This window comes from Cryptomeria japonica, chromosome 11 (assembly GCF_030272615.1).
Source record: "Cryptomeria japonica chromosome 11, Sugi_1.0, whole genome shotgun sequence".
Taxonomy (NCBI): domain Eukaryota; kingdom Viridiplantae; phylum Streptophyta; class Pinopsida; order Cupressales; family Cupressaceae; genus Cryptomeria; species Cryptomeria japonica.
The window spans coordinates 415,041,046-415,185,224 of NC_081415.1; the positions used below are offsets into that span (position 1 = coordinate 415,041,046).

General features: G+C 36.9%; 1 protein-coding gene across 3 annotated transcripts; it reads left to right on the forward strand.

The window, feature by feature from the left end:
- Positions 1–16,723: 16,723 nt before the first annotated feature.
- Positions 16,724–94,349, forward strand: LOC131073605 (syntaxin-22). 3 transcript variants are annotated; one of them, XM_058010068.2, is made up of 7 exons: positions 16,724–17,274; positions 51,690–51,783; positions 82,253–82,389; positions 82,633–82,695; positions 93,532–93,689; positions 93,773–93,876; positions 94,014–94,349. In XM_058010068.2, the coding sequence occupies exons 1-7, from the start codon at positions 17,081–17,083 to the stop codon at positions 94,080–94,082; spliced, it is 819 nt and encodes a 272-aa protein (XP_057866051.2). In that variant the 5' UTR covers positions 16,724–17,080; the 3' UTR covers positions 94,083–94,349. The 3 variants fall into 3 exon arrangements, with proteins under 3 accessions (XP_057866051.2, XP_057866052.2, XP_057866050.2); XM_058010069.2 differs by having other exon boundaries at positions 16,725–17,274; positions 82,648–82,695; XM_058010067.2 differs by having other exon boundaries at positions 16,726–17,274; positions 82,621–82,695.
- Positions 94,350–144,179: the final 49,830 nt, after the last annotated feature.

A 144,179-nucleotide genomic window follows, 5' to 3' on the forward strand; every position in this document is an offset into this window, starting at 1 on the left:
ATAACTCAGCTTAAAACCTGAACTCAGGGATTAGGCATCTATCCTAAATAGCTATCATTTCTATGGTGGAGGTTTAATTTACATGTCAACCTAGGGACGTATTACTTGAAATGGGCAAGCATAGTTTGTGCACTAAGTTCCAATAAAATCCATTCTATTCTACTGCAACAAAAGAAATTAGTGAAATTAACACACAGAAATGCAATGACTAAAATGCTAAAGAAAATCTTAATGCCAAAAGGTAATTTAAGCAACTAACTACCACTAATGTTATAAGATAACAAAAAGGAACTACTCTGTTTGCCTTTGGCTATAGGAACAATCACAAGTTTTGGTTCCAGTGGCTGCAGGAAGAGTCAAATGTTAGAACAATAACTACAACAAAAATAAAGCTAACGTAACAAATACACAGGATTGCTCACCAAGTGGGCCCCCTGTCCAGAATTCAAAGTCTTATATGTTCAAAACACCATCACTTTATTTATCATTTCAAAAGTTGTTGCATACCATGAAAGCAGAGAGAATATTGTCTGACTCTGAAAACTCTTTCTAACCCCCGTGAGGAGGTCTAGATCTTTATTTATAAGAAAAATATAACAAACAACTAACTACCTAAATAATGTCCAAGAGAATAGGTAGAAGTTTTATTACAATAAAGAAAGATTCAACCACAAAGATTATGGGACATTCATCATTCATAACCAAGAATATAGCTCAATGGTTCCTGCTAGATTGCCGCTTACTGGAGACATCCATAAATAAATCTTGAACTGTTTCGCTATTCTTCAGCTGCTTGGTTACTTCCTTGCTCATTGCTTTAATGATTACAACCACCTTGACTCTGGTTTTAATGGCTTGAATGGCACGATCCTCCTTTCTAGCATGGTTTGACCGCTTCTGCAGCTACCTAAGTATCCTTGCATCATGAGTTAAAGCACACAAACACATAGATATCCATTTTCTATCAACCATAAAATTCATTCATCCACATATAAAATAATCATAGTAATTCGCATAGCTGCAGGAATATATTTAGCTAAAACAATATAAAGTTTTTGAAAGGTTCAATTAATGTTCATCATGCATATGATCAAAAACATCTAACACATCCTATACCTCAATATTGTCTAATTACGCAACTTAAACCATAAAAAACATAACATACATGAACACAAAAAGAGCTATTATTTCAGCTCATTATTTTGCCCCCCAACCTAACTTCTTGTTGGTCTTCTAGCAATAGGAAAATCACTCACACGGCACTAACTCTGAAATCACCAATGGTACCTTGTCCTATGCCTCCTATAGCTAGGTTCCAGTAGAATCCCTTCGTTTTCTCCAACCTAGTCCACCTGGCTTCTTCTGATGATTCATCATAGGGCTTATCGGTGGCCCTACATCCCCTAAGTGGCCACATGAGAATGGGTGGTTGAAAGATTAAGGGTAACCAATTGTTCTCTTTTGTTCTGCCCAAGTGGATATATTTGGGGGCTCTCTGTATTGCTAGATGATAATTAGGAAAGGAATTGGGCTCAACATGTTTAAGTTCTTTGGGAAGGCTATTCCATCGTTGGGCCAAATGTCCAACTACAATCTAGCCTTCATTCTCAATTATCTTCTCATATTCTTGGAACACCTCCTCCCTAAGTGGCAGAATTTGTCTCTTAATTTCATATTCATACAACAATTTCTGCCAATCATAGTACAAGAGCCATGGATTTTTGGCCTCAATCCTAAGCGATAGTGGAAGGTTAAGCTCCAAGTCCCTGTGTGTCCTAGATCGTTCTCCCATGCTGATCTCATTTTTTATCCAGGACATTAATGCCTTCAAATGAATATTCCAATGTATAACAGGAGGTTCCATTTGGTATCAGAAGAAACAACATAGTTGTGCAGATACAATTCACACAGTAAGTTTTTAATGGTTGTAGGAGAACTTTGATAAGCATGATAAAACTCATGTGGGGTCTCCAAAGAGGGACTTAAGTCTCTCACAATGTGTGTTACTTAAAACACAAGTGTTGTTCTTTCAAATACAAAGCATAAACCCTTGGTGGAGCCCTACATTGTATTAATTCAGGAATCATATCTACCATAGTATGTACCTTAGTCTGCAATTCAACAATCTGTCTATCTTTCTTCTCAATTTTATTTTGTTGTTATCAATTATCTCCTGCATTCCATCTTTCCATATCTCCCATTCCCTATAAAATGATAGAGTAACAAACAGGCTGGTAATAGAAGAGGGAGGCATGTGAGTAGTTACTTGGGGTTTCAGACCCTTATCGCTTGTCTCTGTTAATTGCTCTGCATTATTGGCTAGGTTTTTCAATCCTTTAGAACCCTAAATCCTTGGCTGATTTTCCTGCGGACCTCCATGTTCTTTCTCAGGTGACTCAACAGAAACAACCACCTTTGCACATTTCATCATTGGCAACCTTTGTCTAATCCTATGACTTCTCCTTAGTGACAGTTCTTGTATGGTTGTAGGAGCATTGACCGCACAAGAGTCATTTGTAGGAGATTCATCTTTCTTTGCTTTCCTCTTCTTGGCTATAGGAGCAACTTGTGCAATATTTGGTTGCTCGGCGATTCCTTCCATTGTAGTTTGCTTTGCTTTGCCCTTCTTTTTACGGGTAGCAGCACTAGTCTGAATTAGGGTTGATGAAGGCTCGACACTTGGTTCAAAATAGGTTTCGCCTATGATCGGTGGAATATCTTCGACAACAGGAGGGTCTTCAGTCATGGAAGCCCTAGATGATGAGGCTCCCTCAACGACCCCTTCTTGTGCTGGAATTTCTCTTGCAATAGGGACATCATTTTCCCCAAATCTTCTAATATCCTCAAATTGTCCCCTAGTCATTTGAGAAACGTCCCTTAGAGAATGTTCGACCAACAATTTAATCATAACAGGATGACTTATAGACCATGAGCTACCTCTCCATGTTTCTTCAGCATTGATGGAAAGAAGGTTGTACAAAATATTTGGCACATTCATTCTCCGCCTATGCCACAAATGATTTAATAACTTAAAATAAATGGAGTGAAAATTGGAATACATGCACTCGCATGTTAGATATTTCATCAAATGCAGTACTGATAACTGCCATGTCTCTAGAAGAGATGTTCTCCTTTCCCCTTGCTTGTCCATAATGAGAGGTCCATCCTCTCGGCGAGTAAATTACATGTGTGCTTCGAGCATCTTTGGTTTTAGGAAATAATTCCCCATCTCTCGGCAACCCTATAACTTCTGATATTCTCTCTTCCATGGCCACAACTCGTAGCCGTTTAACTGTAGATTCACCATTGTTGAATGTTTGTGTGAACTCTTGCGCAATATCTTCGTTAAAATTCATTAACTTCAAGAAATAATCTATCCACCCACAATTCTGGAAATAAGGTTCACACAATTGATCATTCAACAAAGCATCATGAATAACAGGTTCATGATGTATGGGTGCACCTCCCATGGCTACTTAAGCAGAGAAATTTCTGCCACAACGCCAAAACACAGAATGTTGGAGTACTGTGAGACTTCAACATAAAAATATGAACTACCTTCTCAATTCACATTGCCATATCATATCCTATGACCTTCTCTATATTTATTATTAATCTTTATTACAAGACATTTCACGGTACCATGCAATAAGAATGGCGACATGAAAGTATGTTTGAGAAAGATTTTAGGTGTAAACTGTTGCGAGTTGTCACGTCAATCCTAAACTCACTTTAAAACGAGTTCAAAAAGTTTAAAATTTACAAAACAAACTCTATGTGACACAATTGCATGTGGCAATACGTGCAATCATTAAACCTTGCAAATTTACTAATAACACACACTCCCCCAACCTAAGGTGACACATGTGTTCACACATGTGGAAAAGGATCTTACTTGGAAAAATTTATTATGCAAATCACACATGATAATTTTTATAATGAATAAATAATGCATGTTTAAGAAGAATGGATAATATGCATACCTAGAAATGTGCGAATTAATACAGTAATTGAACGGTCACTCAATCATTAAATATAGTGGGATGAAGTGGTATGGAATGAAATGATGTAGAAAGGATATGAGATTAAATGAAGATAGATAATTTATTGTGGAGAAAGGTATTCCCACAAGATGTGGAAATATTTATTATGGTTGCATGCAAAGAGTGGTTCAAGATTGTGGGACATAGAGTCCCCCCGCATGAGTTGTAGGAACCACGACATGTGGTTGCATGTCAAATTTTTGTAGGAATTCCTCTTTAGTGACCGGTTTTTGATACAAGTGCAGTCTATGACCATTGACTAGAAGTTTGAACTTAACAAGATCTATAGTTGCTAATTGTACAACTCCATTCTGAAAAATGTCAACAACTTCATATGAACCCGACCAACATGTCTACAACTTGCTTGGAGAATATTTATACCTAGTCATATAAAAGTGCCTAGTCTCCATATTTGTATTTTCTTTTTGTAATGTACTTTTCATGCCAATTAGTATGTTGATTTTGAACAACTTCTTTGTGTTGGAGAGCCATTTTTCTCATTTCATCCAGGGCATTCAATTGCATGATTTGAGCTCCTTGTGCCTCAGATAGATTCATATTCAGTTGTAGAGCTTTCCTAAGAGTTTTATGCTCAAACTAAATGGGCATCATTGCTAGTTTCCCATATACCATTTCAAAAGGAGTAAAACCAGTAGTTGTTTTCCATGTAGTTTTGTATGCCCAAATAGATTCTGCTAGTATGCTTGACTAGTCTTTCCTATGTAGAGCCATTGTCTTTGTTAGAATAGCCTCTAGCTCCCTGTTGGTGACTTCTACCCGACCATTCGCTTGAGGATGGTATGGGGTAGACTTATTATGCCTGATATTATACTCATTGACCAAAGTTGTGATTAAGGTGGAGGTAAATTGTGGTCCTTGATCTGTAACAATTTCTCTAGGTACTCCATATCTTGTAAAGATTTCTTCATAGAGGAATTCAGCTACCTTATTATCTCTAGCATACTTCATAGCTTTTGCTTCCACCCATTTTGTGACATGATAATCAACCCAGTATGCATCTTCAATTGGAAGGAGGATCAATTGGTGCTACAAATTATAATCCCTATTTGTCAAATGGTGTAACCACCACTGGTGGATACAATGGCATCTCATTAGATTTGGTAGGCCTCCCCATCCTCTTACACCTATCACATTTTCTAGTGTATTTGGTTGCATCTTTATGTAAGGTTGGCCAATAATATCCTACATTAAGAATTTTGATTGTTGTTCTCTTTGCAACAAAATGTCCTCCACATGTCGCATCATGGAAAGCGTAAAGAATATCATAGGTTTCATCCTCTCTAACACATCATTTTAGGCTCTGATCTGGTCCTGTGTAAAATAGAGAGTCTGCAATCCAAGAGAAATTATAGCTTTTCTCAACTAAAAGTCTTCTCTCTTTTGGAGAAAAGTGACAAGGAATCTTGTTAGCAACCAAATAATTTTCTATTTTAGCATATCAGGGAGTTTGTACATTTATCAAGAACAGGTGTTCATCTAGGAAGGAATCATCTATTACTGCAGGAATGTCCTATAGCTGAAGCCTAGAAAGATAATCCGCTGCTACATTGGATTTCCTTGGTTTATCAATAATCGTGATGTCAAACTCCTGCATCAGTAGCAACCATTGGGCCAATCTTCCTGTGATGGAAGATTTGTTCATAAGATATCATATTGCTATATGATCCGTGTGAACAAAAAACTGATATCCTGTTATATAATGCCCGAATTTATTAAGTGCATATATCACTACCAACATCTCCTTTTCTGTAACAGTGTAATTGAGTTCAGGCCCCTATAAATTCTTGCTGATGAAATAAATTGCATTTTCCAAATTTCCTTCTTTTTGTAATACCCTAAAAATGGTCACCTAAACCATGGGTCCCTAATCTCGACAACATCACCAAGGTCCTAACCAAAGGCAATTAAATCAACCTTGAGCACCTAATTAATTAATTCTTCAATCATTAATGTTACATGGCGAATTAACCACTCTATATTAATTAAATATTTATTTAATTAATTAAATCATTCCAAGTAAATCATTTTGATTAATTATCCTATTTATTTAAATAAGTATCCTAGCATATTTAATTAATAAATCAATTTTCCATTTAAATCACAAAAGGGAACTAATTTAAAGAAAAAAAAAGAATTAATTTACAAAAAGAGATTAATCACAAAAAGAGGAATTAATTTGCAAAAGAAAGAGTTAAATTAATCTGCAAAAGAAAAGAATTAAATTGAGAGAAGAAATCAAACTTAAGATATTTCTTTTTCTAAAATTGAGATAACTTGAGAAATTTTAGAAAAACAATTAAATTGAATTAATCATTTTCTCTAAACTAAAACTCAAAGCTTTTCTTGAGGAAAGAGGTTCAGTTACATTGAAAAGGCTTTTTCTAAATAAAAAGCTTGAGCTAATTTTATCTCATGTGCATGGAATCAACTAAATTTTATCTCAAGTGCATAGAATCAACTAATTTTATCTCCAATGCAAACTCAAACTTATGATCTGAATGCATTCAATCAAGCTATGATTGGAATCTATCTCAAGATTAACTTGATCTAATCTCTCAATTATTTCAATCAACTTGGATTGTGCTTTTTCTTGAGGAATCTCAACCGCTCATTATTAATCGATCTTGACCGTTGGTCTCTCTTTTGAGTCTCTATAAATTCAGCCTTCATCTCTCATTCAAGACACCCTGGAGATTTATTGTTTTTGTGCAGTTTTTGCTCTGGAGTCATTGAAGATATTGTACTTTGAGATTATTGCATCTTAGTTTAGCTTTTTGCATATTTAGTTTAATCATGATTGCTTGAATTCACCTAGCTTAATATTCATTCATCTAGCTTAATCTTGCATATCTAGCTTAATCTTGCATACATTTAGCTTAATCTTGTGCTCATATAGATTAAATCCTTCATCTTGGTGTAGTCTAGTCATTGGTATTGCTTAGACAAATCTGAGAGCAAGTCTATACTCGCATCTTTTAGAAGGAAATAGGTCGATTTGTTGTGGTTTTTTTTATATTCATGATTATATCTGTCTAACCATGCATGCAATGACTTAATTGAAGTGTTGTGTCTTACAACTTGCAGACTTTATTCACTTTTCACACACACACTTTATGTCCTAGAACTGCACCTATGGTATAGTCGGATGCATCCGTGTGAATATGGAAGGGCAATGAACAATTCAAGCCCTTGAGGACTAACGTCTGGGTCAATGCTTTTTTAGGCTTCTAGAAAGCTTCATCACACATTGGGGTCCAATCAAATTCAACATCTTTGGACAAGAGATAATATAAAGGCCCTTCTATTTTACTAAAGTCCTTGATAAACCTTCTATAATACCCAACATGTCCAAGAAAACTTCATACATCCTTTTGATTGGTTGGAATAGGAAGGCTAAGAATGACCTCTACCTTTGTTGGATCAACCTGAATACCAACCTTAGAAATATGATGCCCCAGGGCTATTCCTTCCTACATCATCATGAAACATTTCTCACTATTCAGGGATAGACTGTAATCTTCACATCTCTACAATACTTTCTTCAAATTATCCAATGCTTCTTCAAATTCTGAGTCATAAGTAGTAAAAACATCCATGTATATCTTCATGCAATCATTTGAAATGTCTGAGAATATGCTAATGACAACTCTTTGGAAAGTAGCTGGAGCATTGCATAACCCAAAGGGAAGAACAGAGTAAGCATATGATCCCCAAGGACACGTGAATGTGGTCTTTTCCTGATCCTCTAGGGCTATTCTAATTTGATTGTAACCACCGAATCCATCCAAGAATAAAAAGTATTGTTTTCCTGCCAAGGAATCTAATACTTGATCTACAAAGGGTAATGGAAAATGATCCTTCTTAGTTGCTGAGTTAAGTTCCCTGCAATCCACACAAACTCGCCATTTACCTCCCGTCTTAGGAACTATAACTAGAGGTGACACCCACTGGCTATCTGATATAGGATAGATAAATCCAACATTTAACATTTTTTGCAATTTCTCCTTAACTATTTCTCTTAAGGCTAGATTAACTCTCCTTTGTGATTGTCTAACTAGTCTGCATTCTTCCTTAATATATATCCTATGGGTACACACTTGAGGATATAACCCCCTCATGTCTTGGTAGTCCTATGCAAAATCCTGCTTATGACGTTGAAGTAGATCAACCAAGGCTGCCTTATGTGCCTCTGTGAGTTGATTATTAATATTTAAATACTTGTCCAGAGAAAATTCTACCTTGGTGTTTAGGTCAATCTGAGTCACTTCAGTGAGAGAAGAAGTGTGGACCCCCTTTGGTAACAAGGTATACAATATATCTGTGGCTACAGGAAGTTTAGATGAGGAGGGAGGCAGGAAAATTGTGTGCAAGACACATGAAGTTAACTCATGCAGATGGTGTTTTGAGCCATAATGATTTTTTATAATATTGGAAAGCACTCAATCTTCATCTTGAAGTTGTATGAATGGTTCTCTATTTATCATCATGAGGTGATGAACAAAGTTAACTTCTTCTTCTATCTCTTCCCCTACATAAGACCACACAACTTGTTCTTGATCAAGATGAGGTTGTGCGGGTGAATAAAGAGCTAATTTCTTAGTGGAATTCCCATCCGAAATAGTTATATCTCCTGACCAACACCTAATGTATGCATCAACTGTTGCAAGCCAAGGCCTTCCTAAGATGACTGGATATCCTCCCAATGTGAGCTTAGGAGATAATATGATGAAATCAACTGGATATTCCCAAGAATCCAAAGTAACTACAACATCTTCTACCATACCATCGGGTCGGACAATAGAGCTATCAACAAGCTATGGGACTGTGGGAGTAGGTCAAAGACTGGTTATGTTAAGTTGTTGAATGACGTCCTTAGTCATGACATTAATGGCGACTCCTAGATCTATTAAAGCATTCTTAATCCGAGTACCATTAATGACTATTCCCACAATAAGGCTACTTGGATCAGAGTACTTACTTATTGTAACCTTGCCCAACATAATTTCAGCTAGGTGTCCCATCACATGGACTCTTTGTGGATCCTTCTTTTTACTACTAGGTTTCCTCAAATATGCTTCCTTAACGACCTTACTATAGATGTGAACATCCTTGATAGCTTGAAACAATGGAATCTTAACACATGTTTTTCAGTTGATCAATGAAATCAAAAGTTACATCTTCACTTTGCTCAATCTCCTTAGTTTGTAACCTCGGAGGAAACAAAGGTATTTTATTCATTGAAGGCAAACTTATAGGCTACTAGGCTTGGGTAGACTGAATTGGTTGATCTGGGGGGTTATCTGATACTGCTTGCTCTGATGGTACTTCATTAATGTTTGGAGAAGATGGATTAGGTAAAGTAGTTCCTAATATAATATGAATATCACTTATATTAAGAGAATATGCAGGGTACTGGTTAGAATCAACATAATATACTTGTTGTTGTGGCTGGGGTTTACTTTTTGGATTTGGTATGGGTTGAGATGGCAACTAAGTAGCTTTAGGTGGAGTGGCAATAGGAGCAGGGGGTGACATTATAACAGGCTATTGTGATGGTTGTTAATAAGCAACAAGTTGGTTTGACCACTGTTGGCCCCCTCTCCATTGAGAAGTTGGCTGCCAATTTCCATGTGGAGGCTGCCATGACCCTTCAGGTTGAGACCAATTTCCCTGTGGTTGCTGCCATTGGAATGAAGGATTGGAATAATTTGACCATGAACTCTGGGGGCTACACCAAGATTGAGGTGGAAAATTTCCAAATTTTTGAGCATATGGAGGTTGCTACTAATTATTTTGTGCATAAGAATTCCCATAAGAACCAGCAAAAGATAATGGATTAGGAGGCATACCTTGTCTTGGGGCCCATGGCCTTATTTTAGCAACATAGAAGAGTTGTTCATCATCTCCATGTATTGGCTTAAAATAAGGAACATGGTGGTTATCAAGATTGGCAACTAACTTACATTTGTAGTCCTTCTTCTTTTGCCTACAATGTGGACAAAATTATGCAAGCATTGCTTCAGCTTCTTCATGCTTCTTCTTGGCTTGAGGTGTGTCAAATTGAGTGGCCATATTGTTTATAATATCTTCCTTGAAATCCTTCAGAAGATGACTTAATTTCATTCGAGAAACTCCACTACTTGTTGTTGATGAAGACATTCCAAGATTATAACACCTATTCTTCTTAGTAGTGGCCCTGGAATACTTTTGATAAATTTGGCTGATTTCATTCCATGATGATTGAGTTATATCTCCTCCTCCCATGAGGTCTAGAACATATGTGCATTAATCATTGATGCCCCTCAGAAATATTAATTTGAGAGATACTTCATTTATAGTACCGTGTTTAGACTTCTCGACACAAAATAGAAATCTCTCAAGATAATTTTCTAGAATCTCATCCTCCTTTTGCGTCATCCAGAAGATATCATCTCCATGGCGGTCAGTTCCCCTACAATAATCCCTATATTTCTCAAGAAATAATCATTTCATCTCATCCCATGTGTCTATTGAGTTATTCCCTGAGCTCATAAACCATCTCAGGGTAGACTCTTTCAAAGTGGTTGGGAATATTTTAAGTCTATGGGCATCTGTAGTATAATCATAGCTCCTATAGAGGACATAAAATTAGAATAGAAAAGTGTATGGGTCTTCTGTAACTAGCCCATAGAATTTAGGCAGAGAAGAAGCTAGAATGTTCTTGAGGTTAGCATTATCATGTTGGTCAGAAATGGGAAATTCAAATGTTGGGTTAACAGGTAGATTGCCGCCTCCTGGAGGTGGATGATTACCCCCACCTCTTGGTGGATTAGCTCCACCTCCATGTCCAGCCACTGGTCCTTGGTAAACAACTAAAGGGTAATGATCCTCTTCAGGTAGTCCAAAAAGAAAATGAAGGTCATTTTCTGGAAGTTCAAAGCACGATAGTCCAAATTATCTGGGGCTTGATAAAGTGCAGCAAAAGGATTTACATCTGGTGCTTCATAAGGGTTGAGTCTTCTATTATCAAGGTGATTAGGAAGAAATATACCATGAGCACCTCTTCTTCTTCTATGCATGCAGATTCAAAAAAATTATTTGACAACTTATCTTAGACTACCAAAACACTAAATTACTGAAAACTAAAAGCTCATAGCTGTAACAGGTTCTTAGTATGGCACCATCCCCGACAAAAACGCCAAAAATGTTGACCTTCCCAATTAGAACAACAACTTGGCTTAAAACTAGAACTCAGGGATTGGGCATCTATCTTGAATAGCCATCATTTCTATGGCAGAGGTTTCATTTACATGTCAACCTAGGGACGTATTACTTGAAATGGGCTAGCACAGTTTGTGCATTGAGTTCCAATAAAAGCCATTCTATTCTATTGCAGTAAAGGAAATTACTTAAATTAACACACATAAATACAATGACTAAAATGCTATAGGAAATCTTAATGCTGAAAGGTAATTCAAGCAACTAACTACCACTAATGTTCTAAGCTGACAAAAGGAAACTACTTTGTTCGCCTTTGGCTGCAAGAACAGTCACAGGTTTTGGTTCTAATGGCTGCTGGAACAATCAAATGTTAGAACAATAACTACAACAAAAATAAATCTAACGTAACAAATACACAGGATTGCTCACCAAGTGGGCCCCCTTGGATGAGCATGTCCAGAATTCAAATAGTCTTCTATGTTCAAAACAACATCACTTTATTTATCATTTTAAAAGTTGTTACATACCATGAAAGTAGAGAGAATACTGTCTAACTCTGAAAACTTTGTCTAACCCCCGCAAGGAGGTCCAAATCTTTATTTATAAGAAAGCTATAACAAAATACTCCTAAACCGCACCCAAGAGAATAGGAAAAAGTTTCATTACAACAAAGAAATAGTCAACCACAAAGATTGTGGGACATTCATCATTCATAACCAAGAATATAGCACAATGGTTCCCACTAGATTGTCGCTTACTGGAGACATCCATAAATAAATCTTGAATTGTTTCACTATTCTTTAGTTGCTCGGTTACCACCTTGCTCATTGCTTTAATGTTTACAACTGCCTTGACTTTGGTTTTAACGACTTGAATGACACAATCCTCCTTTCTGGCATGGTTCGATTGCTTCTGCAGCTACGTAAGTATCCTTGCATCATGAGTTAAAGCACACAAACACATACGTATACATTTTATGTCAACCATAACATTCATTCATCCACATATAAAATTATCATAGTAATTCACATAGTTGCTGGAATATATTTAGCCAAAACAATACAAAGTTTGAAAGGTTCGATTAATGTTCATCATGCATAGGATCAAAAACCTCTAACACGTCCTGTACCCTCAACATTGTCTAGTTACACAACTTAAACCATGAAAAACATAACAGACATGAACACAAAAAAAGCTATTATTTCAGCTCATTAGATTTAATTAGTGTTGGTTTATAATTAGAAATAGGGTTACAATTCAATAAAGGCAGTATTTAGTTAGGGTACAATTAGGGTTCAATAATAATAAGAGTTCAAATAAGGTTAGGGTTACCATTTAACTTGGGTGTGTTCACTTAGGCCTTAGGATTAAATAAAGGTTTAGCTTATATTTGGGCCAGGGTTAATTTTGGGTTAGGATTAGGGGTAGAGTTAGGGTAAGGGTTAGCATTCAATTAGGATTAAAGTTTAATTAGGTTCAATTAAAGAGAATCTTCAAGTTAGGGTTATGATTAGGGTTAAACCATGGTTATGATTAGGGTTAAAATTAAAATTAATTAGAGTTAAACAAGGTTAAGGTTCACATAGAGTTGGAATTATATTTCAATTTAAATAGTCAGGGTTACCATTAGGATTAGAGATAGGGTTCAAATCAAGGTTAAACTAGGGTTAGGTTCCAACGAGGGTAAGGGTTAAGGTTAGTGTTTTTAATTTTGGTTATGGTTCAATTATGGTTAAGGTTTAATTAGAGTTCAAGTTTAATTATAAAGGGTTAGGGTTCAATTGGGGTTAGGGTTAATGTTAGATTGGAGTTCAATAAGAGAAAAATATCCGAGTTATAATTAAAATAGGGTTACCATTCAATTAGGGTTATGGTTATGGTTTAATTAAAGTTATAGCTAAATTTAGGGTTTCCATTAGAATCAGGGTTAAGGTTAGGTTATGGTTTAGTCAATTTATTAAGGTAAAATTAGGGTTATAAAAAATTAAGCTAGAGAAGGGTTTAAATAAGGATGGGGTTAATAATAGATTAAGGTTCAAATAGGGTTGGGGTTCAATTAGAGTAAAGGTTAGGATTATGGTTCAGTTAGGGTTAGGGCTATAGTTTAATTAGGTGGAATCTTCAAGTTTGAGTTAGGGTGAAACTAGGGTTAGGGTTTAATTAGGTCTATAGTTAGGGTTTCCATTAGAATTAGAGTGAGCACTAAAAATAAGATTATGAACATAGTTAAGGTTTAAATATGGTTGGGGTTCAACTAGAGTTGGGGGTCAATTTAATTAGAGTTACAATATAATTATTATTAGATTTTAATTAGGGTTAGGGTTAGTACTAGGGTTATGGTTAGAGTTAGAATTAAGGTCACAATTGATATTAATTAGGGTTATGATTATAGTTTAATTAAGTTTAGAGTTAGACTTAGGATTAGAGATAGGTTTTATATTAGTGTTCAATTTAGATTAGGGTCTAATAAGTATATAGCTTAGGGTCTAATTGAGTTTATGATTAGAGTTAAAGTAAGGTTAGTTCTAGGGCTAAGGTTCACTTAGGTTTAGTGTTAAGATTAGGGCTAAATTATAGTTAGGGTTCAAAAAAGTTTTAATTAGGGTTTGAGTTCAATTAAAAAGGTTTTAGAGTTAGGCTATAATATAAAATATTCTTATAATATTTTAATATTAATAAAAAATATGATATATTAATAAATTAACATTAAGATAATATTAGACAGTAAAGGTTGGATTATTAGACTTATTATTATAATACTATTAATAAATATTATATTTTGATCATATAAAATAATATTAATATATTATTAAAATGTTATTAAATTACAAATTATAATGTAGCATTGTTATACTATTAAAATAATATTAAATATTTTTATAATTTATTAGAGTTAGGGTTATAATATTATTAACAATACTATATTACTTATTAAATATAAAATTATACTGTTATCTTAATATACTATAAAATAATAAAAATATAATATTGTTAAAAAAATCATTCTAATAATATTATACTAATAATGCAATATTATATTATTGCTATTATTTTTGGGCAAAAGACCAAAGGCCTACACGATATTGATAATATAATGTTATAAAAGGTTTACAATAAAATAAGTGTTCTTATGAATATAATATGCTACAATACAATATAATTTAATACAATATGATACAATATTATATTATTATAATATAGGGTTCGAGTAAAATTATGCTTAAAAATATAATAAAATTATGCTTAGGGATCATAATTATCTTATAATATTATTATTTATCAATTCATTTAATCTTTTAATTTGCACTGCGACTGCTACTAGTTTATATATATTTAATAATATATATGGAATAAGCCTTTGGACGTTCTTGGGGTTGTCCCCGTATCGCAGCGGTTGTACGTTGCGCACCTCCAGGTGGAGGTCTCGGGGTCGAAACCCTCGAGCCTCACGCCGTGCTGTCCAAGCTGGGCGGTACGGCGAGGTGGAGGTTTATCTTGCCCCCCGCTGACTATGATTGTTCATAGGTCCCCCATCTCGAAAAAACATCTGCTCCGCCTCGCTAGTGTCGACAGACCAATCTAGTAGCGCGTACCACGAGGAAGGCCTAACACAGATGTAGGGTAAAGTTTGATGTTGACTCTCACTGTCAGCGACTCAATCGATGGTTTGTCTCTGTTTGTTGGCTAATGGAAATGATGGCTGGTGCTCTCAAGCCGTACAAGTGCTTCATTGAGGATGCCTTGGCTCATGACATGGAGATGAGGTCCTCCCATGTGATCCCACTGGTTTACATCTCCAGTCAAAAGCACTTGCCCTTAAAAAAAAAAAAAAAGCCTTTGGACGTTCCTATTTTGTATCAATTTATCATATTAAAGGACAATAGGTGCCTCGAGAAGGATATCTCTTAGCTTATTCTATACACACACACACAGATATATATATATATATATATATATATAAAATCTAGTACTATATATATATAACATCTAGTACTATCTCAAACCTAAAAATGAAATCCTTAAGGGGTTAGCCTAAGGGTAGGAAAAAGGAGACAACTAAAAATGTAAAGGAAAATAATAAGAAAATAAATATCAATGAAGAGTACATAAAACCTAGACTAAGATATGGAATAAGAAAATGTAATAAGAAAATGTAGATTCAAAAACCATAAAATAATAAAGATATAAACACCAAAATAAAGCCTTGAGGGATTGGAGGGTTCACAAAAAATGTGAAGGAAATAATTATTGGAGGGGTTCACAAAAAATGTAAAAGAAAGTAATCTTCTTAAAACTTAATCTAAGTTAATCCATTAAGATGCATAAATACAAACATAAATTAACCTAGATTAATAATTGATAATCATGGAGTGATAATTAAACAACCAGTTCTGGATTGGGAAATTGAATGTGATAAATGAGGTGTACATAGCTCTACGCTCAAAGGTGGATTATTCCAATGCATTTATATACTTTGACTACTTTGGAATAGGAATTGGATCTTCTCTACTCATGATTTGCCTCAAATTTGATGCAAGATCTATGTCTATTTCTTAGTTGAGTCTACAAAATTGAGATAATTGAGATACATGCTCCATGAGTTGCAAATATAATCTCGTTACTCACGTTCTTCTGCTTTGTAATTTGCCAAGTTCTCTAATGTTTGTTTTGCTAAAAGGATTGACATTATTTAAGAACAACTTTAGAGGTATACTAGATCACTAGAGGACAAATTCTCATAGGTCAAACCCTAAGAAATATTAACTTTATGGTTGTGCAAAGGATTGATAGATAGAAAGAAAGTGGGCATATGTTTTGGATGATAATACTAGAGTAAACATGTTATTTTTAGTGCACAAATCATATTGTTCTTTTAATAAACGCTTCTTGAATCTTCTACTAATGCTAACAATCTAGGATGATAAAGGATAATAAAATGAATGTGACAAAATGCCCTTAAATATAAGGATATAGTAAGGAATTACACAAGCTTGTGTTTAGTCCGCTTATATTAGCTAATGAAATAAATGAGATTTGGTCAAATTTGTGTTTCAATTTTAAAGTTTTAAGGGTTAGATATGTAATTGTGGGATTGACTTCACACCTATAATATGACTTGAGATAATAAAGCAATAAGATCTATATATGAAATGGATATTTGAATATATAAAATACAATAAATATAAATTTAATGAAAGAAAATATGAAAATAGATAAAATATGATCAAAATATAAAAATATATGAAAACAAGATTAAGTGAAGATTAAAAGAAACCCTTCAAATTATATTAATTATCATTCTTTCCAAATAAAGATTAAACTAAATAATATTCCATAAATATACAAATTTTCACCATTATAATATCATCACTGATATTTTGTAAGATAACAGTTTTCACCATTATAATTCATCACTAATATTTTGTAAGATAACAGTGTTAAAAAATTAAAAAATGAATTTGCTTAAACCCTTATAAGAGAACTCGTTACACCCTAGGATGTAAATTCTATCCCACCTGTTTCATATTTGTATGTTTGATTGCTGCTTGCAACACCTAGCAGTCAACAGAGAGCGCAGGAATTATGTGTTTTGGGCGGAAGACGAGTGGTTAGACAACTAAGTGGGTGGAAATGGGCTCTGTTGTGTGGGGCTCACAACTCCAGGCTTGCAGCCAAGTACGCCTTGGGCAACTAATTTGAATGCCGGCACAGAAAAGTGCTTAATTATTGGGCAAAGGCTATTTTCCTTATTTTAGACTGTTGGGGTTTAACTGTATAGTGATTATGGGAATTGATTGCAAGTAGAGGGAAAAAAAATGAGCTTTCAAGATCTACAGACTAGTCGACCTTTGCCGAGAAGGCAAGGCGGGAGTGCATCCGCGCAGCAGCCGAGCTCATCCGAGGCAGTTGCAGGAGGTGTCTTCCAAATTAACACTGCAGTATCTTCTTTCAAGCGCCTGGTTAATGATCTCGGCACACCGAAAGATACTCCTCAACTTCGAGACAAATTGTAAGTTGCGTTTTCATTGTTTAAAAATTTCCATGGAGCAGCCGGGCCTTGTAACCATTAATGCTGCTCTGCTCTTCCATTGAGCTACTTTTCCCATACATTTTGGTGGATAGATTGAGTTTATGCAGATAATTGAACTTTTGATCAGTGTTTTGGTCAATACAAAAGGAAATAGATACCCCACTTTGATGTTTGCTTTCTTCATAATGTCGATGTGCTGTGTTGGCTCTAGGTGTAGTTACTTAGGGGGGGGTCAATTAAGACACCCCTGCATTATGGGCTCGAGCGTCCTTATCTTACTTTTACATTGATATGTAACACTGCATACATCGTCATTCTGCTATCATATTATGTGATGAATTCTTTATATTTGGATGTTTAGTCACCGGAGTTCACCTTGATGGTCCTATTAGCAGCAGCCCTCTCTCCATTCCCATCCAGAGTCTAGCAGGGTTGTAACTGGGCAACCCAGCATATGCAGAGTGTGGCAGCATAACCTAGTTGGCAAGAGAGGCGGACTTCTGTTCCTGGAGCCATCTAGATTGAACTGCAGGTCATAAGTGGCTTTGGTACTCTAATTTGCTAGAAACAAAAGACTTATTACAGAGTGCTGTAGTAACAGCAAAGTTGTTAGCATTACACCTGCACAAATTTAAGCATACTAGTAAAAAGGGCAGTTTGACCCATTACTGATATTGAGTTTAGAAACATAGACAGCTTGCTGTATCATGATTTTTTAGTATATAAATTAAAAAAGGCTCGTGTGCTCCATTTGGTGATTATGACCTTATAAATGTAGATAGCTTTTTGGAGAATGATTTTATTACTTGCAATAGAGTGCTAAATTTGGTGGATCGACATGGGCGAGTAGTTGAGACAATGATGCTTTAATTTCTTATGCACCTTTTGCTTCTTGTTAATGATGGTGAGCTTGACATACTCAGCAACCATTCTTTTAATTTCAAAGAGTCTAGTCATATTTTTTAATGGAAATCATGATTGAGATGCGGTTGCTGTATTTTATTAGTACTCCCTACAACATAGTTAGCATTTTTTAGGAATCTTTTTCATTTGGTGTACTCTAGGAATCCATTTACTATTGATCCCTACTAGTTGTAGCTCAATACTATCCGTCTGACTTGATGCTGAAATAGCATTCAAATGGCACTTCCATAAATCCTCAGACAATCTTATAAGTTTTTGTATTCTAGCATGATTTAAACCCTTGATCATCTTTTTTGTGTTCATTTTGTATTCATTAGTCTTGTTTATGGCTTCTTTCTCCCACAAGACTTTCTTAACAAGTGTTTTAATTTGTTTGCCTTTTGCTTTAAAACATTGCTTTCCTGTGATGTACTTACAGGAGGCATTATTTCTTTCTGTTCCATTGTTTGGGCTTGGGCTTGGAGCTTGATTGCCAATGAGCTTGCTTTTTTCAATTCCCCTTTGAGCTCCATATTCTCCAATCTCAATCATCTTTAGCTAATAATCTGCCTGCATCTTGGTTGTGGCTTTACTAAACTAAGCAGTGTGAATTGCTAACAAAGCTGCTTGAGGGGTTGATAGTGATACATCCTGTACTCTATTCACCAATAATTGGCCTATCAATTCTTGTGGATTGTAATCCTTTGGCTTGTCATGCTCTTGGGCAATTGTCCATATTGCCAAGGTATTCTAATCTAGGTTGAAATTTGATCTGGACTAGAACTTCTTGCTTTTGTCAGGTGTGCTTGGGGAAAAGAACTTAATAAAGGCCATTGCTGGTGGATGAAATAAGTGTTATCTAGGTGGTACATATTAAACCAAAAGCTAGCGTAGCCTTTCAATGTGATTGAAAATAGAAGCATTGAAGTTTGATCATTGTATTTTCAATGTTGGATTTGTATAAGGAATTTGGTTGATGCTCTTCTTGTCCTTATTCCATATGCATAGAGGGTTGGTCAGCAAAGACTGAAGATAAAGCAGGCCTATGCATATGTGTCTCTTCCAAACTTGCAATGGATCTTCCCTCTTTGCAAGCGCCACACTTTTGGGCATTTTCCCAACCATTTAAATATTGTCTAGCAATATTGTCGTTCATCGTCGTTCTTTGAATCTTGTTGGTCACTTGGGGTAAGTCCCAAGATTAGATGGGTCTCCAATTCTTCCTGTTAAATTATTACCTTGGAAACATATTTGAGTCAAATTAAAGGGCTGAATGTCAGATATGGACTTGTCTTTTGGATGTGGTTTTATCCAACCTTTTGAATGTCAAAGATATCATAGTGAGATGATTGGGATATTTTATGTTGTAAACATTGCTTACATTCATAAGTGCATTGATTGAGTTGATTTACACTCTCTTCCATAATATGTTTATCAGTGGATGAGTTACATTAGATATACGTTGCAAGGGCATATAGGTATGCTAGCTTAATAGTTATTCACTCAATTACTTAGATTCCATCATGGTTGTTGGCCACATACTGTTAGACCCTTTGTGATGGGTTGGCCTTCTCCAATGGAGTAGCTGTTGGCATATGTGCAGAGCTTAATGACATGATGATATTGTATGTTGTGATTGATGTCAATATGCTGGAGTATGAACGGGTATATTGAAGTAAGCAAACTGGCAAGAGAACCGGTATGATATTGTGAACCGATATATGTGAAAAAGTGAAGCCGTATGTTGGAATGAGAACCGGTATATGTGAAGTTTCGTATCGGGGTTTCATTTGGCATGACTATCGGTTGGTAGTCTCAGCTTCAGGGTTTCCGGTTGATGCATTCCAAGCCTGTGTGATTCAACCGATGACATCTTGTGATGAAGTTAGCATTGTAATGAAGATCAGATCGTGTTACCACGTCAGCCTTGTGCGCGTGAAGGATTTCCTTGAGGATCTTGCATGGAGATTGATCCTATTTACCTCGGGAATGTGCGAAGTCTTTGTAAACGATGGAGAGCACGTGATGGGTTATCAACTTCTTGAAGCGGCAAAGAATGAACGTTGGAGAACATCTTGAGATCTGTTCAAGACTGTTGTATTCAATGGTCAGGATTGAACCGACTGAATTGTTAAACCTAAATGTTTAGGGTTTAGGGTTTATGGTATCGACCTATCTATTTCCTATAAGGTCGATGATGTTTTTCATTTTGAAGTTGTTGGCAAATGTTATGTGTGTATCCAAGTGAAGAGATACTTGATTCTTGCCAGATCGGAGAAGTGTGTTGATACCTGCAGAGTGTGATTGCAGAAGCAAAGGAGTTAAAGAGGATCTGCCTTGGCATTGTGTGCTGTTATCAGATCAGTGTATCACCTGTTGACGTCTAACCATTTCAGCAGTTGGAAAATTCCTTAACCGGGTAGCTATAACAGGCTTTTGTATAAATCCTTTAACAGGGTGACTCAATTCAACGAGTCCTTCAAATCCTCTTGCGAGGTAACCTTTAACAGGGTTCTAACCTTTAACCGGGTATTTAGCCATCCCTTAACCGGGTGATCCCTAGCAGGATCGGTTCCTAGCAGAACCTATTGTAAAAGTCTTTAATCGGACTAGGCTCCTAACAGAGCGGACTTCAGAAGAGTTCAAAGAACAGCTTGTGGGTATTCATCCCCACCGTGTTTTTTTCCAGTTGGGTTTCCACGTGAAAAATTAGTGTGTCATGTGTGATGCTTTTCATGTGATGGTTTAGTGTTTTATGTTAAGTGGTAATGCAAGTTGATTCAATGGTCATAAGTATTTCTGATGTATTACTTGCTTAAGCTTTTGGGTGAAGTTGTGATAAGGTATTAGGTCTTGAATTGATCTAGGTGTTACCGGTTTGTGTGTTTTATATTCTCACTGTGTTTTATTGGTAGTGCCCTGATTTAGACCGGTGTTACTGTTTATCAGTCAAGTGCAGTCTTTGCAGTCAAACTGGTTCAGGAAAAGTTTTTTGTTTGTACTGATTCACCCCCCCCCCCCTTCTCAGTATCGGTTTGGTATTAACTGTTCATCATTATTCATTAGTAGCACGGGAAGCTAATGTTTCATGGTAGGGTGGATATCGCTTTGATGATGCTTTCATTCTCTCTTTAGCTTTAGGTTATGGAGAAAGGAAAGGAAATGGATGAGGGTTCTGTTGACGTGTATTTTATACACAATCATACACAGAATAAAATACCAATAGGTATCTTATCCTCTCTTGAGAAAATAGTCTCTAACTGCTGAAGATCTGCAAAAAGGATCAGTTAGATGGACTCCAAGGTTCTTTTAGTGGGGTCTCCACGTGTGGACAAGCTTTTTAGTGGTATGATGTGATTTGCTGTTTCCTCCAAGGCGTCTTACGGATTCCAAAGGCTTGAAGATTCTACTAAACTAAAAGAACTTTCAAAAAAAAGCAAAAGATAGGGTTTGAGAGGTCTAATCTAGCCTAACCCTATGAATGACTTAGCATGAATGAGATTTGGCAAGACTCAACCAACTTCAATTTTGCCATAAGATAACAACTCAATTGAAATTAGTGCGATCTTCTAAGGTAATAATGATGTTCAATGCATCAAAGACCAAGGACACTACTACGAAGGTACATATCCTAGATACGAAAATGCTTGAAGGTTAAGGACTCAAAATGTTCTCCAGTCGACCACGCAAGGCGTTCCTACAATCAGCAAGAAGCTAGTGGTTTGGATAGCGAATCCTACCAAATATCAAATCTCACACTTAGTCTTTCAAATTAACAAACTACTTTGATTGAGCGTGATTCAAGTACATCCAACAACCATGAAGATAACTTAAGAAATTTGCAACAAAACACCATAACTTCAATATTTTATTGATTTCCAAGTCCTCATATACAACAATTGCTTGAATTTCTCTCTTCAAGACTCAATCTTGCTACAAAATGAAATTGCTTCTAATTCTAATCTCTCTATTTCACTCTTATCTGACTATTCTACTATTAACTATTCACTATTATCAAATGAAATGAAAAATGGGGGTATAAATAGCATCCCCAGTTACAATGAAAGGTCCAGATTGAAAATAAATCAACGGACAAGATCATGACACCTAAACCCTAATTAGGGTTTGTTACAAATGACCTCCTTTTTACTGAACAATATTAAATACATAGCCAAATATTAAATTCGGCACAAATATCTAGGAGGTATCAACCAATGAGACATAAGATGTCATGTCATCTGTAACAACCTTTCATCTAGAATCTTATTCCCTTTCCAATTCTCTTTCTTAGCATATGCAATGAATTTTGTCACGATTCCTTCGATTTCTGTGATTGGAATCTCGGGAAGATTCTTGATACTCTCTTCTAAGTGGATGACCTGATCGAATGCATCTAGAAGAGCTGCGTCCCAAGTAGGTTCAAGTTCCTTCGTTCTATCAATCAGGAGCATGGTGGCATACATCTGATCATATTGCTCATCTGTAACATCTGCGTCCTTGCGAAAGATGATCTTGATTCTGTCCTCAAATTCTTGTATATCCACATCTGTCTCGACCTCGATCCTTCTGCCAAGAATGGTACGAAGTACCTCAAATACTCTGTCCTGGATCGGATTGATCACCTCCTCAACTTGACCACATCTAACACTGATGTCCTCAAAGAGAACACTCTTTATATGGAGTAAGGTTGACCACTGAAACAAACTGTGAGAATCACCTTCTAAGATCCTCTCCTGCGCTAAAATTCTTCTGGATGTGTGTCTTATTACTTTCAAGACAGGGATGACAACGTCCTTGGTATGGGCAAATGCAGCTACTGTTGCCATCAATCTGTGGATTATCTCAAGAACTTGGATAGCCTGATGAATGATCTTCGACATCCTTGTAACAAATTCTATAGCCACTGTATGAGATCTATCCATCCAACTACATGTACGCTGGACCAGGTTCCTGAATCTTTCTGCTTCATTGATCGATTGAAGGGGCAATGCCTGCACTGGTGATCTAACTGGATCCTGACGTCCCAAAGGTTCATTGATGTGACTGAAATATGTCCTCCATGCACCGACCTCTCTCTCAAGCTTTCTATTCTTTTCCACCTCTTCTCTAAACTTGTCCTTCAATGCCTCAAATGTGTCGGTGGCATCATCTAAAGTCTGCTCTGCTGTGGATGGTCCTAACTCAAAAGTCTGTATATCATAATCCTCTGCTAGGATCTCACCCTCATATTTATCTGCTGCCGGTGTAGCTATCTGCAGTTTTCGGGATCCAGTCTCATCTCGAATCATCTTGGACATCTTTGTAGCCTTCTTCTTCTCTGTTGTCATATGTGAACGTCCAACAAGGCTCTCTAAATCAATTGCACTGTCCTCGTCCTCAATTACGATCACCTTAGTCAATCTTTCCTTCAACCAATCTGGGATATTCGATCTTGTCTCTTGAACTTGAATTTCTTTATGTACTATTTCTTCTTGTCTGGGAGGAGATGTCACTTCATTATCTTCTTCTAAATCATAGTCTTGGAGAGATCCATCTGACGAAACATGCTGTGCCTGTCCTTCCTCCTGCCTGTCATTTTGTACCATCGACTCCATGGACTCTTCCACTTGAACTGTTCTATTTTCCGGTCTGGAAGAAGTACCTGGTGTTTGATCTTTGTTGGCACCTTGCTTTTTCTTGGAAGACTCTTTCTTTTCTGATCTTTCCTTTCTTTTTGAACCTCTCGAATGGAGATTGCCCTCACTGGCACATCGAAGGTTACCTTCACCTGAATTCCTAGGATTAGGATTGCCTTCACTAACACTTGCTCCACCTTCGGCTGGTTTTTCTTCCAAAGTAAAAGACATAGCTATGCCTTGTTCTCTCAACTTCTGATGCTGAACGTCTACCCATCTGCGAGTACAAGACAAGACTGGTGCCATCAAATCATCTAAATCCACGACCTCAGGTTCATTCCAATTCAAACTTATTGTTTTGCTTTCTCTATCATATGAAGACTGGATGTGCCTGCCATTGTCCTGAGTTTGGTCGGCCACTCTGTAAATCCTACATTTCCTGATGAAATCCAAAGGCAATCTAGAATGTATCTTACGTTTCACTTCAAGATCATCTAGGAGGTTCATCATAAAATCTTCAATTTGGTGCTCATGTCTAAATCTTCTACCGACCGTCTCCTCTAAATGTCCATGGGGATCAAAACTATTCCTCCAAGCAAAAGATGAAAAAGAATACAAGGCTAACTCCTTCTCTGCGTCATCCATGGCTAAGACATTAGGACATACCTCAACTGAATTACCCAAAATAATAGGTACCTGAACTCCATTCTGATGTCTGTGTCTGAATGCCTTCACATATGCTGCCAACTGCCTTGTTACTTCAAGTAACACAATTCTGTCTGTCGGGTACCTCGGCAACATGTATGGAGGTAAAGGACATCCATGCACTCTAATGTAAGTGAACTTGGGAAACTGAATGAACCAAGCACCGTACCTCTTGATGAACTCCTGGGCATCTTGAGATAATCTGTTGTGAATTCCACCTTGCAACGTCCTTGTGATGTTCATCGTGAAAGTATCATTGACTAACTTGTAGTTCTTCCCTGGCGGATGATGCAAGTAGGTATAGGATTCACAAGCTCTGACCTCGCCGGGTCCTCTTCCAATCACTCCTCTGTGAGGTAGTCCTGCGTACTCAACGCTCCTGATTAAGGCATAGATGACGTATGAACTCATGTGGAAGGACTTAGTAGCCCTGAGTCTCCTCAACTGTACGTCTAAGCAATGGCTAATTATCCTAGCCCAATGTATTGTACCCTTTCCTTGAACAATCACCTGGATGAAGTAAAACATCCATTTCTCAAAATAGAAGGCATGAGGCGCTGTAACTCTGTTGAGCATGGTAATCAAATCTCTGTATTCCTCTTGGAAATCAATCCGATGTGGTGTGTTCGGTACCTTGCTTAGACGGGGACGACTCTTGAGTAGCCAGTTCTTGTTAATTATGCTTAGGCAAGCATCTGGATCATCATCGTACATTGATCTGGCTCCTTCAATGCTCTTATATATCATGTCCCTGTGCTCTGGAAGATGGAAGGCTTCACTTATGGCTTCCTCTGAAAGGTACGCCAAAGTGTTTCCCTCATTGGACACAATTGTCCTGGACTGTGGATTGTAGTGACGGGCACACTCGATCATCAACTCGTGGCACTGAATAGCTGGAGGAAAACCGGCCGCCTTAATGATGCCACTCTCTATTATTCTCCGGGCGACAGGCGATGGCTTGCCGATGTAAGGGACCTCTCGAAACTTCTTCGTGCTAAAGTTCCCCAGGTTTGTATCTCCAATGTTGCTCCATTTAGACACGATCTTGGTCTCCACTTCTTCGGTCTTCTGATCTTCTTTCATGAGAGCCGAGCGACTGGTGGATGCTCCCGCCTTCGGGGTCGCCATACCTACACAACATTTCATTATAAGAACTAGATTTTGCAATAAATAGCGTAAATAAGAGAGATAAATTTTTTAGGAAACATCATGATAAGTCTCTAGAGTTATCATTTCCTAAAAAACAACGATTGAGCTAAGAGAAATTCAAAAATCAAAATTTCAAAACTTGAAATACGACGATGAATGAATAAAGCAATAATAATTAAAATCGCCATACCTCGATAGAGAGCTAACTCTAGAATGCAAAAACAAAATTCGCCTAGGCAAAAATTGAGGTATAAAATAATCTTCAATGTGGTCTCCTCAAAATTGACTTTGCCACCTTTGGAGTGAACGTGATCTTCAAGTATCGCCTTAGACGTGGTCTTAAATGATCCTCAAATTTGTCCTTGACAAATCGCTCAAACAAATCTTCTGAGTCTTTAGCAAATTCGCCTTAATGTATCCTCAAGTTCGCATTTGGTGTGGTCTTCAAATTCGCATTTGGTGTGGTCTTCAAATTCGCACCACCCTTGATAACTAAGCGCCACCCTTGGTTTGAATTCGCACCACCTTTGAACACACTTCGCACTATATTCGCCTCTTCTTAATTCGCATGAAGAAAGGTAAAAATGATTATGTGAAAATGAACATTTCACTCCCCTTATATATAGCGCGCTCATCCTTTCACCCCTTAGGCCGACTTGCTTAATAAAACCATTTTTTCAATGATTTGCAATAAAATAACAAGGCCGACTTGCTTAATTGGGCGCTTCAAATCGATTTTTATTAATTAATTAATTAATTATTAATGCCTTGCGTTTTTTAAATGTGAATTTCGATTTTTAAATAAAGGCAAAAAATAATTAATAAAAGATAACGCCATATTAAATGCTAAATAAAATGGATATTCAATTTTTAAATTGATTTAGCATTTGAGGAAAATTCGAATTGCTTACTTGGCGCCAAAATTGAAAAAAAAAGAAGGGACGTACCTCATCGCTCTGGTCCCTTGGAGAGGGACAGGAGTGATCCATGATTTTGGTCTTGATTTTGCATTTCTCACGTCCAACTCCTTCATCTTCGCGTTGAAAATCGATCATCATGATGAGTCCTTCGAATTTGATCATCTTGCATGCGTACTTAAATGTCTTTTGAGTGTTCATCGCCTTTGTCCCTTGGAGAGGGACAGGAGCGATCTCCAAATTTCCACGTTCAATATGCATCTTTGCTCCTCGATTTTTCATTGTTAGCGAATAACATCTATGCTCATTCCTTTTGCGCTTATTCCATTTGTCTTCATTATGTGTTTGGACGTATTAAAGGGATCATCGCCCTTGTCCCTTGGAGAGGGACAGGAGCGATCCACGTTTTCTCCTTGACCTTGGCAACTTTACACTTTGATCTCCTTTGCAATGTCCTCTAGACGCCGTCCTTCACTCTTCCTAACCTCGCTTCGCTTTGATCTTGAAGGAACGTGAGTGTTTTTGATAGGATCGCCTTGGTCCTTGTCCAAAGGACAGGAGCGATGTGAGTCTTTAGCATGACTAGCAACGTTTGGACGTTCAAAACTCTTGCATGTTATCTTCAAACGATGCCATGGACCTTGCATAACCTTGTGAATCTTTAACTTAGCACGCACTTGGAACAAAACGAGGAATCCAAAGCAAATCGCCCTGGTCCCTTGGAGAGGGACAGGAGCGATATGGTCCTTATGTTCATTTTGGTGATTACTTTACGTTTGAAATCTTCATGCATCACCTTTCTATCTATCCATGGACCCTCTAAGACGTTGCGAACCCTTGATCTTACGTAAATCTTGCATAAAATGGCCAATATATCCAACATCGCCCTGGTCCCTTCCTGAGGGACAGGAGCGATCTAGGCTATAGGGTGCGAATTTCATCATTGCGACGACCCTTGAATGTTTGTGCTTGCTAAAAAGGTCTTGAAGTGTCCCTCGCCACCTTGTCTTGACTTGTATCGACCTTGAACTTGCATAGGAAGTAACATCACCACTGTATCGCCCTGGTCCCTTGGAGAGGGACAGGAGCGATCCTCCTTTTGTAGCCTTTACCTCACTTTGCCAGGTTCCAAGTTTATATTCAATGGACTCGTCCTTCTTCACTCCATTCGTCCATGCCTTGACATCATCTGTAACTTTGCAAAAAAATCATTTATATCAAAAATCGCTCTGGTCCCTTCCTGAGGGACAGGAGCGAACTAGGCATTTAGCACTGTTATGGACGTCCCAAAAATCTTCAATTTATATTCAACGCATTTATCTCATGTTTTTCCTTGTTTTTGAACGTAAACTTGCCTTGACCTTTGTCTGGATTTTGCATAATGAAGGAAATCGCTCTGGTCCCTGGGAGAGGGACGAGAGCTACAAGGTACCTCGCCCTGGTCCCTTGGAGAGGGACAGGAGCGATTTGGTCAATATAGGTCATTCTCCTTCGTTTTTGCATCTCAAATTATATTCATTTGGCAAAGCATCTTCCTTTGGACGTCCTCAAATTGTTAAGTCATCAAAATCTTGCAAGGACAAGGCGAAATTTGAATTGTAGCTCCGGTCCTTTACTGAGGGACAGGAGCGATTTTCCTCCTGGAGGCATTTCTGTGCTCATGAAAATCTTCAATTTATATTCAATGGAAAGATATCGCCGTTCTCCATCACTTCCAACTTGAAATTTGTCTGGACTCTGCAGGGACGATGAGATATTTGAAAATGAGCTCCCGTCCTTCACTGAGGGACAGGAGCGATTTTGCTCCTACAGGCCAAAATAACATGATTTTTCACATTTTAACACTTCTCGAGGCGAAAACAAATCAATTCCAATGCCCAGGATCAAAAATCAAAAAAGTCAAAATTTGGTCAAAATATTCAATCGGACAAAAATTCACATTTCACTTTCAATACTTAGACAAATTTAAGCTCTGCATCAACATTCCAATTGAAAATTAGACCATTTTGGCGAATTCATTGCATTCAAAATTTGCATCCTAGAAAAGGAAGCTCAAAAGCTCTCAAAAACGACTGGATTTTGGCCTGAAAAGACAAAATTTAAAACCCTAAGGCTTGACCCTAAATCCAGACAACCAACTGACTAACAAAATCCTAAAAACGAAAGCAAAAGCGAGCGAAAGACAAGCAAAAAGAGGGGGTCCCCATTTGCGATGGGGCGATGTGTGAAATGGTCACAACAGGTTCATAATGCATGTGGTAATGTGTTTACCTATCTTGTGACCTACTGATTGAAAGAGTAGATATACTGCTTACTCCTCTCTGACAGATTCTGAGTGTGGTTTCATGATGTCTGTACCTGTACCTATAATCTAAAATGTTTGCATTTTATTATTTTTCCAAGTATGATAAATGGACTTGTACAAATTGTAATGATAGTAGAATCAAATTATATATGATAAGAAAGGGAAAACAATAGTCAAGTATTGACTCGTTTGACTCTGGATTATGTCTACTTTACTCAATTAATTTCCTTACTTTATTAGTGTGTAATTGGTTGGATGTTTCAATTCCAGTAACAACAATTATTATATTTGTGGTGTTGCTTGTATTTGCTGTACCTTGGCAATCTTACCCTTATTCAACTCACTGTTATAGTAAATTTGTTAGTTGGGTTTTTCCCATTACTTCGATTTATCTATGCTATTTTAAACAATGTATACATGAGGGTTTTGGCTGTAACTTTGTTGTTGATATCAGTATTTAATTAGTGTCCAACTTGCTGTAATAATGACGTTGATGTGCCCAAGGTTCCAATAATGAATATTGGTATTTAGTTCATGTTCAAAATTCCATATATATTCAAGTATTGTGTAGATAGAAATCTCAAAAAATTGCAAAGCTTATAAAAGTATTGAGAAAGGAATTACAATGGTATCAGAACATTGATTTTACTAGTTGGCAAGGTTAAATTAACATTTTTTATGCAGCCAAAAGAAAGTGACATCAGAGTTTATCAAAGCGAAATACGGAAGTTGCAAAACTAGGGTGCAAAAGAGAAATAGAAAAAGTTGAAATGGAGAGAAGAGGTAAGAGGGTCCAAGACTCCAAACAAATGAAGATAAGGTAGAAATCAATGCTATTGTCAATATGAGCCAAGGTCAGTAGCAAATGACGAACCTTATGGTAAAAAAATTGTAGACAATGCAGATCCTAAGTATCCAAGACCAGTTCAAACTCCTCTATGTGAAGGGAGTGCCTCTGCAAACAATAAAATTGTGATCTGTTCAGCATTTTGAACCTTCTAGCCTAATTTTTTTCAAAGAGAAGAAGAACAATCAGAGGTAGACGAGAAATGATAGAGCAGAGATAACTTTGCAGCTTATTTTGACGAGTACAAAGCTCTTGGATTTGAATTTCATTCAGAAATGTCTCTCACTAACTTCTGCAGCTTGAAAATGAAAAGTGGACCAAAAAAGTAGAGAAGACCAGATGCAAATTAATCTCATAGAGATCTGCAACATAGATTGAATTTTTGTTTTTGATGGTTCAAATAAATGTATCACTCATGCTTGGGTTTGAAAAACAAGATACATATTTTTCACTAAACCCTATGTATGAAGAAGAGACCATAAACTTTTCTACCTTCACTTAGAAGGTATAGCACATAAGAGGTGGTACTATGGACGAGTTACCTAGGGGCATAGTCTCATTGGCACATATGCTGATCAACAAGAGATTGATGGACAGATTTGACAAGAAAGGCCCTAAGATCCATTTCAAGGTGTTGGCTCAGTTGAGATAGTACAACATTGTAGGCAGTTCTGTGGCAGAGTTTTAGAGATTATCAATAATGATTTCTGATGTCTCCTAAATGAGGCTTACTATTCTTTTCATGGAGTGTTATCCAAACCTCTCAAAGGTCGAGTGAAAGCTTTGGATTCATTGTCATTGCATAAAGCCATTGAGAGATCCTTGACACTAGAGACTTTAGTTCCCAAAAATAAATTCTACTCAAAGGAAGCCCCTTTGAGTCAACAAAAGAAAACATTCCATTAAGGAGAATCTCGAATGACTCATCCAAAGAATAAACCACCAAGAATTAAGAAAGAAGGAGAAGCCAAAAATGAGCTCAAAAGGAAGAAATTTCGTTTCTCTTGCAATAAGGCATTGGAACTTGGTCATAGATGTCTTAGTTTAGGCCAAGTGCACTACATAGAGGTGGTATCCAATGAATCAGGATCAGAGGAACTTGAACTAGAGTTGGTAGAGGAAAAAGAATCAGTTTTAGAAAAGAAAGAAGATGAAGACACCTCTAAAACCATCCTTGCCACACTTTTTGGTTTTCCCAAACATCATCCTTTTAGAGTTTGTGGAGTTCTACATGGGTAGAAGATCATAATGTTGAATGATAGTGGAACAACCCACAATTTCATAGATGAAGGTTTTGTAGCTAGAAGTGGTTTGTAAATAGAAGACTTTGAAGGCTTTAATGTCATAGTGGTTGATGTCTTCACCATTCCTTGCACAAAGAAAATTGAGCAACTCAACATCATCATGGGAAGTCTCAAGATCCCTGTTGACTTTTGTGTTGTGGATCTAGAAGAGATAGACATGGTTCTGGGAACATAGTTGTTGCATTCCCTCGGAGAGTTCTTGTAGAACTATCAAACCATGGAATTGAAATTCAAATCAAAAGGGAAATTAGTATGTTGATGCATTGCAAATGAAACCCTAAGTGTAGTCTCAACAAAAAGGACGGAGAGATATTTTCGCAGATGACAAGTAGCACAGGCAATACATTGCTTGGTGACAACTATAGTTCACCCACGAAATCCTATCATGTAGATATTCAATCTATTTTGGATAAACACAACATGGTGTTTAATGACATACCTCTAGGATTGTCTTTGATAGAGGATTTTAGCACATAATGGAACTTGAGATAGGTTCCAAAGTTGTCATTATTACTCCTTATGGCCATCCCAAGAGGCACAAAGAGGAGATAGAGAAAGCCATCGAAGAGCTCTTGGATTTGGGTCACATTAACGAAGTTCTAGTCTTTGTGATTTTGGTAAAAAGAAAGATGGCACAATGAGAATGTGCATTGACTATAGAGCCTTCAATAAGAAGATTATCAAGAAGTCATACCCAATTCCCAGGAGTGTCGAGTTGATTGATGAGCTTCATGGAGCAGTGTATTTTTCTAAGATCGTCTTAGGTTAGGGTATTGTTAAATAGGGGTAAGAGATGAGGATGTTCAAAAGACAACTTTCAAGTGTCACTATGGACACCGTGAGTTTTTGGTTAGGCCCTTTGACTTGACGAATGTACCAACTACCTTCTAGTCTTGTATGAATCAAGTATTCAATGAACAATTCAAATAAATTGTGCTAGTTTTCTTTGATGATATTTTTGGGAAAGTCACTTCAGATGTTTGGATGAGATTCTCAGCCTATGAAAATAACAATCTTTCTTTGCAAAAGAGTCAAAATGTGAGTTTCGTAAGATAGAAATTTTGTATTTGCAATGTATCGTTAGTTCCCAAGGCTCCAATAGAAGCTACAACTAATCAAAGATTGGTCTCTTCCAAGCACTTTGACCCAGTTAAGAGGATTGTTTGCCCTTTGTAGCTATTACAAAAGACTTGTTAAGGGCTTCTCTCAGCTTGCAGCAACCTTAACAGATGTTAGAAAGAAAGGAGCTTTGTGTTGGACCAAATCAACACAAGAAATTTTTGATAAGATTAAAGAGGCAATGAGTTCATGCCCTATATTAGCTATTCTAGATTTTTCACTTCCATTTGTGTTAGAATGTAATGCTTTAGGAGAAGGGATCACGATTGTATTAATAATTTAATACGGAGGGGGCACCCTATGGCATTTGGAAGTCAGAAGCTTTGGGAAATTGAAAAATGATTTTCAATTTATGATAAAGAGATGTTGGCCATTATGCATGCCTTGGCCAAATTCAAACAATACTTAGTTTGTGGCAAATTTTTGGTGAAAATTGACCACAATACGTTGACATTCTCCCTGAACTAAAGAGATTTAAATGACAAACAACATAAATGTGTAGGTAATGTCAAACTTATGACTTCGATTTAGATTATGTTAAGTGCAAAAATAATTTTGTAGCTGATTGTTATTTAGAATGCCAATCTTATGTTCTATGCTAGATATCTTTGCTAATTGGAAAGCCACTATAATAGTAGAGTATGCAAAGAACACATTTGATACTAACTTCCTTGATGGCAAGATACACGATGATAGATTGTAATGTCCCTTTTCTGAAATAGGATTTAATAATAAATAATAATAATAAAATTAAATATAAAAAGAATAAAAATAAAAAATATTATAATTACAAGTTAATTAAGTTTAATGAAAGGTCAAGAGGCATGCTGTGAAGAGTTGTGACTCCCTCAAACATGAGATATAAAAGCAAGAAGAATTCATTTGAAAGAGGATATGGAGGAAGGACAAAAACAATGGAGCATAGGAATTAAGGTAGGATAAATGGAAGGAGGAGGAATAGCAAGGAAATAAGGAAGTGATTCTATCAAAAGGCAGAAATGATGAAGGGTTGTGACTCTTTCAAAAGGTGATAATTATGATAGGTTGTCTCTTTTAAAGGGCAGAAATGATGAAGGGTTGTGACTCTTTCAAAAGGTGATAATTATGACAGGTTGTCTCTTTTAAAGGGCAGAAATGATGAAGGGTTGTGACACTTTCAAAATGTGATAATTATGATAGGTTGTAACTCTCTCAAAGGCTAGAAATGATGAAGGGTTGTGACTCTTCAAAGGGTGATAATTGTGAAAGGTTGTGACCATTGCAAAGGCAGACATGATGAAGAGGTGTGAATCTCTCTCACATTGGAAGATATAAAGGGGAGAAGGTTTCATTTGAGGAGGACATCCAAGGGAGATCAACTTGGGGAATGATTTATTATTCTTGAATGCAACAATGAAAAGTGGTGACTCAATTCTTATGAGAGGTGGTGACTCGGTCACCAATAAAGTATAAAGAAGACTTCAGTCCAAGCATCAAAGGATCACTTATCAATCATCACTCATGAATCCATCAAGACAAATCCTTCATTCATCCATCAATCATTAATCCCTCAAGAAATCAATCAATCAGTGAGATCAAGCAAACAATCATCAAATCCACATCAATCATCACTTCATCTTGGGATGAAGAAAACAAACAATTCAACAATCAAGCATCACTCTATCAAATCAACATTCATTCAATCATCATCCATTAATATATCGAACTAGCATTCATTACATTGTCACTTATCAATCATCTAATCAACAATTACTTGATCATCACTCACCAATACCTCGATTCATCAAATCAAGGAATTCGATTAGATCAGTTATGCATAACCTGCAACAGCAAACTTGGATCTAATAACCTGCAAATAGTAGACTTGTGATGTAGCAAGTAAATGGTATGCAATATGATGATCTTTCTTAACATATAATCTCTTATGTAGTATTAAGATAATTAAATATGAGAATTGCTAATCTATCTAGACTCTTATAATTTTTTATTTAATCAATTTATTCTCCTACAAACAATCATGTATGGGTTAGGAAGGTGATACGATTGGGAGAGTAGATATGGGTTCCCCTTTTAAGTAGACCACCCCATGTTGGATGGACAAGAGTTCCCACTGCTTGTGCGCCAAGGGGTGTTATATCATGCCCTTGGACTTAGTTGCAGCAAATGGTTCCAAGCACCCTTTTGTGTTATCCTCTCCAATCCCTACGATGGTTGGTTGTGGGAAGTGAAAGAAGCAATCATGTATGGGTTAGCGAGGAGACATGGTGGAGAGAGTAGATACGGGTTCCCCCTCTAAGTAGACCACCCCATGTTGGATGGACAAGGGTTCTTGCCACTTGTGGGCCAAGGGGTGTTATATCATGCCCTTGGGCTTAGTTGCGGTGAATGGTTCCGGGCACTTGATCGTGCTTTCCTCTCCAATCCCTACTATGGTTGATTCTTGGAAATGAAACAACAAATTAGATCCCAATGGGTGATGCTATTCAACTTAAATACTTATTTGTATTTTGAAAGATTCAATAGCTATTATATGATTTGATTTTAGAATACTATTTGTTAAACAAATTATGTTGTGAATTGTTACTTTGGGCAAAATCAGGTATACCCCAATTAGGGGACATTACATAGATTTAAGATAGAAAATGATCTCATTTTCTACGAGGATGTGATCTATCTTGACCCAAAATCTAACGTAAAGGATAAAGGCTTGAGAGCATTGCATGACATGCTATTAGCTAGCTATTCAGGGTACTTCAAGAATTACAAGCAAATTGGGGAGGGATTCTCTTGGAAAGAAATCAAAGGAGACGTCCTCAAACACATCAAAGAATGTGTTACCTACCAACAAAATAAATCAGAACATGTATTTCCAACATGTCTTCTATAGTCTCTATCTATCCCTAGTTAGCAATGGGGGAGCATCTCTATGGATTTTATCATTGGCCTTCAAAGGTTTAGGTTAAGGTTTACATTTATGTTGTGGTAGATAGTCTCACCAAATATACACACTTGTTTGCAATTTATTCAAATTTCAAAGCACCACAAATAATAGACTTGTTTCTCAAACAAGTGTTTATGCTTCATGGTTGCCTAATAATATAGTGAGTGATTGAGGCAGCAGGTTCCTTAGTCTTTTCTGATAGGAGCTTTTCCATTTGACAAGAACACAACAAACAATGATCGGGAGAGTAGGTTCTTTAGTCTTTTTTGGTAGGATATTTTTTGTTTGACAGGGACAAAACTAATTCCCAATACTAGCTATCATCTTTATATTGATGGGAAAACAAAGATTATAAATAAATGGATTGAAAGGTATTTGAGGAATTATATAGTAGGCAACAATTAACTTGGATCAAATGGTTCTTTTTGGGAGAGCATTGCTACAACACTTACCATCATATATCAATTGACATGACTCCACTCATGGCTTTGTATGGTTATGAAGCTCTAACTTTTGTTGTTTGATAATCACAAACTGTAGAGTGCTAGGAGCTAGAGACTTGGTGAAGCACAACCAAGAAAACTGAAGTTATTCAAGGAAATTTTTCAAGAAGCACACAATCAACATAAATTATATGTGAATTAGTGTTGCATTGAGCAAACCTTTGAGATTGGAGATTTGGTATTCTTAAGACTACAACCATATAGACAGTCTTCTTTCAAGAGAAGTGGAATTGAGAAGCTCAAGCCTCATGTTAATGGGCCTTACATGATCAAGCAAAGGATTGGGGAGGTTGAATAGATCTTGAGTTGCTAGGGAAAAACATGATTCGTAATGTTTTTCATATTTCGTGCCTTAAAAGGCACTTAAACAACATATCACTCTCTAAATAGAGTTACCTTCTCTGGATGATGAAGGAAAGTTAGTCTTGATTCTAGAAGCTATAATTGATACCATAGAGAAGAAATTGAGGAACATGAGTGTAAAACAATATTTAGCGTGCTTGAAGAATCTCCTAACTGAAGATGCAATTGCTTGAGGGCAAGTAATTTTGTGAAAGGCAAAAACTGTTATGCCCCCTTTTCAGAACTAAAATAATGGGGAGACACATAGTCTATTTCTTAATTTTCTATAGGCTAAGGGATAAATATAGGGAAATAATTTAATAATGTTTTAAGTTGGTCCAAATAATACTATTTGAAAACATTGCAAAAGGTCAAAATATTATTGTAATTGGCTAGATCAGTTTTGTAGTCTAAATAGGACATAATAAGGCCTTCTTCTGTGATGTTTTATTAAAATGTTTTAAGTGAGCACTTTTGGAGAGAAAGGAATTCAAAAGTAGGATGCAAAAAAGTGTATATAAAAGAGATGCAATGGCCCAAAAGGATATCATTCAATTATGAAATCAGAACCCCCATTTTATTGGATAGTTTGAGCTCTTATGTTCATCAATTTCTCTTAAGGACAAGAATGCTTGGAGTGTGGAGATTTGGAGACAAAAACCCTTGGAGTCCGGAGATTCAGAGGACAAAAAACCCTTGGAGTGCAGAGATTAGGAGGACGGAAACCCGCTTGGTTTCTAGGCAAAGAGTAGAGGATGAAAACCCTTTGTTCTTTGACGCACTTTTATCCAAGGATTGCATTCTTGTAGAGAAGGTTGTAGGTTATTTTTAGTTTTCAGTACTGCTATAGTACCATTATGTATTTCTGCTATAGTAGCACTGCCAAAGTTCTGGTATTGTACCCTATCATTGTGATAAGCATCTATAACAATAGTTTATATTAGCAGTTATTATATTTATAATAATAGTTTGCAGTACGATATTGGTATTGATTCTAGCTGCAACAAATATTGTATTTGTGTTGTTGCTTGTATTTGTCATACCTTGGCAATCTTACCCTTGTTTAGTTTATTGTTGCAGTAAATTTGTGAGTTGGGTCTTTGCTATTGCTTTTTATCTGCATTGTTTTAAAAAATGTATGCATGAGGATTTAGTTGTAACTTCGTTGTTTATATTAGTACTTTACAAATTAACTGAATCAAAATCAGGTATGGGGATGAGTATGTGGATATGGTGTTGGAAATATTGTCATTGACGTCAAAGGAGAATAGATGTCATCGCCGGTTCAAGAAGGTTGTCATTGATGTCAAAGGCTGTAATTATATGAAAGTCGTAATGGCCAAAGGCCACAAATTGGTTCAAGGGCAGATCGCTTTATGTTTGAGGACAAATTTCTATTCATGCTGGCTGACTTCTTTTGATGGTTATGAAAGACAAAAATAAAATAAATATATTACTTATTCTTTGCTACCTTGATACCCCTTAATAGAGAGAGGCGACTTCATGGAAGGATATGTCTCTATGAGTGGAGAGTCGGCCATATTAGAGGAGTTTAATTTTAATTTAATTTATCTTACCCTCTCCAAAATGAAGCGACTCCTTTTTAGGGGTCGGCCTTAAACATATTTAATCTGATTTAATTTATTTATAGTTCTTTTATGGAAGCTGACTACTTTCCAAGTAGTCGACCATAATATGATAACTCTAGCAACCTTTTAATTCTATAACTCTGTAGTATTCCCCTTAATTTTTTTTTAATTTTTAACAAGATCACACACACAACCACATCCGTTAGGGTTAGAATAAGAAATCCAAAACCAGCAAGAAGGAACCCTACACCTTTTGATCACCGAGAGCCCAAACTGGGAGGGTGAGAACATACGGTAGTAGGGGATCGTTAGTTGCAAACTGCTGAAGTACTGAATACAATAATGGGTGGCAAACCAGCCCCTTCCACTTATCTAGCGGGTAAACAAAAAAACTTGGCAGTAAACCAGCCAAGAGAACAAACACTCCAAAGCACGAATCACTCTACCACAATATTTCAACGGGAGGACTAAACACACATAACAAAGCTCAACTCAATCGCTTGTGCAGCGGGAGGATCATTACAACAAATATCACTCAACCGCTTATGCAGCGGGAGGACCATTGCAAACAGACATCACTCGACCGCTTATGCAGCGGGAGGACTGAGTTACAAATATCAAATATAGGCGGCAAGCCAGCCTCTTCCACTTTTCAGCGGGTATGCTTACAATCCAGAATTGGTTGATAGTACTACTATTCAACCTTACAAAAAAGAGAGGAGAGATTAGAATAGAAGAACAATGCTGATCACAACTGAAAACTAATATCAAACCCAACTCAAGCATAAACAATTACTGCTGTCCTTAATTCTGAAAATGCATAACACGCAGACTAGCCAGTACCGGAAACACCAAAATGCTCATAACTAATTCAAATCAACTCGGAATCATACCAAATCAAAAGCAAATGAACTGAATGACTTAAGCGAATATTTTAGAACCTCAAACCTGCAACTTCAAGCCCAAATAACAGCAGCACACATCCCAAGGCAGCAATGAAAAAGATGTCCCAGCTGAAAAGTTCGATTTGCAACAATAAATCCAAATCAGCAAACTTGTGGCTGTAAATTGGTAGACCACATCGCCTTAGTGGTAGGAAACTTCAGAGCCAATACCCAGAATGATATAATCAACAGGCAGGGAGGTATATTCGAAACATTGCTTCAGCCACTTCACAACCAGCAACACACAAAATACACCTTCACTCAGAAAACTGAAAACACCACAGCAAAATTCATCACAATGAAAGCTCATTCTATTCCTCAGGATGAGAAATAGGCTCTCCCACAGTCAGGTACTATCTCACAAGCATGGAATTGGCACAAGCTAGGAAGCACTCAACTTCGAAGCAATAGTTTGGCACAAATTCGACAACACTTCATTATAAAATGTTCAAGATACCAAATGAGAGACCAAACTCTCATATTTATAGATTTTGAGACCCCAAATTCACCTCCAAATGGCATCCAAATTACAACTTTTTTCATTTGCATTTCATTTCCCACTCCCTCATGTGTTTCGCGTCCCCTCTAGGCAAAAAGTTCGAACTTTTCCCCTAGTGAATAACTTGCAACTTAAAACATAATAAACACATGAAATATGCCTCTTTTTCTCATGCCACTGACTTAGGAAAATATTATATTTTTAGGTGCAAAGTATTTTTTCCATAAGTCGTCCAAAACACATTAAATATTAACTTTAGCATAAAGTAATAATATTTAATAAATCATTGAAAATCAAATACTGATTATGCCAAATTGAACTGATGGATTGAAGTGTTGAAAACCATCAAATAGAGTTGGGTGAGAACTCACAACTGGACTGCTAAAAATAGAATTGCCTGCAATGACACTTATTAAAAATAGTAAGTCTTGAAAACAACTCCAAAAAGATTGTTCTTCGAACCCTGTAGCTCAGCTCGAGAAACCTAGAAAAACCCAGTAATCATAACAACTTAAGTTCTGCAAACTCTCCTGAACTGATTGCATGCCATACCACAACGGTGCTTACAGAAAACCCAAAAGGAAACTTTGATTCATTCTGCCAAACTCCAACTGCTTCCCACTCAAAATCCTCTTGGAAGATGGAAACCCTAGTTTTGCCAAAAATAGCCTACGGGCCTCCTGATTAGGCTATTCAACACCAGGAGTGATCATTGGTTGGAAGGGGACATTACAGTCCGCCCTCCCCAAGATTGCTTGCCCTCAAGCAATCGCAAGCCTGGATGTTGTAGGATTTCCTCATTCTCCCAAGTGGCATCCTCAACTGGTAAGTTCTTCCGTTTGATCAAGTACTCCTTGATCACTCTTTTTCTCAAAGAACGCTCTCTGAAGTCAATGATAGCTTCAGGAATCAAAACCACTTCTCCCTCCTCATCAAGTGGAGGCAACTTTGCTGAAGCTACAACATTATGCCCAAGAGCCTTCTTAAGGGGAGACACATGAAAGACATTGTGAATTCTGCTGCTCGTTGGAAGTTCCAACTCATACGCCACTTCCCCAACTCTTCGGATGACTGTGAAGGGTTCGTAGAAACGTGGCTTCAATTTCTCAGCTCCACTCTTCTTGAGAGAAGATTGTCTGTAAGGTTGGAGCCTCAAGTAAACCATGTCGCCCACCTCAAAGGTGCGCTCAATCCGCTGCTGATCAGCATACAACTTCTGCTGGTTTTGTGCATGTTGAAGATTATCCCTCAAAGACATCAATATGTCCTGACTTTGTTGCATCATATCTTTCACCTGAGGGGTTATGCTGTCACCAAATGTCAAATTAGCGAAGCTAGGAGCTTCATAACCAGATAATGCCATGAATGGTGACATTTTGATGGACATGTGATATGAAGAGTTGTAGCAATACTCTCCTAGGTGGAGCCATTTCACCCATGCATTCTGCTGCTCTGAAACATAGTTTCTGAGATAGCCTTCCAACCACTTATTCACTATCTCAGTCTGCCCATTAGTTTGGGGGTGATAACTTGTGCTTGGAGTGAGCACTGTACCACATAATCTAAAGACTTTCTGCTAGAAAGTGCTGAGGAACTTGCTGTCCCTATCACTTACAATGTTCTTCGGCAATCCATGTAACCTGAACACCTCCCGAAAGAACACATCAGCAACTTGTGCTGCTGTAAATGAGCTGGTGATGGTGAAAAAGTGAGCAAACTTAGTCAATCTATCCACCACAACATATACACAATTCTTCCCTTGAGCCCGTGGCAACCCAGTGATGAAGTCCATGGATATACTTTCCCATTTCTGATTGGGAATGGGCAAAGGTTGTAACAAACCAGCTGGTAGAGTGTTCTCGTCTTTGTTCTTTTAACATGTACAACACTCCTTGATGTATCTCAAGACATCGTTTTTCAACCACTTCCAAGAAAATCTTTCTCGGATCTGCCTGTAAGTCTTGAAATAACCTTGGTGACCAGCCAGGGGAATGTCATGGAAGGTCTGCAAAATCTTCTTCTTAAGCTTAGATTCAGCCACAATGAAGATCCTTCCCTTGTATAAGATCAACCCCTCAACCAATTTGTACCTTTCATCTTGAAAAGTCCCTTCAATAATGCTAGTTGCTAACTGATTTTTGGCATAATCAGCAAGCAACGACTCTCTCCAATCTGCAGTAAGCTCACACAAAGAGCTCAAGTGGGGTCTTCTAGATAGAGCATCAACCACAATATTATTCCTCCAAGTCGTAAGCCTGTAGCTTACTCACCCATTTCTGTTGTCTCTCATTCAAGTCTTTCTAATGCATAAAGTGCTTAAGATTGTTGTGATCAATCTTAACAACAAACTTACTCCCACAAGATACTGCCTAAACTTCACAAGAGCATGCATTATGGCAAACATCTCTTTATCATATATGGAATATAATCTTTCAGCTCCTCTCAATTTTCTACTTTCAAAAACAATAGGATGCTTGTCTTGCATTAGGACCGCACCAACACCTTCTCCTGATGCATCACATTGTAGTTCGAAGGGCTTGGTGAAATCTGGTAAGGCCAAAACAGGGCATGAACTCATAATCTCCTTGAACCGATCAAACACTGTTTGTGCCTTTTCTGACCACTCAAAAGCTCCTTTCCTAGTGAGATCTGTGAGGGGGGCAGCCAACTGAGAATATCCCTTCACAAACCTTCTGTAAAAACCACATATACCCAAGAATCCCTTCAAGTGTGTTATGTTCTCAGGTGGTGGCCAATCAATGATAGCTCTAATCTTTTCAGGATCCACCTTCACGCCTTCAACATTGATGATGTGACCAAGATAGAGCAACTCTCTCATTCCAAATTCACATTTGGACTCCTTAACAAATAGGGATTCAGACTCCAATATGCTGAGCACTTCATCCAAGTGCTGCAAGTGCTCCTTCCAAGACTTGCTGAAGATGAGGATGTCATCAAAGAATATGAGCACACACTTCCTCAACTGCTTCTGAAAGATCTTGTTCATGCAAGACTAGAATGTGGCAGGAGCGTTAGTCAAGTCAAAAGGCATGACTAGAAATTCGAAATGCCCAAAGTGGAATCTGAAAGCAATCTTCTCAATATCAGATGCCCTCATTCTGATTTGATGGTAGCTTGATCTGAGATCTATCTTTGAGAAGTACACGACACCATGTAGCTCATCAACGAGCTCATCAATCGTGGAATAGGGTACCTATTCTTGATGGTTTTCTGATTTAGTGCTCGGTAATCCATGCATATACGCATGGTCCCATCCTCCTTTTTCACCAATACAACAGCCGAAGCAAAAGGGCTCTTGCTTGGCCTAATGTAACCCATGTTCTACAGCTCCTTAATGGCTTCCTCAATCTCGTCCTTCTATTTCTTTGGGTATCGATAAGGAGTAGTCATAATAGGCTCAGTGCCTTCTTCCAACTCAATGATGTGTTCAGTACCATGCTCAGGCGGTCTACTAGGAGGCGGATTCTCAAGCACCTTACTCCTTTTTGTAAGCAAAGCTTGAATGTCATCAGGATAACTTCTCTTTTCTTCAAGTGAATTAGATGGCATGGCCATACACTCAGGAGATCTTCCAAGAGGTGGTTTCCCCAAGACCTTACTCTTATCAATGATCAATGCTTGAATGTCTGTAGAGTAGCTGTCCTTGTCTTCTAATGGATTTGACGGCAATATCAAACGCCCTGCTGCCCACTCCACTTGGTTATGGCGGATCAGCCTCTCCATCCTCTTCAATGAAACAACTCTAAGACCACCATTTGACATTCCTCTCAATATCACCTTCTTCCCATCAGTTTGCAGATTTAATGTGATCTCACCAAGAGATCTCAGCCACTGAATCCCGAGGACTGCATCATCAGTCCCTCCAATGCTAACCACAAAGAAGTCATCTGTAACTGCATGATTTCCCAACTTCAGAGACATGTTGTAAATCATTTGGTTGCATGATATGATGGAGCCATCAGCTACCATGACTTTGAAGCCTTCTACTTCTTTAGCCACTAGCCCCCTTTTCACAACAATTCTCTCATCAATGAAATTGTGAGTCGCCCTTGTGTCAATGAGATCAATGACACGATGTTCCCCTATCACTCCCCGAACTCTAAAAGACTCATTTTTGTGAATGCTCGAGAGTTGAGTAACCACTCCTCTATCTTCTAGTTCACTTTTATGCCCTTCAGGAGCCTCTTTATACTCGCTGTCCTCTATTTCAGTTTGCTGTTCTGAAATTTCAGAATTTGATCCATCAACTGAATAGCACTCCATTTGGTGTAAATTGCCCTTCCCATGACATTTATGTCCTGGGGCCCAAGGTTCTCTGCAAGAGTAGCAAAGATTCTTCCTCTAGAGCTCTTGACGGAGCTCATCATCCATCTGAGAAGGGAACTTCTTGGTTTGACTTGAAAACTTATTCTTATCCTTCCAGAAAGGTAAAGGCTTGGACTGAAATTTACTCCTTGGGGGAGCCAACTCCATACTCCTAGAGTTTTTGATGGCCTCCACCAAGGTAGGCGGATTGAAAGCTTTAACCCATCCTTTCGAAGGCTCTTCAAGACCTTCTGTGAAAAGAACAACTAGCCTCTTCTCTGAGATGTTGCTGACCATAACTGAGAGGTTTTGGAACTCAGTTTTGTAATTTTTTAAGGAGCCTTGCTGTTTGAGTTGAGCAAGCTCTCTAAACTTCACCTCTAGGTCCTTAGAGTCAAACCTATCAATCAACTTGTTGGTGAATTCGGCATAGGTGGTTATCAAGTTATGATCAAGGGTGACCAACCCATGGTACCACCATTCGTGAGCAGCTCCATCCAAGTGCAAGGTGGCAAACTTGATGGCTTCTTCTTCGGGCACAGGCCTCAAGGACAAATAATTGTCCAACTTCTGCACCCACGCTCGAGCTGAACTCTTACTACTTCCATCAAAATGCGCCAAAGTAACCTTCCCAAGAGCTTGTTGATAATCTCTTGGAGCGGAGTATCGATTATCATATCTTCCTTCCCTCTTCTCCTGATTCATGTATTGGTCAAGAGACAAGACATTTCGGATCTCTTGGGGAAGTGATGCATACTTCACAAAACTAGCCCGTATCTCAACAGCCACAGGGATTTCAACTTCAGGAGGCGGTTCTTCCCTTGGAAGGAAAACTGGTTGCAATGGCCTTGTCACTGATCCAACAAGCATTCCACTACTGTTGCTACCATTGTTGCTGCCATTCCCATTACCATCGGAGTTATTGGAAGTGCTGACATTATTTCCACTCATATTCTGATTTTGATCTTGACTATGCCCTCCTCCAGCACTCTGTCTAAAGGTGGCTATCATCTGGGACATCATGTCCATCATAGTATCAAATTTCTTCTCCATTTTCTCCATAGCCACTGCTGCATCATTCTGACCAAATATTCTTTCTCCCACTGAATCTGCTGAATCAACTGAATCAATTTACTTATCTCTGTTTCTCAGAACCTTTGAAAAAGTCTTTTCAACTAGCACTGCAGGAATCTGATACTGCTGTCGTCTCTGTTCTCTGTTGTAGTAATGGATGTCTCTGTCACTCATGGAGAACTCTGATCACTCTGAATTCACAGGTTGGCAGGACCACCAACTCTGATACCACTGTAGTATTCCCCTTAATTTTATTTTTATTTTTAACAAGATTACACACACAACCACACTCGTTAGGGTTAGAATAAGAAATCCAAAACCAGCAAGAAGGAACCCTACACCTTTTGATCACCGAGAGCCCAAACTGGGAGGGTGAGAGCATACGGTAGCAGGGGATCATTAGTTGCAAACTGCTGAAGTACTGAATACAATAATGGGTGGCAAGCCAGCCCCTTCCGCTTATCTAGCAGGTAAACAAAGAAACTTGGCGGTAAACCAGCCAAGAGAACAAACACTCCAAAGCACGAATCACTCTACCGCAATATTTCAGTGGGAGGACTAAACACACATAACAAAGCTCAACTCATTCGCTTGTGTAGCGGGAGGAACATTACAACAAATATCACTCAACCGCTTATGCAGCAGGAGGATCATTACAAACAAACATCACTCGACCGCTTATGCAGTGGGAGGACTGAGTTACAAATATCAAATATAGGTGGCAAGCCAGCCTCTTCCACTTTTCAGCGGGCATGCTTACAATTCAAAAGTGGTTGATAGTACTACTATTCAACCTCACAAAAAAGAGAGGAGAGATTAGAATAGAAGAACAATGCTGATAACAACTGAAAACTAATATCAAACCCAACTCAAGCATAAACAACTATTGCTGTCCTTAATTCTGAAAATGCATAACACGCAGACCAACCACTACCGGAAACACCAAAATGCTCATAACTAATTCAAATCAACTCGGAATCACACCAAATCAAAAGCAAATGAACTGAATGACTTAAGCAAATATTTTAGAACCTCAAACCTGCAACTTCAAGCCCAAATAACAGAAGCACGCATCCCAAGGCAGCAATGAAAAAGACGTCCCAGCTGAAAAGTTCGATTTGCAACAATAAATCCAAATCAGCAAACTTGCGGGTGTAAATTGGTAGACCACATCGCCTTGGTGGTAGGAAACTTCAGAGCCAATACCCAGAATGATATAATCAACAGGCAGGGAGGTATATTTAAAACACTGCTTCAGCCACTTCACAACCAGCAACACACAAAACACACCTTCACTCAGAAAACTGAAAACACCACAGCAAAATTCATCACAATGAAGCTCATTCTATTCCTCAGGATGAGAAATAGGCTCTCCCACAGTTAGGTACTATCTCACAAGCACAAAACTGGCACAAGCTAGGAAGCACTTAACTTTGAAGCAATAGTCTGGCACAAATTCGGCAGCACTTCGTTAGAAAATGTTCAAGATACCAAATGAGAGACCAAGCTCTCATATTTATAGATTCTGAGACCCCAAATTCACCTCCAAATGGCGTTCAAATTACAACTTTTTTCATTTGCATTTCATTTCCCACTCCCTCATGTGTTTGGCATCCCCTCCTAGGCAAAAAGTTCGAACTTTTTCCTTGGTGAATAACTTGCAACTTGCAACTTAAAACATAATAAACACATGAAATATGCCTCTTTTTCTCACACCACTGACTTAAGAAAATGTAATATTTTTAGTTGCAAGGTCAGAACTCACTACGGAACTGCTAAAAATAGAATTGCCTATAATGACACTTACTAAAAATAGTAAGTCCTAAAAACAACTCCAAAAAGATTGTTCTTCGAACCCTATAGCTCAGCTTGAGAAACCTAGAAAAACCCAGTAATCATGACAACCGACCACAACTTACTAAAAATAGTAAGTTTTGCAAACTCTCCTGAACTGATTGCATGTCATACCACAATGGAGTTTACAGAAAACCCAGAAGGAAACTTTGATTCATTGATAGCATAGCCTAGCCCTCTTTTTGAGATGCATGCTAAAAGTGTGGGGAAAAGAAATTTCTCTCATGATGGTTTGCTTCCTATGGTGGTTCATTATGGATTGGACTATTTTGACATAGGGGTTAACCATGTGGATTCACCATAAGGAGAGGAGTACAATGGAGATTCAGTGGATGATGGGGTGGAGAGCCTTTATGTTGAGACTTAAGAGTATTTTAAAATTCAATTTAGATGATATTCATATGCTAATTAGAATAGCACAGCCTTAGCATACTGGAGCCACTTTGGGAGTGAGTGAGTATTTGTTATTTTATGATCAGATTTTAGGGTAAGCAGATGTAAGACAATTTAATCAAATTTGCACAGCATGTACCCTGGGAAAACCCTCCAACATGAGGGAGAAAAACCCAGCAACAAGTATCTCTATTATAACTATCAAATAAGAACAACAAGATGCTTTTACAATGGTCAAATACACGGACCAATATGAATCGCTTCACTCCTTGAAGCAAGATAGATAACTCGATCTGCTCTTGAGAGTCCACAATCTGCTCTAGGTATGTGAACTGTTGTTGAAGTTATGCGATCTGTGCTTGATATCATTCGATGCTTATGAGAAGAGATCCGATTCTTATTTATATCCAATCGAAGACACCCTTTCACCAAGGGTCGGTCTCCTTTGAAACAAGGCGACTTTACACAAGGGTGGCGGACTTTTGCAAAGTCAGCCACTTAATAAAATAAATATATAATAAAGCGCTATTTAGGGTTGGCTTAAACAAATATGCAAAGCCAATGGCTAATTGCATATTTGGATGTAATCGGCCAAGGAGACTCCCGCCACTACAATCGTCAACAGTATTTATGCCTAGGATTATCAACATGGGTTGTTGGGAATTAAAGATGGTAGGAGAGGCATACCATGTGAGGTTATGGATCAAAAAAGTGAAAAGAATGTTGCTGTCACCTCTCCTTTAGTCATTTTATGAGTCCATTTGTGTTCTTGCAAGTGGATTGGAAGGAGATTTTAAGTAAAAATTAGAATTCTTTTGAGTTGGTGACTCATGGGTGTTAAATTTTGAACCAGAATACTATAAGAGCAATAATCAAAACCTTTAAAAAAAACACAAGGACCAATCAACACAAAATATTTATCCTAGGAAAACCCTCCTGCCTGAGGGGAAACTCCCAGCCATACTCAAAATTGATCCTTTATTAAAAAATCAAGAGATTCAATACAAAGCTTCACAAGCTTCTATGGAAGAATGACTTCTTCAACAGTCTCCAAATCAAATAACAATTACCAGTAGTATGTCCTTATGTGATTAGACATCTACTGCACATATTTTTCCTTTTGAATCACATAACATATATATAAAAGCTAATCACGCGATAATAAAACTCTCATTGTTATATCGCTGAGCAATTCTAATGAACTGTCTCTGTTCTCCCGTGAATCAAATAACCTCTTCAAAATCGCTTCAGACCACCTGCGAATAACCTCTAATGTTGCCAAAATAGAACCTGATGCTACCTCCAAAAAGGTTGACGGCAGTTACCAAATGCCGTTTTATATTTCTGCAAACATAAGAACCACGCGAACACTAGAAACCGACGATGCTTGGATTCCCCATCGCGAATGGAATTGATGGTGGTGGAAATGAATATTAAACGATCCATCTTCAGAAACATACGAAACATAAATAACAGAGACTATGCCGAAGGAAGAAGGCACGATGGTGTGATAGCTGGAAACGGTTACACATTCATGTCATAGATATAAACACAACGGCAACAAAAATAGGCCTATTCAACAATACAACCACATGATCATATACAGATCATACATACAAATATCTGAACATATGAAACAAAAGACAGACACGGAATGTCTGTAGCAGACTCAATAAAAACTGATCTTGATACAATAATATCACATCAACTTGTGCTTGAACAAACACAACTATCCAACCTCTGCCAATGCTCGACACAGCAACACATAAGAACTGAAAAATTCAGATACGCACAACTATCACAGGTACAAATGATGTCTCTCGTAGCTACCAACATTAACAATGGGAGGGTTTTTTAAAAATTTTTAGCCAAGGGAATGATCAAGGATTTTTCAGTGTTGTAGCGATTGTTCTTCTTTCTGGGTGATGAATTTTGAAAAATCAGACTATTTGTCGATGATTTTAGACTTGAACAACTGGGATCTATGCAATTTTAGACCATTCAACCTCTTGATAGAGTTAATTTATGGTTTCAGTTTTCAAATGAAGAATTTTAACTAATATGCTAACTAGGTTCAGTGTTGAATGGGTGTTTGGGCATTAAATAGCTTTTATTGCTTGTTTCTAGCTAGCACTTGTGGTTTGGACATTGGATTACTTTATAGTTACTATTATTATGTTGGAGTGCAAGAATCTACCAATGAGGAAGTTAACATTATTTTTCTCAAATCTACTCCAATGGTGCCACAAATTCTTGCTTGTGGCGAGCAATTTTCTTAGGAGTCGGCTTAGATCTTGCAAAGTTTGGTTGCTCTTTTTAAAGGACTTAAGGAGGTTTCATTTGTTAGTGCCCAACAGTATAATGCTCCAAGAAGGAGCTACAAAATTGAAAATTCCTAGATTGGTTTGGAATCTAGGGATTTCATTGGTGTTTCAAGATTGAATGGTTGCTTGAGACTATTAATTGCTTGAGGGCAAGCAATTCTGGGGAGGGAGGATTATAATGTCCCCATTTTTACGTTATGTTGTTCTGTGAGTATTGGCCAGTTTTCAAGGTTTTTTGTAAGTTTCTAGGTGAGCTATGAGAACTCCAAATTTATTGGAGAGTTTGGTTTGGGATTTTTCCTGCCATCCTTTGGTGGTTTGGAGTTTAGTTGGTATCTAGATTTGCAGTAACATTCTTTGTAGCTTTTTTGACCTTTTGGGTTGTTCTCCACAGTTCTTGGAGGACACTGCGTTATTTTAGAAAATACCCGTTTTGGCACCTGACATCATTTTTTAACTGCAGTTACTTCTTGACATAATTAATTTTAGTTTTTGGTGCATGAGCGGTGCTTTGTGCAATGTGGTCGAGATTATTTAAATTATTACACTAAAGTTATAAAGTTAATGTTATATTATTTACTTTAGTGTTTTGATTTCAATAAAGTGATGTTATGTCCTCTCAAGTGGATGCCTAGGGAAAAAGGGGACTTGGACATAAGTTAATTTTATATTAAAAGGCCATTTGAGGAAAGTGATTTACTTGGAATTTTTAATTGCTTTTTTTCCCTCTAACTCTATAAAAGGAGGATTGGGTTTCTCATTTGTATTATTTAGAAATGTACACATAATAGGATATTGTTGGAGTGAACGAAAAGTTTTTCTAAGGTTTGATTGAAGACAAAAACCCTCATCAAAACCACTAGTTTCGGTGGGGAAAGATCCTCCCTAGCCGGTAGAGTGATTTCACATAGGGATCACCTTTGTTTTTTATAGGTCACAATTTGGGGTTTCAAAATAAATGAATATTTTCATGGTATTTTGATTGCAGATGTTTTGAGTCGTTTTGGTGATTGTTTGTAGATATTTTTTGGAGAAATTACATTGCATTTGTGTTTTGTTTGCTGACCATTCGAATTGGAAGGAATCCCCATACTACGTTGTTTGCTTAGGAAGGATGTCGAAGGGTTTGAAGACATCTGGAAATTGTTTCATATTGCTCTTCATGGCTGAGTGACCCCTTTAAGGCTTTTTGAAGGCAGATTTGCAGGTCATATGAATTTCGTGGTGAGTTGTATGGTAGTTGAAGTTGTAGGAGGCGGGTTCCAGCCATTCTCATTGGGTGTTTGGAGTCGAGTTGGTGTAGTCCTCTAATTTGCTTTTCTCTACCAGACTGTAACAGCAAGCCACTCTTATTTGCAGACCTGTGTTTATGCCCTTTTGGTGATTTGAAGGGTGCTAGGTGTTGCTGGGTTTAAGTGGTTTTGATCTGCACTTCTGGGAGGTGTCTTAAGCATAGTTGGATGTGGATTCTGAAGGTTTCGGTGGCAGCCTTGACTGGTGTTTCCAGAACTTGGTCTTACAACCATAACCCTTTGTTAATTTTAGTCCAGTAGGGGCTGATTACAAAGATTGCAGACTTGTTCTAGCTTATACTCACCTAACATTTGAGATATTCTACAACGGGTATCTTGTTGTGATATCTATTTCATGTATTAGCATTTGATTAATGGTTACCCTCCAAACTTTGTAACAGCAGTTTAATAGCAGAACTCCAAGCCAAGAATTAGTTATTTAAAGGCATGCCTTAGTCTGTTCTCAAAGTACTTGCAATACTCCCTAATGTTAGATGATCACGCAACTGAGGACCTCAATAGCAACGACCGAATATGTAGACCCAGACAACAACAATTGGACTAGCCATATAGGCAAGGGCCAGACAAGTTTTTTTCATTTCTTCTCATGAATACTCTAGTTCCAATGCTGGTTCAATCAGAATAGGCAGGAGAAAATGAGGATGGAGAGGCAACATTACAGAGAATGAAAGAAATGAAATGGCAGCTGCAGTGGCAACAAAATGAGAGCTAGAAATAATGTATAGATTATACATATAAATATTGATTATATATTATATTATAAATGTATATAATTTTATATTACACAAATATTTTTAATTATAAATAATACAAAATATATTATAGTTTTTGTTAGAGAGTTTTTCAGTTGCATATGAGAAATGAAATTTGACATGAAGGTGTGTGTGGCCTTGAAGGCCTTAATTTGGCATGTTAGTGGGGACTTTGCCCCTTGACCTGGCTTTGGTTTTTAAAAAGTAAAAAATAAAAATTGTTTTGAGATTGTGTTTTCCTGAAATAAAAATTTGTAAAATATTAATACAGATGTAATTTATAATCATATGACACCTTGATGTGAAATGAACTTGCTTTTTTGATCAATAAATGAAGGGAAAATTATTTATGACATTAACAATTCAGTTTTTACATGTTTGTTATGAGTATTTTAAAAATTTATATTTTTTTTACTGGTAGGAAATTTTGCTAAGTTTTGTATTTAAGTCTACCAGAAAATACATCCTCAACACTTACACATTCATTTGATACATTTTGTTACTGTACTTTGCATAACATTAATGTTTTATTAATGAGATTTAAGTATTTTTTTTAGTTGCTGAGTTATGCTGAGTTGTCAAGTCCAAGTCAATTTTGGGACTGCTGACTTTTTACCAAGTCTGAGTTTGAGACCTTTGGGTGAAACTGTTTGAATAATTCTTTTATTATCTGCAGGCGTACGACTAGGCAACATATTGGACAGCTAGTGAAGGAGACATCTGCAAAGCTGAAAGCAGCCAGTGAAAGGGATCAGAATCAGGAAGTTCCTGTAAGTATCATTTGTGATGAGTTAAGAATTTTTAGCGTTGTATGTTGTGCATTGAAGATGGAATAATCTTATATACAAGTCAAAAACTTAAAGCTTTAAAATAATTTAATTTATAATTAATTGGTCTCTCTTGTCCAGTTGATTACAAAGAAAGGAATTTCTTAAGATTGCTAATGCATTATACTTTTCTCTGGTTAATTTTATGAAATGCCAATGCGAGTCCCAAGGTCATAGTTACTAGCCCATAGAGTTAACCTGTGCTGAATGTAGTAACCAGTCTCTCTTTTTTACTTTTGTGTAATGTCTCCATTTTTGGGTTCTCTTGCATTGTAGTTGGCTTTGACCTTCTTGGTGTCTGTTAGACTTATCAGAGGGGTTATTTGATGTTATCAGTGAGTTTGGTCTTGATGACTCATATGACACTTTATGAAGTTATTTCCATCTTCTAGTGTGTTCTCCAAGATTCTTGGAGAGTGTCTATTAATAATATGTCACCCGGTTGGGTTTAATTCTCATTATTCATTATTAGTATCACTCCAATGCAGTCAAATTTTGATTCTGATGCTTTTTGATAGTTTCCGTAACTTGGGTGTACTAATAAACTATAGTTTAATTATTTTTACCCAGGTTGCTGATTTTATCAAAATAATTTAATGAGCACCTTAGTATAATAGCTCTCTTTGGAATGAGAACTGAAATTTTTAAATGTTGGATGTTGATAAAGTGACTTTTGGTGTTAGGAATGTTTAAATAATAAAATAAATCACTTTTCAGGGATACAAGGCTTATTTAATTTATAAAGTGATTTTATATACTTTCCAGAAAGTTCTTGGGATGGTTATAAAAGGATGGTTATAAAAGAAGGTTGGGGGCTCATTTGATACAAATAGAAGATTTAGAGCTTGTTGTTTCTCTGTGGAGATTCAAAGATTCATGCCTGTGACCAAACTCTTACTCTTGGGACAAAAACCCCAATGGTTTCTTGAAGCTGAGGACAAAAACCCTATGCCTTCATTAGAGTGTTTCCATACAACAATCGATAGAGTGCTGAATGTGTTGATCCAGGACAAAAACCTTTGTTTGTTGGTGCAGATTTAGGCAGAGTTCGTATTTGTTCTAAAAAAGATTTACAGGTTTGGTATTTGGTTTCACAGGTTGAAGTAAAGAAATTTGTGAAGTCTTTTAAAGACAAATTTCTGTTTTTTATGGTAGGAAGTTCCATGGCGGTTTATTGTTGATTTCTATTTGTTGGACATCTTGGAATTTGGAGTGTTTTGGTATGAATATTGTTATCTTTGTTGGGAGGTGCATGAGGCATTTGGGGAGGTTGTATGATAGAACTATTGGCATTCAAACATACAGTTCCATTAGCATTGAAGATTGAAGAACAAATACCATGTCTTAACCTGCAATAAAAATTGTGCTGGTAAAAGCAGAGACATTTCTTTGTTACGTGAGGATTACATTATTGAGTATGTTTACTGTTTCTAGCAGCTCATCAAGAGTGATTTTGACAAATCTGTGCATGTACTGAGACATTATTTCTGCTATATATATGAGGTCAGATTATATGGATTATCTTTGCTATATTTCTTAATTTGCTGTCATTAAAAGAAATTTTTATTGGTTATTTACTTGCCCAGTTTGTTTTATAGTTGCGAATAAAATAGATGCTCTTTAGTATTTTCTATTTCTGCAACTCTAATCAGAAAACAAACTGGTAAATATTAACTCGAATATCATTCTCACATGCATACCAATTGTTTGACAAAGTACCCTTTTGGAAAAGGTGTTAAAAAATTGGTTCAAATTGGTAGGGGGTCTTATAGTGGTATCAGGGTAGAAGAACTTGCCAGCCTGTGTGTGATTTAAGTGACAGAAAATGGCCCACAAGGAAAGGAGTCCTTTAATCGAACATTTCAAAAAGTTATTCAGACTTATCTAACCTAAGGGCTCAGAGAAAGAAATAGAAGTGGGAAGTATGCTCAACGTGAGTTTCGACATCTGTCAAAGCATGTTCTTAGCAAGTTGGAAAAAATGGAAATATATTTATCAAAGTTAGAGCAAACAAATTTTGAATTTTTAAAATGGGGAACATAAGTACCTTTGATTGCATTAGTCCAGCCTTACATTATGAGACATTCAGATAAAGACTTGAGACTTGTAGTCACCATTTGTCTCAGTGAGATTGCAATGATTACAGCTCTTGAAGTTCCCTACAATGATGACATAATGAGGGAGATACTGCAGCTGATTATTGAAATATTTCATGGTTTGGATGATATCAGAAGCCCTTCTTTTGGTAAGAGGTTTAAGATTTTAGAAGTTATGGCTAAGGTCAGGTCATTTGTATTTTGCTTGATCTCAAATCTAATGATTTATTTCTCCAATTTTTTCAATGCTTCTTTGCCAAAATCAGAAAGCATCATGCAAAAAATCTTAAAACTACCATGTAAACTATTTTGTACTTGCTTTTGAATGAGGATGATGATATCTCCAAGTAGTTGCTATCTAACATGTTGGCCATTTGGAGGAAGGACCAGGATGTCTTACCTATATCTCATGAGTTATCAAAAAGATTGCTTGAACAGAAAATTGAGAAGATTGAAAAGCAGTTGACTAAAGAGGAATTGATTTCTGTGGGTTTACAGGTTACAGGACCTCCTAAAATGAGCAAGAACCAAATGACAAGAGAGCAACTTTGTTTCACATCTCAGGAAGCTTGGACACCTAATCACATATGTGGGATCAATAAAGAAAGTGAATTATTGCAACTAGAAGAAAATGCTTTAGTTCAAGAAGTACGTATGATAGAGCCCCAAAATGGCTTCATTGAAGTGCATGCACTTTCATATGTTGAGGATTTGTTTAACAAAGATGACAAAACAACAGCCTTGTCTACAATTTGGATCAATCCAACAAGGATTATGAGGCCTATGATGACATTGACAACACCATTGAAAGGTATGAGGATTCATGTATTCTTCCTCGCAACAGTTCTCTAATGCATGATTATGTCATGCGTAATGGAGTTGTGGAGGCTAAAATGATGAACTTGGAAAATTCCAAATTTGATGAGATTGATGTTAATGAGGATGCTTCTTTGATGGAATAAAAACTGAGAAGAATCAATAGGTTGTTGGAAGGAGATTTATCAAATGAATCTGGGATTATTGCAGGCATAGAAAATGAAATTATAGAAATTAATGAATTTCCTTTTGACCAATGGGCTGTCCTAACTTTTGAACCTAAATTGTGTGTGGGAGATGACATTAAGGGAACTAATTTTGAGAACCAATCAGATCTTTTATTGCAAGGTGTTGGTTTTGAGTCACATAGTTTGAAGATTCAACTGAAGGTCACTGCAGATATGATTTTTGCAGCCTCAATACTTTTTGGTAACACTCACAAGATCATTGAATATCTCTTCTAGAAGGCCCAAATCGAGAAGAGGCAAAAAGACATGGAAGGTGAATCTTCTCTTGTAGTTTTGCAAGTAGTCAATGAAGTCAGATTATTTGCATTTAATTTCAAACAGGGATCATATCCTCAAGATTGCTGAATTGTATTCTAACACATTGAAAGGATAATAGGAGAAGTTAATAAGCTCACCTTGGAGCTTAAAGTTACTAAGGTTGCCTTGGAGAATACTCAAATGGCTCTTCTAGAAGCAAAATTTCAGCTTGTTGTTGCCCAATAGTTCAAAGAGCAAGAAAATAAAGAAAGGGCAGAAGAACTCGAGCAGGTGTTTGAAGAGCTTGATCAAATCCAAGAAGACTTTGATTTAGAGAAAAGTCCTAAATTTGCATGTTCAAATATGGACAAGAGGGTTGATCTAAACTTGAAAGTGGGAATAATTTTCAGTTTGTTGACAACCCAATATTTATGATGAATGCTGATTTGTCTTTCAATAATCCACTCTTTGAGTTGGATAATGAGGCATCTCTTGTTTATGATTAACACAAGTGAGTTGTGGGATCTAGGTGTGGTGTGTGACTATGAGGTGAAAGTAGTTGAATTGCCCATTGGGCCACCCAGGATTGTTGATGGTTTACTTCCTATAGTTGATTATGGTGGATTGGACCACCATAGTTTGATGGTTGGCCTTGTGGTTTACCACAATGAAGTGAGTACTATTGTGGCCAACAATTTGAAGGGATGGATATCATTGGTGTTGAAATTACAAGCATCATCAAATGCACTCTTGATTTGTTCCACATGGAAATCAAGGTAGCACAACATCAACATGGTGGAGTCGCTCTTTGGGTTAGTATCTTTGCACAAGATCTTTTTCATGGGCTATTGGTGACTAATGATGATGGAAGAAGCATAGATGGCACACTCGCAGAGTACTCAGCGAGTTTCAAAAACTCGCCGAGTATTTTGCAAAAACTCGGCTAGACCAAAAAAAGAGGCCCAAAACATGCCAGAAAATTATCATTTTTTGTTTTTTCAGGTCAGTTTCATTCTCTTCATCAGAATATACACATGAAATATAACATTTAAGTATAAGTGGCATTTCAATATGTCTTTTTCCTTATACTTTATAACACCCGACGCCTTTATAAAATAATAAAAGTATTTTTGGCCTCGCTTTGACCCCGCAAGGGGCGATGCCCCTTGACCCCAACTTGGGGGCGCTGCCCCCAAACCCCTGTCGAAAAATATAGGGGGAAACTTCGCTGATGGAAGTAGGGAAAATTTAACCTCCGAGTCTGATTAGACTCCATATAACAACATAATTAGCATTGAAGAAATCTTGGTATTATACATTTTAGAGTTGAAAGTTTGAAACTATTAGTATGAATGATGAAATTTCAAATATTGGGCGTTTGTAGATCTCCACCAAGATCTAGACCTATCTCTCTACCCCTCTTTTTCTCACCCTCAGAACTGGGAAGATCTCCACTGGAAAGAGGAAGAGGAATATTAAATAGTTTTAGCTAGAGCTGGGAAGAGGAAGTTGTAATTGTAATTTATAATGATGTATTTACTTTTGGTTTTACAAAAACTATTTACTATTTTGCTTCCAGCCATCAGCATTTCTCATGAGGATGCGTTTTTGTAGACACTTTGCATTTAAATATATCTAGAATCAGCTTGTTTCTTTTGTGTTATCATTTATTGACTCATTGGAAGCATTTTCTCATTAAATTTTGCAAAAAAAAATGCATTTTTTACTAAGTTTAAGCGTGTTTCTAAGTTGCCGAGTTTTTCGTCGAGTTTTTCCGAGTTTTTCTAGAGTTTTCCCCGAGTTTTCCCCGAGTTTTTTCCCCAGGGGCTTGGCGAGTTGAGCCGAGTCGCGAGTAGTTCAACTATGGGAAGAAGCATACCATGGGAAGTTGTGGAGCATCTTCCATGGCAAGAGATCCAATCTAGAGGATTAATTGGTGGTTTCATATAGAGATCACATCTCGGCTTATTTGTGGAGTGATACATTCAATTTGCATAGAGTTTATTGCATAACAGATTTGTAGAGGTCAATTCGAAGGAGTTTGGAGGTGTTTGTTTGCTGTTTACATCTCCTTTTTGTTGGCCTTACATCATCCCTAGCTGGCCATACTTGTTTGTGAGTGGTGTGAGGGTTTGGAGAGGAGGTCAATTGGGATTTTGGAGGAGTTTGCTGCTGTTTGGGGGCATCTAGGGCCTGCACATTCAAAGTCATCTTATTCATGGCCTTGGGAAGTCCACTAGGAGGTAACAATGGTCAAGGAGAAAATTCAGTTCATGGTGGAAATGCAAATCAGCAAACAAGAACAGTTACTTTATACATGTTATGCTAGTTTTCCCACCTAGGGCTCAAGTACAAGTTGAGAGGAGCTCCAAGTTAGTAATTTGCAAAATTAGTTTATGCAGGATTGGATGAATGGAGGTCTTGAGTTTTAGGTTGCTACATCACTTAGAGATTATATTGATGTTAGAATGAAACATAGACCTCGTGTTGGTGGTAGAACACGAAACTATGATCTACAAAAGAAAGTTGGGAAACTAACCCTTCCCTACTATGATGGCTCAAGAAAGACTTCAGCTAGAGCTTGAATCCTAAAAGTGGACACTTAATTTTCAGCTATTCCCATGCTGAGGAAGAAGCGATTAAATATGCAGCAATACACCTTGATGGGATTGCATGAGTGGTGGCATCATGGGATGATCACCAAGGGGCATGATCAAATCACCTCTTATGTAGAGTTCACAGAGAGGCTTATTAAGAGGTTTGATGAGAAAGATCTAGAATTGCATTTCAGGGAGTTAGCTCAACTAAAATATTGGGGTTTTTAGAGGCATATGTGGCTGATTTTTCAGAGGCTTTCATTGTTAGTCACATATATCTTAAAGAGGAGGCTCATGGTTCTTTTCATGGATGGTTTGACAGATCCCTTAAGAGGTTGGATTAAGGCACTCAATCCACCCACATTGCAGGAAGCCATCAAGAAGGCTAGAGACATGGAGGCTTCTACTTCTAGAAGCAAGTTTCGGTCTAAGGGATTCCCTCATAAGAAAGATAAGAATAAGAACCATTTCATAGGGAATCAAATCAGTCATCGAATAATAGGTTGGATAGTGAGCCTTGGGACCTGTTGACGTGTTTTTTATGACAATGCCTAACACAGAATAAAGTTGCTTTATGGTCACTTCGTCCTCTCTTGATCAAAGTACGATTGCATGCTAAGATTGCAGGAAGTTCAAACAATCGACTCCAAGGTTCCTTTATGCTACGGATTTGACTCAGTTGGCGGATGTGATATGCTGGTAATCCAAGGGGACTTACATTTGAATCGTTCTTTCACCCCTTTGCTGTGGCTTGGAACTTCATCATCGGATATGGCGAATTTGTGATGCTTCTGCTTCGAAATCAACTGAAACTAAAGGGGAAAGGGTTAGAGGATCTAAATCTACTCCTAAGGGCAATGATATCAATGAATAGTGCTCTGGTGGACAAATTCCAAATAAACCAAGCTCTGCTTTGCCAAGTTTAACTACAACTCTGCAAGAACTAGTGCAATCTTCTGAGCATGTTGAAGGATTTTCACATTGAGAAAGTGCATTTGAATACCCAACACGACACAATCCAAATGACTATTCACAATCGAACTTAGCATAAATTTGGTGGCTCAGGCTAACTTTACACTACAATTTACAATCAGCAAGATGCAAAAAGTATGAACCATGGAAATTCATCAAACACCATTATGTTCTCCATTGAAATCAAAGCACTATTCTACTTCTACTCTAAGTGAGGAAGGTGAAACTATGCAAGTTTTGAAAAAATAACTTAAGTGGACACCATCAGAGAACAATATTTCACTATTATTATCTCAAAAAACTTATTGCAACAATTTCATACAAATCTCCCTCCTCTTACAAATGAGGGGGGTCATCCCTTTATATAGGCTTCATGCCTTGGATACATGTAAAATCCTAGTTAGGGTTTTCCCCCAAAAGATTCCCACACATGATGCAACAAGGTGGGAATCTTCAATAAATACCCATGATGCCCACATTAATTCCTACATGCCCAAAATGGCATCCAATTGTGCATTAAATGCACCATTGTCCATCAAATAAGCCCAATACATCATAAATGCAATAAATATTCCTCCATGCAAAATCGCCCATTATGCCATAAATGCACTATCATCTCTTGAACATGATGACTGCATGCAAAAAGAATCTGCCATAATGCCTTAAATGTGATAGCTACATGCAAAAGATGCTCCATTAATTCTTCATGCATTGATCCGGCTGGCATTTGGTGAGAAACCCTCAGAGAGAGAAAATTTCAGGGTAGAAAAATTTGATCCATGAAGAATTTTCTTAGAGTTTTTTTGAAGTTTCCTTGCTCTGTACGAGATTTTTAATGATTTTCCACTGTCTCCTATTTTTTAGGAACTTTCCAAAAATAGGGTTCTAGGGTCCAGAAGAGAGAAAATTTTCTCATGAATCCAAATCTATCATCATTTTGAAATTCGGATGATTTTTGATGCCTGAAAATGGATTTTTCTAAATTTTTCCAGGGGGAAATTTCTTGTTCAATTCATCCTTGGGTGTGATTTCTTCCTTGCTTGGAATTCCATCTTGAAGGAAGGAATTTCCAACACTTAGTCAATTTTTCGCCTTTCTTGGAATTCTGCCCTGAAGGAAGGAATTTCCATCACTTAGCCAAATTTTCACCTTTCCTGGGATTCTGTCCTGAAGGAAGGAATTTCCAACATAGCCAAATTTTCACCTTTTCACCAAATTTTCACTTTTTCCAAGAATTATGTCGTGAAGGAAGGAATTTCCATCACTCAGTCAATTTCTCCACTTTCTTGGAATTCTGTCCTGAAGGAAGGAATTTCCAACACTTAGTCAATTTTTCACCTTTGCTGGAATTCTTCACCTTGGGCGCATTTCTTCTTCGAGGAAGGAACTTTTTGAATTCTTGAAGTTTCCTTTCTGAACCTTGATTTTCACGTTCTGCTTCCAACCTTAGGCACATTTCGGAACTGGAGAAGAAATTTTGGAAATTTGTTCCTTGAGGAAGGAGTTTTTTGTGCTTTTTGAGTTCATCTTGTCCTGAGGAGGCTTTTTCATCAATTTGCCACATATCCTAAATTTTAGGAATAGGAACCGAGTCTAGGAGAGAGAATTCCCTCACGAATCCAAATCTGCAAAAATTTTCAAATTCATATGAGATTTGGTGTCTAAAAATAGATTTTTCAAAATTTTCACCGAGTTGAATTTTTTCCTTTTTTTTTCATTGCATTCCTAACCCTCATTTTACCTGGGCATGGATTTCACTTGGTGGTGGAATCTCATCATTTCCATGCCTTAATCATTTAATACCTTTTCCTTGTGCATGGGCGCCATTTCCTCTTGGAAGAGGAATTCATCAACTTTGGAGTTTTCCACGACCCCTCTCCTTTAGCTCCCTAATTCATCCTTGGGCGGAATTTTTCATTGGGCAAGGGATTTCACTTTTTCACATTTACCATGCCATGGGCATTTTGGCGCCCTACTCCATCCTTGGGCGGAATTTTGCATGTGTCATGGAATTTTATCATTTTGAAGTTTTCCATGCCTTTCACATTTTGGTGCTTTAGTCTACTCCTTGGGTGGAATTTTTCATGTGTCATGGAATTTTATCATTTTGAAGTTTTCCATGACTTGACCATTTCAGCGCCCTAGTTAGGATCTAGGTGCTGATTCCATTAGGTCAAGGAATTTTGCATTTTTAGAGTTTTCCTTGATGTCTTGCTTTTGGCGCCCTACCTGGGATATGGGCGCCATTTCACCTTGGTGATGGATTTTCAAGTTCATATTCCAAACTTAGCCAGTTTGAATGCCTCCAGCTTCAGGATGCCATTTCAGGAATTGGTGTGAATTTTCCAGACTTTAGAAGATTTCCTGAGTTTTCCACTTCTAGAAGGTGAGCCCACAGCCAAATTTTGATCACACTGCCTGCTCTTTGACTTTTCCGAATTTAGAAATGATTGTGCATATCTGGTCTTCAGTGTCAACCTACAAGGACCTGTCACAAATAGACTTTCCAAAAATAAAAACTTTTTCAAAATGTTAGTGTTAGAGCAAAATAGGATGCAGGGACACTTTTTAAAAATAGAAACTTACTAAAAATAGTAAGTTTGATTTTTGGTGAAATGAAGGCATTCCAGGAGGTAGTGGAATCCTTAAAAAATAGGAACTTTCTAAAAATAGAAAGTTGCTTAGAATTCGCTCAAATTTCACGTGCTAGATCCTTAGAGGGTCCTGACTTCATTGCAACTTTTAGTTTTCGAAAACCCTTAAAGGAAACCCCTAAAATCTAGGACTGAAGGAAAAAACCCTAAAATTGACAAAACAAGTCCTAGACTTAGCCAAAATTGCTCAAATGAGCTGAAAACTTGATCAAATTAACCCCACTCACAAACTCAAAGAGTCCGATGAGACTGCCACAAAAAAACCCCAAAATGAAAACCAAAAGACTGAGAGGGCCTAAAAAGTAGGGGCTCCCCATTTTGAATGGGGCGATGTGTGAAAATGTCGCAACACCTAGCCCCCACCCGAATAAATGTTCTCGAACATTTCAAAGATAAAAAAATCAATCCATGGGGGAAGTGTTGAAAAACACTTTAGGGCTAGAAACCAGATTAAAGCACATTCATTTGAGATTGCTCAAGTGTGTAAGATCATCAAAACTTCTAGAATCAGTTATGGCAGGCTAATGGTATCCATACTTCAAAAGCATCTGGGACATTGCCTCGTTGCTAGTCAAGCGTCTATAGCTCCGACGAGGTTGTCTCTATAATTCCACATGGCTCCACTGCCAGTCGGGTGTCCATAGCTCCAATGGAGTTATCCACATTTTCCCAAAACGAATAATTTGATATTTCTTTTCATTTTTTTATCTCTTCTTTCTTTTGATATTACATTCTATTTCCATCAATTCCTTTGGCTCGTAAGCAATGAAGCCGACTATGGGTTTGGAGATTCCACCGGCATTGAAGCAAGATGTAAGGTTTTCACCAGCCATAACTTCTAAGAAATCCAAATGATTGAGAGCAATTGACTAGGCATGTAAAGCATGACAATCTCAAGATTCAAGTTTCGCAAAACAACATAAACGAAATACAATCAGACTTGTGCAAACGAGAACATCACCACCCCATTCACAAACAAAGACTCCGAACAATTTAGGCCACTCAAAACCCTAAACCTACGCAAAACCACTTGAGCAGACAAGCTCATGGGAAACCAGCATTGAAGGCTGAAAACAAAAAAAAACCCGAAACCCAAACCCAAAGAAAAGCGCAACAATACGAACCAAAACCAAAAAAAGGAAGGGGAAACAAAACAAAACAAACCAAAACCCACAAAAGGGAAACCTAGTCTAAAAGGGACAAATTTTTTGAACGGGCAATACTCATAAGACCTAAATATATACAACTCCTAACATGATTTCTCAGGATGTGCAAGAGCAACAGGGCATTAGCCATGATTCGAAGTCTTGCAAATTTATCTTTAAACTCAGAAAAGTAATCTTTCGTAATGCAAATCTCAAACTCAAGCAAAACTTCAGGAAAGATTAGCAACTGTGGCAACTCATTAGGACCATGATTAATCCATAAACAAGTTGTTCTTCCTAAATTTCCGTAATCAAATTCATAACTCTCAAACTCAGGAGCAATGAAAGAGACAACTTGGTGGTTTTCATCTTTGGGTAGGAATTCTTGCATATCATCCACTGCTTCATCAGGAGGTTGACGCTGGTGATGTATCATCCCACTTACATCCACAACATGCAGCTCAAAATTCCAATCCTCAGTAGGCACACGGTGGCGAAATCTGGACTCAAATGGAAACTTGGAAACATGGAGTATTTCAACCACTAGCTCCTTTTGAATCTTTATTAACGGGTCTAGCCCTGACCCAAATTGCTCTTTGTACTCTACTTCCACCTTGGCGATCCATTGATCATCAAATATTCCTTCTTGCCTTAGGTAGCCTATCATTTCTTCCATCTTGAGCATGCAGGAATGAACTTCTTCATAAAGGACTACTCCTTGAAGTGCACTGGAACCACTTCCCTCTTCATGTTTTCCTCCTTGGATGAATGAACTCTGGAAATTTCTCACATCATCTCTACTTTGAGCTAAGTCCTCCATTTTTGGTTCTTGATGATCTTCAATACTTTGCAATTCAGCATATTCATCCGCTTCCATATGTTGACAGTCACTTTGGGTGGTTCTCCTTGCTTGGATGTATTCCATGGCTTCCTTGATCTTCACTCCAATGGCTTCTTCCTCTGGTGTGATGCAAGAAACGTTGTCCCCCACTTAAATGCTTGGATCATTGGGTTCAATTGCGCTATCCACTTGTAATTCATGTCCATTACCGCCAGATGGTGTTGCAATGCTTTGTTCTTTTGATTCCATTTGTTCGAGATGGACACTCCAGAGCTTATCTGTAATGCATTCCTTTGTAGGCACTAATAATCTGGACTAATATCTGACCTGGTTGATAGCCTCTCCACACATTGGACAAGTGAATTCTAAGTGGGGAAAAGCAAAGCAATTAGAGTACTTTTCTGATGAAGAATCTGCATTAGAAAAATCTTATCAACAATTTGATTCAAAGAGCAATGATGGGGAAAGCTCATTAGGACAGGAGCAAAAGAGTGATTGTACTATTGCCCAACTCTCTTGTATATGAAAGGCAATTACATTTAAGGCGAGAGGTGTGTTACAAGGGTAGCAAATCATAACTCTTGTTGATACAAGTGCCACTCATAACTTCATTGATGAGGGTTTTGTAGCTAGGAGAAGCCTATAGATAGAAGAACATGATGGATTCAAGGTCATGGTAGTTGATGGGTACAAAGTATCTTGGACTGGTAAGATTTCTAATTTGAGCATCCAGTTAGGTTATTGTGAGTTGAAGGAGGAGTTCTATGTGGTCAATAGTGGAGACACTGATGTGGTCTTAGGGATGAATTGGATTTTATCTCTTGTGGAGTTCTCTTTCAACTTGCAGAAAATGGAAATGAAGTTTGAATCCAATGGGAAAAAGATAGTTCTTAGAGGATTATCAGATGGATGTCCTAGAGTTGTATTCCTTAAGAGGATGGAGCATTTGATTAGACACAATCAGGTGGAGTGGGTAGCAAAGTGTCTTATCATGCCTACAATTACAAATCAGCAAAAGAACAACTACCATCTAGATATTCAGAAGGCACTATCCAAGGATAGCAAGGTGTTTGGGAGCATTCCACCTAGAAACCACCAGAGAGGGATAGAGCATGTCATAGAGCTAGAAGAGGGTGCTTAACCAATAATTACTACACCTTATTGACATCCTAAGAGGCATAAGGATGAAATAGAGAAAGCTATTAAGGAGTTACCGGAGATGGGGCACATTAGACCCAACAAGAGCCCATTTACTTTTGACTGTGGTATTAGTGAAGAAGAAGGATGGGACAATGTGCATGTGCATTGATTATAGGACTCTAAATAAAAAGACTTAAAAATAGATATCCCATTCCTAGGATTGACGAGCTGATTGATGAGTTCCATGGTGCTTGCTAATTTTCGAAGATTTCTTTTTAGTTAGGCTACCATCAAATACGAATGAGGAAAGAGGATAAAGAGAAGACAACATTCAGATGCCCCTTTAGACACTTTGAGTTTTTGGTGACACCCTTTACATTGACTAATGCACCAGCTACTTTTCAAAGTTGCATGAATCAAGTTTCTAGGAAACAATGAAGAAAGTTTGTGTTGATATTTTTTGATGATATCTTGATTTTTAGCAAGACATGGGAAGAGCACACTAGGAATCTCAAGGAGGTTTGAGTATAATGGAGAGCGAGTCCTTATATGTTGATTTTGGTATGACATTGCTTCTCTATCTTGCTCACATTATCAACTTAGAGGGAGTGAGTTGATCTTGAGAAGATCAATGCTATAGATGATTGGCCAACACCTACTAATCTCACTCAACTTAAGGGATTATTTGGTTTGTTTTGTTTTGTTTTTATAGGAGGTTTGTTAAGAGCTTTCCATAGATTGCAGCTCCACTTACAAATTTAATGAAGAAGGGAGCTTTTGAGTGGTCCGATTTAGCACAAAAGTGTTTTAAACATTTCAAACGGTTAGTAATCTACATGCCTATTGTTGGCAATACCAGGTTTCTCCAAATCATTTGAGTTCGAGTGTGATGCTTTAGGATAGTGGATTGGTGCTATTTTGATGCAAGAGAAGAATCCCATAACATTTGAGAGTAAGGAAGTTGAGATGTGTGGAGAAGAGCTACTCTATTTATGACAAGGAAATGTTAGCTATCATGCATGCATTGGCCAAATTTAGGCCATATTTGGTAGGGGGAAAATTCATCATCAAAATGGATCATGATAGCATCAAATATTTCATGAATCAGAAAGATCTCCATGATAGGCAGCAAAAGTGGCTTAGTAGACTATAGGCATATGATTTTGACATTGTATAGGGGAAAAAGAATGTAGTTGCTTATGCACTTTCCAAGAGGCCTCATTTGTGTTTGTAATGTCCCTTACTAAGCTTAGGCCTGTTATAATAGTAATTAATTTATTTCAATAGACTTATGACTTGAACTAAATTGATTAGGAGACAACTCTATTTATAGCTCTTTCCTTAACATAAATTAAATTTGTGATATTCCATAGTTTTAAATAATTTATTAATTATTCATGAATAAATTGTCAATCCACCATACTAGGCAATTAATTCTATTATTAGATAATTAATTTTATCATCCATAATTCTTAATGCAAAGTTCAATCCTAGTCGCATGGATACCAAACTCAATAGGCTCCCTCAAATTTTACAGATCCAAGCCCTTACCCTATCTTGGGACTATGCCCTCAAGGTTTACGGGACGCTGATCCCTACCCTATCTTGGATATCATCCTATTGGTTGGATTTAGACTGCCCCTCTTGGAAACAACTCAATCCCATCTGCTTAAATACTGACAGTAATAACATGATTCAGACTATAAGTATGCTAACTTCTCATGTATTATGAATATATATGAACTTAAGTATGACTGTCATACATATTGCAGTCTATATTAATATTCCTACCAAATTCTGCATAACAACATTATCGGGCTTCATATATTAAGCATACATATTCAACACATCCCCATGCATACCACCAAGAACAAAGATGCTACTGCCTGTAACTTAATAACAGTTCTGATCTGATCCAATCCATGGTGATGCTGCTGGATGCTTTGATTCCTTTCCTTTATATCTCTCAATGTGAGGGAGAGGTCACACCTCTTCATCATGCATGCCCTTTGGCAAGAGACACACCCTTTCACCATTAGCACCTTTTGAAAGAGTGCAACTCTTCATTATTTTTGCCCTTTGAAAGGGACATAACCTTTCATAATCAGGTCTGCACTTCTTATTTAAATCAGATGTGCACTTCTCATTTCCAAATTATCCCCCTCTCAAATGAGTTTCTCTTCTCCCTTTTATATCTCATTGTTGAGAGAGTCACAACTTTTCCTTCCATGTCTTTTGACCATTCATTAACTTAATTAAATTTTAATTAATTATATAATATATTTATTTATATTCTTTTATATTTTAATTTAATTTTTAATATTTAAATTTATTATTATTATTTATTATTAAATTCTATTTCAAAGTGGGACATTACATGTGTTCACCGGTTGAAATCAGTGCTGATTGGAGAGTTAATTTCAGTAGAGTATGCCAAGGATTCTTGGGCAGCAGGAATCATTGAGGGCACTATCTATGATGATAGATACATATGTTCAATGAGCTAATCATTTATAAGGAGAGAATCTATTTGGTGGCTACTTCACAACTTGAGGTGAAGATATTCGGGACTTTTCATGATGCACCTATGGCTGGTCACTTGAGATTCTTCAAGATTTAGAGGCAAATTTGGGAGAGGTTCACATAGAAAGGACTTAAAAATGAAGTCCCTAAGAATGTTAGAGAGTGTCTTACTTGCTAGCAAAATAAGAATGAGCACACTTAACCAGCTGGTTTGCTTCAGTCCTTACCCATTCCTAATAAAAAATGGGAATGCATTTCCATGGACTTCATCACTAGGCTACCTAAGGTTTTGGGCGAGGATTGTTTGTATGTTGTAGTAGATAGGCTGGCCAAATTTGCACACTTGTTTTCTATTAGTACAACATATATAGCAACACAGATAGCTGATTTATTTTCTAAGGAGATCTTCATATTGCATGGGATGCCTAGGAGAATACTAAGTGATAGGGAGATCAAGTTCCTAAGTCTCTTTGGCAGGAACTTTTTAGATTGAGTGGGATTGACCTCACTCCTAGCACTAGCTACCACCTGTAAACAGATGGGAAGACAAAATGAGGGGTATCTCGGGAACTACATCTTAGGACAATAGAGAGCATGGATAAAATGACTGCACCTTGGGGAATATTGCTACAATTTTACCTATCACATGTCTAGCAAGATGTCACCATTTAGGGAATTGTATGGGTATGAGGCACCTAACTTCATTGCTTTGCTCTTTGGGGATAGTAGATTTCCAAAGGCAAGACATTTGTTGCAAGAAAGCCAAGATATCATGAAATCTTTGAAGGGAATCAACAGAAGCTCTATGCTGATCAGCATCAGATAGAGCGCAATTTTGAGGTGGGTGACATGGTATTTTTGAGGCTCCAACCATATAGATAGTCTACTCTCAAAAAAAGTAGAGCAAAGAAGCTAAAACCTAGGGTCTATGGTCCGTTTAGAGTCTCCAAAAGGGTTGGAGAGGTTGTTGCCTATGAGCTTGAGTTACTAACTAGTAGGAGAGTGCATAATGTGTTTCATTTGTCTAGAATCAAGAAGGCACTCATGCATAATGTTGTTCCCACATTAGAGTTGCCACCATTGGATGAGGTGGTGAAGTTAATTCTTATTCTAGAGGCCATTATACACTACCAGGAGCGCACTCTTTGAAAGAGGGTCATTAAAGGATACTTGGTCAAATGGAAGAACTTGCCGGTAGAGGATGCAACATGGGAGAATGAGCAAATTTTATAGCATCTGGAGTTGGAATTGCTTGGGGGCAATTTTGGGAAGGGCGGATTATAATGTCCCCTTCTTAAGCACTTCAACATGGCGGACTGTTAGCCTATTCAACGAGTTCCTGCAGGCTAATAAGTTAGGGTTAGAGGACACATGATTACAATTTGATACAAAAGTTGGCAATGATAGGTGTTCTAATGAGCTCTAGTGGCTGAGACATGCATAATGTCCTTTTTAGGAGTGGTCTTGGATGATTTTCCCTTTTAGGAGTGGTCTTGGATGATTTTCCCATACTATTTTTAGTTAATTTGGGCACTAACTAAGACAGTTGTAAGTGTTACTATTTTTAGATATGTCAGTGGGCACAATTTATATTGATATCCAAATATTTGGAATAATCCAGTGCTATAATTTTAATAACAATAAGTTATGTAGTAATAAAGTTAAATGAAAAATTTAAATTATGTTGAAGGCATGCCCTATGACATAATTATGCTTAACTCTTGAGATCGACGGTTACAATTGATCTAGGATTGTGCAAGACAATTCAAAATGTCATGACCATTCATTATTTTTAGTATTTTTTTGTGTCACCCTTTTTTCATACTAGAGAATCTAGCAAAAGTTGCAATAAAACTCTATGTAAAACCATCTTTTGTAGGAGTTTCCATTTTGAGATGGTGTGATCTACACAAAAAATTCCTATTTTTCTTTAATTCAATTACTTAAAATAAATTAAGATTATGTCAAAAATAATTCCATATTTACAAATTTGAATATAATAACAAAATTATTCTTTTTAATATCTATTGAATCCTCAATACCATAGTTGGACTACTCGCAACTCGGCTCGACTTGCCAAGCCCCTGGGGAAAAAACTCGGGAAAAACTCAAAAAAACTCAGCAACTTAAAAACATGCTTAAATTTAATAAAAAATGCATTTTTTTTGCAAAATTTAATGAGAAGATGCATCCAATGAGTCAATAAATGATAACACAAAAGAAACAAGCTGATTCTAGATATATTTAAATGCAAAGTGTCTACAAAATCGCATCTTCATGAGGAATGTTGATGGCTGGAAGCGTGAAAGCAATATAGTAAATAGTTTTTGTAAAACCAAAAGTAAATACATCATTATAAATTACAATTACAACTTCCTCTTCCCATCTCTAGCAAAAACTTGGGGAGAGGTAGAACTAGAGGGTCTAGTCCTATAAGTCTGCTGTGGGCGTGACTGTGCCTCCTCGCTCGGTATGGCTGGCTCATCCTCCATCCTAGATGAAGCTATGTCTCCACCTGCTTCTGGCACTGGCAATGAATCCTCATCCTCATCCTCTTCCTCCTCAATGTCATCCAGTGTGAAACCAAATCCACCCCCCTCCTCCTCCATAGCCTGCCTCTCCAAATCAGTGATGTCAGTGTCGGATAACAATGGAGGCTGCTCCTGTGATGTCCAATCACTGTAAGGATCTATATCATCCAAGTCAATTGGATCACCTTCTAGTTCCTCTACCTTCCTTATGCGCAATCAAAGATTATATTACATGAAGACAAGGTCATTGAGTCGTTTCTGCACTAACTTGCTCCTCTTCTTCGTGTGGATTGCTTCAAACAAGCTCCAATTGCGCTCACAATTGGATGAACTGCAAGACTGACATAAGAGACTGAGGGCAAATTTTTTGAGATGTGGGGTGTTTCCACCCCAATTTTGCCACCAAGTATCTGCAAAATAAATAAATTGGAAAAGTTAGAAAGCAGAGAGAAAAGAGAAAACATAATTTATCAATCATTTTAGATTCCAAAATCCAAATGGCAAATGTTATTCTTGGGGTTTGAGTGGTTCTTCCTCTCCTAGCTAGCTCTGAAGAGAATAACTTACCCCTTCCTCCCTCATAATTTTGGAGCTCACTCACAATGAGGTCTCTCCTCAACATCGGGTACCATCCTCTCAATGCATGTACTGAGGCCTTCCATGACCTCTCCATTCGGATCTGAGTAAGAACCCCCGAACCTAAAATGAGGGTTGAGGAAGTACCCTGCTGCATGAATGGGTTGGTGGAGCTGATTGTTCCACCTCCTATCAACAATTTCCCAAATGGGATCAAATTTGAGTCTATCCCCCTTGTAATTTTTGATAGACTCCTTGGCCCTATCCATGGCCTCATAAAGATATCCCATTGGGGTTTTATCCCCATCCACCAAGTGAAGAACTCGAACCAAGGGCTCTGACACCTACAATTGAAAAATACAAATTACAAAAAGATTAAATAATGAAGTTACAAATTAGTAATGAGAGACTTGAATCAAGAATAATTAAAATTTAAAAATTAAAGTTTTGAAGTAACAACCTTCACAATCTCTGCAACCCTTTGTGCAAATTGGCCGTTGAAGACTATGCATGCGACAACCTCTCCTTCAGCCTTCTTTGAATAAGGTGAGTTAAGCCATTCTCCACTCACAAACATTTGTTTCAAAGAAGTCAATGCAGCAAGAAGGCTTTGCAACGTCAAGAAAATCGTTGAAAACCTTGTGACACAAGCTCTCACCAAATATTTCCCTTGGGTGTGCTGTCTCATCAAATTTAGGACCCAAGGGTGATTGTAAATATATTTGGTGATCCTCCTTGCATCTTCCACAACTGGAGTCACCCACTCAAGTTTTCCTATGTCCTCCAAAAGAAGGTCAAGGACATGTGCTGCACAAGGTGTCCAAAAAAGAGTGGGGTGCCTCTCTTGGAGGATTCTTCCTGCAAAAGAAGAATTTATTTTTAAGAAATATGCAACCAAGTAAAACAAAGCCACAACAAATGAAAATATTGGTAATGCCTAAAGGTGATAATTTAAAAGGATTCTACCTACTGACACATATGCTGCTGCATTATCTGTGATGATTTGCACCACATTCTCTACCCCCACCTCCATGACGACATGCTCCAACATTCCAGCCAATGTTTCTGCATTTTTCACCTTGCTGGAGGCATCAACAGATTTCAAGAACACTACATTGTCCTTGCAAGCAACCAAAAAATTGATGATGGTGCGGTTCTTGCCATCTGTCCATCTATCAGAAAGAATGGTGCAGCCATAATTTGCCCATTTAATTTTTTGATCCTCCATCACTTCTCTTGCCCTAGCAACTGCATTTGTGAGCAACCTGTAAGAGCAAAGTGAAATTAGGTTTTAGTACACAATTTTGATTTAATAAACAAGAAGTCTAAAAAATAATTAAAAATGAAATCAAGTAGACTATGTAGTAATTTACTAACCTCCCACTCAAATCCTTGCGAGAAGGGGCCTTGTACCCCTTTCCTGAAATTGTCATAGCAGTCACCAAATTCAGCCAATAAGGATTGATCGCCACATTGAATGGAATGTTGCTGAAGTACCAAAAATCAGCTGCTGCAATGTTGGTTTTCTCATGTACCTCCTTATTCCATCTAGTGGCCTCTAATGATGGTTGTGTTCAGGTGTGTTCCTGGGCACAAAATAATCACCTATGGACCTCGATCGTGATGATGGAAGTGGAACAGTGCCAGGTACTCTACTAGAGGAAGCAAAAGCGATGGGCGAGGTGGTGGTGGGTTTTGCGGATACGTGGGCCACATTGAGAGCCCACTATACCCTCAAGTGCTTCTTGTTCCTCTTCAATGTCAACAGAAACAGCTTGAGATTCAGCTATGGCTGATCTCATGGCTAGCTTTGCCCTCTCCCTTTGCAATTTCTTCTCTTCCCTAGCTGCAAGTAGGGCATTCATTTGTCTTTTTATTTCTTCATTGGTCCCAGGGCATGCTCTAGCATCATGCCTGTCTATTCCTGCAAGGTGGTATTTGAGGCGGTTGATGCCTCCATGAAGTATTTTCTCACACTTTATGCATATAACTGACCCAAGATTGGGTCCTTCATAGGCATACCTCCCTGCCCCATCTCTAGCACCTCTAGGATGGGTGCCTATATATCCAGATGGGCATGGATCTAGTGGCCATTGCTCCCTTGCCATGATTAATGCTTACTTAACCTACACATACAAAGTGAAAAAAAAATTTAACATTTTAGTTAAACAATTTAGCAAACTATCTACATTAGTTTAAATAAATTTAGACATCATTCAAAGTTCAAAAAAAATAAAATATTAGGGTTTGGTTTTTTTTTTGAAAACTAGATTCTTCAAAAAAATTGTGAAAAATTCAACAAAACTTGTCAAATCTAGTGTTAAATCTTGTGCAAATAACTTAGAAAGGATTTGGATTACCTAGGAATCATTTCTAATCCATCTAAATGCAACAAAAAATAAACAAATTGTTTTAAAAAAGCATAGAAAAAAAATAAAAAAACTAACTTGGGAATCTGATTTTTCTTGAAAATCCCCTTAAAATCCATTTGGAATCACTCAAAAATCACTCCAAATCACCTTGCAAGTCACTCCAAGTCAACTTCCCCCTTCTCAGCCCAAAACCCAATCAAAAAACACAAAATGCATTGTCTTTCTGCCGTTTTCGGGTATGAGGAACAGGCGGGCGAGTTTTTAACTCGGACTCGCCGAGTTTTTGCCAAAAACTCGTCGGCGAGTTTTTGCCAAAAACTCGTCGGCGAGTTTTTGGGGCGAGTAGAACTCAAATCTACTCGCCTGGCCCAAAAACTCGGCGAGTTTTTGCTAGTCGCCGAGTTTTCGGTGAGTAGTCCATCTATGTTGATGGCACTATAGCGATTTTACTATTCATGGCACTGTAGCAAAAACACTATTCACTGCATTGTAGCGAAATCACAAATCTGCCCTTCTCTATTATAAAATCCAATAAGCTCAATGTGTTTCCTGAGATGAAAACACCATTAATCCTCCTGACTGTGTCTTCCAACAATGAAGAGAATGCTAGCAAAGAGGGATTTTGTCCTCCAAGCCCGATAATCAGATTTCCAGGAAATCCAGCAGCATAACATTAATCTCCATCCAAGCATACCCAAGAATGAGCTCTTCAATTCATTTTATAACTTCATCTTGGAAGCTGCCCATCCGCCTTGCCAATGTGGGAAAAATAACTTGCTTTTAAAATATCACTTCTCACTTAAGTGAATAAAATGTACCTTTTAAAAATAAAGTGACATTATAAATAAATGTACTTTAATTTTATAATCACTTTATTAATTTAAAGTCCCTTTTTCATCTGAAAATGACCCTTTCAATAATATAATAATATTTTGACACTCAAGGTCACTGTCTTATGCGCCCAAGATTTAAAAATTTTCGCCCCGGTTCCAACGAGCTATAACACTAAGCTTGGAATTAAATATTTTAATTAAATTTAAGCAACCTTAGTAAAATAATTAAAATAACTCATTAATGCACCAAATCTGCGAAAACTGTCAGAACACATCGGAATCGAGTTTTGATCACACTAGAGTGATCCTAATGACAAATAATAACAAACGAAGCCAATCTGGCGACTTACTAAAAATAGATTGCTTCTCCAAGATTATTGGAGACCAATCCAGAGGCCAGAAATCACTTCAGAAAGTGGTGTATAACTCCACTAAACCAAGTGAGCTCATCGGAAACATCAAATTACTTATTTGAACAAGCTAACGTAAACCCTGAATGTCAGCTACTAAAGCTTTGCTAGAGAACTTGAAAATTGGGGAAATTACAGATTCATCCTTTGATCAAGATACCTCCACCCCTCAAGTGCGCTAGGAATATATCCCTGGGTGCAAACTATTGACTTGGTGGTCGATACTTCCTTGGGGACTCGTGACATGGCTTAATCGCCTCTCGTGGGTCGGGTTAAATCTGGTGTTTGTATCGGGCGTTGATAGTTCAAGTTTTTGGTGCAACGACAAACGATTCCAACAATTGGTATCAGACCCTTGGGTCACAAGTTTGAGTCTCCCTTTAGTGGGTGCTGAAGGCTCAATCAGTGCTGAGGGGGAGATTGTTGACTTGGTGGTCAGCACCTCCTTGGGGATTCGTGACATAGCTTAACCGCCTCCCATGGACCGGGTTAAATCTGGCGTTTGTATCGGGCATTGATATTTTGAGCTTTTGGCGCAATGGCAAATTATTCCAACACAAACCACATGTAGAAGAGGAATTGTCCTTTGTTAAAAAATCCTCCTCTAGGCCTCAAGTGCGCCAAGGATAACTCCTTGGGTGCAAATCCAAAGGCAAAAATCCTCCTCTAGGTTGCAAATCCCATGGTAAAAATCCTCCTCTAGGCCCAAAATGGGCCCAAGTATGCATGAAGACTTGGAAATGACGAAAATGGCTAAGTGTTTAGAAAATCCTCCTCTAGGCTTGATGTGTGCCCAAGCATTCCTTAGATATGGAGACTCAAGAATTTTACTAAGGCATTCAAAATTTTCCTTCACCTCTCATATGCGCCCAACTTCAAGAATCTATAAATGGTCAAATTTTTCTAAGTATGGAGGAAATTCCTCCTTCACCTCTGGAATGCGCACAACTTAGGAGGCAATATCAAGATGGGAGAGGATTTCAGCAATATGAAAAGAACATAGCCATTTTAGAGTATAAGTTTGAAACTACACCAGGTGTCTCTATAGGTGAGCTCAAAGTTGTCATGCTTAGATTCATAGCATTTGTCATCAAAGAGAGAGAGATTGGGGTGATGAGCTATTAAGTGCATACTGGAGTGGTGGGCTATCTAATGCATAGTGGGCACCTCATTTGGAGTGATAGGCTATTAAATACATGATGGGTGTGATGCCTTATTTATTGGTAGGCCCACTACTTGGCTCCACATAGCTCATTTCTAGTCAAACCCTAACTAGGGTTTGCATGGAGGAATCTCGGCCTTTGATTTCCAGTTTGATCTTGGCCGTTCATTTCAATTTTTGGGGCAAATAAAAGGGGTTTGCCCCTTCATTTGTAAGAGGGAGAATTTGTATGAAATAGTTGCTATAAGCTATCAAGATAATAAGAAGTAACTCATTGGTTTGGTGATTACTTGTGTTGTTTTGAAAGTTTGCGTGGTTTCCCTTTCTCAAGTAGTTAGATTTGTTTTCAAGTAGTTAGATTTGTTTTCAAGCAATTAGATGAATGAGATAGATAATATTGTTTCATGGTGAAATCATTTGCTCATACCTTTCTCAATTAGATGATTTCTACTTGTAGTGTAAGGTTGGATTGAGCCTTTTATGTGTATGTTTTACTTCGATCATCGATGTGCATTGTTCTTTGCTGGTGTTCATGGATGGTATGAAAATTCTTAACACAACCCTTGAAGATTGTACCTCCTTTGCGTAGCTGTCTAGGTTGGCGAAACAAAGTGTGGTCGATTTCACCTGAGCATTTTGTTGTCTTTTGAATTCTTTAGATTTAGATGAGAACCTCTCAATCCCTTCACTCATTTACTTTCTGCATGTCGAGAAAATATTTCCAAAAATACTTATCATAGCTAAATCATTTGCCATAATTCCTTGGAATACAAATTTGCTCGAGCCTCCTTAAAGATCGTTTCACTTTACTTAAAGTTCCCTTTGGATTACCAGCATACATCAAGAAAAACAAGCTCATATCCATAACAAAGTCGCATGTTTGCAGTAGGAACCTTGGAATCACTCGTATGATCTTTCGCAATCTTAGCATACACGGGATTTTGCTCAAAAGAGGATATTGTGTCCGTTGGAAACTTTATTCTGTGTTGGTGTGGTCATAAAGCACCCCCATCAACAGGTCCTTTTTGAGGAACATAAAGGCTGCAACACAGGTACGAAGTGGTGTGACAGTACCTTACAAAGCTGCTTGTTGTTACTAGTTACAGAAATAATAAAGTATAACATATGCAACTCAATATAATTGGAAAAAAGGTTGGTTCAGTCAACCAAATATATATTTGGGATATGTGACATTGAATATCTATAGAAATTGTTCCAGAAGAAACACAAAACTGATAACAACAATGAAAATTCATTAAAACACTGTAGAGAATAATTTCAAACCATCAGCTCACTTGTAATTCCTGAATGGAATTTACCCAAATGAATATGAGTGTTTTTGTTCTTGATTCCATTTTTTGTTAAAGGTTTTTCGTCATAGGGTAGACAAGATGAACACTATTCAATTTCAAGAGAAATGAATCTTGATAATATGAACTAGTAACCCTCTCCACTGCTCACTCCTCCTTATATAGGCTTTTTGAAGAAAAAACAATTTTATTTTATTTTTATCCTTTTCCCTTCAAAACTTTTTTCTGAGAAGTGTCTAGAAAGGTTTTTTAATTAAAATTATTTTTAAACCCCATTCCTAGCAACACTTTTTGTCCCTTTTCATAAAGAACTTTTTTTAATAATAAAACATAAGTTACCTTTTTATGAATAGATCATAAAGTTACTTTTTGGACTACTTAAATTATTAGATTATTTTTCTATAGGAAATTAAATAATAGGCTAAGGGTCTCCTTATGACTTACATGTGGAAAGGGGACATGCCATAGTTGTTGACGATAATATGGCTAAGGTTGGATTCCTTTTGGCTGACATAGCAAACCCAAATGTCTAAACGGCCTATTGGCCTTAGACATTTGTAAATTTGACTTAATTAATGCTCTTATTAATTTTGTATTCAATCTATGAATTAGTTAGTGTGTAATCAACTATATTGAATCAGTATATGTGTTAACCGATTTGCTAATAAACAAATCCTATTATTATAGGTTCAGATATAACCGATTGTGTTTAAATTATTATGAATCGGTTCATAACCGATTGTGTTATTGGAAGCTGACTTATGAAGAGTCACGACTTCCATTGGAAAGCCATCGGGTTTGGTATACATGTATGATGCATCTTCCTCTTGGAGGGTTACATAGATATAATATATTGATTTCAGATAATATAGATCTACGGGCAGACCAAAAGGCAGATCGATATCACACTCAGATAATATACACGGGATCATACGAATGGTTAATGGATAGTATAGACAAGCATACAATATATCGTGCAAAACTATTTTGTGTCAGACCAAATCGAAAGTACAGAGAGACAAATTGCAGACCGTGGCAATAAGATTAGAGATAAGGGATACTGCAATCGGTGATAGACGATTGTAGACAAGTATACATATCGTGCCAACCTTCGAATACATAGCAAATCAGACTGAATACGACAGACAAGGAATGGATAACATACAGTGAATAACTTCAGTTCGACAACATATCGAAGGAACTGCATATTGTTTGATACATAACAAGACGACTGTAATTGATCAATAAGAGGCATACTTCTGTATACAGTAGATCAGCAGATCGAATATAGGAATCACTTCAGATTGACCATGCTTTCTATTATTCAGTCAATCCAAATATTATATTGCAGATTTGGTGATTGTATTGGATCTGTTTAAACTATCATATATACAGTTCGTATATCCATTGGCAAATCGGATTGCATTCACGGTCATAGAAAGTTAATAAAATTTAAAATTACCTGCCTATTATAATCTGATCAAAACTCAACATGGTATCAGAGTAGGCTTAATGAAAGATTAGATCAGATTCATAGAAGTAGGGTTATCCTCCATTATTGCCTTCAAGTTCGATTACAGTCAAGATGGTGAACGGACTTAGAGTTGAAGACAGACTTAATGGTGCATCAAACTTAGTCTATTGGAAGTTTAGAGTTATGCTTGCCTTGGGGGAAAATGAATTAGACGAAGTTGTGAAGGAAGCATTACCGGAACCAAAAGAAGAGGATGAGAAGCTTCAATGGAAGAGAAAGAACAACAAAGCAATGAAAATGTTGGTTGATTCTGTGAAAGATCACCTTGTGCCAATTATCTCCAAGTTGACGAATGCATGTGACATGTTCAAGACATTAGAGGAGATGTATGAGATCGACAACACGAGTCGAGCTCTCGCACTGAAACAACAACTTAACCACATCAAGATGACAAAAGGAGAACCCATCATGTCTTACTTCATGAGGATTACCGAATTGAGAGATCAACTCTCTACCATTGGACACACTATCGATAGCAAAGAATTAACCATGTTGCTTCTTAATGGTCTCCCTTCATCATGGGAGTCATTTATTCAAGGGATAAGCGCAAGATCAAAACTCCCTAAGTTTGATTGATTGAAGATAGACTGCATTCAAGAAGAGTCAAGATTGGTTACAAGAGGCATTGGCCAAAGCTCCACAAATGAAGATATTCATGTTCTTGCCTTGCACTCCTCAAAGATAAAAAGGTAAGAAAGGACATTTCGAAAGGAAGAGAGATAAGGAATCCAATGGTGCTCCTACATTCAAAAGAAGGAAGGATATTTCACAAATCCAATGCTTTAGATGTGACAAATATGGTCACTACGCAATGAAATGTTCATCTAGGACTATGCCTCAAGCTTCTGTTGCGGATGTTGGTGAGACTCTTCCACAAAAAGGATTCAGATGGATTCATATTCTATTCAACCCTTTCAAGCAATGTGCCTACCAACCACAATACTTGGATAATTGATAGTGGTGCATCTCGCCATATTACCAGATTTAGAGGACACCTAAATGATTTGGTGGAGAGAAATTCAAATGAAGAAGTGATCATTGGAGATGACACTAGTTACTCCGTAAAAGGAGTTGGGACCTCCTCTCTTCACTTAAAATCAAGCATTTCCTTGCAATTGAATGATGCTATTCGTTCCGGAAATTAAGCGAAATCTTGTCTCCATATCAGCCTTGGAAGACAAAGGACATCGAATTGCATTCATAGATGGCAAAGTCCTTGCATGGCCCAAGGAATCAAACATCAAGACAGCTCAAGTCATTGGAGTTCGTCATGGATGTCTTTATAGAATATAGACTTTGCACCCCTCCTCCTCAAGCCTTACTCCCTGACTCATCAAAGCACTTGAAGAGATTCTGATTTGAAAGAGGACATCTTTAGAATCACAGCTTGTTGCTCTTTAGGCTATAGAGTTTTGGAGTTCTATTTGTGATGAAGAGATTGAAATTCATGAGGAATATGAAGGGGACTTTAGTGGAGATTCAGAGATTTTGCATTTCCATTTTTATAAAACAAATATTTACCAGCAAAAGTGCAACAGTCCACTTGGGAAAACTATCAAGGCATTTGTGCAGGTGATGATAGCATCTAGGGTTACAAAGCAAAGTTGAGACAAGAGGGCTCTCCCAGTGAGAGGGAGCGTACTGCAAGGGGATTTTGTTCTAAATCTCAGGGTGGTCTAGGGCTCGATCTTATGACAATAGGTCCAAGGTGGTCTTGGATCTAGCACTTTCAGCCATATGTAGATCATACCAGATGATGAGAGTCTTCTGGAACAAGATATCTTCCATGATTGGGACCATGTGAGAAGGGTATGCTTCCGTGACAGAGGGAGCAGCTAAGAAGATGTACTTCAATTGATATCCAAGAATCTTGGTCATATTGGTTCAGAGGGAGTGGACCATGTCGAGATGGTTTCTCTAGTGATCAGTCAGAGGACTATGATTCATGGTATGTAGTCCCATGTATGTAGGCTGGAAGGCCTTTATGCTGACTCCTAGGTCATGATATTCTTGGATAGATGGATACTTGGTAAGCTTGGAATACACGAAGAGTGATGCAGACTCCAACCTTGTATTTCATGATAGGTCAAAGCATGTGGAGATCAAGTATCACTATGTTAGAGACATGATGGAAAGGAATGCTATTCAGTTAAGATACATTAGTATTGATGAGCAGACGACAGACACTCTCACCAAACCTCTCTCCAAAATAAAGTTGTGTACTTTCGAGGTAAGCTTGGTATGGTGGAGAATTAAGCCCTAGTTGAGATTGAGTCTCAGCATCATTGATTTGTTTATATTTTTATGCTATTGTATTCTTCTCTTTATAAGATGTGTAAAGTGTAAAATCTTGTTAATGCATTTATCTTTGAGAGAGACCTAAGGTGAAAGCCCTTATCTCCACCCTCTGATATGGTTCATGGTGGAAATCATGTGTGTGATGCCATGACAACATCACGTGAGAGAGTCCGTGATGATTTTCTTGTACTTGTGTGTTTACCCTCTGCATGAGCCATGGTGAATATCATTGTGAGGTGACGATCTCACAACAATGGTTGATATCACATGAGGTGATATCTATGAATAAACCATAATGGTGGATATCACGTGAGGTGATATCTATGGATATGCCATAATGGTTGATATCACGTGAGGTGATATGCTATCACAATGAGGTGATAAGCGTCTTTCATGCACATGAGTGTGGTCATTGTGTTAGTCATCAAGATGAGGTGATGTGACTTGTGGAGAATAAGAAGCATTCCTCCCTAGCTAAGAGGGGAGGGAGTGTTGATGATAATATAGCTATGGTCGGATTCCTTCTTGCCAACATAGCAAACTCAAATGTCTAATTGGCCTATCGGCCTTAGACATTTGTATATTTGACTTTTAATGCTCTTATTAATTTCGTATTCAATCTACGAATTAGTTAGTGTGCAATCAACTATATTGAATCGGTATATGTGTTAACTGATTTGCTAATAAACAAATCATATTATTATCGGTTCAGATATAACCGATTGTGTTTAAATTATTATGAATCGGTTCATAACCGATGGTGTTATTGGAAGCCGACTTATGAAGAGTCACGACATCCATTGGAAAGCCATGGGGTTTGGTATATATGTATGATGCGTCTTCCTCTTGGAGGGTTACATAGATATAATAAAAAGATTTTAGATAATATAGATCTACGGGCAGACCAAAAGGCAGATCGATATCACACTCAGATAATATACATGGGGATCATACGAATGGTTAACGGATAGTATAGACAAGCATACAATATATCGTGCAAAACTATTTGGTGTCAGACCAAATTGCAGACTGTGGCAATAAGATTAGAGATAGAGCATATTGCAATCGGTGATAGACGATTGTAGACAAGTATACATATCGTGCCAACCTTCAAATACATAGCAAATCAGACTGAATACGACAGGCAAGGAACAGATAACATACAGTGAATAACTTCAGTTCGACAACATATCGAAGGAACTGCATATTGTTTGATACATAACAAGACGACTGTAATTGATCAATAAGAGGCATACTTCTGTATACCGTAGATCAGCAATCGAATATAGGAATCACTTCAGATTGACCATGCTTTCTATTATTCAGTCAATCCAAATATTATTTTGCAGATTTGGTGATTGTATTGGATCTGTTTAAACTATCATATATACAGTTCATATATCCATTGGCAAATAGGATCGCATTCACGGTCATAGAAAGTTACTAAAATTTAAAATTACCTGCCTATTATAATCTGATCAAAACTCAACAATAGTAACCCTATTTCCAGTACTCTTGTTATCTAAATGTGGCAGCAATATTTACCTGCATCTGTCCCTGGGATTGTTGATTGTCATTTGAGTTGAACCTGGAATCATGGATTCTTCTTCAAATGTTCCAGCAGAAGTGCCTCTGGGGATACCTTTCAGACGACTTCACATGATGGCAATGACAATGAAGATGTTTTGGTATTCTCTTGTGGTGCCTTTCCAACCACATCTCTTACAACTTACAAGCTTTGTAGCAGTCACCATCCTGGTCCCACTCCATCCATTTGACATTGAGTGTCCTTCAAACTTCCCATGGCGGTTCTGTTTGTCCATTTAAAAGATCAAGCTCTAAAAATGGTTGCCATTATTGACAGAAGCATCAACTCATTTTTTCTGCTAAGACTTTTAACAACTGTGTTTGCTTTTGCTAACCAGCATAGCTTAATCTTTAACTGATTAGTAATCCTTTTCTTTTGGAATAGCTTTGTGTTCCTCATTTTGGAAATCGTTCCAACTCTTGTGAAAGAATTTGTGACAAGGACCTTATTAGATGGGTTCTTGCTAGAAATTTAGCTTTACAAACATGTTCTAGAGAGCTAAACTTGTAACTTCAAATAACTATTTCAGGCAAGTAAAAAGATAGCAGATGCAAAACTTGCTAAAGATTTCCAGGCTGTACTGAGAGACTTTCAGAAAGCTCAACAACTTGCTGCCGAGTGTGAGACAACTTATCCAGCAGTTGTTCCCCAACCTGCTGAATCTAGGTATTGATTTAGCATTAGCTTCTTCAAATGTTTGATGTGTTATAAACCTTCACTTCTGCATCTGGAAATCTATTACTCTGGCATGAGGTTTGGTTTTAAAGGCAGCATTCGTTGTGACAATACCTGCTTTTATTATGCCTTCTATTGGTATGTTAAGCATGCTTGTGGTTTTTTTTTTCAATTTGTTTATTTCTTCTTATTAAGAAGACATTTCTGATAATTGATTTACAGTTACACTTTAAGTGAGAATGATTTTAGTGCAGAAGTTGATCAGGAGCGGCAGAATCTCCTTCAACAACAGAGGAGGTAACTTATTTTGTAATGGAAGCCCATCTCTTTCTTCCTATTTTAAAAATAATAATGAATTTGGAATTTCATATATATATGAGAGAGAGAGATAGAGAGATGGCTATTTGATTACATTTTATGCCTTGCTTCCATGGAGATTTTCATTTGATAGTCCAATCTATATTGATTCATTGTCCACTGAGTTATTTTGATAGGTTTGTCTAATATTTATTGGTATATGCACCAACATGTGGCATGCAAGTACTATTTATTTTATACCTCCATGGAAATTTTCATTTGACAAGAACAGAGTCCAATCCATGCTGATTCATTATCCATCATCACTCATTTTGATAGGTTACAAAATTTACTGTTCATCTATCATATCTATGGGGACTTCTTTATTGGAGAGATTTTCATATGAAGGTCATACAAAATTTAGATGGATGCTTGTCCTATCTTAGCCATCTTCTCTCCTTCAAATTGCTGAGTATTGTTTTGTATGTTTGCCCTTTATTGATTAGTATTATTCAAAAGATTAATCCAATTGCCATCACAGTTGCAGTTTTGGTCAAGTCGTTAGGCTTATTATTGCTATACTTATTGTTCCCTCTCTTTACATGGACATTGACTTTTTTTAAATTAAGCATTCAGATGTTTTACCCCTATTTCTTACTGCTATTTTGTGCTAGGTTTCAGGTGGTTTTGATGGCCAAGTCTGAGAATTTTAAACTACAATGAAATAATTATGTCAGATGTTTTGAGTGTTGTGCCATGATCTATAAACTGTGAAGTTTTTCTTACAAAATACTAGATGGGGATGTTGATGGTCTCGTAGCTATGCTACTGAAGTTCCAACATATATGCTGGATAAGATTTGAATTACAATCGTTGTCACCAGACTTGGACTTGACACAGACTTGGCAGGCTGATTCCAAACTCAGAATTAGACTTGCACAGAGACTCTGAGCAATTTGACAAAAAACATGATAGAGAGATTTTTTATGTAACTACATGTTTTTCTACTAACTCTTCTCAAATCAACTATAAAACCATTAAGAAATTAACCAATTACAAGCTACTTTAATCACATACAAAGGTATACATTGAAGTTAAATACAAATCAATATGCTACAACCAAACTCTTCCAAAACCCTAATTGGAGATGCCTTGTGTTATAATCAACTTACTCTTCATTCCATCCTAGAATTTGGACAATTAGTTAACGTGTTTGTCCAAGAATTCCAATCTAGTACCTCATCTAAAGACAACCTAGGAAACTTTGTGAATTCTAAATAATCCAAATATGAATCTGGACATGACTACATTAAGTATTGGAAATCCCTACCACAAAAAGCTAAGCATCATATATGGCTTTATTAGTGTTGCATGGTGCATCATTTTGACTAGTAGTTTCAACTTTCGAGTACGGGAGCATGTCATATGCTAAGACTGAAGATGGGTTGCCAATAATATGAATCTAGACATGACTACTTTAAATATTGGAAACCCCTACCACGTGAAGCTAAGCATAATATGAATCCATACCAAATGCATTTGAGTGCAATGAAGAAGGGGTAGCAAGACTTTTTTAAAAACTCACCTTTCTTTTCCCACATACTTTTAGCAAACTGGGCATTATGTACAAATCAATAGTCTAGCAAACTGGGCAAACTGAACTCATGCAAAAAAACAATCTTGTGCTATTCAAAGCTTTTTTTCCCATGAACAAGCTTGTCACCTAGATGTTCTTCACTAACAATATTAAATAGCATGGTCCAAATCTCATTCATTAATGGCACAACTACCTTCAACGATAGTGATGATGGCCAAGATAAGCTACTATTTAGCTCATCAACAAATCTACCAACGGAAGGCCTCAAATGGGTCCTCCATCAGATTTCAGCAAAATACCTTTTTTGAAATCCTTGATGAAATTTTGTGTCTAGAGGGCCAGTAGTGTTCCTTTTAAATTGCCCACCTAAAAGGTAGGTGATGTTTTGTCCTAGTCACTTGGTGTAGTGGCCTGTGATGTTCCAATTTTGTCACTTTCCCAAATGAAACATGAACTAGTTCCCCAAGCTAACAAAATTTTTGTGCATCTTTACGAGAACATCTCACCTCACATCAGGGCATGCTTCTAATTCCACAAGGGGTCACACATATACCACACTTCCATCTACCAAACAAAACATTCATTGTCAGTGGTGTTACGCAACCACTTTAGTGGCTTGTGATGTTCCAATCTTGTTACTTTCCCAATTGAAACATTAACTAGTTCCCCAAGCTAATAAAATTTTTGTACATCTTTACCAGAACATCTCACCTCACATCGGGGCATGCTTTTAATTCCACAAGGGGTTCACTCATACACCACACTTCCATCTACCAAATGAAACATTCATTGTCAGTGGCATTACGCAACCACCCATGTTACCCCTAAATGTACATCCTTAAGAGAAGCCTCAAATATCCACCATATTGAGAAATTCCATTTTAGAAGATTCAAAATTTCTCCCCATTCTAGACATGGGGGAAACTGAGCTATAGGAATCATCTGGAGCCTGATAGTGAGCCATTGGAGTAGCTATCAGTTGTGTCGACTCTAAACTTGTTTTTTGGTGATAACATCTAGGTAGATTTGCAATTGCTGCTACCACATTGGCTTTTCACCTTTGGGGATTTTCCTTTGGAAATCTGAGTTTTGTGGAAGAAATCATTTTATTTCTGCACTTATTTTCTGATTTTGAGAAACATTCATTCCATTTTAGAAGATTTAAAATTTATCCCCAATCTAGACATGGAGGGGACTCAGCTATAGAAATCATCTGGAGCTTGATAGTGAGCCATTGGAGTAGCTATCAGTTGTATCTACTCTCTGTACTTGTTTTCTGGTGATCAAGAATATCTAGGTAGATTTGCAATTGCTGCTATTATATTGATTCTTCACCTTTGGGGGTTTTCTATCAAAAATCTGAGTTTTGGTGAAATCCTTTAATTTCTGCACCATTTTCTGATTTTGTCAATTTCTTTAACGAAGTACAGTAGCTGATTTTGATGATTTAGTAGTTTCTACAAGTTTAATTTGAGAAATTGTGAATCAGCCAATTACCTCTTCAATTGATTAAGTCTCCAAGACCTGTTGCAATGAAGGCAATTCACTAAGTTCAATTCAAACTTCACCGATGCAATACATTTGAGCGACGAATCACCCAAGGTGAATCATATAATGCAAATCAGATTTGGTGCTCCCAAGGGTCAATTGGTGATTGATACAATTGTGCCTAGGGGTTTAGTAAACTTGGATAAGTCACAAATTGAATATTTTGAAGTTCATCACATGCTGTTCTACAAATTTAATACAAGACATCTCGTGCATGATTTGGGTAGGTTGTAGAATTTGGCAATGCACACTTTAGAAAGCTGCTTGACGAAGTAGCTTATCTCAAAGTCAATGGACAGCCTACAGAGTAATGTTCAAAGAATTTATCTACAACCTTTAACTTGATCAAGGATTACTCGTCTTTGTAGGATGCAGCTCAAATTGAAGATTCTTTGGCTTATTTCTACATGGCTGTATTGCATGGTGGTTGATGAAACAAGTGTACCTCCATTCGGTTCTGTGCATTAATCTGAGTGGGTGTATGATATTCTACAAAACAGTATTAAAGGGGAAAATCTGTCGTTATTTCTTTGCATAGTGTTATTTCTAAGTGTACATGTTATTGAATGATTCATCCAATAGTTGATCTTTGTACAATGTATGTATGTGCATATTCTTGTATATTCCACCTTTTGTAAATTTTCCATTGGTTTTAAATAAAGGGAAACCTCTCTTGATAATAGAGGAGGGTCTTAGTCCAATATGCTACCTCTAATTAAGACAAGTGGGCATAAATGACCTTCGAAGATTCATGAAAATGGTTTAGCCTCCGATCCATACCAAGTGTAGAGTTTCTATTTGTGGTCTACTACGGTTTCTCCTATATGGCCCAACTTCACCTACAATGGCTTTCCCACACGTGCTTAAACCATGGGGGAGGTTAATGCTCCTGTAAGTAGACCCTAGGCAAGTATTTCTAACCCTAATTCTTTCATTTATGAAGGTCTGATTTGTCATTTGTATCTTTTAACTTTGTTTGCATATGATTTACTTTATTATCATATTATCCTACATTTAGCTCTTGGCTTAACCACTCTTTACCTTAGTGCCATCCATTTATCCCCTAGCTTAGCCTTACTTTACTCTGATGTCCAATACACTAACTGTTTTGACATCCTATGTGAATTGTTGTTGTTGTATGATCACTAAGAAAGGCTTTCTACCTTTTATCTATATAGAGGTTGTTATTATCAAAGACCTTCATCTTAGTGTAGACAGAATTTACATGACTCGTATTTCATGAGCAGTGGTCTTGGAGGAACCCATCTTTCATGAGCATGAATTGTCCACTTGGTACTCATTGCATGTAGGTGACGTTCATTAATGTGAAGCAGTAGGACTTCCCAAGAGATCTCTTATCCCAATGATTTGAATTTTTTGGGACATCTCCATTGTTGATCCTTGGTTAATGTATCAAATAACTCTAGTGCTAGGTCACCCATTTTCATATTTCATGTCTTTGTATATTATAAATCATGCTTCATATTATGTCTGCGATTTTCAGTCTCTGAAATGGATTATGGAATAAATGAATTGTTATTGTGCTTTTTAAAATTTTAGCTTTTTATTTATTTATTATGTTTATATGTTAAAGGTACTTCTGATTTATTTGTAACTTAAAAATTCTAATATTAATTTTATATATTATTTCAATACCTAATGCCCTACATCCCCAAAACTCATCCCCTCATCCTTGCGCCTTGTTGTGACGTTTTCACACATCGCCCCATTGCAAATGGGGACCCCTGCTTTTTGCTTTTTAGGGTTTGTCTGTTCGCCTTTGCATTTTGAGTGTCGCCAAGGGGATCACCTGGATAGCAGGTTCTGCTTGAGTTAGGTCAAGTTGGTGAGTGATGAAGTCTGGAATGTCTTGAAATTTGGCTAAGTTTGGAATGTCCCGATCCTGAAATTTGGCTAAGTCTGAAAGTCCTGATCTTGAAATTTGACTAAGTCTGGAAACTGAAAAACCTCCAAAAACTAGATTTTGCAATATAACTCCTGGAGGTCTGAAACCACTCTCAAACATCTTGAAACATCCTGAAAGTATATATGGAATATAACTTAAAGTATATTTCTTATACTTAAATGTTATTTTCCATAAAATTATCCTGACAAAGAGTTCAAAAGGTCAAATTTCGCTCCTGACCCTCAGAGAGGGCCCACAGCGAAAAATTGCTCCTGACCCTCAGAGACGGCCCATAGCGAGATTTTGATTTCCTTCATTTTGCAATGGAAAAGGACTAACTCTTGAGCATGAAAGGGAAATGAATGACTTTCTCCACCCACCTGAAGAAGTTCTGGCTAGAAATGATGAAGGACCTTGTTGAAAGCAGAAAAATTGCTCCTGACCCTCAGAGAGGGCCCACAGCGAGAAATCTTATAAGGGTCATTGCTAGCCTTATTTGGTCGACTTAAGATGTCAAAGACATGGTGAGGGATAGAATGAGCATAATGAAGTATCCAGACTTGATCAAAGATGATAAATTGAAGGAGTTTTGCCCAGGAAAGGTAAGATCGCTCCTGATCCTCAGAGAGGGTCCAGAGCAATTTTCTTTGTGTGCACATTTTTGGACCTTTCTTGAACATGAAATTTTATTCATAGCAAAGAACAAGATGACATCTTCCTTGGCAAAGTGATTTTTAGATGAAAAGTGAAACATTTTGGTCCAGGTAGCAAAAATCGCTCCTGACCCTCAGAGAGGGTCCACAGCGAGATTTTCAAATATGCATTATTCTTACAAGATCAAAGTGATTTTATGATTGGAAGGGATGAAGGAAAGCACATTCTATCCGTTGAATATAATTTGGAGGATCAACACAAGAAAAAATCAACCCAAAATGAAAAAATCGCTCCTAACCTCACTGAAGACCCACGGCGAAAAATCGCTCCGGACCCTCAAAGAGGGCCCACAGCGAGAAACCTAATATGGGAACTTTTCATCCAAGTTTGAGGAAAGCTAAGGTTAGGCATGGGTTTGAAACGATGTTTGAAAGGCCTTGAAGTGAAAAGAGATCGTTGAGAATCAAAATTTTGAAGGCAATTACAAAAATCGCTCCGGACCCTCAGAGAGGGCCCATGGCGATTTTCCAGGTTTCTCTCCTTTGTTTGAACAATTGAGATAAAATCTTGCTTGGACAGGAGGAGAACGTGATGTGTTATGCCTTGGAGGTGATTTGAAGATTAAAAGATAAAGGAATTTGCCTAAAACCAAAAAGTCGCTCCAGACCCTCACTGAAGGTCCATAGTGAGATTTTCAAAAAATGCATGTTTTCTTCAAAATGGTGCTAAGGCAAGGTTAGGACAAGGAGAAAAGACCTCCAACAACATGATGAATATTATTTTACCTTTGAAACTTGATGATTTTGGTCAGAAAATGAAAAATCGCTCCTGACCCTCAGAGAGGGCCCACAACGAAAAATCGCTCCTGACCCTCAGAGAGGGCCCAGAGCGAAATTATTGAAAATCCTTGTTTTACCTTGCAACAACAAAGCGAATTTGGATGGAGTAGATAAAGGAAGGATGTTGCTTAATGACGAATGAAGTTTCAATGAAAAATGATGAAGAATCAAGCCAAAAATCAAAAAATCGCTACGGACCCTCAGAGAGGGCCCATAGCGATTTTCCAGTTTTCTCTCCTTTGTTTGAGGAATTGAGACCAGATCTTGTGTGGATAGGAATAAGAGATGATATTTTATGTCTTGGAAGCAATTTGGAATCCAAAAGATGAAGGATTAAGAGCAAGATTGAAAAATCGCTCTCGACCTTCATTGAAGGTCCAGGGTGAAATTGGTGATATCCTTCATTTTTACATTATTGAGCGTTGATATTCCTTAAAATTCACCAAGTTGCTAACTTTGAGGCCTTTGGAAGGGCTAAATCAAATTCGCATTAAATTAAAGGCATTTTAATTTAATAAATTAATTTTTAGGCCTTGAAATAATCAAAAATCCACTTTGGAGGCATTAAAATTAATTTTCAAATTTTAAATGAAGGTGAGCGCTCAAATACATTTATTTGCTTTTACAAGCAAGTCGGCCTTCTTTTGAGGGGGATTTTATTTCATTTTCATTTCCCTTTTGGCAAGTCGGCCTTGGAGGGAATCAAGGTGAGCGCTCTATATATGGGTGATGCTTTGTTCAAGTTTAATCATTCATTCATCCTTTCCTAAGTGCGAAATTGGAGAGCTATTTGAGGGGCGAAATCCAGAGGTTGAAGTGCAATTTGGAGGAGCGAAATCTAGCTAGAGTGGAGCGAATTTCTACCAAGTGTTGAAGATCAAAGAGGGTGGAGTCTATTCTTTTGAAGCTAGAGGAGGCGCAATTCATCCAAGGGAGAATTTTGATTTAAATTTTGCCTAGCAAAATCTATTTTTGCATCATTTCTTAGAGTTTAATACTCAAGGGGAGGTATCAAGATGGCGGCTCCAAAGCCCGGAGGATCTACAAGTCGGCAGGTTCTCATCAAAGACGATCAAGCAAGGATAAGGGCGACCTCCTCCAGTCTAGCATCGACAAGGACGACCTTCTTCGGTCAAGTATCATCAGGAATGACTTCTTCCAATCCAGCATTTCAAGGCGAGGTACATCATTATCTTGCACATCAAAGACGAGAAGTTAGAGCAAGGGTTCGTAGAAGGAGCAGATAGTTCCAGAAGAGTTAATTAAAGCTAGCTTCTCAGCAACATCAAATTGGCATCAACCAAGTGTCAGATGAGGTGGCATCCCAGTCATCACTTATCCAGTTGGTGTGGTCCACCTCAGCATGTCCAGATTCAATGTACCTAACTCATGGAAGGTGGCACAAACTTCGATGTACCTACCCTAGCTATCCATTGGTCGATTTTTCCAGAGAAGACATGTGTCCTAAAGATGTAATTTTATCATTGGTCAAGCATTAAATGTTATGTAATGGTTGTAACAAACCCTAATTATGGTTTTCATTATTGAATCTTGGCCATTGATCTCAAATTGATCTTAGCCATCAAATTGTATTAAGGGCACTATATAAGCCCCGGCTCTTCATTTTGTAAAAGCAGTTAGAAGGTAGGGAGTGAATAGTTAGAAGGTGATTAGCCAATTGATAAAATAGCAATTAGAGTAGAGTAGAGAGAGAAGGCAAAGATTGTTGCCAAGATGTTGTTGTAAAAGACTTGTAAAACTTCATTGAAGAAATGGTGAAATTTATGGGTCGATTCGACAATTTGCATGGTCTCTATACTTCTCATATTTGATTTCATGTTATTAGATGAGTGGAAGAAATGTGCTTGATTGATGGTGAAATTCGTATATCCATACTACTAGCAGTTTGTTGATTGCAGACTTGCCTTGTGTAGTCAACTGGAATCATTCAGCTTAAGCTTAACTTCAATTGTCGCTTCTTCATTGATATGCATCAGCCTGATGGTGTCCATGGCTGTAGTGATGATTTGAACATCATAAAGTTTTCCTTCGAAGATCGCACTAACCTTGTGGAGATGGTCCTGTGATGTCAAAACAAGACTTAGTTAGAATTTCATCAAAGATCATTCATTGCTCCTACATTCTTAGTATCAGAATTAGATCCTTTCCTCACCCTCATCGTTTTTTCCTTTTTTCAAATCAAAGCTAGTAAAAACCTATGTTCTAGCGATATTCAAAGCAAATCAGATGTTCAGTCATCAAGTGTAAGTCCCCTTGTGATTCCAGCAAATCACATCATACCACAGAGAGCTTATCCACACGTAGAGATCCTACAACGAAGAACCTTGAAGTCACCCTGATTGATCCTTTTCGCGATATATTCAGCATTCTGAGGCTTTACTCAAGAGAGGATAAGGTACCCTTGGGTATTTTATTCTGTGTTTGATAGTGTACAAAATACACGTCAACACGCCTCCCCTCCCTGAAACTCAATGAAACACCAATTATAGATGCCAATTGAGTGGCAAAGGAACCCTATTTTCTCTCTCTCTCTCTCTCCATCGTATGTGATTAATATGAATAAACCCACAGAAGAGAATCTATACCTTAAAACGAAGGTGGTTTTTCCTGATTTAATATTTTTTCAAATGTTGGCCCTCTTTGAAGCTTAGCTGTTCATATTTAAGCTGTAACAGAGGCTTATAGAAAACTTGGAAACACTTGATGTTTGGGGTAAAGCTATTTTAACTATCGTTGCCTACTATAAAAAGGGTCTTCATTATGGCTGCTATACTGTTCTCTCTTTACTTAATTTTGTAAATTTATTGTTTCATGATGTAATATAACAAGTATTCTAACATAGAAAGACAAACCAAAAAGAACATCATACACAGCTAACTGCAATCCTCTAATGTATGTGTAGACGTCTAAAAATGGTCAACGCTTGCGGAGTCATACTTTAACATTCGCACATTGCCTTATTTTAGGGTTTTTGCGTTGCATTAACATTTCTTCTATGTTGCGCACTTGGTCTTTATCATTTGCGAGCATCAAGTCCTTCTACATTCCTCACTTTTCTCGCTTTCGAATTTGGTCTTGTTGATAACAATCTTCAGTCATGATTTTGGTCGATCTTATCCTGTCGCATCAACGTGTGTGCACATGTATCATCATTTTGGACATCGTCAATCCTAATCAATGATAGAATTAGGGTTTTTGTCCTCTTGTCAATTTTGTCATTTTGCGATCGATTTGTCATCGATCCTTGTCCTCTTGTCAATCTTGTCATTTTGCATTTGATTCGTCATCGATCCTTGTCCTTGCCAATTTTGTCATTTTGCGATCGATTCGTCATCGATCCTTGTCTTCTTTAATCATGTCAATTGGCGCTTTTCAATTTGATCTCCTTGTCAATCTTGGTCAATTTGTCATTGATTTTTGTCACCCAATCTCAATCATTTATAACATTGGTCCTTTGTCAATCAGATTCATGATCGAACCTACATCAATTTCTTGTTGTCTTGACCTAATTCTTTGTCTTCTTATTTCTAGGGTTTTATGATTTGTTCATTTAATCCTTTTTCTCCTTCTTTGGGGGTTAAATGAATTTATTTATTTAGTCCTAAGTCTCTTTCATGAATTAATTAATGGATGAAAACCTATTTAATTAATTCATCTAATTTCTATTTTATCTTTTTCCTCAATTTTCTAATTTCTCCTAATTTCTCCTAATTTCTATTTCTATTTCAAATCATTGTCATAACATCTTGCATAGCAATTTGTCATAATTTGTCATAAACTGTCATAATTTTGCCATTCTTGATTTGAATTTCTTTTCAAATCTCTTCATGCTAATCTTGTCCTCTCTCCAATTTGTCTATAAATTAAATGAGTTCCTTTGTCAATCAATCAATCACATTTTCGAGTAACCTTATGCTATAGATTTCATCAACAACTTGCTTTCCACTTGCAAATGCACTTTGTAGGTGAGAACAACATCAAATTGGAAGGTGAAAGAAGAACAATGGAGCCACATGAAGGAGATATCTGCATTTGGTTTGCTTTGATTTCATTTTGAACATCTTGTCTTCATGTTTTCATTGATTAGATTAGGATTGTTTTCATTGCAGTTTTAGGTTTTGTGATTGTCCTAATTGTTATTTGCTTTGATGAATCCTCAATTTCCTAGTCTACAGTATGATATATATGCTTTGTTTGTATTGAAGCATTAACCTCCTCTGTTGTTTGCTGATTATATGCTTCAGTCATTTCTCTAACAATTTGCTTTGCAGGCAAGAATTTTTCCAATTAGAAAATGAAGTGGTCTTTAATGAGGCTATCATCGAAGAAAGAGATCAAGGAATCAAGGAGATTCACGATCAAATTGTAGAAGTCAATGAAATTTTTAAGGATCTTGCCGTTCTGGTTAATGAACAAGGCGTGACGATTGGTAAGAGACTTCGTTGCTGTGGTCCATTTTTTGGTCATTTCTGGTTTCTATTTTGGTTATCATGCTGACTGAATTTTCTGTAGATGACATTGGTGCTAATATCGAAAGCTCACATGCTGCAACTGTACAAGCCAAAAGTCACCTTGCTAAAGCATCTAAAAGTCAGAAGTCCAATAGAAAATGCCTGGTTCGTACTCAAAACTTTTAGGCATTTCCCTCTTTTTAAAAATAATTCTTCCATAGAGTTAATAAATATTAACTCTGAAGGTTTTGCTTTCTAATTTAGAATTTTATATTCACAATTTGCATATGGCGGCCATGCAGAGTTGCTGGGTGCCGCTTGTAATTTTAGGTGTGGTGGTGGTGGTTGTGGTCATAATCCTTCTCGTATAACTGGATATCTCTTAGCTCAAGCAAATTGTATTTCATTGTGCATAGCAAACTGTTAAGAGTAACTTGAGAGTCTGGAATTCGATTCCTATCTTATCTTTACAGGCATTCTATTCATGTTTTGCGAGAAAGAAACTCGATTTGTTGGTTCCAAAGCTTGTGTACAGACATCTATTCATGCTCTGCCACAAAATAACTAGCATCAGTTTTCAAGGTTTGGGTAGATATCTTCATTAATTAATTTTATATTTTATCAGATTTCAAGATTTAGTCTTTGTGTATGTATTTCTTGATCACGGCTTCTTGATGTAAAAAAGCTTTCTTATGCTTTTGTCAATGACTTCGGAGAATGGGTATTTCCTTCCTCATTGGATTGTATGTTGTAGATTACTTATTAAAAAATTTACCATAGAACGTTGTGTTTCTCATGGGAAGAGAATATGTCTTGTCTGTATAATGCACGGTGAACAAAATATGGATATATATTTATATTTTCCCGATGAGCTGAACTCACTCTTGTTTGACTTACTAAATTCACTAGTATTGTGCCATGAATTATGTTGTTTTAGCCAGAAGCTTTTTACCCATGAATTATGTTGTTTTAATGTCATGAGATATTGTAAACTATCAGATCACTTTCTTCTTGAAATTGTGCAGATATAGTTTATTATATTTGCTCATTTCTGTTGCCTATTGATGTGCATGTTCAATATTTGAGACTAAAAATGCATTGCTTAGAGAAGTGATATAAAGTGAATAACTATCATAGCCAAAGAAGTGAAGAGCGAACAATGGCAAATTGTTATAGTGCGAAGCAATGTCAAACTGCAAAGATTCTTGAATGTAAAAATAGCAAATACCATTCCTCTGTTTCTTTTAATGTTTTCCCATTACCAAAATGCCTAATAATAGTTATATCGCTGTGTGTTAAAATTGAGTGCAAAATGCAAAAATGTGAGAATACAGAGGTATTTTTACTAAACACATCTTATTATGTGTGCATCTATGTGTGCACACGTGTATATGCGGATGTATATGTATACATATATGTATGTATGTATATGTACGTGTTGTGTACATGTACATACATACATGAATGAGTGGATTCAAACAACTCTTAAATTATTAATGAATACATTAAACCCATTAAAATGTCAAACATATATATATTTGTGTGTGTGTATGTATATGTATGTGTCATGTGTACACATACATGCATGAATGCATATATATATATATGTGTACACGTGTTTGGATTCAAACAACTCTTAAATTGTTAATGAGTAAATTAAACCCATCAAAATGTCAAATGTGTCTCATTCCCTTCCCTTCCCTTCGATACACTAGACAACAACCAACCAATTTTACATTCATGACAGATACGCTTTCCTCTAATTTTTTATAGGTAACTAATATTAAGCAAAATTTCAAATAGTATTCTTTCCTAAAGAAAATTAAATAGCAGCTACACGTGCAATTTAACATGTGCATTCCACTGTGCCTCAAAATGAGGTCGAATGTACACTTGTTTAATTTTTATTGTATCAAAGACTCTATTCCAAGAGTTATGCAGGCCACCAATAGTGAACAACTAACTATAAAATTTAGTGCAACTCTAAAAAACTTTGTTTTATGGGATAAGTCTAAAAACATATAATTTAACTATCATTGGAAGGTATATATTTATATGACAAATAATGGTGGAAAATAAAATTGTCACACAAAATAATGGCAAAGTGTAACAAAACAAATAAACATACCTACTATTTAGGATCAGTTATTTAGATATAATAAAATAAAGAGGAAGCATTCATTGTAAGAGATAATCGGGGGGGAGAGAGAATTTGCATAATCTAATAACTAATCTATTATAAGATTAATTAAACTCTCTATTCATTTTTCACACAGTAGATCACTTTTAGAGATAGATGGATTCCTTATCCTAAAGACGCTTCATATCTAATTTTTCACGGTGTTTAGTAACCATGAATAATAACAAACACAATTAATCTAAATTAAACTTTTTTCAATTTTAATTTGCATAATAATGATATTTGATTGCGTTGATTAGTTTATTATGGAGATGAACTACAATAAAAGAAAAACACTTCTCCTTAAGCGCAATTAATTATGAGAAATACATATTGATATTATGATAAATTGTGTATGGAAATAGAAATAAAGATACATAGCTCTATAACTAATTAGTGCACAAATATGATATGGATTTGAATTTGATATACCTTATAATTAGGAATAATAAATATTTGATTGGTAATCACCTTTGAATCATAATATTATGTTGATACTAAGTGGAGATAAGTCCAAAGGCTAGCAAATGAGCTACATTTATAGGTTCGTTGTGTACATATGGACTTATTTTGTGTGATTTGCAAGATTCTCTTCTTCAATTTTGCTCAATTTCCTTTGAAATTTTTAGTTTCTTCTAATATTTGTGGATTGACAATATTCATAAATAGCTTTGTACAGTTTCTAGTATGTTACAAGGGACATGTTCTCCTAGGGTCAAGATGTGAAATTGTGTAAAAATTTCAAAACAACAATCTTCAATCATGCATATGCTCCTATGAATGCGTAGAATTAGATTCTTTTTAGTGCATCAATTAGAGAGTTGACATGCAAATAATATGTGAATGCTTTTAAAAGGGCATGACAATATATCATGTAATAGTGTTTACTTGGCGTTAGGTGGGAATGGCAAAGATGAGAATCAACAAATTTTGAATTTAAAAAGTGAACTTGGATACCTTGTGTCCATGATTTCAAGGATGGCCTTAACCATGAAATACTCCTGAAACATGAAAAGGGTTAGATCTTAGTAGATATCAATTGCATGAGTGTGATACATACTGGATGGGGGTGAATGCATAAAGATCTGCAAACATATGGATGTGATAAGAAGGTGTGTAAGGGAAGGTGGATAAAATAGGGAAATGGACCCAACCATGCACAAAAGCATATCATTTGTTAATGCTTATGTATAAATGTATTCTCATCAAAACAAACACATAACTAATTAGAAAATGGCATATATATGCGAATTTTTAACATTACATTTTGCCTCCACTTTGAGGTGCATGTGAATCACAGAGTGATAATGCATCTAAAAGTAAATAGCACTCACAAACATGCATGCAAAGTAAATATTTAGACATCAAAGGATATATCCATGGGGTCCATATAAAGTATTGAACCTAAGAGATGATGATGTGGATCCACCTTTTACTTAGGTATTCTCCATAAGAATTGAAGGCAAGTCTCTATAAGCACTATGACTATTTATAGGTCTAAACATGAAATGTTAGTGACATGATATGCCCTTGACAATTGGTTGGAAATGTATGATACAAGGAATTGTAGGAAGAGGGAAAGATGGTGCAAAAAATATAAATCTAATCTAAGCATGCAAGATCATAATCATGATAAGCACATGGGGTGAAGATGGTATCAAGGATAATAATGTTGCCCCTAGTATGCAACCCTTGGTGGTTAGAAATACCTGTTCAAGTACAATGGCACGAAGTTGTGATAGAAGGGGAAACTCAATGCTTCCACATATAAAGATGTGTTTGTGAAGGCACAATATGCAAAGAGGAAGCATGCTTCTTTTGAATGGGAAGGATTGATACCTTTCATGTGATAAAAGGGGAAAGGCATGATGCACTTCAATGTGATAAAAAAGAGAAGGCTTGATGCTCCCTAGTGTGATAAAATACAAGATGCAATACCCTACAATGCGATAAAAGAGGTGGTGCAATACACCCCAATGTGATAAAATGACTACTTAAGACATGATTGGATCACTTGAGTGCAATGATGTACAATGTAAACATGAAAGCTTGTAATAATGAGTATGCTCCATATGGAGAAAAGATAATGTGATAAGATAAAACAATGTGAAAGGGGAAGGCATGATGCCTCTCATGTGAAAATATGTGGAAATGATAGTTTAAATGTAAAAGGTGGGAAGGGGGCAATGTAGTGGCAAATATGTGATTCCTCTATTGTAACTTGAAATATGCACCAATGTAAGTTCATATTCAAAGTGCACTAATAAGATAAGATGGCCTTGAATGACTTAATAACCACCATGTGGTAGGCGATAATGTGTAATTTCAAATAGATGTATGAAAAGATGTGTAAGTTACATGTAGGATGTGGTTGTCAAAGTACATTATTGCTAGATAACCCTAGATAAGAATGCAATGAAGTTCATGAAATAAATAGGGTATAAAAAGACCACGATAGAAGAGAAACCCCCCATGCAAGATGGTCATCAATAATATTTGTGATGTATAAAAATGGAATTGGGTAAACTAAGACCTAATTCCACTCTCATTCACACATTGGAATACGAAAGAGCCTAAGGAGATGATTCACTTTGACTACTTCTTGAGAGAGAGAGAGAGAGAGAGAGAGAGAGAGAGAGAGAGAGAGAGAGAGTAATTTGAGAGACAATGAGTGAGAGAGAGTGAATGAGTGAGAGAGAGAAAAGAGGATAGAGTTCATAAAGGGAGAGAGAGAGAGAGAGAGAGAGAGAGAGAGAGAGAGAGATAGAGGAATATCTTTAGGGTTTCTATTCCTTTGCTGCTTATTAAGAGGAGATATGCAAAATCTAGTTATATGATTAACTAAGCTAGAGAGATGACCTAAAGTGCTAAGATGAACTGAAATACAAAATGAAAAACTGAAATTGAGACAAAGTACAGGATTGGAAATGAAATTTAGATGTGCACCCATCACCAAAAATTGAGCCAGAATGAGTTGAACCAGGACACTGGGTGCCTTGGTCCCTGATACCTAATTGAGTTGAATTTCTGCAAACTAAAACTTGAGACCACTGGTGAACTGTCACAGAAAACATCAGAACTTAGAGGACCAGGGAGTTGGGCGCCTTGGTCCTAGAATACTGAGAACTGCTTTTGGATTTGGGTCTACACCTGAGTGTTCTATCCTTCTCAAAGATTGTGCGTTCGTTGGATCTTTGTACTTGCATCTGCAACTTGGAAATTGGTGTTTGGGTGGCTATATAGGGTTTTGCCTTAGTCAAACCCCTTGTTTTGGTGATTTCCACCTTCACAAGCAGGCGATAATGTATTGAAAATGTGTGTGCAAGAATATTATGTGTGTATAAGATCCTAAATGTGCTAAAATGCAAGAATTAGAGTTCTATCCTACAATATGGGCATAAAACCCTAAATGAACATAATGTAAATCAAATGCTTCAAATAAATAATGGATCTAAAGAAATAACGTAGATTTTAAAATAGTGTTGTGAAACTCATATAAAGATATAAAAATAACATGAAATCATACCAAACCCTAAGGGAGAGGTACAAGCCAATCAACAATCAATGATCTCCTATTATTCTTCTATATCTTCAAAGCTTCAATTGATGATGAAAATGGTTGATGAAGACTTGGTGAATGCTTGATTTGTAGATTGAAGACTCTACATAACTTGGACTTTCATTTCATAAGAGGTTCCTTCAATTGCTAGAGTTGTTCTCTCCTTCAAATGAGGAAAGGAAAGGCTATATATATGAAACCCTAACTATGTTTTTGATCATAGGCTGACCTAGAAATGATATAATTTCACATCAAGTCAGATTTAAACATTATAATATCGCCAAAACATGATCCCAAAATTTGGGGAGAAAAAGTTGGGACCATGGTCCGGTCAACTTTTTTCCAAATTTTTAGAGATGCGAGGTATCGTGATTATAAGGTGATTCTCAGGTTGGTGCGACAATTCAAGGTGTTAAGATATGTGGAATCGGTCATGAAGGTCAAAATAGGACATAATTAGGGATTTGTATGAATGAATTAATTGAAAGAATAAAATAAAAAGGGGCACACTTACAATTAAGGGCCCAATTTTATGACGTGTAGAGGGATAAAAGAGGACTTTAGATTTAACTAAATTAATTAATTAAATGCTTAAAGGGAAATTAAAATGCAAGATGCAACACACTAAGGCGGGTGTTAACCTAAGCGTGGAATTGTTCCACCCAATTAAGGGTGTACAATTTACGACGCTACAATATTATTTCAAGTGCACAATGTTAATTGGGGTTTTCATCATTTTTTGTTAGGAGCAGGTAGGCCAAGTCTATTGATGCCATAATAGGAAGTAATGAGGAATATATTGTTCCAATTATGCTAAAAATTGCCTCTTAGTTCCATTTTATTATTTTGATTATTGATTTGCATGAAGAACCAATTCTCCAATTTAAAAATCCCATCGGATGATTTCTTTGTTGAATGTCCTTAATTATCTTTGAAATATGTGTAAATTGCCTAACACATTCACTTATCTCTTATCAAGAGTATTGAGCTCTTACAATTTTTAAATTGATGATCTATTACTTATATAATAAGTTGGGTTACAATATAAGTGGAAAAAAGATACCACAAAGCCCCACTAGGCCATATCACTAGATTCGCCTAAGGAGAACAAAATATGACATTCATATATCTTGCTTTTGGATTCAATTGTGTAGAATTTTTTTGCATCAAATATGACATGGTCTACTACAATATCAAATAAATTACATTGTAAAATAAATAACAATATGTTCCATATAGGCCCCATAAATTTTTATACTTAGACATAAAAATGTCACTAGTTGAATACCAAACCAATAATTAACTCTACTTAGGTATATCATTATCATCATTAAGAATTGTCTTGTCATTAATAGGTATTTGTATATCGTCAACATATACTTCATTTTGATTGCTAAGAACTATATTATTCCTAGTGTTTCTTTCCTCGAACGAACCATTGCCATTAAAGGTACCAAGAGGAGGAGAAATATTATCTTTGTTGTTGTCACTATTAAAGTTTTGACTTATTTCCAGGTCCTTGATTGCAGTGTCTCCTTTAAGCTCATAATAGTTTTTCTTAAAAAAATGGTTATTAAACCTATCTACTCTTTTTGGAACTTTTCATCTAACTTCTTCAGGTTATAAGCCCAAATTTTGACATACTGTATGTGTGATCTCAAAATTAATGTAGATCCTTCATCCATAATTTTTGTAAGGATCCTTCTTTTGTCTTGGTAAAAGTATTTATTTCTTCTTTTGCATACAAATCATAATATCTCAATAGACAAAAAAATCCAAAGAGAATTTAACTCAAAGCATTAAGATCGACATATCACACAAAATTTATTTCTAGCATACTTCATCTCTAGTATCTCACTCAATAGTGTTACCCATTAACAAAGACTGAACAACTTTGGCATACAAGTAGTAAAAAAATAATGTTCGTTGTTCTCAACATAGTTGCATAAAGACACTCACTATTACAAAATTTACCAACGCCAAGATTTTTTAACTAACAAAAGCCATCTAAAACATATTTTCTTAGGTTCAAGGTTATTAGACCAATCAACCTTAAGGGAATAGGACCATTCATAATAATCTAGATTCAAATACTTGACAAGGTTAACATGCTTAAACACGTCTTGATAATCAGTTAACAATTTATAAAGACTATTAGACTTCATATTCACAAACCCAATATTATCTTCCCATTTGAAATTATCTAGACTTTTAGTATAAATTTAATATTAATAGGAAACTTAACATCTTTCAAGGATTCCATCATTATCGAGTACGTTCTTTTATGATATTTAGGAAAATCATGCTCTATTCTCAATTGCATACACCTTTTCAAATTGTTATTATTGACAATATTTTGGACATTTATAGTACCTTTATTGTTCCACTTCTTAGCAGAACACCCCTAAAGCATGGCAATCGGCTTGTTATTACAATAAAGATTCCACCTAAGGGACCTAAAACTAAACATCTCTTTATCTTTTTTGTGAAAGGCTCCTTTACCCAAAATCAAGTTCCTAATCTAATCCTAGTCTCTCCAAATACTATAAAATACATCTAAAAAATTAAAGAGAAAGTTCCCATATATGATCTCATGTAAGATTTTTTTCAAAATCTATCTTTTTAGGCATTGCATCTTGAATATTTTCCTGGGCAAGAATTTCCAAGGTTCATTTCCATTTAAGGATTTGAGGATCCATTTTGCAACAAGCACTACCTCTTGTACTAGATCAAGTATTTAAACCAATTCCACCTCTTCTTTTTTCCCTTTCCATTTGACCATAAAAATTTCCTAATAATTTTCTAAACATTCTCAATTTGGTAGCTAGAGAAGAACCACATAGAAGCATAGTAAGCTAATTATGAGGAAATAATCTTGTGACAAACTTGTGTTCTTCTAGTAAGTGAGATAATTATTATTCCATTTCAATTTATTTTAATTTTTTGCAAATATCCGATCTCACACAAATTTGAGAGGACTCGCAACAAAAGGAATCCCTTGAAACCTCACCTATTTGGTAGGACCCCTCATTGCTGAGAAATGTATTTGAACCAATTTGGAGGTTCCTTCTTAAATATGAAAATAATAAATTTAATTTCAAAAACTTTAGCTCTAGAAGTTAAACAAAATATGTTTTAACCTTTTTGCCATATTATCAAAATTTTCTTTCTCAATAATAGAAAATAAGGTGGTGTCATTAGCAAGTTATATGTTCAACAAACTTTCGTTATTAGGAAGAACAACCCCTTTCATCTTACCTCCCATCAAATTAATTCTCAACAATAATAAAAATTCCTTAGAAGCAATCACAAAAAAAGTTGGTACTAGAGGGCACCCCTGTCTGATGGATCTCATAATTATAAAGGATTCAAATAGAGAACCATTGATGCCAATTCTTGTAACAACATCTTGGAACAAGAATTAACCATTTTACAAAACTCATCAAGAAACCCAAAGGCTTCTAGAATGATAATTACAAAGGACCAATCAACTCTATTATATGCTCTCTCAAATTATAGTAGTAAAATCCCCACATTCTAATTAGTTTTGTTAACTTGGTCTTCTAAAATATATATGCCTTTTATGGAACATGTTTGGATAGAATTAATAATCTTGAGGAGGATATCTATTAGTTTTAAGACCGTGGATTTAGTAATAATTTTGTAAGACGCATTCAAGAAGGTTATCGACCTCCATTTTTTAAGTTGCTCTTCTCACTCTCTTTTGGTAAAAGCTTGATAATCCTTCTATTGAATTTTCTACCCAATATTTCTCTTTGAATTACTTCAATATACAAATCATATTGATGACCAACAACCCACTTTAAATCAGTCTTATATATTATATATCTACAACTCATCTACACCAAGGGATTTGTTCAATATATGCCCCCAATGATTATATGGAAAGAATCGAATTGTGGAAATGGGTTTCTTCTTATCCCCTTAAAACTCCCCAAGTCCTTGGTGGAGACTTTAATGTTTTTTAACATAAATAAGATAAGTTTGGGGGCTCTCCTTGGGAATGGAATTAAAATGAGCAATATTTCTAGTAGAGGATGAAAAAGTTTCTTAAACTACTCGAGCCACTTGAAGGTAAGAAAAAATATAGTAAGTGTATTTGGCTCACCTAGTATAATAGCCAACAAGATATGAAGATAATATATTGTAGAGTTGACATATTTTATGCCTCGAAAAATTCCTTTTATTTTGGATACAAGAAGGATGCCAATTGTGTACAAATGATGCCTAGTACACTATCAAATCACCATCCAATTGAGGATTGCATCATTATCAAATATTGTAGTAGTAATAACAACATAAGGAGGGACAATATGTTCAAATTGAACATTGAGCTTTGACAAGTAAGGATTGTTTGGATGGGATTGCTACTCTTAAGAGAATTTACAAGACATTCCCTAATATTTTTGCCACTCAATTATATGAGGTTCTTGTCAATAATTGTAAATCACCACTTCAAAACATTGGAAAAAAATATGCCATGGACAATAAATATTATAAACATTTTCTTTAGGAGTAATTTTTGTAAGAAGACTAAACACAAGCTTAGAAAACTATAGACTAGAAAAGCTTAAGTGGGATCAAGGAAGGAGACAAATGATCCTTGAAGATGAAAATAGCAAGGAGCATGTTGGTCCAATTTTGGAAAATGACATCTAGTTTAAAACTAATGATGATATTAAAGAGATTTTTCTAAATTTTATAAAAATCTCCTTACTACTAATAATAAGAGCAATAATTGCAAACAAGCTCAAGAGCTTTGTAGAAAGATTATTCCCATGAAAATTAATTTAGAGATAGATGATTTATTAAGGCAAGATATTACTAGAGAAGAAATTGCAAATACAATTCTATCTTATAAATGGTATTCCTAACATGTATACTAATCAATAATCTCACTAAGGGAAATACAAAATATAATCTCAAGCTCAAGAGGAATTATAAACCTCATACCATAAACCAAAGAATAAGATTTAAACCAAGTGGTGGTGCATGTTATGCCCATAACATAGGAACAAGATATATGTGCCAATTAGTAACATGTTTTTTCAACTATCTTTTTCATATTTGTTCAATTATTTTATTAGTGGCCTCAACTTATTTGTTACCCCATGGATAATAAAGTGTCAAAAAATGATATATAAGAATTATTTAACCTCTTCATTTTAAAATTATTTATTGTATTTTATTATTATAGTAGATGGAAAACAAAATTTAGAAATGAAAATTTTCCCTTATAATATTATAGATATTGTTAGTTATTGTGATTTTCAATTGTCTTGCTTCAACCCATTTTGTACGATAATCTATCATTATAATAATAAATGTATATGCTACAAAATAGGGTAGGGAAATTTTACCAAATTAGGCTCCCATGTCTAGAAAATGTTCATAAAAATGTTTAGGGATGAAACTCATCTATTGGTGAATGTATAAAACAATTTCTATTCTGCCATGTATCATATTTTCATAAATCATATGAATCCTTTCTATTTTATTGCAATAACAACCCATTTGTAAGATTTTATGTACTATGAGTTTTGCACTAACATGCATATACCCTCATAGGCCTCTTGAAGGGCAGTAAATTTTTTGGTATTGTTAAGGCATTGAAGTAACAAACCATTAAAGACAACGATAAAGTGCCTATAAAAAATAGCATCAAAATTATCAATGCATATTCAATAATTCTTAGAATAGTGGAGTGGAAATGCATCTGAGTCTAAATATATGTAAATATCATGAAAATAGTCTCAACCATGAGTGTAACAGCCATGCAAGATGTATCATGAATAATATACTACTTAAATCTATGTATAGCCATGGAGGTGCTCATCCATTGTTGCACCTAGTTTTTTGACTAATGAAAGGCAAAGAGATATAGTGAGTAATAGATTAATTGTGATACGTATCTCTTTTAAATCACATAAATGGTATATCTAATTTTCGTGAGTGACAACTAGCAAGAGTTAAATCATCTTCCATGTTAATCAAGGAAGAAACATTTATGTTGCATCATGTTTATTCTCTTGTTGTGAGATAACATCAATAGCATATGAACCAAAGATACATGTAGTCACAAAGATAGCTCATGACATGTGTTAGTTCACTCCCTAATATTTATAATTTTATTTTATTTTTCTACCCACAAGTTGAGAGTCACCATGTATATTGATAAATTTAATTTTAAGGGATATGGTGATTGGTGACCCAACAATCAATACCTCATATTCAACCATATTACTAGTGCATGGAAAATCAATCCAAAATGATTATTGCATGAGGTCACTTAAAGGAGTGATCAAAATCACTCCCTTGGACTATTCATGCATCTAGATCCATCAAATGACTTGATCTAAGGAGAGGATGTAAAGGAAAAATATCTTTATTAGAGAATAACATATCAAACAATGAATTATTAGGATAAGGTCTTGAAACTAATAGATTAATAATGACGTTTTCTTTTATCAAATTTTTAGAGATGAATTTAAATCAAAATTAGAAGGAAAAGCCACACAATTTGCAAGATGATCCAAAATATTGGATTTCAACATGTATTTTAAAGAATTTTCTTCTATGATGAAATTTGTCTTAACATGAATCTTGTAGTGCCTAAGTTTTTATGATGTAAATGTTGGTATGTGGCAATTGATCATACTGCTAGGCTTAAATTTTGGTGACTTTTTTACCCAACTTTTCTCCCTATATCAATTAGTTTTGATATGTGAGTGTGTGGGGTTGCAAGGGGGGGATACTAGATCTATTGGTGGATATTTTGTGTGCTTTTGTTTGCCCTAGAAAACAACCCTATTTACGAGGTGCATTGTATTATAGTTGGATATCATACTATAATTTACTCTTCACTGGATAATAGAAAAGAAGTGGATAGTTTTTTCTCTAGTGGATGTAACCCACAATGGGTGAACCACGTTAAATCTTTGTGCTATTATGTTTTGTTATTTTTTGCCTCTTTTATTCTGCATTATATGTTATATTGTTTATTGCTCCAGTTTGCCTTAAACTCTAACAGTAAGTATGGTGACCAAGCATATTTTTTCCATAGGTATATGTCATGTCTCATAATCCAACAAAGTATGACTAATGTAATGAACTCTTTACCAGTTTATTCTTTTAAGCCAATAAACCTCCAATATAGATTTCATGGCCTAAATGTATATAAAAAAGATATTTCCAAGGATGATAGGCATAAAGACCAAATGATTGAATAAGTATTGTTCTATGTCCTCAAATGAATTTTGATAATATTTGTTCCCATCAAATTTAACATCTTTGTTTAATATATTTGTTAATGGCAATGTCTTCTCTACTAATTGGGCAATAAAATGCTTAATAGCTTGGATTTTATCTTGAAGACTATGAATTTTTATAAATTATTTAGAGGAGGCATGTAAAAAATAATATGAATCTTCTTAAAATATGCCTCAATGCCCTTTGAGAAATAATGAAGATCCTTATAAGCAACCACTATCAACTCCAAATACTTACTTTTTAGGATTAAGACTCATAAATTCTCAAATATTAAAAATAATTTATTGATCATTTTAATTTTTTTTTAACTATCATCCATATAGTCCTTTAATACCTTTCATAGGATTATAGAAGATTAGTTGTCCCTTTTGTATTTAGCTCCAATTTTTTTCAAATCCAAAATGCTTGACAAAACAATAGAACATTCCTAAGGTTTAATAAACATAGTATTCAATTGATCATGAGGACCAATCATGTTTTGATTGTATCCTAAAAATCCATTTATAAATGTTAACAATTCATGCCTAGTGGTAGAATATACCAATCACATCAATATTAGGAAGAAGAAAGTTATCCTAGGAGAAGATCTAAATTAATATCTCTAAAGCCAATACAAATGTGGGTAGAATCATTAGGTTTTATAACATGTTTCATAGTATATATCCAAGTAGATTAATTGATTGGTTTTATAAATATATCCTTAACACATATTTACTAACTATTATTCAACAATTAAAGAAATCTTAGGATGCATCTTCTTAATATTTTTTTAAAATGGTAAGATAATGTTTTATGTCGCAATATTAGGATCAATTATCAACATTTCTTGATATGACCATGCAAAGCGATCTCTATTTTTTTAAGTAATATGGTCATGTTGTGATTTTCATATTGGCCTACACAATTGCCTAGTTTCACAATATTTGCTATATCTTTGGGAACTATCTCTATATCATATTTACCACCTATTGTAAGTGTATTGTAATCCTCAATAAATAGTTGGATGGGTAAAATATGAAGATCACTATCTAGAGATGGATCATCTTTCCCAAAGTATGAACAACACATGGAATATTTGCCGCTTTGTATATAAAGAATAATAGTGCTTTTAAATGGATATATTAAACCTCAATTGAACTATGAACATGTGAATATAGATTATAGATTTTAGATGATTAAGAAATTATTTCATGTGTTAGAATGAGTACATTGAATTCCTTTAACTATAAGGGAATAGCAACATATTGAGCAAAGTCATGTTTAGTCAACCTTAGATGGGAAGGGGAAATGTAGGTGTTAGCAAGAAAAAGGGAGACACGGAATGAAGTTCAAAATTTTTTGTATGTTGCATTTATACCTCAAAATCGATTATACAAAGTGAGCAAGGAGCTAATATAAATAGTGCCTTAACTCGTCAATAGAATAAATAAATATAGATTATTCATAAGATATAACATATTATATATGAAACTCTAGTATATTTGTATTATCAAAGATCATTCATGTACATTCATAATATCCTTATATCCCCTTATTACCTTTTGTATCACATATTATATCTCTTTCACATATATCTCCTATTATCTCATGGCTATCTCATCCTCTCTCTCTCTCTTTGTTTTTTATTAAAATAAGCAAGAAAACAAGGGTGTTGGCCCTTTATACAAACAACCCATAGGCAGAAAAAAAGAAAGGTAGCAAAACAAGGATGATGACCCATAACATTCCTAGGTTGGACAGGCCTTTAACAGCAAGCCAAAAGACCACTGTTAAAAGTTTACCAAACTAGCAATAGCCCAAAAACCTGACTCGAGTGGGGAGAAACACCTGTTGGGACTGTAAAATTCATAGGTTTGCAATCGTCATGGTGAGTAGTTGAGGAAAGTTGTGATATGGCAATGTAGTTGTAAGCAACCACATCAAGTGTTGAGTCGTATCTTCACGACTTGGGGATAGCAATTTGGAGTTAGTCTGTAAAATGGAGAGAGGATGCCACTTGTCACTTGATCGCACTAGTGCAAGGAAATATGACGTCATGAATCAAGGTCTGCAATGGAGAAAGGAGTTGCCATGTGTCAGGTGGGACCAATGAATGAAAGGTTAATTGTTACATAAATTGTCAGATCGCATGGTCACAACAATTAGGGTGACCCGCTATAGTGTCCTAAATTGTGCCTAGTGCATTTATGACACTTATGCATGGCACTCGATGCATTAATGACAAGTCCATAATCAAAATTCCATCATTTTGACATCATGAGCCTCAAAGACAAAGTACCCCCGTTTGTCCTAAAACCCCATTTGGGCCTATCTTAGAGAAGACGGTAGTGTGCTGCACAGGCATCTGCGTGTCGTGCTAACGTCCCGATAGTATTGCAGAATATTGCGCCCTTCAGCTAGTCAGACGCCTTCCAACGTGTGTCTCGTGCCTTTCTTTTGACTAAAACGGTCATTTGCGCCTCTTCCCAACTTTAAAAGACCCTTTTTCTGGTTTTGAAGGGTTGGCTTTTGGCTTCTTGGTTCTCTCTTAATCTCTCTCTCCCAATGCTCTCTTAAAGGCTCTACAAGTGCTATCAAGCAACTTCTATCTACGTCACTCTTGCAATCATCTTGCAGCAAACACGTATCTTGAGCTTCGTCACGCTCGTGTCTTGAAAATGGGAGTTTGGCTACACACATTGTCTTCTCTTTATCATTTATCTATCTTTTATCATTAAATGCAATTTATCTATCATATCTCTAAGTGTATCTATCATCTAGGTGCATTTATTTTATCAATACATCATCTTATCTACTTGGAATAGGGGTTTGCTTCCATTAAGCAGAGTATAGTTTCTATTTGCATGTTTATCTACTATTTTTTATCCAATCTATCCATTTGGCTGTCCGCGGAGGTGGAAACACCAAAGTGAGAGTCTGACTAAGGCAAACCCCTATATAGCCCCAATATTTCCCCTATCTCTGTGCGTGCAAGTGGCGAACAAGTTTTGTGCAACCGCAGAGAGTCGTTGTGTGATTTTAGTGGGATTTTGTGTTATCTAGCCGAACAGACAATAGCGTGTTGTGCTGGCATCTGTGCACCACGCTGACGTCCAAAACCCAAGACCTTTCTAGCTCTCTAGTATAACTTACTCTTAGTTTTGCATCTCCCTGTTAATTCAGATTTTTATGTTTCATTGTTTCTGATCTTTAATCATTTGGTTACTTGCCTATTAGAGTAGTTTTATTTTGTTGATTATCCTTTGGGTCACCCTTAGCGCCAGTTTAAGTGAGGTAGCAGTGAATCAATTTGTCCTCTGAGATTTATCATCTTGGAGGTGACAAATCCCCTCTACATTTTGGTGAACCCGACGTGAATGCCTAATGTCGAATCTATTTCTCTTAGAGTTCGATGCTTTTGATAAAGCATTCTCTACGGATGATTTTGATATGTTGGATGAAGTTTTAGATGACTTCTAAGAAGCACCTCTTTCCAAAAGAGATGTAAAAGAAGCGTCATCCTTCATGACATCCTCATTTGAAAATTATATTGTTGTCTTCGTGGCCCCTCAAAGGCCTAAGCGACCTTACATTCATGTGACTACAGCAAGTCCTTCTCCAAATAAAGTTAAAACCATTAATGGAAAACCTTTTAGAGGAGAAACTTTTGATTTATATACTAAGTTTATGCAATCAAAACAATTATCTTACAATACCGTTTCTCATAGGTAGAACACTCGAAGGAATAAAAAAACTCTTGATCAACCACAAGCTTCTTTACCACCCTCACAACCTAGTCTTCCTCAAGCACCTTTACCAACAGATAAGTGAACTAGTGATTATGATCTTATCGTTAAACTTAAGGTTACTCCCGCTAAGATCTCACTATGGGATTTTCTTCAGACTACTCTAATGTATCAAGGTATGCTACAAGAGGATTTGTACAATATTTTACTATCGTCTTCTATGAGACCAACAAATGTGAATGCGTTGATGGATCATATTCATGCAGATTACCCGAATATTACTTTCTATCCTCATCAACTTCCACCTCCAGAAGTGAGAAATTTGGCAAATCCTCTAATGATAATTATTCATGCAAACAGTGTTGGTATTAGACGAACACTGGTTGACACAGGTTCGACACTCAATGTCTGTAGCTTGGATTTGTTACCAAAAATCAAGGTGGATCCAAACACCTTGGAAGCTTATTCCCTGTTCATTTGAGGATTCGATAACAGTGGTAAAATCATTGTGGGAATAGTGATATTATCCTTGAAGGTTGGGCCTATCACTATTCCAACCCTTGTACATGTGATGCCAGGTACTTTGTCTTATAACCTCCTTTTGGGTAGACCATGGCTCCATGCTTTGGGAGTTGTATCATCTACACTTCATGGATCTATGAAGTTTGTAGCTAAAACCAAGTTGTCACAATGAAGGTTGACCCTAAAGCTATGCGCCTTTGTCAAATAGAAGTAGTCGGTCAAGCTGCGGTTGTGCGTTCTTTTCAAAATTATATACCTACCTTGTCCTCTTCAGTGACAACTCATGTCTTTCCCTAAATAGGAGGAGAAAAGGAGTGAAAGAGTCCTGAAGGAGGAAATTTCTAAGAAGCAAGACTTCGTGAAGGAAAAAGTACCTAGGGAGTAGGATTCTTCAAAAGGAGACTCCTCGAAAGTAGATCTCCCCAAGGTGCAAACCTTGGAGTCCACTCCTAACAAATCATCTTTTCCATCCAAATTTAACGCATGTTTGGGGTTCTTTAGACTTTATTGATTCTCATGTCGATAAATACGAAGTTGATCCCGTCCACTTGAAGCTTCCTAAGATTTCATTCACTTTGGCTACAAAGGATGATTATGCATCTATAAAGCCAAGTGATACTTATCATGTTGATCATATTTTCTATACGAAGCCTCCTTCCTTTAAGGAGTTTCATGTAATTATGGTCCTGGATACAAGTTTGTATCACAACTCGGTTATGGTGGAAAAGGTTGTGGACCTAATGAACAAGGTATTTGAATTCCTTTGGAATCCAAACCTCGTCACCACAACATTGGACTAGGATATCCCCACACAAGTCAAATGACGAAACCATGGTTAACTGTTAACATGGTTTTTGTTGACCCTCTTCCTCTTAATCTTGTTCATCTAGAAATTATTGATAACACTACACCACCTAGTGAGATTCCCTTGGACCTTTTTCCTTTGAAAGAATCCTTGAAGAAATTTCTAGGCACTGTAATGTGGGGAAAAGTGAATGATGGAGAGATCAAGAGGAAATATTTTCTTCCCTCCAAGGAGAGATGAAAGTTTCACTGCGGATTTCCCTTCAATCACCTCACACACATTACATTTAAAAGAGGGGGGGAATTCACTAGATCCAATCTCTAGGGAGAGAGGTTGAATACTAAATGAATTGATAATGAGATAGAAATGACAAGCTAACCCCTCTTTTAGAATGGAAAATGATTGAATTATGTGTTTTGAGACCAAGTGTAAAAGTAGCAACGAACTGATTATAAGTTGAAATAGAAACGTGGGATGAAGTTGTGTACTTGGATCTGGCTATAATATGTTGAGACGAAGCTGCCCTGCGAAACAGAGGAAAAGTTGTCAGGACTGTGTTGAAAGTCCACACGCTCCTCTGGAAAATTCGAGAAACAAAAAGGGTTTTTCTGCCTCTGTAAATGGAGTCCAAATCTGTAAATGTAGCTACACACCTGCAACCTACACACAAAAAAGAGAGGAAAAGGGGTTTGGATTGGGGGTTTGCCTTCTGGTCAAACCCCAGTTTTGGAATTAACCAAATGATGAAAGAAAGTACTTGCAAGTAAATGTAAATGAAAGATTGAAATTTAATACACCTCAAGGGAGGTGGTGATAGAAATGTAGGTAGAATTTCTTGTATGGAATTGAATGTTGAAAGGAATCTACTCTTCAATGATTGAATCCTTGACTTGAATGCAACACCTAGCCTTGAAGGGAGACTTGAGAATACTCAATGCTTGAAAGGAATGCTTGAATGCTTGAGTGTGCGATCTCATGTATTCAAACTTATGCCAATTTTCACCTTCTCTAATGTATGTAAATGGGAGGGCAAATGCGACATATATATTCATCAATTAGGGTTAACAAACTGATTTTGTGTCATAGGCCGACACAGGGGAAGTTTTCCCGCTTTAAGTGCAGACTTCAATGCATATTTTGAAAGAAGGGGCTCTAAAATAGGGCAGGGACAGGGGCACCACGCCCCTGTCCTACCCTTAACTCAGGACATGAGGCAGGTTTAGGCAGTGTGGAGTGTGGAAAAAGTGCAGTTTCAGGGATTGAGCAAGTCTCAGGTCTCCGATCAGGCTTGGGGATTCGATTCACCAATGTGATGACCCTAATGTGGTAAAAAATTGCAAGGGTCACAATTTTATGACACTACATTTAGCCCCCACTTTAGCGGGAGTATAAGCATACACCAATACTATCAGTAAAGTACAAGGAAACAAGATTGAAATATTTCTACCACGTCAAGGAGGAAAGATGCACCAAGCCCCTAGTGGACTTAGGATCTTAAAACATCGATTGACAAAGTAAAAGGAAAGATAGAGGAGGGAAGAATCGTGACTGCAAGTAGCAAGGTTCCCCTCACTATGAGTCATGAAAAGCAAGGATACCAAAAATGACAAAGCAAAGCCCAATTCACTAAGTAACTTTAAGTATCAAGAAGGAAAATATGAGCGGAGTGTATGCCCCCACGTTAAAGTGATCGTGCATGCCTTATCGTGAGTGATTGCTTTAAGGTAGGATACACCCAAGAGAGAGAGAGAGAGAGAGAGAGAGAGAGAGAGAGAGAGAGAGAGAGAGAGAGAGAGAGAGAGAGAGAGAGAGTTATCACAAGGATTTAGCCCCTAGTTAAGGAATAAACCCAAGGATAATGAACACAAAACACGAGGTAGTTTTGCTTTCCTCGAGGTTAGTATGTTGTATGATAACTCATGTATATCATAGGTATATGTACATAGAATATTCGTCATTCCCCAAAGAAAGGAAACTTCCTTGGAAGAAAGGGAACATAAATGTCTTTTTGAGTCAACATGAGAGAGACCAAAAGAGATCTCAATGCTTTGCATCCTCCTCAAGTAGACGTCAAGGGGAAAATAGAAGAATAGGGATACACATAGAATAATAATCATAAAAGAGAAAGAAATGAGAGAGGAAGAAGATCTACGATGCTAATGTTGCTAATCTAGCATGACATCCACCTCCTGATCTTGCTCATCACTATTTCGGGAATGTTGGGCAACATGCCAAAGGAGCGACATTGAGTACAACAAATGGAGCTATCACAAGATCCAAACAAGGACTCTAGGAGATAGAATTAGGGCTTTTGAAAATTCAGTTGATAAATGTTTGTCAACATCAAACATATTCATAGTCACTATCAGAAGTATTAGGAGTTGTATTGCCATCATGAATAACATTTTCACCTATTTCCTCATCAATATTTATAGAAAGAGGAGCTCTCGCATGAATAGAAGTAAAACCATCACATGTTTTTTGCAATTTACGATTTGGAGATTTAGGTTGAGCATCTTGCTTAGGAGGAAAAGGAATCATGTCAACTAGTGGAGCTCTATGAGATAGAATATTTTGAGGAACAACTTCAGGAGCTCGACCACGGCGTCTTCGTCGGTGTTCTCTCGCACAATGATTTCGTCGAGTCTTAGTGGAAGACTGGGAAGAAGGAGGAACATTTGTTGAAGGACGAATATTCTCCTTTTTGATAGTTGAAGGTTTAGGTTGGACAAGAGGAGAGGCAGGCCTATTCTCTCTATAAGAGGAAGGAGGTGGAACTGCGCCATATAAAGGAGGAATATTAGGTGTACGAAGGAGACCATGTCCATCATGAAGAGGAGGTGCAGGTCTAACCTTAGGAGGAATACTGATGTTATTCTTAGGAGAAGCCATAGTCACATCCATAGGAATAGGTAGAGGATCTTCTTTAGGAGGAAGATTAGTTATATCCGTTAGGGGAAGAACTTCATCTTCAAGAATGATATGGATGTCAATTGTTGGTGATCTAGGTTGACTTAAGGATAAGATCATATCATTCTTCCATTTTTGATAAGATTGGAAAAGAGCATCGCTCCTTGATGGAAGAGATTGAAATTGCTTAGACCAAAAGAAATCAATAGGAACACCTGGGCTTCTTTCGGATGGTCAAAATAAGATATGGTTAACGGTTATGATTTCTTTATTGTGAGGAAATTTTAAACACTTATGAATTGGAGAAGCAATATCCTTCATGGAAGATAGCCAAGGGTAGCCCAAATTCACACGGAATTTCTCGGAAGAAGGAATGATAACAAAGTTGACATCCATAGATTTAGTGTGAACTTCAACAGGAAGGGTGATAGAACCAATGGTAGGACAAGAGCATCCATCAAATAACTTCACAACCACATTAGTGTCATCATAAATTGGTTTATGCAATCGTAAAGTGAAAAGATACTCCTGAGTGATGACATTAACCATGCAAGAGGGGTCAACAAGAGCACCACGACAAGGTATGTCCTTAACCTTTGCAACTATGTATAAAGAGCCAACAGGTGCTTTAATGGTCTCACTAGGGTCAAATGTAATAGAAGGATCCTTAGGTGTCTCTTGTTTCTCTACCATATTCTCTAAATTTGGAGTTGTGGTATTAAGATCAGAAGGAGAAAAAGAGGTATGTGCAGTCTCTATCACGTTAGAGGTATGAGAAGGCAAAGGATCAATAAAATTTTTAAGATTTTGATTAGGAGGAGCTACTGATTTGTTTCCCTTATCATTCACACCTGCCACAGTTATATTATTATTATCAATCAAATCTTGAATCTTACTTTTCAATGCAAAACATTTCTCAGTATCATGACCTGGCTGACGATGAAATTGACAAAAGGAATTGTTATCAAAATAAGGGGATGCAAGCTTAGAAGGATCAACTGGTTTTATAGGAGGAAGTTTGATAACATTTCTTTGTAATAACTGAGACATAATACTATGTAAAGTATAATTCAAAGGAGTAAATTGTCTTTCTCTTTTAAAGAATTTAGAAATAGGAGGCACACATGTTGTAGAATTCACATTGTTGTTGTTGATTGTGTCATTGAACTTGATGAAGCCTTTTATTGGTTTGAACTTTGCAAATGGTTGTTGAACACTCTCCCCCTTATCACTCGGAGCCATAGGAGTAGATTGCTCCATTTGACTCACAACCAGTTGATAATTGTGGATTGTTTCGTACAACTGCGGAAAGGAAGTAAACTCAAACAAAAGAAGCTTTTTCCTAATATATTTTTGTAAATTAGAAATGAAAATTATTTGAATATCATTATCAGGTATAGGAAAAGAAATTTGAGCACACAAATGCTTATATCTACCAATGCAATCAATCACTTTTCCTTTAACACCTTGTTTACAATGCATTAAATCAGTTAGTGATTTTAGGACCAATGTTGTTTTGAAATTGTTGAATGAAATAATTTGCCAATTGTTAAACATAAGTGATAGAATAAGAAGGCAAAGAGCAATACCATTGTAAAGCCTTATCTCTTAGTGTTCTTGTAAACAATTTTACAAGCAATCTTTGATCATAAGCAAAATCAATACACAAGGTTTGAAATGTTTTAGCATGCGTTAGAGGATCACCTTTTCCATTATAGAGTTCCAATTGAGGGATCTCAACATGCTTAGGTGGGACGACTTTAACAATATCAGGGGAAAGTGGGCTTGCAACATCAAATGTGGGCACACTAAACTTGGATTGACTCAAGGAAGCAATTTGTTGTTGTAAAGAAGACACGGTTTGAGTAAGATTGTTAATGGTCGCTTCGGTAGAAGAATTGATGTTAGACATGGTTGATTGAGAAGGTGGTGTGATGTTATTAAAAGAAGGAATTGATTGAGAATAAGGTGGTGGGACATAATGATAAGTAGGCATAGGTAATGATTGAGTAGGAAAAGGGACACTTAAAAGAGGAATAAAATTATTGAATGAATTACCCCCTTGTGGCACATTGATTGGTTGAGGGATAATAGGAATGCTTATTGAAGACATAGGTAAAGATGGAGGATTAAATGAGGAAGAGGGATTGCCCCCATGACTAATGGTTGTAAGGATGACATTTTGAGTTGAAGTAGCCATGATGTTTGAGGTAAAAGTAGGAACACTAGTCATAGGAGTAGTCAAAGGAATAGATGGATTGACTTGTGATGAAGGTTGTGAATAACCTAGGGTTTCGACACAACTCTTTATAGGCATGGCATTGGAATCAACAATATGAGCAATGCCACACAATATATCAATTCCATTCTTATCACTTTGAATCATGCATTTAAGTCCTTCAATTAATGGAAGAGCTTCACTATTAGGGTATTTTTGAGACATCCATTCTTGAAAGTTATCAAATTGATTGTCCAATTTTGAAAGTTGATCTATGGAAACTGTATGCAGGAAAAGCAGGTCGATAGAACTCAAAATGCGGAAAATGGAGCTCTATGGAGCCTTGCTCACACACCCATAGGACTTCTTGGTGCAAGCTATGGAGTAATGAAGTATCACTCAGCTTCCCAAGGTGGGTCCCATGGTTCTCTATCTTACACGGTCCCTCAAACCAATGTTTTTGCTCTAAGATCACTGAGCAAAATGGTTTAGGGATGGCAAATGCAAGAACGAAAGATGCTTTTTTATTGATTTAATATGAGATGCATCCTAAGCTATGCATGATTCTAGAAATGCAATAAACTAACTATAAGATGACAAGATTAGTAGTAAAACTATCCTAGCATACTATATTAGTCTATGATTTAAGCTAAATGATAAAGAAAGTATTCTAAACATGCATATTTAGACTATTTCCTATTGAAAAGAGAGGCTAAAATGATGAGCATATATGAAATGTGAAAGCTTGAATGTATTTGAGCATAAGTATGATACTACAAACTTGGATTCTCAAAATGGAGGGATGAGAGCTCTATTTATAGAAAAAATAGGGCAATGGATGGTCAGGATTGAAAGAGTTGATCAAGGGTTGAGTTTGAAAGTTGGGAATCCATGTTTGCAATTTGCACCAATGAAATGGTGGCAAATGTCAACATAGGGTTGGGTTGAGAGAAGGGGTTGGAGGCATTAAATGCCTGAGAAGACCTTATGGTTATCTAGAGGTAAGGGTTAAACTTAAGTTAGGCTTACCCATAGGATTAAGAGTTAATCCGAGGATAAACTCTTGTGCAAATGATTAAGAGATAATCATGGTCAAAGCATTAAAGGCTTGATGAGACTCTTGAGTTGGATGAAGGTTAAGTTAGGCAAAAAGTCTCTAACCATGTAAGAGGGTTGAATTAACCATTAATGGTTTGGGAGACTTTGGAAAATTAAGTGGTTGAAGACTTGAAGCCTTTAATGGTTATCAAAGACTTTAAGGTTTTGAGAAGTGACCTCCCCTTGTTTAGGAATGTGACAAAGTTTAGAAGATGGGTTAGGTTAATTTAGAAGTGATTAGAAGGGTCTAGAAGAAATCAGGAAGGGGTTTAGGAAGCAAGTGGGAGATGTAGGAAAATGCAAGTGGATGGAGGGATAATAGGATTTAATTGAAATAAAGTTAATTTAATTCAATTTGGTTGTAATTTGGGGAAATTAAATAAATTAGATTTATTCAATTTAGGACAACTATTTAATTAAATTTGAATTTAATTAAAAGTGGATAGAAGGGATTTAATTGAATAAAATGATTTATTCATTAAATGGGTATAGTGAATTTAATTGAGTAATTTACTTAATTAAATAGAGGAATGCGGGTAATTTAATTAAATCGGATTTAATTAAATAGAGAAATGAACATAAAATATTCATTTAGGAATATGGTCATTTTTATACGTCTACATTTTGCCCCTCTTTGAAGTGACGTGTGTGCACATTTTATTTCAAAGAAAATGATGTTTTATCGTGATTTATGATCAAATGGAATATTTGTGTTGCTCTAATTTTTCATGTTGTGCCCCAAATTTGATTTTATGTGTGATGCCCCCGCGGGAGATGAATCAATATTTTTAAAATTTTGATTGGATTTGATGATTTGTGTGCGGTGTGTATGATTTTGTCTATGTGAAATATTGAAATTGATTCATCTCCCGATAATTTACATTGTGTAGGGTATAAGGGAGACCGCAAGGAAATTACATGCCTAGTTCCCTAACCCTAATTTCATTTTCCTCCTATAAAAGGGGAAAAGGGCTTTGATTTGATTCATTTGTGCATTGTTGACTTTGGAGAAAGAGAATTGGGAGAGAAGTCAAAATGCCTATTCCGTATTCCAGGCATCGTTTTGAGCGCGTTCGGAGGTATCAGAGACCTGCCACATATGGACCACTAGTAAGTCAACACTTTTGACCCTTTTTTGATTTTTGATTTTGTTGTTTTTGGTCATTTTTTTATTTGTGAAATTCAGTTTTAGCATTTTAGCACGTCAAAGTCACAATTTAGCGCATACGAAGATTTAGGTAGCGCATGAAGCTTGAATTGTAGGGCTGCGTCTGAAACAAAATAGTGTAGCGCATAGAAAGTCTAGGTTAGCGCAGGGAGTGAAAATAGCGCATGCCGAATGTAGGGTAGCGCGTCAGGTCAACAGGGTAGCGCGTAGGGTATACCTAGCGCATAGGGGTCACAGGGGTTCGCATGGGTAAGGGGTTTTAGCGCGTAGGGTAGACCTAGCGCATAGGGGTCAAATAGGTAGCGCCAATGAGGTATAGGGTAGCGCATAGATAGGTTTTAACGCATAGGGTAGGTTAGATGGCGCATGGGGGGAAAAGATTAGCGCGTAGAGTCAGTCTAGTGCATAGGGTAAATAGACTAGCGTGTGAGAAAAACAACCTAGCGCATGGGTAGATATAGCGCAGCGAGAATCTGTTTTAGCGCATCAGGAAAAATTCTGCGAGATGAGGTGATTTGTGAATTTGTTGTGTTTTGCTGTCATGGTTTTTATTGATTTGTCCAATATGAGTGACAATATAACTTGTTTTGATTTGCGATATTTCAAGTTATGCATAGATATTAATGTGTTGATTTGATCAAAGCATGATTTGTTTGTGCACTTGGTTTTCAAGTTCAAATGTGTGAAGCCTGATTTGTGTTACAAGCTGATATGGGTTGGAAACTTGAGTTGTTTTACAAGCTGATATGGGTGGGAAACTTGAGTTGTCTTACAACTTTATGTGATTTGGAGACTTGAGTTGTGTTACAAGTTTTGATATGGTTTTTGATAACTTGAGTTGGGTTACAAGTTGATATGAAATGATAGGATGTTGAACTTGATGTAGATGAGCAAATTGTTTCATGTTGTTGATGGGAGTTTGATTTTGATATCTTTGTTTTGATGTGGAAACTGATATTGGACTTGTTTTGCTAGTTGACAGGAGCGATTGGGTGTGGTGCAGTCGCATGAGCGATTTCCTAGGCCTTGGACTCTGATACCACGATTGACACAGGCCGACTTGGATATGATTGAGAGATGCGGGTTGACGTCCCTGTTGGATATGCCTCGGTTCACTGTGAACCGGGGGCTACTTACCGCGCTCGCAGAGAGGTGGCACAACGACACGAACACCTTCCAATTTGCCACAGGTGAGATGACAGTCACACGAGAGGACTGTTACAGGATTTTGCGCATACCAATAGTAGGTGCACTACTACCATATGAGCAGTCGGAGGAGGGTGGCATAGAGGCACTTTGCCGTATTTTTCACGATGAGACAGTATGTGGATACGAGATCTCGTGGCAGGAGTTCCTAGACCTGGATTATGCACCGCTTCCATCAGTACTGGCAGGGTTTATCGGTGGATTCCTTTGTCCTGATCGCAGGTCAAAGGGATTCTCTGTGGGATGGGGGCTGGTGTTAGAGGACATGGTTACACAAGGCCGCAGGTTCGCATGGGTATCAACTATGCTAGCCCATCTGTACAGGGACTTGCACGAGGTGGTATACCTAGGTTACGATAGTTTATCAGCTAGTGTGACGCTCTTACAGGTATGGTGCTGGGAGCACATTCTGGCCGCTAGGCCATTAGCAGACAGAGATAGGCTTGTTGGAGCTTATGGATACAGGGGTCTAGTTGTCCAGCGGAAGCTGGGCAAACTAGAGCATTGGAGGAGAGTTTTGGATGACATCGATACGGTCACATGGTGACCATATACAGGGTGTGAGGTGTGGGCGGAGGACGGGCTGGAGATGCCCTACGTGTTTATGACGAGATACTTGATCGAGAGGACCCCATTTGTTATTGAGAGGTTTGTGGTGACCAGAGTTTTGCGACAGTTTGGTTGACAGCAGGGTATACCTCAGGGGGCTTGTTTATATGCATGACGGAGGCAGGATATATCAGATTGGGGCCCAACTATTGATAGTGTGGTGGCGGTGGAGGATTTTGTCGGTTTGGCGGGCCAGATATGGGATTATGTCCCAAAGATTTTGGATGCGGGCATGACCGATGAGTTCGCAAGATTGTTTGCTGTGCGGGTAGTGGCCAGGATATCGGATCCCGAGGAGATGCGGTCGGCATTCGATGATGATGATGAGGAGGGAGAGGGAGATGATGAGGATGATGGAGATGGTGGAGGAGGACAACGAGGGAGAGGAGTTAGAGGGAGGAGGGGAGATAGAGGGAGGAGAGGAGATAGAGGTTTGGAGAGAGCAGTCAGATGGGCGGTGATAGATAGGGGGAGAGGTGGATTGGCTATTGGAGCTGGTGGAGAGGGGAGGGTGGGGGAGGTTCTAGCTGTAGTGGGGGGTACTGACGAGGTGATACGGCCAGCGCAGAGGAGGAGGACAGATGTGCTCCCACCTCCAGCACCGAGGACAGGAAGAGTTAGAGGGGATGTCCCTGTGCAGGTACCACTACGGGTTCAGATCCCCACTCATGTTGAGGATGCTCAGATTCGGACCCTGCAGGTGACTGTACAGCAGCTACATGCACAAGTTTTGACATATCAGCGACAGATTGCGCAATTGACCACTGAGTGGGACACAGAGATAGAGCGGAGGGGGCGAGCAGAGGAGCTTGTAGTGAGCATACAGAGGGCAGCAGCGGGTGGTCCGATGAGAGACACCCTGAGAGAGCTATCTTTGAGAGCTCAGGAGGCGGAGTACTACCGTCGGCACTATGAGGCTGCAGTACCCAGGGATCGCCGAGTATAGAGCTTCACACAGTCAAGATCCAGTCGATCTTGAGATATTGGGTCGCGGTCCGAGAGCTAAGGTGTGACAGGGCCATTGAGACAGGATCCCCCTGGAGATCCAGGGGTGGGGACATCTGGAGCCAGACCATCTCCGTCAGGGGATAGTCATACTTGAGAGACATGGTCTCTGTTGTATTTTTGATCATTGTATTCTTTGTACTGGACACAGAGATGATAGATTTTGTACATTTTGATCATTTTTGGAGATATATATATATATATATATATATATATATATATATATATATATATATATATATATATATATATATGGCATCATTATCTTTGATCATGTGGTGTGTTATATGGATGTATGTGCTTATGTGTTCTTTTCTTTATGTGATGATGATGTAATGCTTAAATATATGATATAATGTATGATGCAGGATGTATGCTTTTAATATGTTTGTGAGATGTATCTTGAAAAATGAGATGTATGATTATATATGTTGTGAAATGTATCTTTGAGATGTATGATTTTATATGTTGTGAAATGTATCTTTGAGATGTATGATAATGATATGTAACTAAGGGTAAAATGATATGCAACTAATTGGAAAATGATAGACAACTAATTGTAAAATAATAGGCAACTAATTGTAAAATGATATGCAACTATATAACGAATTGTAAAATGATATGCAACTATGTTTTTGGAGCAGCTTCATTCTGCATGTGCCATCCCGATACAACCATATGTTGTTTGCTTTCTTTGTAGGTATCATCATTGAGCATTGATTTGTTGAGGATATGTTGAAAATTTATACAAGCACAATGGTATAATTGAACCATAATGACCTGAGAAAAATTTACATGATGTTTGATTTTGCAAGATAGCACAAGCATCAAGGTATAATTGAACCAGGATGACCTGAGTGCAGATTGCGTAAACAGATAAGATTAAATCATTTGTATGCGTGAAGTGGAATCAGGCCTTCAGTGATATTCGATGTTTCACGTCTCGAGGCAAGTATTCACACAGTACAAGTGATCGCCTCCCAGACAGAAGACTAAGAAAATATTGGAAGTTCCCCATGATCTCTAGCTTTGAAGCATTTAGTGAGAAAAGGAAGAGAATCCAATAATTTAAAAAGTTCAAAATGCAAAACTAGTCAAGATTTTTATGCTATAATGCAACATTCAGTACTTCAGAAAATCATCCATCCTTGGTATTTCTGTGAATTTTTTAATTTTTGTTTTGTTTTGTTTGGCGATGAAGCGTGGTTTTGTTTGTTGGATGCCATACTGCGGAGTTTTGCTTCTAGTTTTGACATCTTGAATGTTCGCAAGTTTTGACGATTTTAATGCCCCTAGCTGAATGTGCCTCTTAAAGTGAATATGTACAGTGATTTCCAAGCCATGGTGGAAGGTGGGAAGAGGATATATATATAGATAAACCAAGATACTGACTACGCTAAGTATGTCCTGGATGGATATGTGCTAAGTGTTGGGCGATGGCCGATAGTGTTTTTAAGGATACAGATGAAATGGTATGGAGATAGATAGAGGAGTCGTTCTTTCACAAGAGCGCCTGTTTACCAGGTTTTCACCATTTGTTTTTATTGTACTTTGTTTTGTTTTGTTTTTTTTTCTTTTTCTGGATTTATTTTATTTTATTTTTTTTGCTTGTTTTGGCTTTTTCTGTGCACTAGGCTACTTAAGTGTAGTACTTCTTCAGATGGATGCTGCTAGTTGGTTCGTCGAGCACATCTCCTTCTGAAGTTGTTAGCTGATAGGCACCTGATCCATAGACTGATATGATGACATAGGGACCCAACCAGTTAGGTTCAAACTTCCCTTTCTTTTCTCGATCTTGCTGATTTCTTGGATTTTCTTTGAGGACTAGGTCACCAATTTTGAAGTTGCGAGGGATGACCTTGTGATTGTAGCTCTTGCACATGCGTTGCTGATATGCTTTGAGATGAGTGTAAGCATGCTAATGCCTTTCATCTAATAGTTCGAGTTCTTGCAGTCGGTTAACTCGATACTCTTCATCTAGGATTAAACCTTTCAAAGATACTCTGAGAGATGGGATTTCTACTTCCAGGGGTAAAATGGCTTCTGATCCATATACCAATGAGTATGGTGTTGCTCCTGTAGGTGTGCAGATGCTGGTTCTGTATGCCCAAAGTGCTGGATTAAGTTGTACGTGCCAATCTTTGCCTGCATCATTCACAGTTTTCTTTAGGATTTTTAGTACTGTCTTGTTAGATGCTTCTGCTTGACCATTTCCTTGTGGGTAGTATGGTGTAGAGAATTGATGTTGGATTTTGAATTTTTCACATAGTTCTTGTACATCTTGGTTTTTGAAAGGTCGTCCATTATGTGTGATGATTGAACTTGGAATACCATATCTGCAGATCAGATAATTTAGGATAAAAGAGACAATTTGTTTCCCAGTCACTGTGGTCATGGGAACTGCTTCTATCCATTTGGTAAAGTATTTTGTTGCCGTTATAATAAACTTGTGTCCATTTGAAGATGAAGGATGAATTTTGCCAACTAAGTCTAGTCCCCACTGACAAAAGGGCCAAGATGTTGTAAATGGCTGCAGTTCCTGTGCTGGTGCATGTATCAGATTGCCATGGATCTGGCATTTAGGACATTTCTTGGCGAAGTGATATGAATCTTTCTCCATTGTAGGCCAGTAGTATCCCATCCTTAGAAGCTTTTTAGCAAGAGTAGTTCCACTTGAATGTGTTTCACAAATACCTTCGTGAAGCTCGTGTAAAGCGGAATCGAAATCATTACGATCAAGGCAACGAAGAAGAGTACCATCTAGACCTCGACGATACAAAGTATCAGCGGTAAGGGTATAACGGGCAGCTTGCCGGATAAAGTTACATTTTTGGTTACGGGATTGGTCAATTGGTAGGATATTGTTCTTAAGGTAGTCGTATATTGGTCCATATAATGGAGAATCTGAACTAGTCAAGGCATAGATAACATGGGATTTAGAGTGGTCATAGGCTGGGGAGAACAGTTGCTCTACCAGGAGCTCGTAACGACTCTGTTGCTCTGGAATTTGTAGTAATGAAGTGACAGTAGCCATGGCATTGGCTGCTTTGTTGTTCAACCTTGGTATTTTCTCGAAGGTGATATGCATAAAATACTATTTGAAGTCATCCACCATTCGCTTGTAGGGCAACAGTTTGTCATCCTTTGTCTGACAGTCGTTGTTGATTTGATTGACGACTAGTTGTGAGTCTCCATAGACCTTCAACTCTGTGATTTTCCATTCTACGGCCATTTTGATGCCTATAACCAATGCCTCATATTCAGCCACATTATTTGTGCACGGGAACATAAGCCTATATGATCTTGGTATAGTGTGTCCTTCAGGAGTGATGAATAGAATGCCAGCACCTGAACCATGTTGTGTGTAGGATCCATCAAAGTATAGGGTCCATTGTTTGGTAGAAATAGCAGGAACATCCATGATGGAAATTCAATCTCCATGGTTTGTTTTCCTGGTAGCGATGCTTCAGCCAGCTGATCTGCAATTGCTTGTCCTTTGATGGCTCATCTTTCTGTGTATTGAATGTTGAATTCACTGAGAATCATGACCCATTTAGCCAATCGGCCTGTAAGAGCTGCCTTGCTGAGTAGATATTTGAGAGGATCAATTTTTGCGACTAACTTAATGGTGTGTGCTAGCATATAATGTCAAAACTTTTGAGATGCGAAGACCACTGTTAGGCAAGCCTTTTCAATGAATGTATAGTTGAGTTCATAGCCATTCAATGTCCTACTGATATAATATATGGCTCATTCTTTTCCTTGTTGATCTTCTTGTGCCAATAGTGCCCCCAGTGATATATCTGTTGTTGAGATATATAGGATAAGTGGCTTTCCTGCGACTGGTGGTACTAGAACTGGTGGATTCATTAGGTACTGTTTGATTTGGTAAAAAGATTCTGCACACTTGGTCTCCCATCTGAATGGTACATTTTTGTGTAGTAAATGGTTAAATGGTAGACTTTTATCTGCTAGCTGAGCGATGAATCGCCTGATTGATTGAAGTCATCCTTGTAGAGATCTAAGTTGACTGATATTATTTGGTGGTGGCATTTCCATAATGGCTTGTACCTTTGCTGGATCTACTTCGATACCTTTAGTTGGACTATGTAGCCTAGTAACTTGCTTGATGTAACCCTAAAGACACTTCTTAGGGTTGAGCCTGACTTGGAATTTCTCCAATCGATCAAAGATCTTTGTTAAGATGCTTAGATGTTTTTCTCTAGTGAATGAGTTAGCTAGTAAATCATCCACGTAATCTTCCATAAATGTGTGCATCATATCATGAAAGATTGTTGTCATTGCTCTTTGATAAGTGGCCCCTGCATTCTTTAAGCCAAAAGGCATAACATTCCAACAGTACGTTCCCCAAGGACAGGTGAACGCGGTTTTATCTTGATCTTCTGGGGCTATTTTGATTTGATTATAGCCTGAGAAACTATCCATTAGTGAGAGCATTGCATGGCCTGCTGTGAGATCTACAATTATGTCGATACTGGGCAGAGGAAAGTCATCTTTTGGACAAGCTTTGTTGACGTCTCTGAAGTCAGTGCATATTTTGATACTACCATCTGGTTTTGATACTGGAACGATGTTGGAAATCCATTCTGCATAGTCAATGGGTCGGATGAATCCGACATCTAATAGTTTCTTTAGTTCAGTTTTGACCATGAGTGCTACCTGTGGATTCATCTTTCGTAGCTTTTCCTTGACTGGTTTAACTCCTAAAGAGATGGACAAGTGATGCATGATCAAGTGTGGATCGACTCCGAGCATATCGGCATATGACCAAGCAAAGTTAATTTGCTGTTCTTTAAAGAAAATGATGAATGCTGATCTTTCCTCCTCTGTCAGAGATTCTGCAAGGTGTATGTTTTTTACTGCTTCTGTGATACCAATGTTGATTGATTGAGTGGGCTCAATCAATATGGGGGATCGCTCATGAAAGTGTTCAGGAAGAGTGTCAAGTCTCCCATCGTTAGGTGCCTTAAAAAGGCTTTCACCCTCAGATGCATCCTTTATTTTTACTTTTTTGTGATCTAGAGCTGCCATTGACTGGTTTTCAGCATTAGATCTTTCATTTGGTTTATTTTTGCGACTGAGAGACTTGGCACTCCCTGATTGGCAGACATCGTTACTTTGTCCACTGGTAGAGCTTGTTTCCGAATTTATGGTACATAGGTAATGGATAATGGATTCATCATCTGCAAAAATTGGTATATCATGGATTTGAGGTTCATCCTAGTCGATGAGGTCAGGAAAGACAAGTGGTAAGGAATCGTTAGGTGGATCAAGTTCTGCTACTGTAAGTGTTAGGACAGAGTTTTAATCGTGATTGTTCTTGGTTTTAAAGAAGTCCAGGATTTCGTCAAGGTCTTCGATGGTATTATCTTCCGTATAGACTTGTTCATAATGTTTCTGTTCGCTTTCCTTGGTGTCATAGATATTTTGTGGTCCAAATCTAAGAGGTCTATCTTCTGCGTTATATTCTTCTTGAGAAAGGGATATGGAATCAGTATTGTCAGTGATATCTGCAGTAGCATTTGAGCAGCTAGCCCATTCATATTCATTGGAATTAGTCTTAGAGGCATCATCCCAGATTCTATCAGTGTCGTAAACTGGTATGTTGTATGGTGAAAATAAATTTTTGATGAGGGATACCATTTTGATAGTTTTTGTTGATTCTGTGTCAGATCCTGCTTCTACTTTCTGTATTTGTTCATAGACTGTGCCTCCTTGGGGAGAAATAAAGGTATCCGGAGATGATTTTATTGGTTCTTGAAATAGTGGATTCTGAACATGAGTTATTGCTGCAGATATGGCCCTTTTGTGGCTTAGAAGTTTTTCCTGATGTAACTTCTGGTCTTGACGTTCCTGTGCCTTGCAGATCATTTCTGCTCATTCAAAGAGTGTTTCCTGCCAGGATTCTTCTTTGTACTTCTTCTTTACTGTCCATTGAGGTTTTGTAGTTATGCGGGGCAGCTTTCTTAATAGGAAAGTGAGCTTACAACCCAATCCTGCTTTGTTTCTACTGGGCTGTGAAGGAAGATCTATGGGTTCAGTGACTCCTTCTTTGTGTTTCCCAATAGGTCCTTTACCGTCATATCCCATTTGTTGCATGATTAAGTATCCTTTTCCATACAGGTGTGTAGGTAGAACAGTGTCTAGAGCAGCTGCTCTGTTACCTTCTTCCTCATCTTTGTATAACCAACTAAGAATATCCTTGTCTTCTGATTCATGCGCTAGAATGCCCAATTGGATGAAGGTACCATCAAATTTCGTGATGGGCAGAGTGACCAGATGTGTTGATGTAGTAGGCAATCCATGAGATCTAGGTGATGTTGGCAATTTGGCCAAACATAAGGGCTCCAAAGAGTATTCTCCTATGCCTTGGTCTTTGATTTGCATTTTCTACTTGAAATCTCCAAATAAGGAGTTGGGCTTTGCTGTTTGTAGATCTGATGTTGAAGATCGCTGCTTTTCTCTATTATGAGGAACCAAACTGTCTTGGGCTGTCCCCATTGTGTTGCAATGTTGAAATGGATTGTGATCAGCAGATATGGAGATTTCTTGTCCGTCATAAGGAAATTTGACACACTGGTGATACGTAGAAGGTACTGCTTGCATTTCATGTATCCAGGGTCATCTTAACAAAATATTGTAGGTGAGATCTATGTCTAAGACTTGACACATAGTATCCTTTTGCACTGGTCCCACTTGAATAGGTAGCATCACGGTTCCTTTAGAGGACCTTTCCTCATCATCATATGCCTTTATGGTAATCTTCTTGCCGGGATCAATAGACTCTTCTGAGAAGCCTAATGCACGGATAAGCTTTAAAGTACATATATTAAGTCTGGCTCCTCCATCTATTAAGACTCTTTTTACTCGATGTTTGCAAACAATGACTTCGATATGGAGAGGAGTGTTATGCGGATGGCTAAAGGAAACATTGTCATGCTCTAAGAAGGTGAGGTTAAGAGGTCCAATCATATGGGCGACCATGGCTTGAAATCTGTCTGTATCCAGATTTTGAGGTACATTGGTTTCCAATATTGCTTGTTCCAATATGTCTTTGTGCTTTGGTGATAGTTTCAGCAATTCGAGTATAGATATCTGAGCTGGAGTTTTGCGTAGTTGGTTAACCAAGTCATATTGGATTTTTGGTGTAGTAGTTGTAGGTGACGTATGCCCTTTTAAGACATATTTCTAAGTTCGGGTTGTCACATTAACAGATTCATGATTACGCTGATCTCGGATGGTGATGACATTTACTTGATGATCTTCAGCTGATATGTGATTTACGGTGTTGTTGTAGATATGGTTGATACGAGCTCCGCGTGTATCATCCGAGGTTGAAGCTCCATCTTTGTTGTAATTTGGGAGAGGATTTTTAAAGGCTCTGTGATCACTATTTGTTTTGAGACCATCTACCGTTAAGTCACCTCGATCAATCATGTCCTGTACCCTGTGTTTTAATCTCATGCAATCATTCGTCCGATGACCCTTGTTATGATGGAAATCACAATAGTGTGAATCATTCCACCAAGGTGGTTTGATTTGGGGTTCATAGTTGCTGATTGCAGGCAAGGAGAGAATTTTGTTTGCCAGAAGTTCTCTAAAGGCTGATTCTAGTGATTGCCCCAGTGGTGTGAAGATACGCTTTTGGAAATTGTTCGTGTTGTTGCGTGAATTGTTGTTAGGTCTTGGATTCATGTTTTTTCTTTGAGTATGATTGGTGTTGTTTGTGTTGAGTTGTCCTTGATCGGTGTTTGGTGCATATGTGTTAGCATTTGGATTAGCATTTTTAGGATTTTTCATATTTTGAGGATTTCGGGATAATGCAAGCACCGGTTGCTTAGATTTGGGATCATGTGATTCATTGTTGCCTTCATTTTTGTTTCGAGTCCAAAATCGAGATTTGTCTAGGTTGGTGTTATTATGGTTATTGTAGTTTGATGAGTTTGTTCCTTCCTTGTAGAATTTGAGTGTTCCCTTTTTGACACACGCTTCCTCTACTTGAATGCCATTTTCAATCAATTTAGCGAAAGACGGTATGCATTGAAGTTTTAGCATGTAACTCATTTCCCCATTCAAATTGTCAATGAAGATTTCCATTTTCTCCTTTTCAGGAATATCTCGAGGATATCGTGATACCATACGTCGCCAGCATTGAAGGAATATCATGAATGTTTCATTGTTCTTTTGTTTGGTGTTGCAAACATCTAGCATGGTTATGGCATGTTGGATGTTATAGGAGTATTGTGTTATGAATTTATTAACCAATTCATCAAATGATCTGACAGGTGGTGTAATTTTGGATAACCATTCCATTGTTTGCCCTCCCAGGCTTCTTGGGAATAACCTCATTAGATAGGTGTCCTCATGAGCAAACTCAAGACTCATTGTGCAAAATTCTCGAACATGATCCCGGGGATCACTTTTCCCATCGTATTTATCAAATTTGGGAACATCTAAGTTTGGAGGAAAAGGCACCATGTTCAATCTTCTGTCAAATGGATAAGGACAGATTTTATTTAATGAGTACCGCACTGTTGTCCCTTGTTGCATGTCTTGTATTTGTCTTTGTAACATTTGCATTTGTTGAGTAAGAGCAACCAAAGGTGCATTATTTTGCCGAGGAAGAAACTCTTCCCTTGTATTAGTTCTCAGCTGAAAAGGTGTGTTAAATGGTATATTTTGCTCTGGAGTTTCTAGCTCGGGCATACGCATTTCTGGTATACTTTGTTCTGGAATGTGTTGCTCAGGTATGTGTTGTTCAAGATTACGAGTTTCTTCTTCTCTTTGTTGTTCTTGATATGCATATTGTCGAGATCCAGTTCTGAAGATGTTTGTGTCTAAATCTTCGAGAAGTTTAACGCCTTTACTTGTGAGCATGAGCAGATACTTTTCTTTGTCATTTTCCATAAGCCTTTCTACAAGCTTTTGGAATGAAGGGTTTTCCTTACATTCTTGAAGAAGCGCTTCAGAAATTTCAGTTTCTTCTAAGTGTGAAACTTCAAAAGGATTTGACAACCTTCGATTCATACTAGACTCTACGTGTGTCTCGATTTGTTGGTTTCTTTGAGAGCGAGTAACAGACATTTTAGTAGAAACTTTCAGTGATGAAGGGGACAAAATCCTCGTTGATATGTTGCTCGGGGGTGGGTGGTTCTAGTTGAGATGTGTTATAAGTGATACACTCGTCGGGCAAGAATGTCGGATTGATTTTTCCTCCGAGGTTTATGATTTGATTAAAAGAAGAGTTTTGACAGTAGGTTCTTGTTTTTAAGGGCTCTTTGTCAAATTCGTTGGATTTATTTTGGATATAACGTTTGACATGATGAAGGAATACCCGATGAGATTTGAAGAGTTGACGATTGATGTATAAAAACTTATTTCTCTTGATGAACTTGGAAAAACTAGGTTGTTGTTTCTTCAACGTGATGTTATGATAGAAGGTTCTTTCTTCTCAGAATATAAGGATTAGTCATGCATGAGTGATCAATGGTTTCCTTTGATTTGTTTGGATTCAGTTGATCTTGTTTGGAAAATTTCAAATCTTACTCTATCAAAGTGAAGGTTTAGATGCCCCTTCATGACAAAGCGTGTCAAATGATATGGATAAAAACCTCCCGATATGGAGACTTGATTTGACAACTTGAAATTTTTAAACAAGTGTTTTTGAGATGAAATCCGTAAGATGGTAAAGGATTTTGTTGATACTGATGATGAGGTTTTTGGATTATGATAAGATAGATATGTTTTATCGTGCGATCAGTTTAGGATTTTTACAACGTTTGTTTTGACACAAGTTTAACTCAAGAAATAGTTTTAACGGTTTGTTTTCGCTACTCCGCTTTGATGAAAAATGTTGTTGATAATGAGAGGCTTTTGAAAAATGTTTTCAAAATTTTTAAAATTCTTCACTGTTTTGTCCTCTGTCTATATGTTTTTGATCACGTGCTAAAACAGGGACGAAATGCGCTACCAAAATTACTCCACGCGCTAAAATAATGACCACACGCGCTAAGCTGCCCCCAGACACGAGCTAAAGATTTGACTGTTCAAAATTTTTCTTTCTACCTATTTAAAAAGTCATGCGCTAGCCTGGGCCTGTGACGCGCTAACTTGTGAACTGAACACGCTAATGTTTGGTTTCCATGCGCTAAGCTGATGCTTCCACGCGCTAGACTGTTTTTCTGATGTGCTAAATTTTTTAACACTATTTTGATTTTGGGATAAAACGCTACTGTTTGGAACCGACGCGCTAACTTGATGGTTGGATGCGCTAACAAAAGTACCTTACGCACTAAGAAGTTGCTCTTATGCGCTAAACTGCCTTGATTTTTCCTTTGGTTGGTTTTTGTGAATTTTTCAGGTTCGATGGATGATTTTCTGAAGTAGTAAATGCAAGCACGACATAAAAATTACAACCATTTTGCTTAATCTAACAAAAAGTGTATGTTCTGCGAGGATGTGTTCAAATCCCCAATGTTTTAACAGGTTTGGATACGAATAATACACTTCAGAAAGACTCTTTATTCAAAGGTCATAAATAACATCATAGCCCACTAGTTTTGATAATCCGTCAGCTCAAACAGCCGTGTCACCCCCTAGAGGGCGCCCGTTTTTTTGCCTTTTGCCAGAAATTAACTCAAAGTGAATCGCTTCACAATTGAGTAGTTATCTTGGGAGATATATGGTGAGTAATCTTGGGGGCGGATTCTTCCCCACCCTTGCACTATGATGTTATAAATGTCTGGTTACTGACTCGGTTCAAAGCTTCTATTTCTATGGTTCGTAATCAGGCTTCTTGTTCGGCCGTCAGTGATAAACTCCCTCAGGAGGCTTCCCAACCTTTAGAACAAAAGCTTTACGTATCTCGAGGATACTGGGGGAAGGCTAATCGTTGCGTGCAACCGTTGAAAAGGACTTTCGTCACTTTCCATCTTTGATTATAGTGGGTTGGAATACTTGGCGTCAAAGCCGTTTCCCACTTAGGTCGTTCCCTTCACACCGGCCATAAACGACTTTAAGAGTTGATTTCAACTCCTCGGGAAGACAGGCCTGCTAAAGGATTTATTGCTTGAAGTAAAGAAATCTTTAAGAGTGGTCTGGATTTTTGATCACCCAGTTAAGGGGAGAGCATATTCCTTCCACTTTCGAGACAAGACAAACAAGGTTCTTTTTAGCCTTCAAGACAATGATTTGCTAACTTCTACTTGGAGATGTTGCTCCAACAAGACATGGTGTTCCTTTTAACCTTTCATAGCAAAGTGTGTATTTCAAAAACTTTTGTAAAACAAGCCTGGTCAACAAAGTAAATCGTGATGTTGGTCAACAAAATGAATTCGATAAAGGGGAAGGACTTCCCTCTTTTGATTTGCTTCAAAATAAAATGAGGTTCTTTTACTTTGCAAAATAAAGTGAATCTTTTTAAACACCAAAGGATGGTGAGGTTCTTTTTAAGCCCGTTGCAAAAAAAACGAAATTTTGTGTTGTTCTTTTTAGAGCCCAAAGTGAGAAATTTTCTCTTAGAAAAGTAAGAAAAGATTTTGATTTGTTGTTCGTTTTATTTGCCCAAAATAAAAGTGAGTTCAATTTTATTTAAACAAGAAAAGAAAGAAATTTGAACTTTGGCTAACTTAGAAAAGTTAGTAAAAATTTAAACTACTTTAATTCTAGCCTAAATAGAATGAATTCAAAACCCGCAGTCAACTGTCAGTAACCTGCAGAAAACCAGTCAATTTGTTAGCAAAAAGGCGAATTCCGTGGACTTCCACAAGTCTAAATTTTAGTTTTTGTTACAAATTAATTTTCTCTTTTGTGTCTGTGATGCGCTATAGAACAAACTGTACGCGCTACAATATAACAGAGATGCGCTAAAATATGGATATGATGTGCTACACTGTATTCGGGATGCGCTACTCTGTGTGCCGAAAACACTGCTCTGTTTTTCTTCTGCACCAAGACCTACAGGAAAAATTAGTAATCCTATGTGCTAATAAATGGACTTTACGCGCTAGATGATGGACTCCATGCACTGAAGAGTAAACCGAATGCGCTAGGCTGTTAACCGGATGCGCTAAACAGTTAACTTAACGCGCTAATTCATTTTTCCCGTGTGCCTACAAAATTGGTTAAATTCAAAAACCGATTTGATATATGGGGTGATGCCCCACGGTGGGCACCAGAAATGTATGCAGGAAAAGCGGGTCGATAGAACTCAAAATGCGGAAAATGGAGCTCTATGGAGCCTTGCTCACACACCCATAGGACTTCTTGGTGCAAGCTATGGAGTAATGAAGTATCACTCAGCTTCCCAAGGTGGGTCCCATGGTTCTCTATCTTACACGGTCCCTCAAACCAATGTTTTTTCTCTCAGATCACTGAGCAAAATGGTTTAGGGATGACAAATGCAAGAACAAGGGATGTTTTTTTATTGATTTAATATGAGATGCATCCTAAGCTATGCATGATTCTAGAAATGCAATAAACTAACTATAAGATGACAAGATTAGTAGCAAAACTATCCTAGCATACTATATTAGTCTATGATTTAAGCTAAATGATAAAGAAAGTATTCTAAACATGCATATTTAGACTATTTCCTATTGAAAAGAGAGGCTAAAATGATGAGCATATATGAAATGTGAAAGCTTGAATGTATTTGAGCATAAGTATGATACTACAAACTTGGATTCTCAAAATGGAGGGATGAGAGCTCTATTTATAGCAAAAATAGGGCAATGGATGGTCAGGATTGAAAGAGTTGATCAAGGGTTGAGTTTGAAAGTTGGGAATCCATGTTTGCAATTTGCACCAATGAAATGGTGACAAATGTAAACATAGGGTTGGGTTGAGAGAAGGGGTTGGAGGCATTAAATGCTTGAGAAGACCTTATGGTTATCTAGAGGTAAGGGTTAAACTTAAGTTAGGCTTACCCATAGGATTAAGAGTTAATCCAAGGATAAACTCTTGTGCAAATGATTAAGAGATAATCATGGTCAAAGCATTAAAGGCTTGATGAGACTCTTGAGTTGGATGAAGGTTAAGTTAGGCAAAAAGTCTCTAACTATGTAAGAGGGTTGAATTAACCATTAATGGTTTGGGAGACTTTGGAAAATTAAGTGGTTGAAGACTTGAAGCCTTTAATGGTTATCAAAGACTTTAAGGTTTTGAGAAGTGACCTCCCCTTGTTTAGGGATGTGACAAAGTTTAGAAGATGGGTTAGGTTAATTTAGAAGTGATTAGAAGGGTCTAGAAGAAATTAGGAAGGGGTTTAGGAAGCAAGTGGGAGATGTAGGAAAATGCAAGTGGATGGAGGGATAATAGGATTTAATTGAAATAAAGTTAATTTAATTCAATTTGGTTGTAATTTGGGGAAATTAAATAAATTAGATTTATTCAATTCAGGACAACTATTTAATTAAATTTGAATTTAATTAAAAGTGGATAGAAGGGATTTAATTGAATAAAATGATTTATTCATTAAATGGGTAAAGTGAATTTAATTGAGTCTTAATTAAATAGAGGAATGCGGGTAATTTCATTAAATCGGATTTAATTAAATAGAAAAATGAACATAAAATATTCATTTAGGAATATGGTCATTTTTATACGTCTACAGAAACTCTACTCAAAGCTTCTTCTTCATCATGGGATTCATCAATTGGATAGATAGGCACATGATTAGGATAAGAAGAATTAGCATTATCCTCATTAAAGAAGTCACCCAAATTAGGCTCCATCTCCTTGGTAATTAAACCTTGGGAAGCCTTAATTCTAATGCTTCGTCTAATGGGGATAAAATAGGTAGGACTAATAGTGGTAACTCATGCACTAGAGGGAAAATTTAAAATTTTGATTTTGAATTTTGAATTATAGGAAAAAAGTTTACAAAATTGAATAATGCAAAATTTGAGAAAATAATGGTTGAACAATTTGAATTTTGTTGAAAGAAGAAAATTATACAATTTCCAAAAATAATTTTATGATAAATGAAAGAAAATTGGAATTTTAAAATTAGGGCCAAGTGGATACCAGTTAATCTTAAAATTGACAAAATCAGAATTTTTAAAATCAAGGCAGATTATAATTAACAACTTAATTTAAAAAAATTTCTTGAAGTTTGAAATGTTGAATTTTGAAGATATTTTTTATTTTAGAGGAATAAAAATTTGACAAAATCAGCCAATCTTATGAATTTAAGCTATTAATTACAGTCATAACAGTCTCTTGAAATTTCGGGAAAAAAAGTCGGGGACTGTGTTGAAAGTGCACACGGTCCTCCCAACTTTTTCGAAAATTTTCAGGGATGAAAGTTACGATGATTTTAAAGCTATCCCCCAAAAATTGGTGGATTTTACGATCTCTAAACATAGACGTAATTAAGGTTTGAATGTGAAAATAGGACCCTATTAGGGTTTTGAAAAAAAAGAGGGATTGAATTGCAAATTTGAAAAAGGTCAAACCTAATGGATAGGGACACCTTGAAAAATGTTTAGAAGATTAAATTTGATTGAAATTGATTGAAATTGACACAAAATCCAATTAAATTTTAAAATTAGGGTTTTAGGACGTAACCACTTAATTTTTAAAATTTTGAAATTTGAAAAAGGAGGGAAATTAAAAATTTGAATTTTAGGAAAGAGGATAAGTCTGAAAATAGTCACAAATCTGAAAATTAAATGGAAATTTAATTTTTGCACAATTTCAAGAGGATTTTTTAAAATTAGGGTTTTGACAATTAACCTCTTAATTTTGTGAATTTGATTTGCAAATTGAACAAGACAATGAAGAAATTGAATTTGACAAACAAAGCAATTTTTAGATCTAAGACAATAGCAAGCAATTTTTAAACAACACAAGTTCAATTTCAATTTTGAAAACTAGGGTTTTGAATGAATTAACCACTAAGTTTGCAAAAAAATTAAACTTGTAAATGAAAAATAGGCAATGATTTTTAGAATAAAGCATGCAAGACGTTGGGTTCACCAAAATGTAATGTGGTGAAAAGTGAATGATGGAGAGATCAAGAGGAAAGTTTTTCTTCCCTCCAAGGAGAGATTAAAGTTTCACTGTGGATTTCCCTTCAATCACCTCACGCACATTACATTTAAAAGAGGGGGGGGGAATTCACAAGATCCAGTCTCTAGGGAAAGAGATTGAATACTAAATTAATAGATAATGAGATAGAAATGACAAGCTAACCCCTCTTTTAGAATGGAAAATGATTGAATTATGTGTTTTGAGACCAAGTGTAAAAGTAGCAAAGAACTGATTATAACTTGAAATAGAAGCATGGGATGAAGTTGTGCACCTAAATCTGGCTATAATATGTCAAGACGAAGTTGCCCTGCGAATTTGAGAAAAAGTTGCCGAGACCATGTTGAAAGTGCACACGGTTCTTTGAAAAATCCACGAAACGAAAAGGGTTTTTCCGCCTCTATAAATGGAGTCCAAATCTACAAATACAGTTGTGCACCTACAACCTACACACAGAAAAGAGAGGAAAAGGGGTTGGGATTGGGGGTTTGTCTTTAGGTTAAACCCCAGTTTTGGAATTAACCAAATGATAAAAGAAAGTACTTACAAGTAAATGTAAATGAAAGATTGAAATGTAATTCACCTCAAGGGAGGTTGTGATAGAAATGTAGGTAGACTTTCTTGTATGGAATTGAATGTTGAAAGGAATCTCATCTTCAATGGTTGAATCTTGACTTGAATACTATACTTAGCCTTGAAGGGAGACTTGAGAATGCTCAATGCTTGAAAGGAATTCTTGAATGTGTGATCTCATGTATTCGAACTTATGCCAATTTTCACCTTCTCCAACTTATGCAAATGGGAAGGAAAATGTGACATATATATTCGTCATTTAGGGTTAACAGAGTGATTTTTCGTCATAGGTCGACACAGGGGAAGTTTTCTCGTTTTAAGTTGAAAGTGCAATGCATAGTTTGAAAGAAGGGGCCCCAAGATAGGGCAAGGACAGGGGCACCACGCCCCTTTCCTGCCCTTAACTCAGGACAAGAGGCAGATTTAGGCAGTGTGGAGTGCGGAAAAAGTGCAGTTTTGGGGATTGAGCAAGTCTTGGGTCTCCGATCAGGCTTGGGGATTTGATTTGCTAATGTGAAAACCTTAATATGCTCGAAAATTGCAAGGGTCGCAATTTTATGACATTACAGGCACCTATAATGATTTTCCCTCTTATCACCATAAACATCGATTCCCTTATTGTTTAAATACCCAAGCGTATTTTGGGGAATCCGTTGAGCAGAGGGCACCCTTATCTTATAAAAAAGAGCATATACCCATGTCTCATCCATAAGATCATAGTGTGCTCCTTAGCGGAGAAACTACTAATGTCATTATGAGTAATAAATATCCTAATCAAGGCCGGGAAGTGTTTATCCTCTAAGGAATTCAAAGAATATTCTGATCTTCTACATCTATTCCCTGACATCTTTGCTTGGTCTTATGAAGAAATTTGAGGCATTGATGAATCAATTGTGGTACATAATATCGTACTTGTCCTGATGTTGAGCCTGTGAAGCAAAAGATTTGAAAGATGAATCATAAGGTGGCTTTATTAGTCAAGACCAAGATAGAAAAGCTCTTAAAAGATGGTTTTATCCGTCCCATTGACTATTTGCCTTGGATCTTGAACATTGTCCCAGTTAGCAAAATTGATGGTAGGATCCACATCTCCATTGACTTTCGAGATTTGAATAAAGCTTCTCTTAAAGATGGCTTTTCGCTCTTGAACATTGACATGATTGTGGATTCAATTTCGGGTTATGCTTTGCTCTCTATCATGGATGGTTTCTGGAGATACAATCAGATTCATATTAATCTAGAAGATTAGTATAAAACTTCCTTTATGACTCCTTGGGGAACCTTTTGCTATGTTTTCATGTCGTTTGGGTTGAAGAATGCAGGAGCAACCTATCAACGAGCTATGACCTTGATATTCCACGATTTCATCCATAAAATCTTAGAAGATTATGTCAATGACATCTTGGTAAAGTCTCTTGCTCGTCCATAACACATTGTAAATCTTCGATTTGTCTTTGAAAGACTTTGATTATACAAGGTGAGACTAAATCCCCTTAAATGTGTCTTCGTTGTGGATGTCGAGAAACTCTTGGGATTCATTTTCTCTCCTCGAGGAATCGAGATAGATACTGATAAAATCGACAGAATTGTGAACATGCCTCCACCTAGAAACATCTCTAAACTTTGTAGTTTGCAAGGGAAGATTCAAGCCATTCGTAGGTTTGTGGGAAAATTGGTTGATCGTACCCTTCCTTTCACACAATTGTTGAAGAAAGATGGTCATTTTAAATGGAATGAGGAATGCCAGGAAGCTTTTGATTCTATTAAGAATTACTTGGCTAATCTTCCTATCCTAATGTCAGCTATGTCTGATAGACCTTTCTTTTTGTACATCTTTGCCTCGTGACACACTCTAGCAACTTTGTTAGCTCAACGTGATGACAAAGGCTGAGAGAGAGAAATCTATTATATTAGTCATACTTTGATAGAATATGAGACTCGATACTCTGATGTGGAGAAACAATGTCTAGCTCTTGTCTTTACAATCCAGAAGTTAAGGCATTACATCCTCCATGTAGAAACGCGAGTTATTGCTAAAAATGATATCCTTAATCATCTATTCTCAAAATCTAATATTTCAGGAAGTTTGGCTACGTGGGTGATGTTGCTCTCTGAGTTTGACCTGAAGTTCGTAACTCAGAAGTCAATCAAAGGGTAGATCTTTGTTGATTAGTTGGTTGATTCCCCAACTGAAAAATATTTCCCTACCTTAGATATTTTCCCTGATGAGGATGTATTATCCATTGATGAAGAATCTGTATGGGACATGTATATTGACAGGTTGAGATGTCAAATTGGTTTAGGAGCAGGTGTGTGTTGGACATTGCTACTACTAGGATATGTTGTTTTCATTGATGTCAACATATTCCTGTGAATTATTGCAACCACCATTGCATATTGGTTTATTGGGATCATGGTTTGTTGTATGGAGTATTTCTAGTATCATTATATCTTTTAGTATTGGTTTCAATGACTTGGGAAGCTTAATTGAACATATCATATGATCCGGTTTGCAGTTTGGTTTTTTTTATCAGTGCTTTGCAGATTTTTGGTATTTCCTCCGGTATATCCCGGTGTGACTAGATCTTGAACTGATATTTTGAGAGATTGTTTAGGATGTTCATGTGTATCTTCATTTTAGATGGTTCATGGCTTGGTGCTCCAAATTTTATCCTTCTTCATGATAGTTGTTGTTGTTTGAGTGTTCTTGAGGTTCAGATGTTGATCGATGAAGATTTGATAAGTGGTGTTGGTGCAACTATTACTGATGATTCTAACATGTTTGTTGGTGTTTCCTAATTGTGTTCTATTTGTTTTGATGATCCACATTGATCGTTGTGCAAGTTTTTGGTGATTTTGGTGATTCGATGATGTTCTTCGCGTTATGCGGTATTCTTGGTGGTGTAGCGTGTGGTGGTGGTGTTGAATGTTTGAGCATTTGATTTAGGTCCATGTTATATCACATTTATCATTATATTGGTTTGTTGGTCGATCTGTGTATTGTGTGATGTAATTTTATAATTGTGAGTTGAGGGTTTGGCTGACCTTGTAGTCAAGGTTGATGAATTGTATAAATAGGTGATATAGTCATGTAATTTAGGTATCGAGGTTGTGTCTGCATTATCAAAAAGTGGTGTATGTGTGAACAAAGGGATTCATATTTTAGTGTGGTGTATTGAGCATATATTGGTGTAGAGTAGACAAATCTGCTTAACCGGAACTATCGTCATGCATTAGCAGATGTTATTATTGTAGTTCATTCCTTTCAGATTGTAGTTTGATTCTTGTTGTAAGTCAATGAGACTTCCCTGAAGGCTTTTGCCTTTCAGGTTATTGTATCTTGAGTAGTGAGCTCTAGGCAATGTGCCTGAATGCAGGTGCATTCCTCATTGTAATTATTTTCACATACTACTGCAAAGTATCATCTTATTGTGGGTAGGCTCCCACCGTGGTTTTTCTCTTAACCGGGTTTTCCACGTCAAAATCTTGGTGTTGTGTGTTGTGCTATCAATTTGATTATCTTTGTTGTTGCTGCCGTTTATCAGATTTTTATTTTTGGTTAAGTTTGTTAATTCGGTGAAAATTAATTCACCCCCCTCTTAGGTTTCTTTCATTATTGTTGCCAACAATTGGTATCAGAGCTGGATTCTCTGGAAGAAGCTTAACCGCTTGAGGAGATCTGGGATGGCAACTGGAGGTGTTATCTTTAAGAAGGAGAGTCTGAGATTTCATGGAAACAATTATGCTATATGGAAGAATAGGATGGAGGTATACTTAAGATGTCTTGGAGAGGATTACTGGAAGTTTACAAAAGATGCCTATTTTGTTCCTCAGAATGGACCGGTTACTATTGCTGAGATCAAGGATGTTGAAAATAACATTAGAGCTAGGGAAGCATTGTTGAGTGCCTTGAGTGATTCAGAAATGACTAATGTAAAGGGACTTCAGTCTGTACATGAGATCTGGGAGAAGCTTGAGACCCTTTATGAAGGAGATAAACAAGTCAAAGTTGCTAAGTTGCATAGTTTGAAAGGGAAGTACGATATGTTGAAGATGAGAGAAGATGAGAACATAAACTCCTGTATGCCTAAGGTGAATGAACTTGTCCTAGGTATCAAATGTGCTAGTGGAACCCTTGAAGAAGATGAAATTGTTTCTAAGGTGTTGAGATCATTGCCTCTTGCTTACAAACATAAAGTAGCTGCTATTGATGAAATCTAAAGTGTGACCACTGTGACAAGAGATATGTTGGTTGGAAAGATTGTTGCATTTAAACTGAGTGAGTTTGGTGAATCACATGGAAAGTCTAAAACAACATTTAGAGCATCTATATCCGGAAAACATAAGTATGATCCTAAAGAATGTAGAATATCTAGATATGAAAGAGAGAGAAGAGAGATGGAAGAGCAAGAAAGAGAATTGGATGAGCTTGAAGAATTGATTGTCAGAGATTGCCAAAGTGAGCTGGTAAGTATGATGGAAAATTACCTCTGAAATATTTCTCTTGCAATAAGATAGGACATTTTGCTTCTAGATGTCCGAAGGGAATGTCCAAATATGATAAGCATGATAGGAATGATAGATATGAGAAACATGAAAAGTATGATAAGTCTTACAAGTCTAACCAGAAGTATAGACATCAGAAGAACTATTATTATGTTTCTAATGAAGGTGTTATAGATGAAGAATCAAAAGGAGATGAAGTTGTGTTTATTGCTATCAAAGAATATGGACCGATACCTATTGATTCCACAAGCTACGCTATTGAGGAGAAAGCTTTAGCTGCTAAAGTTGAAGAGAAAGATGAATGGGTGATTGATAGTGGTTGTTCACATCATATGACCGGTGATAAAAGAAATTTGTGAGTATGGAGAGGTATGATGGTGGGATAGTAAGATTTGGATATGAAAAAGCTTGTGTGATCCGTGGTAGAGGTTCTATTTTCTTTGATGGTAAGCATAACACTGATGGTGTCTTGTATGTTGAAGGTTTCAAGCATAATATTTTGTGTTGGACAAATGGTTGACAAAGGTTATAATTTACAATTCAAGAATGGAAAATGCAAGATCCTAAATGCCTCCAGTATAGAGATTACATCTAGAGCTAAGACTGAAGGTAATATCTTTCATTTGAATGATGGTGAGAAAAGTTGTTTGATTGCTCAGATTGATGAAAGTTGGTTGTGACATAAGAGAATATGTCATGATAATTTTGACTCAATGATTAAGATTAGTTTCATACAACTTATTAGAGATTTGCCTAAAATTGTTAAGCCTACTAATCTGGTATGTAAGAAATGTCAAATAGGTAAGAAAATAAGAATTTCTTTCAAGAGTAAGCAGTATACATCTAATGGATTGCTAGATCTTGTGCATGTTGACCTATGTGGACCTACAAACATTAGAAGTGTGCAGGGTGAGAGATATTTCATGTTACTAATAGATGATTATTCTAGAATGATGTGGGTTGTCTTTTTGAAGGAAAAATCAAAAGCATTGGACAAATTCAAGATATTCAAAGCAAAGGTTGAGACTGAGACATGACTAAAGGTGAAATGTTTGAGATCACATAGGAGGAGAATTTTGTTACGATGAGTTTGATTCATTCTGTGAGAAGCATGGGATTAGAAGACAATTATCTGCTCCTAGAATCCCACAATAGAATGGAGTTGTTGAAAGGAAGAATAAAACTATCTTGGATGCCTACCACGACTATGTTGATTGAAGGGAATGTTCTGAAGATCTATTGGAGAGAAGTTGTTAGCATTTTTTTTTACACATTCAACCGAGTGCATATAAAAGGTGGTACTAGTAAGACTCCTTATGAGATATGGTTTGGTCATGTTCCTACTGTGAGATATTTCAAAAATTTTGGAAGCAAGTGTTATATCAAGAGAGATGAAGATATAGGAAAGTTTGATGCAAGAAGCGATGAAATAATCTTCTTGGGATATTCAAAAAAGAGCAAAGCCTACCGGTGCTAAAATAAGAAACTGAGAAAGATAGTGGAAAGTGCAAATGTAAAAGTTGATGAGAATTGTGGAAAAGAAATCAGAGCATGCGGATATGATGATGGTCAACATGTTGTTCCGACACCTATTCAGATTGAAGAATTGAAGCAGAATGATCCGATAGAGACACCTAACCTGGATATTGCTACTGTTGGTGGAGAGGTGCGGGAACCTGAAAATCAGAATAATCAGAAGATTCTGAGGTATGTAAGATTGAATCACTCTAAAAATTAGATAATTGGTGATAAAAATAAAGGTGTGATGACTAGAAGAAGGCTAGTTGCTGAAAAGGTATGTAGTGAATTTTTTAGTGGCTAATATTAACCAATTGGCTATTTTTTAAAATTTGAAAATCAAAATTTGGCTAATAGTTCAAGTTTTAAGGTGACCTAAATCGCCACATTTTTACAAAATTTTATTTGTCTTATTTAAATCGTTGGAGAGTTTATTTTATTAATTTTTTTTAACTCAAAGATTCACTAAAATATTCGATACATGATTGGATCAGATTCGCCAATTTTTTTATAATTTATTATTAAA

What these genes read in the sequence shown, in the direction of transcription:
- LOC131073605 (XM_058010067.2), top strand. Translation starts at nt 17,081, where the DNA reads ATGAGCTTTCAAGATCTACAGACTAGTCGACCTTTGCCGAGAAGGCAA. An exon ending in ATCAGAATCAGGAAGTTCCT is followed by an intron (nt 51,784 to 82,252) that starts GTAAGTATCATT and finishes TAACTATTTCAG; the next exon opens with GCAAGTAAAAAGATAGCAGA. An exon ending in CCCCAACCTGCTGAATCTAG is followed by an intron (nt 82,390 to 82,620) that starts GTATTGATTTAG and finishes ATTGATTTACAG; the next exon opens with TTACACTTTAAGTGAGAATG.